The 137293-nt window shown below is 50.0% G+C and overlaps 9 protein-coding genes and 1 non-coding gene across 18 annotated transcripts in view; 4 read left to right on the plus strand and 6 right to left on the minus strand.

Annotated features, from left to right (window-relative positions):
* TSPAN31 (tetraspanin 31) overlaps positions 1 to 2150 on the plus strand; it is a 2772-nt gene extending 622 nt beyond the window's left edge. The window contains exons 2-6 of one of the 3 annotated variants that reach the window (XM_006077920.3): positions 137 to 265; positions 571 to 651; positions 964 to 1095; positions 1407 to 1520; positions 1622 to 2150. In XM_006077920.3, coding sequence (XP_006077982.1) covers positions 137 to 265; positions 571 to 651; positions 964 to 1095; positions 1407 to 1520; positions 1622 to 1696 — 531 coding nt within the window. In that variant the 3' untranslated portion in view covers positions 1697 to 2150. Of the gene's footprint in view, positions 1 to 136; positions 305 to 570; positions 652 to 963; positions 1096 to 1406; positions 1521 to 1621 lie in introns of all 3 variants that reach the window. The other 2 variants (XM_006077919.3, XM_006077921.3) reach the window with 2 other exon arrangements.
* A 180-nt stretch (positions 2151 to 2330) lies between these two features.
* CDK4 (cyclin dependent kinase 4) lies at positions 2331 to 5314 on the minus strand. Its single transcript, XM_006077918.3, has 8 exons — positions 5120 to 5314; positions 4479 to 4715; positions 4177 to 4312; positions 3892 to 4059; positions 3649 to 3758; positions 3413 to 3463; positions 3137 to 3272; positions 2331 to 2725 (listed from the first exon to the last, which is right to left on the minus strand). Exons 2-8 carry the CDS (start codon positions 4694 to 4696, stop codon positions 2633 to 2635), a joined length of 912 nt encoding a protein of 303 aa, XP_006077980.1. The 5' UTR covers positions 4697 to 4715; positions 5120 to 5314; the 3' UTR covers positions 2331 to 2632.
* A 3407-nt stretch (positions 5315 to 8721) lies between these two features.
* On the plus strand, positions 8722 to 13177 carry MARCHF9 (membrane associated ring-CH-type finger 9). Its single transcript, XM_006077938.4, has 4 exons — positions 8722 to 9078; positions 10102 to 10257; positions 10936 to 11128; positions 11386 to 13177. Exons 1-4 carry the CDS (start codon positions 8722 to 8724, stop codon positions 11718 to 11720), a joined length of 1041 nt encoding a protein of 346 aa, XP_006078000.4. The 3' UTR covers positions 11721 to 13177.
* A 1964-nt stretch (positions 13178 to 15141) lies between these two features.
* Positions 15142 to 20759, minus strand: LOC102414554 (25-hydroxyvitamin D-1 alpha hydroxylase, mitochondrial). Of its 2 annotated transcripts, XM_006077923.4 has the most exons (9): positions 19996 to 20755; positions 19208 to 19398; positions 18508 to 18710; positions 18226 to 18426; positions 17701 to 17876; positions 17322 to 17494; positions 17044 to 17122; positions 16574 to 16771; positions 15142 to 16021 (listed from the first exon to the last, which is right to left on the minus strand). In XM_006077923.4, the coding sequence occupies exons 1-9, from the start codon at positions 20185 to 20187 to the stop codon at positions 15908 to 15910; spliced, it is 1527 nt and encodes a 508-aa protein (XP_006077985.1). In that variant the 5' UTR covers positions 20188 to 20755; the 3' UTR covers positions 15142 to 15907. The 2 variants fall into 2 exon arrangements, 1 of the variants encoding a protein (XP_006077985.1); XR_006550507.2 differs by lacking the exon at positions 17044 to 17122 and having other exon boundaries at positions 15887 to 16021; positions 19996 to 20759.
* A 76-nt stretch (positions 20760 to 20835) lies between these two features.
* METTL1 (methyltransferase 1, tRNA methylguanosine) lies at positions 20836 to 25103 on the minus strand. Of its 2 annotated transcripts, none has more exons than XM_044941568.2 (6): positions 24904 to 25103; positions 23783 to 23946; positions 22678 to 22862; positions 22472 to 22543; positions 22212 to 22313; positions 20836 to 22043 (listed from the first exon to the last, which is right to left on the minus strand). In XM_044941568.2, the coding sequence occupies exons 1-6, from the start codon at positions 25014 to 25016 to the stop codon at positions 21888 to 21890; spliced, it is 792 nt and encodes a 263-aa protein (XP_044797503.1). In that variant the 5' UTR covers positions 25017 to 25103; the 3' UTR covers positions 20836 to 21887. The 2 variants fall into 2 exon arrangements, with proteins under 2 accessions (XP_044797503.1, XP_006077987.1); XM_006077925.4 differs by having other exon boundaries at positions 22472 to 22585; positions 24904 to 25095.
* Positions 25104 to 25135: 32 nt separating this feature from the next.
* EEF1AKMT3 (EEF1A lysine methyltransferase 3) lies at positions 25136 to 32281 on the plus strand. Its single transcript, XM_006077924.4, has 3 exons — positions 25136 to 25802; positions 25920 to 26031; positions 30413 to 32281. The coding sequence occupies exons 1-3, from the start codon at positions 25626 to 25628 to the stop codon at positions 30802 to 30804; spliced, it is 681 nt and encodes a 226-aa protein (XP_006077986.1). The 5' UTR covers positions 25136 to 25625; the 3' UTR covers positions 30805 to 32281.
* A 184-nt stretch (positions 32282 to 32465) lies between these two features.
* On the plus strand, positions 32466 to 40549 carry TSFM (Ts translation elongation factor, mitochondrial). Its single transcript, XM_006077929.4, has 6 exons — positions 32466 to 32627; positions 32852 to 33022; positions 33811 to 33939; positions 34734 to 34856; positions 38015 to 38102; positions 39955 to 40549. Exons 1-6 carry the CDS (start codon positions 32529 to 32531, stop codon positions 40359 to 40361), a joined length of 1017 nt encoding a protein of 338 aa, XP_006077991.3. The 5' UTR covers positions 32466 to 32528; the 3' UTR covers positions 40362 to 40549.
* Positions 40550 to 41533: 984 nt separating this feature from the next.
* Positions 41534 to 60881, minus strand: AVIL (advillin). 4 transcript variants are annotated; one of them, XM_006077928.4, is made up of 20 exons: positions 60077 to 60881; positions 57527 to 57611; positions 56139 to 56213; positions 55201 to 55397; positions 53709 to 53817; positions 53506 to 53616; positions 53066 to 53268; positions 52505 to 52583; positions 52278 to 52376; positions 51448 to 51601; positions 51245 to 51345; positions 50619 to 50756; positions 50355 to 50513; positions 49227 to 49406; positions 47451 to 47596; positions 47199 to 47343; positions 45586 to 45774; positions 44911 to 44979; positions 43897 to 44013; positions 41534 to 42132 (listed from the first exon to the last, which is right to left on the minus strand). In XM_006077928.4, exons 2-20 carry the CDS (start codon positions 57590 to 57592, stop codon positions 42019 to 42021), a joined length of 2451 nt encoding a protein of 816 aa, XP_006077990.4. In that variant the 5' UTR covers positions 57593 to 57611; positions 60077 to 60881; the 3' UTR covers positions 41534 to 42018. The 4 variants fall into 4 exon arrangements, with proteins under 4 accessions (XP_006077990.4, XP_044797500.2, XP_044797501.2 ...); XM_044941565.2 differs by having other exon boundaries at positions 58119 to 60881; XM_044941566.2 differs by lacking the exon at positions 56139 to 56213.
* Positions 60882 to 61029: 148 nt separating this feature from the next.
* On the minus strand, positions 61030 to 83607 carry CTDSP2 (CTD small phosphatase 2). Of its 2 annotated transcripts, XM_025283872.3 has the most exons (8): positions 83468 to 83607; positions 70267 to 70415; positions 68660 to 68698; positions 68120 to 68221; positions 67493 to 67549; positions 65270 to 65362; positions 64961 to 65146; positions 61030 to 64772 (listed from the first exon to the last, which is right to left on the minus strand). In XM_025283872.3, the coding sequence occupies exons 1-8, from the start codon at positions 83529 to 83531 to the stop codon at positions 64647 to 64649; spliced, it is 816 nt and encodes a 271-aa protein (XP_025139657.1). In that variant the 5' UTR covers positions 83532 to 83607; the 3' UTR covers positions 61030 to 64646. The 2 variants fall into 2 exon arrangements, with proteins under 2 accessions (XP_025139657.1, XP_025139658.1); XM_025283873.3 differs by lacking the exon at positions 68120 to 68221.
* A 45558-nt stretch (positions 83608 to 129165) lies between these two features.
* Positions 129166 to 129238, minus strand: TRNAG-CCC. Its single transcript has one exon. It is a non-coding gene; the product is annotated as a tRNA-Gly (tRNA).
* Positions 129239 to 137293: the final 8055 nt, after the last annotated feature.

Raw genomic sequence — 137293 nt, forward strand, 5'->3', positions numbered from 1 at the left:
CTGGTCCTGGTAGTAGTACCTCTCACTCACTCACACAAAACTCAGTCCTTTATTGTCCAGCCACCGCTCTCACCTTGACCTTTGGCGGTGATGCACACTGGAATTCTTTTAAGATATATCCTGCTGTTTTCCTTAGCTGGTAGGCTTGTTGCTCATTGGAGTGGCTGCATGGGCTAAGGGCCTGGGTCTGGTGTCCAGCATCCATATCATCGGAGGAGTCATTGCAGTGGGAGTCTTCCTTCTTCTCATCGCGGTTGCTGGACTGGTAGGTGCTGTCAACCACCACCAAGTACTGCTTTTCTTTGTATCCTGACCTGAAGTGACTGGGGCACCCGGGCTCTTGGGAGGACTGTTAGCTAGGAAGTTAGAAAGGAGGGTAGGAGACCTCCAGTGTTTGGGGGATATGTCTTCTTGCTCTCCCTTATACCATACTCTATGAAACAAAAGCCAATGATTTTGTTTTCAACTGACATAATTGTGTAAGTTCTTTGACTAGATCAGATTGTTACTATAGGTGGAACATAAAGGAAATCTAGGACTTTTCTTTTTTTCCATAACTCTTCCTCTCAGTACATGATCATCCTTGGTTTGGTCTTCATCTTCCAGTTTGGAATCTCTTGCTCATGTCTGGCTATTAACCTAAGCAAACAGGTAAGAAGGTGCCCTTTCAAGTACTCACTTTTTTCCCCACCCTCTAACCTCTTGACTCCTTACTCTCAGTCTGGCCCCAAAGATCATTCTTAGACCCACTACTTCCAGAGCTATTTGCTTCCTTTGGGATGTCTGGCTAACTGCGTGAGGACCATCCAGAAGGAAGTGGATGATAATTGTGTCTGCACCTTTGCTTTTCAAGGACGTTAACTCTTTGCTTAAAAAGGGAAATTGAAACTAGACCTGGGATCAAAATGTTAGGGGATTCTTAAGATTAGCATCAACTGATTTCCTTCTGCCTATATCCTCCAGACAGATGTCATCAATGCTTCTTGGTGGGTCATGAGCAACAAGACCCGGGATGAACTGGAAAGAAGTTTTGATTGCTGTGGCTTGTTCAACCTTACAACCCTGGATCAACAAGATTATGCTTTCTGCACTGCAGTGAGCTGGCATGGGAGGGGTGGGGGGTGGCGGTGGTTTGTGTGATAGAAAACTGGCTAAGGCCAATGCTCAAATTGGCAGATTTGAGCTTAATATGATTGCCTGTCTCTAGCAGCTCACTTGTATTGGGGCTGTGTGCTGGTAGGAGTTGGGGGATGGATACAGATTCTAGAGAATTAGCCAAGAGTCCGGTCTATAGGATACTAATCAGGAACTGGAAAATAATTCCTAGGGTCATTCACCATAGTTACGATAGAACACCATAGCAACTCTGCATCCTCCAAACATGCATGTGTGTGTTTTTCGCTCAGGTCTGCAAGAGCCGGAGCCCCACATGTCAGATGTGTGGAGAAAAGTTTCTTAAGCATTCAGATGAAGCCCTGAAAATCCTGGGGGGTGTTGGACTCTTCTTTAGCTTCACAGAGGTAACATTCTCTAGTTCCCTTATATCCCTTCTGTACACCTCCAAGTCTTAGCACCAGAAATTCATAGTTCGTGCTTATCTCTTTTCTCTTTGCTGCTACAGATCCTTGGTGTTTGGCTAGCGATGCGATTTCGGAATCAGAAGGATCCTCGAGCCAACCCCAGTGCCTTTCTATGAGACTTCGGATCCTTCTGACATCTTTCCTGCTGTTTGCTCTCCCTAAGCTTTTTCTTCCCCTTAGGGAAAACTTGGGGTCTGTAGCTGTTTTTGAGAAAAAGGAAAGGGCCTTTGCCATGTTCCCTAAAGATGACTGAACAGTTAGGCTTTATGCCTTGATATGTTTTGCTGGGAGAAAGATTATAAGGAATAAAGAAAAACCCTTCTTCCTTCCTCTTTCCCTAAGTGGATATGGGAAGTTTCCAGGATTACATGAGATGGGATGGGGGTTGGAGTCATTCTTGGCTGTTTCCCCTCTTCTCCCTTCCATATGCTGGACCACCTCAACACATCTTTGCTCCAAGGTAAATCAGGGACAGCTCCAGAGAGAAAACTACCAAGAACTCTTGTAATAAGGAGGACCTGGTTTGGGGAAGTTCAGTAAATATAAAAATAAAAACCATTTAAACTCTAATCAAAGAAGCCATGTAAGTGCCTTTTCTTCTCTTGTTAGTAGAGGGGCTCCACTGACCCTGTGACCTAAAGAGAATCTGCAAGGAAGTTCCATCTTCCAAATGGTTTTTTCCAAATCCCCAAACAGTAAAGCCAATCAGAGGAAGAAACATTAAAAAAAAAAAAAAAAAGACCATATTTCTTTGTTTTGTTTGTCCTGTATAAAAAAGGATCCCAATATAAAGGTATAAAGAAGGAGAGAACAAGGGACATATCCCTTGGTGTAAGGACACAGGATAAGGATAAGCCTCAAAAAGAAGGGTGGGAGGGGACTATCGTTAAGGCAGTAAAATATTGTCTGTAAAAAGTTGGAGGAGGAGTCTCCACAGCTTCAGAGGTGAAGGCAGAGGTTGCCTTCTCAGTGGTGGGGCTCTCCACTCAAGTGTTCAAAAGAAGGGAAATTTGGTGTCTCTCGCCTTGGTTCTGTTCCAGCCATTCTGTTGCTCACTCTGCGTCACCTTCTGCCTTGTGTAGATAAGAGTGCTGCAGGGCTCGGAAGGCAGAGATTCGCTTGTGTGGGTTAAAAGTCAGCATCTCCTGAGAAGGGACGCAAATGTCAGAAAACATGGAAGAAACAAAAAAGACTCCTGGTTACCCCCAACAATACCTAGAATAGGTAATTTTCTCTATCCCTCTTGTGGACAGCCATTCAAAACAGTAATAAAAACCAGCCCGTTCACTAACAAGTCTCAGTAACAACAATGCATTTGGGTTCCTTTTATCCTGCTCCATTTCCCCCTACTGGTAGCTCAAGTAGTAAAATAAACTGCCTGCAATGCAGGAGACCTGGGTTTAATCCTGGGTTGGGAAGACCCCCTGGACAAGGAAATGGCAACCCACTCCAGTGGGCTACAGTCCATGGGGTTGTAAAGAGTCTGACACGACTGAGTGACAAACACAGGATTTCCCCCTGCAGTCTCGCCCTCTGCCCATGCCTGAGTCTATTACCAGCAGCAGCTGTGCTCCAGATTCCTCCAGCTCAGGGACCACCGACTGCACTGGGCGGGGCCCTCTGGGGGAAAAGGCTCCTCGGGGTAGAGAGACATCTCGGGGCCAGTCATCCTCTGGGGGCAGTCCAATCAGGCTATGGGGAACAGGAGAATTCTGGTCAGGAGGGCCCTTTTCCAGCCCCCATCTCCAGGGGCAGAACCAGCTGCTGTCAAGGGCTCAGCAGAAAGAGAAGGACTCGGAATGCAAAGTTCTTCCCCCTTGCAGGTCACTTACTCAAAGATTTTGCCTAACTGGTCAGCTTCAGAGTTTCCACAGAAGAGAGGCCTAAGGTGAAAAGAGACATTCATTCCAGTAGCAGTCTTTCGAAGACAGGGTGGTAGATAACTACTTTCAGAGTTTCTGGCTATGGACAAGGTAGCCAGTAGTAAGTGGAAGAGCGGGCAGGGTATGAGTGTGGTTTATGAATAAAAGACTTGGGAAATCAAAATCAAAATACTTGGGCCCCATACTTTCGACGAAACATCTCTGCGAAGATACAGCCAACGCTCCACATGTCCACGGGTGTTGCATACGTAGACTGCAAAAGAACTTCTGGAGCACGATACCAGAGTGTAACAACCTGATGGGAATAAGTAGTGCAGATGAGAGCCCTGCAAGTTATTGCAAAGCACATGAAAAAACACTCTCCTTCTCAACTACTATGGGCAGATCCCCCAGCCAGATCCCATCTTGGCCACCATCATTCTACTGACCACAGGTGTAAGTGCCATCTGGTAGCTGTAGATTCTGGCCAGGCCAAAGTCAGCCAGCTTGACTGTCCCACCACTTGTCACCAGAATGTTCTCTGGCTTCAGGTCTCGGTGAACGATGCAGTTGGCATGAAGGAAATCCAGGCCTCTTAGAAATTGGCGCATCAGATCCTGGTTTGGAAGGGGGAAGTACAGAGAAACTGGGAACCAGGTGCCACACCTGAAATTACAACAGAAACTACCACAATGGTCTCAAGCTACCTCTCAGTGTCTGCCCACCCTACTTACCTTTATGGTCTCCACTGGCAAGCCTGGTGGGGGTGCCTTGTCCAGATAGGTCCTGAGGTCTTGGTCCACATGCTCAAACACCAGGGTCACTTTGGTCTCCCGGTCAGTTCGGGCTGTTGCACAGACATCCATGAGCCTGGCCAGAACAAATGGTCACTCACTGACCAATGGTCTTGGACCCAACATGGCCTCCCCTATTTCCTCAGGGTTCCCACTCCTCTTCTGACCACCACTCCACATCTATAGGTTAGGCTGTCTTTTTCCTTTCACGACCCACTCCCACGCTTCCATCTTCTTCTCACCTGACAACATTGGGATGCTCAAAAGCCTCCAGACGCCGCAGTAAGGCCACCTCCCGAACGGTGCTGATGGGCAGGCCCCCTCCAGCACCTCCTCCATTGGGGACTCTTACACTCTTGAGGGCCACAAAGTGGCCACTGTGGGGATCACGGGCCTTGTACACTGTCCCATAGGCACCGACACCAATCTCAGCCACTGGCTCATATCGGGAGGTAGCCATTCTCAGACCAGAAGAGACCCTACAATCACAGAGGCTCAATGAGCCTGCAGCAACAAAGTGACTCCCACAAAAGACATCACAAAGACAATACCAACAGCATTCCCAAACTTCCCTGAGGGCAGCCCCCTAGGTAACACAATAACTAACCCCAAACCCTCCAGCCACGTGAGGCCGTATAACTTTTTCAAAGATGCATTTTCCTTGGGGACCATCAAGCCCCACACAAGGAAATCCCATACGACACACCCCCTACATCAAAGACCCGACACCCAGTTCCTGAAATTACACCTCCCTTCGGCCACAAAGGAACATTATCACATCCTGCCCCACTTCCCGCCCTCGAGCAACCCTTCCATAACCAGCCCGCGTAGGAAGCAGTGGAGGGCGAGAATGGTCCCCATTCCTGAAAAGGGCTACACTCACCTCGCCCCGTGTCAGGAGCTGCGGGGTCGGCCCGTTATCCGGACCCCGAAGCCGGTTCCTGCAGCGCCATACACTCGAGGTCTGTCCTGGGCAGCTGGACGCTATGGGCCCGACCATAGACACAGGCCGCAGGCTAGAGCGGCCCCCTTTACCCCCACCCTCACCATGTGACCAGCTGCCAAAGAGGCGCGCGGAAATTGGAGGGGCGGGGCGAACGCCGGACGTTCTGACCACGTGAACGGACTACTCATGCGCAGAGGGGCAGCCGAGAAGCGGCTTTGAACGAGAAAGGGGCGAGGAGGGGAAAGAGGCGGAGGAGAGATGGCAACCACATGATCTGTTGCTATCACACGTGACCGTTTGACATTGCTTGGAGGAGCAGGGGTGTGGTTACGCTGAAGGGCACGTGACTGGCTGCCTTAACTCTGGCTGGGGCAGTGGGGCGGGAGAAGAAAGAGGGTGGAGTCCAATGCAGTGCCATGGCAACCTGGGCCACCCAAGATTCCCAACTCCGAGCTGCAGGCCGAGCCTGAGTCTCACTACCCGTCTCTCACTCTCTCTAAGCGGGGAGGTGGGTCGAGGGACGGGAGGTGGTGCTGTGGTCTTTCTGCTCCATCGCCAGCGGAAAACATGTTTTCATTTGTGTCTTTGTTTCATTCATTCATTCAGCAAATGTTTACTAAGTCCTTGCTTCCTGTGTGTATGTGGGGTTTCTTTTTTTTGTTAAATTTTTTTCGAGTCTCAGACACTTGACCTTTTTTTCAACTAGTGATAAGGTTATCTATAAAGATACAGTCACATATTTTATATGTGGTCATATAAAATAGGGAGTAGACGGTGCCCAGTTCAGTTCGGTTGCTCAGTCGTGTCTGACTCTTTGCGACCCCATGGACTACAGCACGCCAGGCTTCCCTGTCCATCACCAACTCCCGGAGCTTACTCAAACTCATGTCCATCGAGTCAGTGATGCCATCCAACCATCTCGTCCTCTGTCGTCCCCTTCTCCTCCCGCCTTCAATCTTTCCTAGCATCAGGGTCTTTTCTAGTGAGTCAGTTCTTTGCATCAGGTGGCCAAAGTATTGGAGTTTCAGCTTCAGTGTCAGTCCTTCCAATGAATATTCAGGACTGATTTCCTTTGGGATAGACTGGTTGGATCTCCTTGCAGTCGAAGGGACTGCCCATGTGAGGACAAAACTGGGATTAAAGGACTAATGGAAGGCAGGTTAGTACAATAATCCAACAGGACGTGTGGCAAGGTAATGTCGTCCCCTCTTCCCAACTTCCAAAGCAGAGACCAGATACCTTCTGACAGAGAAGTTATTGATGAGCCGGAAAGAGGAATACTTGACCTTTAAGGTTCTTTTCTGCAGTAAGATGGTATGACGTGTGTATGATATTATATACATCACATATAGATATACATAGGAGTGAGCATGAGCAAGGAAGTTACCACCACACTGCATGAAAGTGAGTGTTCCCTTCTGCAAACCTTGTGACTCCTTATATGGGGTTGTTGTGTTTCTCTTTTTTTCCCCTATGGCAAGCTTTCCTAGCCCTTGTCCTAAGAGACTTTTCCCAAACAACCTCTGCTCACAGACATCTAGGTAGACAACAGGCAAGTTTCTCTGACTTCCCTTGTCTTACTGACTCCAACTTCTTTGTCTCCCAACCCTTTGAGAGAATGGAAATAAGGAAAAGAAGGGATCAGTTTCTCATTTATGAGAAACTGTCTAAAATCTGAAACCATTTTATTACTCTATTTGCTCTCCTTGTGCCCTAACTTCTATTCTCCTTAATCATCTGGCTGAGGATATGAGTTCAAGCTTGAGATTCATATAAACCATGCTCCAGGGCGAAATGGAAGACATGTCAGTACAGATTTCCCCTCTTTGCATTCTGATAGTTGTAGTCCTGGGTCTTCACTGGCAAAGGCAACTGGAATTCTGGTAAGAAAAATCCCAAGGTGCTAACTGATTAAGGGGCTTGTGAGGTGAATGTTTCATTGACTATTTTGCTAGGATTGGTGGGTTTGTAAACCTCTGGAAGGCTAAGTTTCTCTGAGTGTGTTAAACTTTCATCCTACACCAGCAAGATCTCACTTTAGCCTCACCCTCCACATAAGCTCACTGTTTTTAAAATAGAAGTCATCCTCCATCTTGGCTTGGGTTCCAGACCCTTTTTCTGATTAATTCATTCATCCATCCAAAATATTTGAATGATTTGTAAGAGCATTACTCTCCTTAATCACTTTCTATTGAGGATCTTTAGTTTGGCAGTCTGTCCCTGATTACATACCCTCCCTTTTCCTGTTAATTACTTTTTTTTTTACTAATTAATTTTTTCCCCCAGTGTGTTTGATCCAATGAGCTTCCCTGGAATTCCTTTTCCCACAGCATTGATAAGGAGAGGAGGAGGATGTAACTGTAAGGTAGAAATAAGGAATGAGAGGGTACAACTGGTTCTCAGGGTCAAGAGCCCCCATACAACAAAGAGCTAAGCATGTGTGTGCGCGTGCGCAGGTGTGTGTGTGCGTGTTAGGTATGGTTCACTTCAGTGCAGTGGTGGTGGGTCAGGGGAATACCAGGAAAGACTCACCCCTTTAACACTCCCCTCCTTTGCTCACTCACCTCCCTCACACAATTACACACTTCTGTTTTTCATACAATCCAATTCCACCCCTTACACATTCATCTCTTCCACAGCCCCACACTGTGCACACTTTTCAGTCTTTTGTGTAAAAGTGTTTATTGCTTGAGCCCATGTCTTGCTCACTCACCTCGGACCCTTGTTTAGCTTGCTTTCTTTGCACACTCCCTTTTGCACAAGCCTCTCCCTCCCTGGTGCACCTGCGTCTGTGACCACTCACCTTCCATCCTCACCCGCTCCCCCCACCCCATTCACACACCTATTCTCTAACCCATGTGCACACCCCCCTTCCTTGGCCACTCCCCTCCCTCCACCCTCCCCCGGGTTCGCACACTCGCCCCCGCCTCTGGGGACACCTGCTCGTGCGGGGCAGGGCGGGGATGCGCAGCCGCGGCCACTTCTCCTCCTCTCCCCCTCCCCGCCCCGCCCCTCCCTCCATCCCTCACCGGCTCCCCGGCTCCCGCCCCTCCTGCCCCGCCCGCCCGCCGCTCCGGGGGGGTCTCCGCCGCCGCCGCCGCCGGAAGGAGCCGCCATTTGCCACCGCCGAGCGCACGGGCCGAGCCGGAGCCGGAGACGGAGCGGGACTGGGGCCAGGAGGACGGCGATGGGGGGCGGCCCCGGCGCAGGAGGACCGGGGCTCGTAACCCCGGGGGCCCGGCCCGCTCCGGACCCGGACCCGCGGGGCGCGGCACCCTGAGCCCACCCCCACCCCGCCCCCTGCCCCGGCCATGGCTGCCCGCCCCGCCGCCCCCGGGCCGCCAGCCCTCTCGGCCCCGCAAACCCCGGAGTCCCGGCGGTGGCAGCAGTGAACGGCTCTCACAGGCCCCGTAGACCCCAGCCGGGCTTGGCTCTCTAGCGCGCGCCCCCTTCCCGGCCTTGTCCTCTCCCTTCCCCCCGCCGCCCGAGAGCCCCCCTTGCACGCCGCCCCCCGCCCTCCGCCTCCCGGCGCCCGGACGATGCTCAAGTCTCGGCTCCGCATGTTCCTGAACGAGCTGAAGCTGCTGGTGCTGACGGGCGGGGGGCGGCCCCGGGCCGAGCCGCAGCCCCGGGGGGGCGGGGGAGGCGGCTGCGGCTGGGCGCCGTTCGCCGGCTGCTCGGCCCGGGACGGCGACGGAGACGAAGAGGAGTACTACGGGTCAGAGCCGAGAGCCCGGGGCCTGGCCGGCGACAAGGAGCCGCGGGCCGGACCCCCGCCGCCGCCCGCGCCGCCGCCGCCGCCCCCGGGCGCTCTGGACGCCCTGTCGCTCAGCAGCAGCCTGGACAGCGGGCTCCGAACCCCTCAGTGCCGAATCTGCTTCCAAGGCCCTGAGCAGGTCAGGCCTGGGCACCCGGCGGGGCGGGGAGGGGTGGGGGCGCGCACCTGGGGCGCCCGGGGAGACCGGGAGCAGGGGGCGGGGCCTGAGGAGGCTGGGCGGGACCCAGGGACCTGGGGTGGAAATGGAGTGAGGTTGAGGGGCTTGGCTGGAGACTTCAAGGCGCAGATTTGGGGTGGAGGCGGATCAGGGGTCTCCAGGAAGGGGTGGGGCTTTCTCCTGGGAGGGCCCCAAATCCTTCTCTCGGCTTAACCGAGACAGCCTTTCTCCCCCACTTCTCTCACCCCAGGGTCTGTGTAGGCTGAGGGCTGGGAGGTGGGCAGACAGGAGAATGCTTCTGTTCCCACCTTGAAAGGAGGCGCCCAGCCGGTGCCCTCGCCTCCCTCAGTAGTTCTCTCCGTGGGGCACTTTTCTTCACTTCCCATTCCACAACTTTCTTTTTCATTCCAAATATTCTTTGTTTAAATGTTATGGACAAAGTTGTCCCGGGATAGTACCAAGGGGGTGTCTCTTCCTGTCTTGAGAAATTACTTTGATTAAAGGGGAACAGCCTCCACTCCCAACCTTAGGATATCTTCCTTTCAGATTTTTGGAACCTGAGGACTGTAACCTATCCCAGTCTGCACCACATCTGTGAAACACTTTACAGTGATGGAATGGGTTAGGAAGGCATGGCTCAGAAGCTCGCACTTCTGTTTCTCCAGATCCTAAGGGGTGGCTTAAGGAGCACCCTCCTCAAACTCGAGGAACAGAGAAGACCCAGTATTTACCAGCCAACTCCCCCCTCCCCGTCCCTTCTCTTGTCTCTTCTATTGGGTCCAGGAAGTTTACCTTGAACTCTAAACTTTTTTTCTTTTGGGCTTGTAGCCTTAGCGTCTTGCTTTGTTTTGGTTGAAAGGCCTGATTGTTATTTATTTATTTTTTTTAAGGTAGGAGACACCTGGAGAAGAGGTTTCTCTCGAGTGGAGAGGACTGTGGTCGGGTGGCGATAGCTGACAGGGAATCTCCTTACTCTTCCTCCAGGGGGAGCTCCTGAGCCCCTGCCGCTGCGACGGCTCAGTGCGCTGCACTCACCAGCCCTGCCTCATCCGCTGGATCAGCGAGAGGGGCTCCTGGAGCTGTGAGCTCTGCTACTTCAAGTACCAGGTCCTGGCAATCAGCACCAAGAACCCCTTGCAGGTGAGGTATAAGGGGAGCACTCTGAGATTGGGGCAAGGGCCTTTGAGCAATTAGAATCAGGGACCCTCCAGGCAGCTTATTTCATCCATTTACTCTTGCTTCAAAGTCACCCTCTCCTCCATTATCATAATCTCCTGTCTATAAATATCTCCCTTCCTTCGTTTACTCACAAAGACATTTATTGGGCACCACCTGTGTGCGAGGCCCTGGGACAACAAAAGAGGAAAAGGCAGTGGCGCTGCTGTTACTGCTGGAATCATACATGTAGAGTGATCTATGTGTCAAGTTCTTGGTGTGTATTAACTCTTTTAATCCTAATAATTATGTACCATTAGTATCTACATTTTAAGTCAGTGAGGACATTGATGCACAAGTAAATTTTAAAACTTGCCCGAAGTTACTCAGCCAGAAAGTGAGTAAGGATTTGGAATTCAGATCCTAGATGATCTGATTTCAGAGCAGTGGTCTGTCATGCCTTTCTAAAATAATACAGGAAATGGTCTCAAATAATATAAGAAGTGCCACATTCTAGACTTGATCAAGGCACAGAGAAGACAGATTATTAGTCCTACCTGAAGCGTTTCAGGATGGCTCCTGGTGCATCCTCCTAATAAGGGCAACCCTAACCTGGCTTTCCATCTCTTTCTGTGACTTTTTGGAGCCTTTTCTTCCATACAGTGGCAGGCCATCTCCCTGACGGTCATCGAGAAGGTCCAGATTGCAGCCATAGTTCTGGGCTCACTCTTCCTCGTCGCCAGCATCTCCTGGCTCATTTGGTCCTCACTTAGCCCTTCAGCCAAGTGGCAACGGCAAGATCTGCTCTTTCAGATCTGCTATGGCATGTACGGCTTCATGGATGTCGTCTGCATAGGTGAGGGCACCTCTCTCTCACCTGCTCAGCATCTTCCTCCAACTGACACACTTCACTTTCCCTGCCCATTCCCTCAGTTTTATGGCAACGTTTTCTACCACTGAGAACCTTTAGGGCAATCCTGGTGTCCCTCCCTTCCCTGCTTCTCCAGGCCCTTTGCAACCCTATCTCCGCCCCCCCTGGAGAAATGTTGGCTTATGTACCTCTGGTCTAGGTCTGGGCAGCATTGACTCTGGACTTCTTATCCTCTTGCTCAGGCCTCATCGTCCATGAAGGCTCCTCCGTCTACCGTATCTTCAAGCGCTGGCAGGCAGTAAACCAGCAGTGGAAGGTCCTGAATTATGACAAGACCAAGGACATAGGAGGAGATGCAGGGGGAGGGACGGCAGGGAAGCCGGGCCCCAGGACCTCACGGACGGGCCCCCCTACTGGGGCCACCAGCCGTCCCCCGGCTGCCCAGCGCATGCGGACGCTCTTGCCTCAGCGCTGTGGCTACACAATCCTGCATCTCCTTGGACAGCTGCGGCCACCAGATGCCCGTTCCAGTTCCAATTCTGGCCGTGAGGTTGTCATGAGGGTCACCACGGTCTGAGCTGAACTCCAGGAGTGGGGATGTTGAGTCAATGCACTGGCCAGAGATAAGCTGTCATGGCTGCTGGAGGTACCACCTGGACAAGGTGTTTGGGGCACGCTGCCTCCACCAGTGAGGATCTCTGTGGACAGCTTCAAGCTGGAGACATTGTCTGGCCTCTACTGCCCACTGGGTAGAGACACCTGGATACATTCCAGCCCCCACTGACAGCCCCTCACACTCATCCTGGGGCAGCCAGTGGGTAGGTGGGGAGAGCATCATTTCTTCCCTAGAGAACCGTCCTTACCTCAGCTCCTAGGGCCTCCAGCCCCCCAGCTCCACTATGGTGACTTGGTGAAGGGGGACCAGTGCCAGAAGAAAGGGGCTGTAGACCCCCCCATTCCCTACCCCATGGCCACAGGGCAGCTGGCAATAAGACTAGTATACATTGACCTCCCGTTCCCTGCATGAGGGCGGGGGTACTTCCCTGTGCTCCACCCCCCCATTGCATGGGGGGAAGGGCATAAAGAATCATTTATATGCACATGGAGACTCCTTTCTCATCCGGGGGTTTTCTGGAGGTTTGGGAGGTGTGGGGAAGTTTCTCTGCAGAGGTTGCAAATCCCAAATGCAGCAGTGGTTTCTGAGTTGGAGGTGTAACTCCCACTTGGTGGTGAATAATTCACATTGGCTGCTAGGTGGCAGTGCTCAGAAGCATCTCAGGGGTGGACCTGACACCTGGGTGTTGCGTGATTTAGAAAAAAAATCTCCCCACCGTGGTTTTCCTGTCTACCTCATAGGGCTGGATTGAGGATAAATGAGGGACAGGTTGAATGCCATTGTAGGGAAAATCAATGATGGCATAAAAAGATTTCTAGACTAGTTGATGGTGCATTTATTTCAAATAATAGCTGATTTACAAACTCCAAAATGTTTTTCAACTGGAGTTACACAGAGTCTTGGAAATTTGTGTTGAGTATCATAATAGATATGGAAAATTTGAGGGGAAATAGACATTGCAAATGTGAAGGATGGTGGTTATTTGCAAGAATGAGAGCTCCTCCAATCCCCTAAACATTGGGGGCTGGAGCAGTCCTTGTTCAGGGAATCTTGCAGGTTCTATCAATCCCTACTAGGTAATGTGCTCACCAGGAGAAGTGGTGTGAAGTGAATTTGGACTCGTTTGGAGTGAGACAGACAGACTCTCCCAGGGTTATGAGTCTCCAGCCCCAGTTTAAGCTCCCTTGTTCAGGGCCACAAGTCTGATCCTGGTGTGCCCCAGCTAGTTGATATTAACTGGAAGATCTTGTGCTTGGAGGCAGGCATGTAGAGGGCTGAAAAAGGTTTGGGAAGGACTGATGAAGATGCCGGCATGATGCCTGGTCCCTTTCTCTTGCAGCCTTGGGGCTATGTGTTATATGAAGGATGGTGTCTTTTACGTGAACTATTCATCAGCAATTAAAATAATTACTTCATAACATTGCTTAAGTCAGATCCAGAGACCTCTCCTATTATTGGTCCTCCTCTCAGGGAAGGCTCTGCTTTGTCTTCTCCCTGGGGGTGTTTGGGAATGCTTCTCTATTAAAGGTCACATATGCTTGCCCAGGAAATGGTCCTCCCCAATCCCTCTCCAAAAGGGGTCTCAGCCGCTGTCCATGGTGCTGGCACCCAGATTCGCTTGGGAGTATAGGAATCAAAGCTGTACTTGGGTGTGAGTAACCTGGAAGTGTTGAAGTGTATCACCTCCAACCTCAGAGGGGATTCAAGTGAAGAGAAAACAGGCTGAGCCCTATCTGCCCCACCCCCCCCCCCCAACAACTTTTCCAGTGGGAAATAGTTTCCCCAGAGAAATAACCTTCCACATTCTCCACCTGGGGACACAGAAGGACCAGACTTCACTGATTTGCCCTTCTCAGACTAGCTGGTGAGAACCAGAAGGGAGACAGCAAAACTAAGTGACTCCTAGTTCTTATCCAAGTAGATAGGGTTTAGGTAGGTATGACACAGGTGGGGTTTCCTGTGCCAAGCCTGAGCTTTCCCCCTTGATGGCCCCACATAAAGGCTTAGATATAACCAAGAATATAGGCACTTAATGTACAAGCACACTGTCCATTTCCGTGCTGGGTCCTAAAACAGGGCTAAGTGAGAGCATTTTCCCCTCCCCTTCAGGACCATTGGAGATATAGGTATGGAGGTTGGGACTGGCAATCTATATTGTCCTCTCTCCTTTTTCCACCTTTAAAGGATTATTGTCCAGGAAAGGGTCATAAGGTCTGCTGCCCTTCTCAAGTGAGCAGGCCTCCTTTCCCATGAGGAGTGTGAATGTGAAAAATCTTGACCACTGATTCCAGGGGAAAGGGTCTGAGAGGAAGTGGGGAGTTACTCTCCCTCTAAGCTCAGAACTGCCCCAAATCAGGTCACTTAGGTTCAAGTTGAGCTACTGATAGTGAGTAGGGTTAGAGACTGAGAACGCAGCTGAGAAGGAGCTGAGAGGAGGAGCAGTAAAAGCACCAAACCTTGGTCTTTGAACAGGGTTGGGGGTATACCCTTACCCCTCTGTACATCTTAACATAAATAGATAACCCCCAGAAGGCTAGTGGCTAATGGAGTTTCTGTGGAAGGGAGCCATGTCTAGGGCAGGGGCTGAGGTGGTGAGAGGAGGAGGAAGTGTGAAGTGAAATCTCCGACTCCATCTGCTAATTGGAATGGAGGGGAGCAGGAAGAAGGGGGACAAGTCCTGACATGGGGTGGGTAAGCTAGGATACAAAAGGCGCTGCAGGGAAGGTGCTGAGAGATTTATTTGTATGGAAGATGAGTTAATCTATATACATTACGAGTAGAGAACTGAGTCCAGCCTCTGGGGGGGCCAGAGAGTGCTGACTCGGGGGAACAGGGACTCTTGCGGCCCACTCCTCTTCTGCTTTGGTGCCCTAGGGCTTCTAGCCACCCTCACACTTGGCGTTCATCCTCTCTGACATCACCTCTCTGTCTGTATCCTTATCTTTCTCTGAAGGAAATTACCTTGGAGCAACATCTCTAAAGAGGGCAGAGTGGCCATGCTAAGGTGTCCTTTTAGTCCTGGCAGTCCAGGTTCCAAAAGCACTCGTCTACCAGACAGTCAACCATCTCTGCAAGTGCCTCCCCACCCCTTTTAACAGCCTAGCCCTTGAAGCTACTTTTCAACACTACACTTCCTTAATCTCTTACAGGCAGCCAGACTTGGCTGTTCCCACAGATAGAAATGTGTCTGGGTTTGTGATGCAAACCTTTCTCCCAGGTATCTAGACCTCCCATTGTTATGGAGGCAGTGGGGGTGGGGTGGGCGGGGCACGGGTGGTCACTTCAGGGACCTGAGAAACCAAAATAGGGAATCTGGGTCAAGGTCTTACCTCCAGGTCTTTGTAGGAAGTGAGGGAAATAAGTCAGTCAAAAGTCAAGGATGGAACATTCAAAGCAATTTTTTAATTTGAAAACAGTATTTAAAAAACTTCAATATGTAAAAGGAGGACTTCGGTCCAAAGACATCTCTGCCTGGGATCTAAGTGGTGGGGCAAGCAAACTTAATAGTGACCAGAGAGCCAAGGAGAGCTTTTAAAAAATCATAACCCAGGTGAGGATAGACTCACCTTGCTAGGGGCAAGATGAGGAAGAAGCAGAGTAGACAGAGCCTGGTAAGCTGCTTGTCCCTTCTGCCACATCATCCAGATAGAATCTGAGAGTCTACATGGTGTCCCAGTCAGGGACAGGCCCTGGCAAGGTGTATGAAGACAGAATAAGGCTTCATCCTTCCTCTCAAAGAGCTCACAGGCAACAAGAGAGGATCAACCAGGGGCAGACGAGATACACACACAGCTCAGGCTATGGTAAATGCTTAGCCAGCAGCATCAGTAAACACTGTGAAGCTCCAAAAGGCCAGTGGTTGAATTCTCTGTCAGGCCACCCAGCATGATTAGTTAAAATTGAAGTTGGCCCTTGAAGGACGCATATGATATGACTAGAAGGGCTAAGCAGGTTAATGGGTCACAGTTTTCTCAAGGCTTGCTGGGTCAGGCCAGGTACATACTTCCTACCTTGATCAGGGCTGCTTCAAGCACTTTGCTATGGTCTCTCTAACCATACAGACTGCAGAGAAACATACATCTCTTGGTCTCATGCCTAATAAACCCCTATGATGAGAGAAACGGTAATGACAGTCTGCTTCCACCATATTATCTGTCCACAAACTGTAGGTTGATGCTTCTCTCAGGTACCAGGACAGTCCGGGTCATTGGTCTGACAGGGGCAGAACCTGGCTCAGGTTGTACCTCAAAGTGGATCAAGATCTGGAAAGGGAGGAAGAAGGCTATCACTATGGAGGGGTCTACAATGGTGGGCTTGATTGGTAATAGGCATTATTAGTGTTAGGATGGTCAGTGTTGGAATGGCGCCTGTGGCTACTAGGGGATGTCTTAGTCAATGAGGGTAAGAGATTATGGTAGGGAAAAAGATAGTCCAAAAACCCTCACCCTCTGGGCCTGTGATGGGACTGACATATTTCAGAGGATTAGGTCTCCCAAGTCTTATATATTTCCATATGCCTGTCAGGAGGGCTTCCCAGGTGGCTCAGTGGTAAAGAATCCACTTGCCAAGTAGGAGATGTGGGTTCAGTCCCTGGGTCAGCAAGATCCCCTGGAGAAGGAAATGGCAACCCACTCCAGGATTCTTGCCTGAGGAATCCCATGGACAGAGGAACCTGGTGGGCTACAGTCTATGGGGTTGCAAAGAGTCAGAGATGACTGAGTGACTGAACAACAATAAAAAATGACTATCAGAAGGAGAGATCATGGCTTTAGAGCTCTCTGCTCTGGGGAAGGTAGAAGATCTAGATCACTCACCTGGGCCAAGGCCATTTGTAGCTCAAGCTCTGCCAGGCGTCTCCCCATGCAGCTGCGCTTGCCAAAGCCGAAGGGGAGAGATGCAAATGGGTGGGGAGCTGGACCTTCCCCTAGCCAGCGAGCTGGACGAAAAGAATTTGGTTCTGGGAACTGGGCAGGGTCCCTTGAAGTGGCATAGTGACACAGAGTGACCAGCGTCTGGTGAGGGAGGAAAACAAACTTGTCAATTTCGGCCCAGGAATGCCAGGAGGGAGGTAGAGAACAGGACCTATGGACAGGGAGGAAGGCAGGTTCTGGTTGACTGTGATTTGGAAGTTTTCCGGAGCTACTTTTCTCTACTGCCCCATTATAACCCAGAGAGGCACCCAGGCCAAGGAAAGGGTTTGAAGGGCTTATGGAGAGTATCTGAGAACAGGAACAGTCCCAAGGTAGGGATGGCTTAGCAGGAGGGGCCCATAGGCTCTACTCACATTTTTGGGGATGATATATTCACCCACACAAATGTCTCTGTCTGGGACACGGGAATTTCCAGGTACCACAGGGTACAGTCTGGATGGCAGAGCACAAAAGGGAGACAACAAGATGAAGCAAGGGCTATAGCCCTCTCCTGCCACCCAAATTCCAAGCCCATTCTTGGCCAAGGGTAGAGTACCATTTTCCTGCACCCCCTCTCCCAGCTCCCACCCCCTGTATGCTTCCCCAGCCTTCCCCCAGCATTTTCTCTAGCTTTCGGCTCCTGCCCCTTCACCTTAGCACTTCCTTGACCACGGCCTTCAGCAGGGGCAGCTGGGACAGAGCAGTGGCCGAGGGTTGGGTACTGGAGCCGGGGCCCAAGGCAGCTGTGATCTCAGCATGGAGTGCTGTCTGGATTTCGGGGTGCCGGGAGAGTTCATATAGAGCCCAGGAGAGAGTGTTGGACACCTGCGGGGACAGGGGGAAGCGTTAGAGGTGTTGAGAGTGGGGACCCAGCATAGGGGGCAGGATATGAGGCAGTCTGGACCCCAGGAGGTGCTAAGCCAAGCTGGCCTAGAGGACCACAGTGGGTTTCCAGCGGCAGGGAAATAGCCCCAAGATGGAGGAGGTTAAGCTGTGGAAGTGGGGCTCCCAACACAGAGGGAGAACCTCACCGTGTCCACCCCAGCAAGAAGCAGCTCCGTCACATTCCCCAGGATGGACGCGGCAGGCAACTCTTTCTGGAGCAAGAAGTAGGTCAGGTGTGCCCCAGGTCCCATGTCCTCCTCAAACTTCTCAGACTGGTTCCTCATGGCTACCTCAGCCTCTCGCTGCTCTACATGCTGCTGGGCTGTGCGGACGGGGACAAGGTGTTCCTCACCACCTGGGAACAGCTTTATGTTCCCCCATCCCCACTTCATTTCTGTGCCTTGCTGTGCGTGTGCCTGCTAAGTCGCTTCAGTTATGTCCCTGACTCTTTGTGACAACATGGACTATATCCCGCCAGCTCCTCTGTCCATAGGGATTCTCCAGGCAAGAATACTGGAGTGGGCTGCCATGCCCTTTTCCAGGGGATCTTCCCGACCCAGGAATCGAACCTTCATCTCTTATGTCTCCTGCACTGGCAGACGGATTCTTGACCACTAGCGCCACCTGGAAAGCCCAGCCCACCTGGGAAGCCCAACCCGTCTGTGCATTACCGAATGCAAACATCTGGTCCCAGTCTCGGCAGAGGCGGTCCCAGGGTCCGGGCACGACGCGGTGCAGCCAGCTGGGCATCGCCATGGTCAAGAGCGTGGACACGAACACCGAGCCGACCGCGCGGATGAAGGTCTCTGTGTCTGGGGGCACCTCTGCCTCCAGGCAGCCGAGGCGGGAGCCCAGCAGCACCGCAGCAATGCCTGGCCGAGAGGGGGCACTGTCAGGGCACCTCGAGACCCGGCCCAGGTGCCTCTTACGCGTGTTCCAGTCCTGGGACTCACCTTCCAGTCCAAACTTGTAAAACTCTCCTGCCACATCTCGAACCAGGGAGGGCGGCCCAGCGCCCAGTCCTCGCTGGCGCCGCAGTCGCCTCACAAGGTCACGCACCACGCCGTGTAGGGTCCCGGAATAGCGGGCGGCCGCTTGAGGCCGGAGGAGCAGCGGGGCCAGGAGGCTGCGAAGCCTCTGCCATTCTTCCCCTTCCCTGTGCGTGGGTGCGGAGAGGGGGCGCATCAGGGCAGACGGTGGTGTGGAGAGGCGACCCGACGGGGCTAGTGGCGCTGGAGATGGAGTGTGTCGGGCTGGGGTGGCCAGGAGAGGGATAGCGTCGTCTCCCTCGGGAGTACAGAAACCTGATCCTGCCGGCACCCGCTTTCCATCCCCACTCCTCATTACTCATTTCCTGCCCCGGAGGGGCCTGGGTTCCTGGGTAAGCTGAGTCACAGAATCTTCCTTTGCATCTAGATCCTGGTGCCTCAGCCCCTTCCGCGAGTCCCCAAGATTCCGGCTTCAAAAGATAAAGAGGTGAGCAAGCACGAGAGCCGGGCTCCACCTGAGCTTGAGCGAAACGGACTGGGGTGGGAACCTCGATTTGCCAAAAGGTTGGGGAGAACGACCTCCACCTCCCCAGACTGTCTCCAGACCGGGCCGCAAGGGAGGAAAGCAGCTGGACGTCGGGGGCTTTGGGGCCAGAGGACTCACGCGGTGAGCAGTCCGCAAGCCCGCTGGCGGCGGCGACGGTGCTCCGTCCAGGGTGAGAAGCTGCAGCGTTCGGGCCGGGGTCCCTCCTGTCGTAGCAGCTGCTCGACGAGCGTAGGGGCCGCCAGGTACACTGTGCGCACCGTCCCGAAGCTGGCCAACCACACCGGCCCGAAGCGCGCGGCGCCCTGTACCTGGGAGAACGCGAGCGGCGGACCTGGAGATCCGGGCCGGGAGGTCCCGGCTTGGCCTGCGCCAACTCCAAGGGCGCTGTTTCGGGTATGAAAGGGGGAGCTTCTGCTCCCAAGTGGTGTATGGCTCTGATGCTGCAAACCCCTCTCCTTTCCCTCACTCCCCATCCCTAGGAAGTCTGGGTGTGATGGGCAAAACGGAGGAGCTGGGCGCAAAGCTAACTTTCAGCACCTCTCTTTGACCACCTGGGCGGATAAATCCCTAAAAGCTCCTCCCGTGGACTGTTCATCTTAGGACGAGCCCCCACTGAAGGTATAGGAGCGTACTAGCTTTAAGAGAGTCCCGCCTCCCGCGCACTTGTTTGGATCTGCGAGCCTCCAGACGCCTGCATCGCGAGAAGGGACGTTTTGAACGCACTCCTCCGCCGGGGTATCCAGAGGACTCCGCGTCCTGGGAGCCACCGGCCCCAGTCCCAACTTCGTCTTTTCCGTAACGCATGGGCATCCATTGCCACCGGCCCTCCTTGCTACCTTCTGCACTAGGGTTTGTGAAAGCCAACCTCCCCAGCTTTCAGTCGTGGGAACGGCGCCCCGTTCTACCTGCAGCTCGTGTAGCCGTGACAGCCCCCCTTTGCAGAAAAGCTCCGCAAGGAAGCCGGGCGTGGAGGGGCCTGGGATGTCCGCCAAAACCCGGGGCGCTGAGTCGGAGCCTCTGGAGCCCACTGAGGCGCCCAGCTCAGGACAGCGGACGCGATGGAACACTCTGGATGCGAATTTGAGGGTCTGGGTCATGGTCTGGCTCCGGAACCCACCAAAGCTCGCTCCTCCAGAGCATCTTGCCCGGCCCCTATTTAACTCTTGGGCGCGGTAGTGGCGACGCCCCCTCTCCGAGGTCCTCAGCCAATCCTCTCTCCTGAGTGGTCAATGCTGGGGATTAGCACCCAGGAACAGCAGGCGGGGCCGGAGCGGCCAAGGCAGCTCCCTTGGGTCTCCTGTTACCATGACCCTCTCGGGAGGCGAGGCTTGCCTCAGTTTCTCCTGGGCTGGTGCCCTAGTCCATCAGCCTAAAGATCTCTTCCTCAGAAAGTCTATTTGGTGAGGTTTAGTTGACCAAGATATAGACTCGGTCTCTGGTATTCCCACCACTTCCGCAGGGAGCTCGGCCCGCTCCACCACCACTACCACCATCCCCGCCCCCCGGGGCCCTCCTCAGGAATTCCCCGACCTCCAGCTCCTCAAAGAGTTAAGAGCCGGAAGAGGCACAGCTGGAGCTCTCCTCAGATTCTTGCCTCTTAGGGCTGCACATTTTCTGTACCTGAGCAGAATTTTTCTGCACTGCCACATGGCTCCCCCTGCCCCTATTCCTGCGACGGCCTCCCCCCCCCCCCCCCCCCCCAACCCCCCGCTCCCAACTGGACAGAGGGCAAATGGGTTCATGGGTTAAAATGGTTTCAGGAGCCTTCATTTTTATTCCTTGAGGAGAGGGGGTTGGTCTTTTGGGTCAACAAGCCCTGTCCTACCAGCCATGGGAATATGAGACTTGAGGAGCAGAAATGAAGAAACTTATTGCAAACTAGAAAAGTTGAGAGATTTTTCTGGGCTCCTGGACAGAGCAAGGGTTCTCAGGTACAGAAAAGGTGCAGCCCAATGAGGCAAGAATCTGAGAGCTCCAGCTGTGCCTCTTCTGCCTCTTACTCTTTGAGGAGCTAGAGTTCTGACTCTCCAGCTGACTCAGTCTTCTGTGCGTGTGTGTGTGTGTGTGGGGGGGGGGTTCTAGTCAGCAGCCCCTTTCCACTTTTAGCCTCAGAATCCTCCCCAGTTCAGCTCTCTGCTCCTTACTCCCGCCCTCCTCCCTCCCCAAGCAGGTTCAGCACTAGTCAGTCAGCTCTGAAATTAAAGCAAAGGTCAACAGGAGAAGGCAGGGGGTCTCCACCACCACACCCTCCCAGGATCTCCAGAGACAGCAAGAACAAAGGGAACACGAATTCCCCAGGTCAAGTCTTAGGCAGGGAGAGGATGGGAGTGATACACACTCTAGCCTTTCCTCAAAAACATAGCATGTTATGTGCACACACATACATGTTACCCTCAGAACCATAAAGCAAACATGAGTGGGCAGGTGATCTGAGTCTAGCAGGCAGTGTAGATGGACAGTGGAGAACTGCATTCCTCACTCCAGCTGAGAAGGAGAGCTCCTAGGAGAAGGGAGTGCTAAGGAAGAGCAAGTCCCCACTTCTTTCCAAGGATCCCTTCTGGTCCAAGGTCTTTTGACCTTCCCAGTCAGCTGCTTTGGGTTTCTGCTGCCACTGGAAGGGCAAGAAGGTAAGAGGAGTCTGGGGCAGTCCTAAACTCCAGGGTCCTGCCCTGGGCAGCTCTTCAACTTGAGAGACTGCTGCCTGCTCTCTCTGTAGCAGGCTCGGCTGGGAAGGTCCAAGGGCCTGATCTCCTTTCCAGTTCCCCAAATATGGGGTCCCACTAAGGCAAAGGCAAAGTCAGTGACCAGGAGGGGTAGGAGTGGGAGTCACTGCCGGGAGGGTGGGATCCTGTATTCTTCGGAAGATGGCTGGGAAGTTCTTTCCTCCATTGCGTAGAACTTTCTTTCCCTCCTCGGTTGAGGTGCCCAGATGTCCCACAATAGGGTCTTCACTCTGGGAGAAGGAAGGGTCCAGTAAGTCCTCAGCCATCTTTCAGATTGCCCTGGTCCCTAGACATTCATCCCATCCTCTGAGCATTAAGCTGGATTCAAAGAAGACAGAACCACTCTGACAAGGATCTTTCCGTAACTCTCCACAGTTTCTCTTAGGCTCCCCACTTACCAGCTCCTCCAGAGGCACACGCTCAAACAAGGGGTGCCCTTCAAAGTGGGTGCACATCCACTCATGCAGCTCCAGCACATCGGTTATGGTGTACACCAGCCCCTGCACAGGCAAAGTCACTCTGGAGGGGGCACTGAGAGCGGTCAAGCAGCAGGGTGATGGGGATGGTGGTGAGTCCCCAACAAACCCCCACTGAATTCTCGGTTGGAAGGCCCCTTATTAGACCCCTCACCCCGTCCTCCCTCCTGCTCTCGACTCACCCCAACTCTCAGCACGTAGGCATATTCTGCCAGCAGTGTGGGACTGATGATTCGCCACTTGTGCTTCGTCCGCTTGAAATGTGGGTCAGGGAAGAGGAAGAACATCTTTGTCAGCTGTGAGACAGACGAGCACCGACAGGGTGGTGAGAGCCTGGCCTCCACACCCCACCTGCTTATCAGCCTAAACCCCTGGGGCCCGGTCCCACCTGGCCCTTGTGGAAGAAGTTAGGAAGGTGCTTCATGGCATTGCTGCGGAGACAGGCGATGTTCTGGAAACCACCTCCAGGAGCGGCTCGCAGGGCCCGGATCCGGTCTTGTACATAGTCTGAGACTTTCACCCGGATCTCCAGACCCAGAATCAGCGTGTCTGGGAACAGCGGTGACAGTTCCACTGGACACAGAAACAAAATCAACCTCATCCTTACAGGATGTACAGTGGGGTCAACACGGGAAAGGAAGCCTCAATCAGCAATTACCCAAATCAGGAACAGAAAGTGTGGCCAGAGAGCTACCTCTATGGATAGCTCTGTGCTGGAAAGGCTGAGGGACACCCCAAAATTGTCACCAGAACCGGAAGTGGGAAGGCCTGGCAATATACGTGTCTTCGCACATGCTTTAAAGTCTTCACAGTGTTTCCACACATTGTCTCACTTAATTCTCATGACATTGTGTGGTAAACTGCAAAGATGATAAAACTGAATGTGGGAAATGGCTGAAGCCACAGAGCTAAGAAGAGGCAGAACTGGAACTTGGAACCGTGGTTTCCCGCCACCAAGTACTATGCTCTTCCTCTCTCTCATGTTGCTATTTCCATGGAAGAGCTCGACATAGAGAAGGAGGTCTAGCATGCATGGCTGGGACAACACAGATGATATAAGAGAAATCTGAAAATAGTATCTTGGAGAAGGAATGAGTTCTGGTGAGGAAGGGGGAAGGGAGAAGGGGGTGGAATCCCCGAGAAAGACAGTTCAGGATCATTGGCCACAGCGACTAATCTCTGACGCTTGTGCTGACCAGCTCACTGACCCGGCACCTGGCAGGTGAAACGGCTCATGTAGGGACCAGAGCCAGAAGCGGGGCCAGACCAAGACAACTCAAGTTCTAAGAGGCTTTGAGGCAGCCCCTCCCTTCTCCTGGGCGAAGGCCACAGACCCAGAGTAGAGGGAAGGTGGAGGTTCTTCACAACGATGTCACAGCAAGCAGTGTCTGGTCCGAAGGGGAAAGGCCAACTATGGCCCCCAGCAAACCTGCTGAGGTGGCAGAACCTAGGCCCTGCCTCTCCTTGCCCCAGAGAGAGGGCCAGAGTGTTACCTAACAGGCCGCCATAGCCACAGCCTATGTCTGCAAACTCCACTTGAGCCTGAGCTCTCTTTTCTTTCTTATCCTTTGGGTCGTCATGGCTCTGATTTTGAGGCAGTGGAGCGAAGAACTCTGGGTATAGCTCAGACCAGTCCATGTCCTCTGGTTTCACAGGGCTGTTGGAGAGAAGACGTGAGAAATGTGGTTACGCCACTGTGGAAGTGGTACTATGTGTGTGGGTGGATGGGTGAGGGTGGGAGATGCATGAGAAGAGGGTTTCTCAAAAATTCTGTAAGAGTGGGCCCTTTGGCCTCTAGGGAGCACAATGGAAACCACCCTTAACCCCCAGTATGAATCATCAGCCTATCATGGGGCCCATGACTGTGATCCGCCTATCTCCCTTTCCAGGGTTGATGTGACTGTGCATCTCTCCTTTCTGGGGTTCAAGTTCCCCTTGTCCCAGAGACTGGCTGCCTAAGGCACTGGGACTTGTCTTTGCTGAAGTTCTCTGCAGGAAGAGGATGGAGTAAGGTGTGGGTGGGGTTGTGTGGAAGTTCCTCTTTTTTTTTTTTAAACTGATTTTATTGAAGTATACTTAGTTTATGCTATAGAGCAAAGTGACTCAGTTACACATATACATATAACCACTCTTTTTAAGAATCTTTTCCCATATAGGTCATTACAGACGATTGAGTAGAGTTCCCTGTGCTATCAGGAGGTCCTTATTAGTTATCTACTTTAGTAGTGTGTACATGTGGATCCCAGGCTCCCAATTTATCCTTTCCTCCAAGTTTGCCTTTTGTTAAATTTCACAGATGAAACTGAAAGATGGAAACGACATTCTTCCTCCATCACTGTTGTCTCAGGAACAATTTCTTTCTCTTCCCCACCTAGCAATCCTACACAGATGTTGGCCAGAACGCCACGCCCCCTCCAACCCGCAAACTCCGCCCTCTGCCGAATCTTACCCACCCAGACCCCCGCGCCACCACACACAAAACTGACGTCACCCAGCGATCCTCCCAAGAGTACCCTAAACCCTCCCAACCATTCCAACACGATCGCTTTTCCGGGCTAATCCGAGAAGTCTGCCCTCCTCTCGCTTCCCTGCTCGCCCTGCCTCGCTCACTCACTAGCGCAGCGTATGATCCGCCATGGGGTTGGAGTGAGCCCGCTGCCGATAGTAGCGCTTCTGAGGCTGTGGGGCCTCGGCTCCTGCCGCGTCCCCAGTCTCGGTTCCCGCCATGATCTCCAGAGCGAGTTTCTCTACGGAACCCACGTGGAGATCTAGGCTCTGGACGCACGAGAATGACGCAGCGAGGCACGTATGCTCAGAGGCCTCCCCTTAAAGCCCCAGGAGTGAATTCGGCTGGGCTGGGCAGGGAGGACCGCAGCGGGGCCGCGCGGGAGGGTGGCTCCGCGCCGCTGGTCTTTAACTGGGCTGGCAAGGCCAGACTCGCACCCAGCCTCTATCGTTAGCCTTCTTCTGTTTGGTCTGGGTTACTATCCCTGTTGCAGGCCCCTGTGCACCCCGCAGGTGAGAGGGGTCCAGGGACCCCGCTTTCCTACGTTGAATTAATCCTCGTTCCTCTCCCCTCCTCTCGGTCCGAACAGTGCACTGGGTCTGACCCCCTGTAGCCCGGTGCAAATCCCGTCGGGTGTGCGCTGGGGACCGGAGCCAGGGAGGTAGCTCCTCATCCCACCTCCAGGAAGTCACTGGAGGAAGAAGGGCAAACTTGAGGAGGCGGGGCTCGGTACCACGGGGCAGCCGTGGGGCTCGCTGTCCCCCAACCCCCACCCCGCTTCAGATCAGGGATCCGAGCGCTGGCTGGCGTCAGGGCACTCTCTCGGCCAGATGGCAGATTCCCGCCCAGATCCTGAGTCAGAGCCCGATTCGGTGTTCCCACGTGAGGTCGGGCTCTTCGCCGACTGCTACTCGGAGAAGAGCAGGTTCTGCTTCTGTGGGCACGTGCTGAATATCACGGAGAACTTCGGGTCCCGCCTCGGGGTGGCAGCGCGCGTGTGGGATGCGGTGAGGAGTGGGCGGCCCTGGGCTAGGGTCCGCGGGGAGGTCAGACCCCGGACTCCCGGTCTCCCATATGGAGCCATCCCCGCTGCAATCTTATATTTTCTGTTTTTTCTCCTATAGGCTCTAAGCCTGTGCAACTATTTCGAGAGTCAAAATATGGATTTCCGAGGCAAGAAAGTGATCGAACTGGGCGCGGGGACTGGTATCGTGGGAATCTTGGCAGCGCTGCAGGGTGCGTGAGCTTTGCGGTGGGAGGGGGTGAGGGGAATGGGGATGTAGAGAACTTGTCACTTCCTGGATTCTTGAGAGAGGGAGGGGAGTGCTTTGGGACCAACACAGTGTTTTCTTTATAACGAACAATTTTTTTTTTTTTTTTTTTTTTTTGCCCCTGCCTGGTCCTGTGTGCCAGACAGTGCTGATTCGCTGTTCTGGCACCCATGGTGATTGACTGGGGGGTGGGGGTGGGCAGGAAATAAAATTTGGGCAGGCCTTAGTAGGAGTTTTTCCTACCTTTTTGCGATTTCCTGGACAATGCTGTCAGAAAAAATCTTTGCTTTGGATATGGTCTTCTGTTAAAATGTCTATATGGAATTACTCTCTAGAGGGAGCAATCTGCAGGTATTAAACCTCATGAGTGCTTTATAACTTCACTGTGAATATATTTTTGATTCTTTAGGTTTTGAATTGCTTGGGAGGAACAAGCTTATGAGTTTTTGAGGGTTAGGCTGTGTTTTGTGGGAAGTGGTGTAGGAATTAGGCACTGCCGACTTGGGAAATAAAAAGGTAAAAATTCTGCTTTATTTTTGTGAAGAATCAAAAACTACAAAGGAAAAAGTTCCTTGGTTTATAATCTGATGGGCAGGCAAAACCTCACACTGAAAACATTCCTTTAAAAACACTTATGATGACATCTCCCTAGGAATGCAAATTAACATGTCCTCGTTCATAGGGACATAACACAAAACACATTCAGGAAAGTCTTCCCAGTAGCAGGCTTTCATTCTTTTATTCTATTCATTCAACCAACATGTATTTGGAGTCCTATATGTGTCAAGAATCATGCTAAGTATTGGGATACAGCAATGATTAAGACAGATTTCCTCTCCCCAAGGAGTTTATGGTCTAGTGTTGAAGATGGGGGAAGATGTTACAGGATGTTATGGAGAGCTATGTGCAGAGCCAGTGGACATGCTCTGGCCATGTCTCCCTTGACTCTCTGGGAATCCAGCAAGAAGATGGTCTATCAGATGAGGAGTATGAACATAGCAGGCTCAGAAAGAACCGAAGGAATGTCACCAGCAGCTTTCCATGAAGGATGAGTGGATAAGTGGGCAGCTATGCTAAAATGGCAGAAAAGATGTATAATATCAAGGGAAACACCTTTCAGTTGCTTCCAGACTGACTTCTTCTTTTGTCTTCTGTTCTGCTGCCGACTCAGAAATCTGGGTGTCATTCTCATCCATTGCCCTCTCCCCTCGCATCCTGGCAGTCAGCAATTCCTGTGAGTCACATGTCCTTAATACGTCCCCAGGTGTCTGTCCTCTTCCCCTCAGCTCTAGTTCAGGCCACTGCCAACTTTCCCGTGGATTTTCACCAGTGTCTTTGAGCTTCCCTAGGGAGAAGTTTGGCATGCCCAAGGTAGATCTTGTGATCTTCTGCCACCAAACCTGTTTCTCCCTCAGGCTTCCCCGTCATAGTGAATCAAACTGCCATCCAACCAGTGGGGAATCTAGACCCACCTCTGACATGTCCCTTTTTCTCATCCCCATCTCCATTATCCAAGTCTTGCTGATTTAACTCCTAAAAATCTCTTGAAGCTCCTGTTTTTCCATCTGCACTGATGGCTCCCCAGTCCTTGGCACCATCGCTCTCTTGGATGGCTACAGTTAATCAAACTGGTCTTCCTGCTTCTACTCCTTGCCCCCACCTAGACCTCTGCTCGCTGCACCCAGCTGGCAGAGTGATCTTCTCAGCACACCTTCCCCATCTTTCAGTGGCTTCTTGCTGCTTTCAGGATGGAACCGGTCCCTTTGTGATGAAACTCAGAAGAGTTAATACTCACTGTCGTTCCTCTCTTCCTATTGTTTCTTCAATTCCGTTCCAGAACACACCCTCACAACCCCCCCAACCCCCAACTTGCCTTCTCCATTCCCGTTGCTCCAATCAAGATTGTGAGCTTCACTTTTGACTGCATGTTGTTAAGTACAGCACTCAGCAGACTTCCCTGATGGTCCAGTGGCTAAGACTCCGAGCTCCCAATACTGGGGGCCTCAGTTCCATCCTTGATCAGGGAACTGGATCCCACATGCCGAAACTAAGAGTTCTCATGTTGCAACTAAAGAACCTGAATGCTGCAACAAAGGTTGAAGATCCTGCAACTAAGGCCTGGTGCAGCCAAATAAATATTAAAGAAAAAAAAAAAAGTACAGCAGTCAGTATGAGCCCAACTTCCTGGACTTGGCAGTTGTCATTCCCTCCTTAAAACACTCCTTTGGATTCCAAGACACCACGCTTCTGGGTTCTACCCACCTTGCTGGCACTTTTTCCATTTTCCTTTGTTGGTTGCTGTTCCTCTTCACAACTGAAAGTCTGAGTGCAACGGGGCTCAGGAGCAGCCCTTTGACCTCTCCCCTATTCTGTCTGTATTCACGGCTCTAAATAACCTTTCCATGCTGATGACTCTGACTCTCTTACTTATATCTCCAGACTTGTTTGTATAACCTACGGCCTACTTGATTCCTTCCTGTGGTTGTCTGATGAACATGTCAAACTTAATGTGTCCAGAAAAGCATTCATGATTTTCCTGTCGAGCCTGCTCCTCCTGCAGCCCTCCTCACCTAAATAAATGACAATTTGATCTTCTGGTTGTCAGGCCAAATATCTTGGAACCAGCCTCTCTCTCTGATAGTGCATATCTAATTTGTCAGAAACCCTGTTATTGACTCTACCTTCAAAATGTATTCAGGATCTGCCAACTGCTGCCCTGGTTCAAGCCATGATCGCTTCTCACCTGGGTAACTGTAGCCGCCTCCTAACTGGTCTGTTCTGACTTTGCCCCTCCGTAGTATTTCCTCATCACAGTAGCCAGAGTGATCTCTTTAGAGCCATTCTTCAATTCTTAAAGCCATAAAGTTTATGACATTCTTCCATTACACATTTTCCAATAGCTTCCCATCTCACTCAGACTAAAAACCAAACTTCTTGGTTGCTTTTCAAGGCGCTATCTAGAATCTGACCCCTACGATGATTTCTCTCACTTATTTTACTCCAGCTACAGGCATTCCTACTGGTCCTCAGACTTGTTAGGTGAACTCTTGCCTCAAGGTCTTATTCTTGGTCCTTACGTTTATGGCTGTTTTTTTTGGGGGGGGGGGGTGGCGGGAGGGGTTTCTAAGCTCTGTCAGTCTTTCCTTCCTAATGTGTTTTACCTTGACCTCTTTTCTTTCTGTTAGTCCGTCATTTGGTACCTTTTAATCTGAGAGACCCGTAGAGTTTGCCCCATCACTTCGTACAGGTCATTGCTCAAACATAATCTGCTCCCTAACTACCAGTTTGAAGCTTTCCCTAACTACCCCGTTTAAAGTGACATTCCCTGCCCTGTCCCTCAAGCAGTTCTTATCCTCCTTCCCTGCTTCAGCGTACCATCTGACTTACAGTGTGTTTTGTTTCATTTTTGTTGTCATTGTCTTTAGCCACTAGACTGTAAATCCTAGGAGTGGAAGGATTCTTGTCTGATTGGTTCACTGCTGTATTCTCAGCACCTGGCATATAGGCACATAATGACTATTAATGGAAGAATGAATTCTGAATATTTCCTGTTTCTGTAATAATCACCATGATTATGACTAAATAGTATTTTGCATTACCTCACTTGTCTCCGCCTCTATAACAAATCTCAAGGAAAAAGCCAAGGTCTTGTCTGGCTCACCCCTGTACCCTCAGAATTTGGTAGATGCTCAATACATGTGCTTACTGCATGAAGGAAGATTTCTGAAGTCCTAATCTAATCATCGTCACCCTCTGCTTCTGCCCTTAAACCTGTTGCCCTCAGGATCAAGCCTGGATCTCCTTAGCAAGTCATAATGATTTTCCTCTGTACTCTCATGTCTTAACATGCTTCCCTTCCACCTTCTTTGAGGTCTAGCCTTCCTTGCATACGCTGTGCTCTCTCATCACCAGGCCTTTGTACTCTCTGTTCTCTGCTTGAGAAGCTTCACCTGACTAACTCCTCCTTGCCCTTTAAGGCTTCTTGCTGAGGTCATGTCTTCTGGGAAGCTTTCCAAATCCATGAAGACTGGTTTGTGTCAGTAGGGGGTGGGTGCATAGCCCACCTCCAGCTTAGTCCTGCCCAGGCTTCTGCTGACATATGATTGTTGTGTGTTGGGCAGAGAGGTTGAAGATTAGCTCAGCGAGAATGTTGATGTTGTAGAATGTAGAGTAATGAGATGGCAGTGGATGCAGCTGAGGTTAGGGCAGCTGAAATCCGAAGTGTGGACTTTGGGCAGTCAAAACATTATCCTCTAGGCCCCGAGGTCTCTGGACCTTCTGGGCAGGAGCTGAAACCCCTTGGTTGGTCCCTCTGACTTGCATTTCTCCTCCTTCCTCTCTCTCAGGGGGGGATGTTACCATCACTGACCTACCCCTGGTCCTAGAACAGATCCAGGGCAACGTCCAGGCCAATGTGCCCCCTGGAGGCCGGGCCCAGGTCCGCGCCTTGTCCTGGGGGATTGACCAGCATGTCTTCCCTGGAGACTATGACCTGGTGCTGGGGGCTGATATCGTGTACCTGGAGCCCACCTTCCCACTGCTGCTGGGGACCCTCCGACATCTGTGCGGGCCCCATGGCACCATCTATCTGGCCTCCAAGATGAGAGAGGAGCACGGGACAGAGAGCTTCTTTCAGCATCTCCTGCCCCAGCATTTCCAACTGGAGCTGGCCCAGCGGGATGAGGATGAAAATGTCAACATCTATAGGGCCAGGCACAGGGGACCAAGACCTGCTTGACGTCACCCTTCTGCTCCTCTGAACCCCTCGTTCTCATGAAGGAACTGCCATATCTCCAGAGCCATAAACATAAGGACCAAAAAAAGATGGATCTCCCTTGCCTGTCTTTCCTCCTTCCCTCATTGTTTCTTGAGAGCCTCCTGGGAAGCTGCAGGGAGGGGCCGCTTGTTAGGGATTCTAGAGCCCTTGCTGTGTGGGCTAGAGTGCAAAGGAAATTCCCAGTTCCTGTTCTCAGCAGAGGAAGATGAGAGGGCAGCCAGGATTTTAGGGGAAGGGGAGGTTAGGTGGGATGTAAACAGTGGCTGAAGAGAGATAGTCGTGATCCTGTCTGTCCAGCCACTGTTTTTTATACAGAATGGATTATTTTTTCCAGATTCTATTGGAAATTTTTTTAAAGGAAAATAAGCATTAAAGATCTCTCCTGCATCCAGAGAACATGGGCTTTTGCTGGGGGGCACTGGGAAGCAAGAAACTTCAGAGAACCCACTTCTTGCTTCTAGAGATAGTCTAGTGGAACAGTGGCTCTAACTGGGTCAAGTCTTCCTAGCCCTGAAGTTGGGGTTAGGTCGCAGAGCTGCCCTTTGGACTGTAGCTCCTTCAGTCTTTTTGGAGTTGGAGTCCTGATCGCTAAGTTCCAGGTTCTCTTTGATTTTTTGGGGGGTACCTTTCCAAGCCCTGTCAGTCCTTCCTTCCTAATGTGCTTTGCCCTCACCTCTTTTCTTCTCCCACTATGGGGCCTCTGATTGGTCCTCTCTTAACTTACTCCTTGGGTCACACATCACCTCCTGTGGCCTCCTAGCCTCCATTCACTCCCATTCAAACTGTTTTGTAAACTCTTGTAATCTTCCACAATCAGATCCGATTAGCTTCTGCTGCTTCCAACAGAAGCAAGAATAAGCTCTTCTGCTTGGTACTCAGTGTATCCCGTGTGATCCCAAATTACCCTTCTATTTCATTTCCTACTGGTTTCCTACATGTGTTCTAACCTCTGGCCAAATTACAAAAGGTCTACTCTTTGTTTCCTAAACCCACACCAAAATTCTCTGACTTCTTCCTTCATTCTGATGATTCCTTTCCTATATTTCTACCTCTGAAAATCTTCATTGCTCTTAGCCTGTCTCCTGAAAAAAGCTTTATCTGAGCCTCCTGTTTGAATATGATTTTTCTCCTTGGAGACCCTTTAACTCTTTGTCTCCTGGGGTTTTATTTACCTTGTCTTGTGTGATCATTTGTCTGCTCCCTATTTTCTCACCATCAGATCACCTTAGAGGGTAGGGCTATATGGTTCCAGGCACACATCAAATATTTCTGCTTGTTCAACAAATAATTTACTTGGTTTGTTGGAAGGACACCCGTCCTCCTCCCTAGGTGACCTTGGTCAAACTTCTGAACCCACTCTCCTACCTCACAAGTTTGTCAGTGAGCCATAAATAGATACAGAAATAAGCATTGGAAATAAACATAAAGTCTTACCACGTGTCTTGTGTTGTTATTTTGTGACAACTCGGTTTCGTGTTTTCCATTATTTTACCTCTGGGGAATAACTCTCTTGTGAAATGTAGTCTCAGGAAACCAAGTAGGGGAGGCGAATGCGCCCCCTAGACAGCAGGTGGCGCTGTCCCCGCTCGGCGCGTTCTGGTGCAGAGTTTTGGCCCCGCTGCCACGCCGTAGGCCCGTGGCCTCATAGGTGCGCCGACCGGCTGCACTGTACGGCCACCGGAAAGATGTCGCTGCTGCGGTCATTGCGTCTCTGCCTGGTCGCGCGGACCGGGAGCTGCCCGCTGAGCGCTCTTGGCCCTGGGCCCTTGCTGCCTTCCTTGCAGGTCTCCCGTGCGCCCGGCACGCTCCCTTCCCCTTCTCTGGCTGCGTTCGGCTCCATCTCACCCTTCTCCCCACCTCGGTGCCTCTTCGTGGTCCAGCGTCCCGGCGCTGCCTTTCCCCCCACCTCCTGGGCCCGTCTCTCCTGAAGTCGTTCCCCGGCCGACGTGCTCCCTCCCCCGGAGCTCCTCGCCGCTTCCTGCTTCTCATCCCTTCTTATTCCCTCCAGGCCGGGCTCCCTCTGCTTCAGTCGCCCCAGCAGTGGCATACTTTTCACTCTGGGTCCTGGCTGTCCTCGGCTTCCAGCAAGGAGCTTCTCATGAAGCTGCGGAGGAAAACGGGCTACTCCTTTGTAAACTGCAAGAAAGCCCTGGAGACTTGTGGCGGGGATCTCAAACAGGTGTGGGGAAGGAAGTGGAGGGGAGCGGGGGTGAGGTACTCGGGCCGGACCCCAGTGCTTTCCAGAGGTCGCGCCGGGGATCGTAGAAATCACACCTGCTGTCCAGTGACCCATACACAGTCCTACACAGGATTCTGACTTTAATGGCAGTCTCACCCTTTGACTCTTACCTGTTTTGAAGCAACTGACTCAGGGTCCCAGGGCTAACACACTGTTCCATGCAAGGCTGTTATAGTAGTCAGACCAACGACCAACGCTCAGATCCTGGTACCCTCCCCGCGACCTTGGATACCTTACTTAATCTTTAAGAGTTCTTTTTTTACATAAAGAAAATACTGCTATCTCCCCCATAGGGTTGTTGTGATGATTAAACTTATCCAAAATACCAGGCATGGGACTTCCCTGGTGGTCCAGTGGCTAGGACTTAAAGCTCTCAGTGCAGGGGACCCTGGTTCGATCCCTGCCGGGGAACTAGGTCCCACATGCTGCAACTAAAGGTTTGCATGCTGCAGCTAAGGATCCTATATGCCATAATGAAGATGAAGATCCTTCATGCTGCATCTAAGATCCACAAGCCAAATAAATACTTTTTAAAAATTTAGTAAACATCAGGCACAATGTCTACTGTTTGGCATTTGGTGGTATGCTGCCAGTAAATGATAGATTAGTTTCTCTTGTAGGTTTGAGGAGAAGGAGAAAGAATTGGGGGACCTGAAGATATTTTAGAGCCCCATTCTTTTCTAAATTCTGTGCTTATGTCATCTGCCCTTTATCTTTTTTATTTATAGGCAGAGAGCTGGCTCCATAAGCAGGCCCAGAAGGAGGGCTGGAGTAAAGCTGCTAGGCTGCATGGGAGGAAGACCAAAGAAGGTCTGATTGGGCTGCTGCAGGAAGGAGACACGACTGTGTTAGTAGAGGTGAGTATCAGAGTTCTAGATATCAGAAGCAACTGTCTCCTAGAGTGTGAGCTTTGTGGTAGATCTTTGCATTCTTAAAGAAGAGGTGTATGAGAATCATAAAAGCTAATTAGAATTAAGCCCGTGAGACCCCAGTTATTAGCTCTGAATTCATTTAAGTATAGACATGCACAGGTTGTTGGTGAGGGAAGGCCTATTAGGATAGCCCAGAGGGTCTCCAGCCTCCATGCTACAGACTGGTACCGGTCCGTGGCCTCTTAGGAACTGGGCCACAGAGCAGGAGGTGAGTGTCAGGTGAGGGAACGAAGCTTCCTCTGTATTTACAGCCTTTCCTGATCGCTTGTATCACCAGCTGAGCTCAGTCTTCTATCAAATCAATGGTGGCATTTGATTCTCATAGGAGCTTGAACCCTGCTCTGAACTGTGCATGTGAGGGGTCAAGGTTGCATGCTCCTTTTGAGAATCACAAAAGTGGCTTGGCATTGGAGGAGCCCAGAGAATGAGAGGATTATGGCTTGCGGGCACAGGCAGGTGTGAACTTGAAGTGAATCCTTTGGGGACATTATGGAACCAGTCTCTGAAGGTGCAGGTCAGTGCTGACTCATTGGCACAGCAGGGATCACTTCATTCAGTTTCTGGTCTCACGCTAGTGGAGCCACTGTAGCTTTAAAATCCCACAGACATTTGTTTCTGTTTTGTTGGGTCTGCTGCCTGTTCTGTCAATACCTTGCTTTAAGACACTTTGGAGACTATTAGTAAACAGCTTATACAACAGTATCAATTTATTCCCATAGGTGAACTGTGAGACAGATTTTGTTTCCAGGAATTTAAAATTTCAACAGTTGGTCCAGCAAGTAGCCCTGGGAACCCTGTTGCATTGTCAGAACTTAAAGGATCAACTCTCCACATACAGTAAAGTGAGTTTTGGGGTTGTCGCCAACATGCTGGGTTTGTTCCTCCCCTCTTAGGGTCTTTGCTGTTCCGTTTTTTCAGATGTTTTCATGTCTCACTTCCTTATTTCATGTTTCTGCTTATCTCTCAGGAGAGGAGTACCTTTCCTCCCATTGCTCTGTCCCCTTATTTTGCTTCATTTAAAATATTTTGTTATGGTGCTTATATATTAAATTTATATTTATTCATTTCTTGTTTGCCTTCCGCAATAGACTGTAAGTTTCAAGAGGCAGGAAATTTGTCTTTTCACTAGTGTGTCTCTGGTGCATGAGGGGTGGGCCCAGCACTTGGCTGGGGCTCATTACATCTCTGTTAATGAATGAATGAATGCCCGTGGGATAAAAATCCATCAAATCAGGTGAAACTTTGTATTTAGGAATCTAGAATGTCCTAAGGAAAGGATTTCTAAATACTGGTCCTAGAGAAAGGCACAATTGAGGAGACTGAACCTTTTCTTTTCTGTAGAAGGATCAAGGAAGAAATTATTGACATATCCGTATGCCTTTGATCCATCCTTATTGTCAAAGCAAAAACAAACCAACTACTCACAACAATTTTTTTGTTTGTACCACCCTTTTCCTTCTATTTATCTTTCTCTTGAGATCTTGTGATAAATGTTAATTACTCCTGGTATTGTGCTGTTTAGTCGCTAAATCGTGTCCAACTCCTTGTGACCCCATGGACTGTAGCCTGCCAGGTTCCTCTGTCCATGGGATTTCCCAGGCTAAAATAGTGGAGTGGGTTGCCATTTCCTTCTCCATTGTAGATTCTTCTTGTGTATTGAATGTGATAGGCTACAATTCATCATATAATCCATTAGTCGTTTTAATGCTCAAATTATCCCTGGATTTGGCCAGTATAACCTAAGCCTGTGCAAGCTGTCTCCATTGTCTCTTTGGTATAGCTTATTATTTTCCAAATATTTCCTTACTTTTTGGCATAACAAAATATTCTGGGCTTATGTCATACTTTCCTTGCCCCCATCCATGGAATTGGCCACTTCTACAAGGGGTCTTGATCCTTTTTGGTGGGGGAATGGTTTTTAGAAACAAAGATCTGGGCATTGTGTGCGTGTGTACATGCTAACTCTCTTCAGTCGTGTCCGACCCTTTGCGACCCTATGGACCATAACCCACCAGGCTCCTCTGTCCATGGTATTCTCCAGGCAAGAATACTGGAGTATGGAGAAAGTAACATGAAAACTTACATTACCATATGTAAAATAGATAGCCAGCAGGAATTTGCTGTGTGGCTCAGGAAACTCAAACAGGGGCTCTGTATCAACCTAGAGGGGTGGGATGGGGAGGGAGATAGGAGGGAGGTTCAAAAGGGAGGGGACATATGTATACCTATGGCTGATTCATGGTGAGGTTTGACAGAAAACAACAAAATTCTGTAAAGTAATTATCCTTCAATTAAAAAATAAATAAATTATAAAAAAGAATACTGGAGCAGGTTGCCATACTTCCTCTGGGGAAGATCTGGGCATTGGGTATGCTTAATTCTACTGAGATGTCATTGCTGCTCTGCTCTTTCAGCAGAGCTGGAAGTGTGTGTGTGTGTGTGTGTGTTTCAGTTCTAATCCTGCACCACAGGCTCCTTCCTTTTCTTCTCCCATTCTGTAATTTATCCCTTTCTTCTCTCATAGTGAATGCACTGGCTCCCAGCAACTTCAGTATGTTTGCTTATTTACTTGCTGTACAATGCATACTCACTTTGTTTCAGAGTTACTATCCCTGATCACTGCAAGTAATAAACCTACTAAGTAGTTGAAGATTTCTTTGAGGTTCTTTTTGTCCTTAGTTGAAGCTATGTGGTCAAAGGACTGTATCAAAAATAACTTGGATTAGTTGTATTCCCCCTTTTGAAGTTATGTTATTCCTTTGAATCTTTGTTTCTGTTTGGTCAGTGTTAGAATCTTTGTTAGAATCTTTGTTTCTGTTTGGTCTGTTTGTTTCTGTTTGGTTTCTCTTTGGTCAGTGTTCATTTTCACTCCAAGTCCTCCTTAATTTTATCTTTGAATATGTAAAACTAATGAAGTTCTGAAAGTTAAAACTGTAATACCTCCCCCCAACACACACAAGTGTTACTCCCTCCTTTCCCTTCTACCCCATTCCTCTCCACTCTTGTAGATAACCAACTTCATTGGTTCCTGGTTATCCTTTTTGCAAAAATAAGCATATTCATCCTGGTGGCTCGGATGGTAAAGAATTTGCCTACAATGCAGGAGACCCAGGTTGGATCCCTATGTTGGAAAGATCTCCTGGAGAAGGGAATGGCTATCCACTCTAGTATTCTTGCTTGAAGAATCCCATGGACAGGGGAGCCTGGCAGGCTGCAGTCCATGGAGTCACAGAGTTGGACATGACTGAGAGGCTAACACTTTCATACAAATATTTATTACACAAATGGTGATATAATATGTATATATTCTTTTAGTTTGCTTTTTTCACTTCATATACCCTGGAAATACTCCTTAGCAGCTCATGGAGGCAGCTTTTCTTTTTTTTCAGCTACATAGTATTCTACCTGTGACTGTACTGTGGTTTATTCAGCCAGTCTCCACCTATGTTTGGACTTTTAAACTTTACAGTATTTTACAATTAGAAATATTTGCTCAATGAATAAGTGTGCGTATGTACTTTTGTATCATTGGAAGAGTATTAGAGTAAATTTCTAGAAATAGGATTGTCAGATCAAAGGATAGAAGTATATGTAATAGTTTTGTTAGCTATTATCCAATTCCCTACCATTGGATTTGCACCATTTTTCCTCCCTACCAACAATCTACTAACCTTTTAGCTTTAGTATTTTATGATTGTATGAAAATATTATTCCTGATTTCTAGGAAGCTACATTCTAAGAAGTTAGGCCAGAGATTGGGATGGATTTGGGGGTGGAGTGTTGATAGAATAAAATATTTATAAAAGTGGAGCTGTTATCAATTGTTAATGTCCTTGGCTTAATGAAGACATTCTTTGTACTTAACTGTCTTAAATAACTTTGTGAGGAATAACCTATAACCTATATTTTTGCTTAGTCTCTTGGTAATTTGAACTGTACAGACTGACTCATGTTCATTTGTACTGAAGATGACTCTTGTTCATTTTCTTTGCACACTTAGGGCTTCTTGAATTCCTCTGAGCTCTCTGAACTTCCAGCAGGACCTGAGAGAGAGGGTTCTCTCAAGGATCAGCTGGCTTTAGCAATTGGTGAGTATTTGTAAGGATATGGAAACTGGAAATTAAGAACTGAATCTCCTGGTATCTTTGATATTCCTCCAAATCTAGATCAGAAATTACAAGGTCAAGTTCCTGCAAAGGTCAGACAATATGAATGCGAGAGGTGGGTTGCGTGTTAGAGATTGGTGAGCAGTGGACACCCTGAAAAGCTCACATTCCACTGAAGGAAACCATTACCAAGCCACCTGATAACTTTGAGGGAAATAGGATTCCATTGTCATCAGAATTTTTTAATTCCTTTAAACAGATTTAAATTTGTATGAAAAAAAAAAATGTTAGTTTTTAGCTGTTTGCAACTAATTAAAATTAGCAGGTATCACTACTGACCAAACAAGGCATGTCTTTAGACAGAGATGGCCTTTTGACTTCTGGTTGACTGCCTCTCTATCCACTGTGAAGGAAATAGTCCATCAGAGGTGGTTTCACCTTTACGAAGGGATCCAGGAATATTTCAGGGCATGGTGTTTAGGAAATTGTCCTCTCTTAAAAAAAAAAAATCTGATCCTGAGTTTGTGAAGGTACGTTTTTTCAGAATCACTGGCTGCAGGAACCGCATCTGGATCATTGTGGTGGGAGCAGCAGGGGTTTTGCCTTCCTCCTGTACGACTTTGATGGGAGGAGGGAAGCAGGGCTGGGGTGGAGCTTGCGGGAAGTCACTGCTCATCTGATGTTTCCAGTCAAGGCATCAGTTCTGTTTTTATCATGTCGTCTTGAGGTATGTATGATGTTTCAGTGAGTCATGGTTGAGAAACCAGCCAGCCAGCCAGCTGTGTATGAAACTTCTTAAGAAATTCTGGAAGAATTGGGTGTTTCAGCCTTGTCAATTTCTCGGAATTGACTGTTGGGTAGGTGCTTAGAGCTGTTTAAGATACCTTTTGGTTTATGACTTATATGACTTTTAGATGTAACAGTGGCTAATTCGGGGGTATTTACCTAGACCCCGTTATTTTCCTACCCCTTCCTACCCTTTGACGTATTTGGGCTTCCGATAGGAGGGGATAGCATCCTGAGAACAGTGTTGGGGGAGGGGTGGGACTAGAATCTGATTTTGGTCCTTACAAGTAACTCCAAAGATGTTATCTTTTTATTTTTGATGAAGGGAAGTTGAAACCACCAGATGACATGGGGTTTCAGATTTTCCAGGGCTTTTAGTTTGGGATTTTCCCCCCCAATATAATGGATGATCAGGAGTCTGTGTCAGTTACAGTGGTTTGGGGGAGGGGTGGTGATTTGGTGGGGAAAAACCCTGAATTGAGTCAGATCTGAGTTTGAATTCCAGCTGTGCCATACATTAGCTCTGTAGCTTTGGAGAGGTTCCTTAAGCTCTCTAAGCCTAAGTTTAATGTAGTGATGTTAGCCAGATGGGAGTACTCATGTTAGAGGGCCAGATACAGTAATAAGTTCTTTTACACCTCTTATTTATTTCTCCCAGTAACCCTGCCTTCAGGTTAAGTGACATGATCTCCATTTTGCAGATGAGAACACAAAAGACTTGATGAATTAGTAAATGGGGTTATATCATTAAGTTACTTGCCTAAGGTCGTGTGGCCAAGGTCTGTGTGACACCAGAGTCTGTGTTTCTAAATACCAGCATGGCACCTGATTGTTGCTCCATAAAGTAAGCTCCATTTCTCCCACCTTCTCCCCCAAACCCCTCTTCCTTTGTCCTGAAAATGGTATCTTTCCATCTTACGGCACATCCACAGTATAAATGCAGACGACTGTCTCCCAGGTTTGGCCACTGCTGTGCATATTTTGGTACTACCATAAGCATTGTATTCTGGAAGCATGTTTTTTTTTGTTTGTTTTTGCTCTGTCACAGGGAAACTGGGAGAAAACATGATTCTGAAACGGGCTGCATGGGTGAAGGTGCCAGCTGGTTTCTATGTTGGCTCTTATGTCCATGGGGCAATGCACAGCCCCTCACTCCACAACCTGGTGCTGGGGAAGTATGGGGCTCTGGTCATCTGCGAGACGTCAGAGCTGAAGGCAAACCTCGAAGACCTTGGCCGCCGCCTTGGGCAGCACGTGGTGGGCATGGCTCCCCTCTCTGTTGGCTCCCTGGACGACGAGCCCGGGGGAGAGGCGGAAACCAAGATGCTGTCCCAGCCATACTTGCTGGACCCTTCCATCACACTGGGACAGTACGTGCAGCCGCATGGGGTGTCCATCGTAGACTTTGTGCGGTTTGAGTGTGGAGAAGGTGAAGACGCAGCAGATGCCGAATAGATCCCAGAGATTTTGGGCCCAGGAGGACATATTTATTCTTAACCCTGGACATTTACAAAAAAAAAGTTTACTTCCTAAGTCTCTTCAAACCCAGAATTTGTTTTTCATTTGAGTTTATAATGAAATTATATACTTTGTGGGTAAAGCTATTAATAAAATTGTTAGGTAATAAAGAAAGTAGAATCTTTTCCTTGTTTGCGTCATGCTGGGTCTAGCTTTTTTGTGCCTGACTTGTAACACGTTTTAGAAAACAACAGGCGAGCCTCATGGAAGTGGCTGACAGTGTCTGGGAGAACTGTGCTGCTTCTCCCTTCTGCACATTTATTGTGGCGTCCCCAAGATGTCTGAGTCTTCCCCTCCTCCTCCTGTGACATAGGCCTCTCGTTCAGTTTTACTTTGTGATGTTTTGGACTACGCTTGTATCCTGGAACTTCCCCAGTTACATTACTTTTGCCACATGGAATCTTCTGCAGTTGTTGACTCAAACTTAGAGTTGTCTGGAAAATGTGGTTCATTTGTTGATGTCTGTAGCATGCTTTGAAGGCTCTCTGTGGTGATATACGCACTGGTTCTGGCCTCATTCCTGAAATTAATAACACATGGCCTTGTTTCTCTTCTGGATAGTAGGGTGTAGCTGGGTGCGGCCTGAGGTTTCCTGGACAGCTGTGTGGCAGATTCTGGGATTCTTGTGCCAGAAACAGGGATCCCAGCTATCCAGAGAGCTCCCTCAGCGGTGCCTCTTTTTTAAAAAAAATTTAATAGTTTTATTTGTTTATGGCTGTGCTGGGTCTTTGTTGCTTTGTGGCTTTTACTCTAGTTGTGGTGCTCGGCTTCCCGTTGCAGTGGCTCCTCTTGTTGCAGAGCACAGCCTCTATAGAGTTTGAGGGCTTCAGTAGTTGGGGCTCGTGGGCTCAGTAGTTGGGGCTTCTGTGCTCTAGAGCGCAGACTGAATAGTTGTGTCTCAAGGGCTTAGTTGCTCCATGGCACGTGGAATCTTCCCAGAGCAGGGATCGAACTCCTGTCTCCTGCATCAGCAGGTGGATTCTTTACCACTGAGCCACTCTAGGGCAGCCCAGCAGTGCCTCTTGACTTCCCCAGTCCTGAGACATTTCTCTCATAGAACACAATAGTTACCCTAATGGGCAGACCCAAAATACTGAAAAGAACTCCCATTTGTTCTTATAGGTATCTTTATTTGAAAACTTAAAAACTTCTGGCACATACAGATTTGAGCATTTAGATTTTTTGACTTCAGGGTATATATGTGACTAACTTTGATGATTTGTGGGTTAAATAGAAAATACAAACCTTAAAATTTAAAACAAACTTAGGCCCTTGCCCCAGAATTAAGCACTTTAAACAATTTTTCTGTTCTCTTACTTTTGACTTCTCCAGATTTTCTTGCAGTTTTAGTGTTTTCTGCTAAGGCTGCAGCCAGAAGACCATAAAAATTTCAAAGTGAGCAGCTAACATTTTAGGTATATGACAACTAAGAAATGCAGGGATGAGAAAAATGGAGTACATGCTGTGATTGGCAGGCTCTACTATCTCTCTATTAAGTAGCTGGACATTAGGCAGAAATTAGAGAAACTCTTTCCTTACATTGGCACTGACTGCTCTCTTCTGGGATCTTGCAATAGGCAGATGCCTTCTTGCCTCAGAAAAGCCCCTTTTCTTTCTTCATCTGGAGCTGTTTCCAGCCAGGCAGAGCAGCAAACTGCCCTCTTGTGATGCCAAACACAGAAACAAAGTCCTTTTCAGAGAGGTAATTCTAAGAGAGAAAACAGTTTCTAGTTAGAAGACCTGGCACCTGTCAGTGTTGATGGGGTGGGGGCAGAGCGGCCAAGAGATAGTCCCAAGTAGTTTCTTGAAAGGGGAAGTAGAATGAATTTTCCAGAAAGTCTGTGTTTGACTTAAATTATTCATTGGCGAGCTTGTCAGCTGGTGGAGTCCCACCGTGGCCTGTGGAAGCGCTGACTGGGTTCACGGCGCTTGCAGTCCCACCTGGCACCAGTGTCTTGCCAGAAGGACAAGAAATGGGTTGTATATTATGTATAAGTGCTAAACATTAGGCTTTGGCTGAATGGAGAGCTAAACTGAGTGACAGTTTTCCTTGCCTTATGCCCTCATCTGCCATTTTGTATTAATATTTTTCTCTTTTTAATCTGCCATTTTTTATCCAGATGTTTTCCAATGCAGGATCAAGTGGATCTTGTTGAGAGCATAACATTCTAACATTTATTTATTAATGATTAATGAATATTTTCAGTCCAAGTAAAATTGGACTTGGACTAAGGTATGGTTTCTGTTTTCAAGGAAGTTGTAGCCCAGATACTCAAGAATTGGTTACATAAGACACTGTGGAAAATTTAGAGACCCTTCAAGTGAAAGTTGCTCAGCTGAATCTGACTTTTTGCGACCCCATGGACTATATAGTCCGTGGAATTCTCCAGGCAGAATACTGGAGTGCTTAGCCTTTCCCTTCTCCAGGTGATCTTCCCAACCCAGGGATTGAACCCAGGTCTCCTGCATCTCAGGTGGATTGAGCCAGTTGAGCCACCAGGGAAGCCCATGAATACTGGAGTGGATAGCCTATCCCTTCTCCAGTGGGTCTTCCCTACCCAGGAATTGAACTGGGGTCAGGCAGATTCTTTACCAACTGAGCTATCAGGGAAGCCCAGAGACCCTTCAAGGGAAAAATAAATTCATTCATTCAACATGACTGTTAATTAAATCAGCTGAAACTTAAGTTGTGCCTATGATCTGCCAGTCACCGTTTAGGTGCTAAAAAGCTGAGAATGTGATGGTGAACAATACAGAGAAGCTCCCTGCTTTTGAAGGTGTCGGGGAATGGGGCAGATAGACAGTGAGTGACCAAGTACAAAAGGACTGTAGGGGCTGAGGGAGGCAGGGTGGGGTGGTCAGGGAAGGCCTTCCTGGGGAGGTGACCCTGCAGCTGTGACCTAAACAATGCGGCAGACCTGTCTCTCTGATGATCTGGGAGAGAGATGTTTTTTCAGGCAGGAGCAGTAGCCAGCAGAAAGCCTCATGTTCGAGGAACAGAAAAACAGCAACTGGCTAAAGGGCTGTAAGTGAAGACAGTACTGGCCTGTAAGACGAAATCAGGTGGGCAGGGGCCAGGTTGTATAGGGCCTTGGAGGCCATCGCGAGGACTCTGGATTCTAAGTGCAGTGAGAAGCCATTCAAGGTGTGTTAAATAGAAAAGTATCATCTGCTATAAAAGCCCATTGGTTGTTATATGGGGATCAGATTGTAGGGACAGAGGTGAAAATTCACTGGGGGCCTATGGCAGTGGTCCATGATGGCTGGACCATACTGGCAGCAGAGAGATGGAGAGCAGTGGGTGGCAGCTAGCTGATGGGTTGATGTGGGAGGTGAGGAAAAAGAATCAAGAAGGAGCCCTGGGTTTCTGGCTTGAGCTCCTGGGTAGGTCAGTTGTCTACTGAGTGTTTACAGTGTTGGCCATACTCCGAGATGGTGCTTCTGCAGAGCTCCACTCATGTCAGTCACTCACCTCCTTTTTGGCAGGGTTCACATCCTCTGGCAACTCCTGACTCTGATTTTTCAACAGAACTTCTAGGGGGTAATATTTTGGCTCAGAATTCAGGGCAAGGGTTGTGTCTCTCATATCCTAGGGAAGATAAGAATGTAGACACAATAAAAGACCACTCAGGTCTGTGCAATTAAAGTTCTATGTTTATAACATTTAAAAAAATTTTTTTTTTTTTTTTTTTTTTACCACTTCATGCTTTATAATCATCTTTTAGAACAGTGGTCCCCTACGCTGGCTGCATGTCAGAGTCATCTGGAAATCTAAAATAGTTTGGGGGTTCTTGGGAAGCTGATTCAGTGAGTCTAAGGTAAATCCTGTATAGTCAGTTGGCGTAAATGTTGTGCATAAATCTCACTTAAATACTGTGATCACATCCCTTCTCTTGGTACTTTTACTTGGGCTCTACATTTCTGGCCTTCAGATGGTTTCAAATTGAAGTCACACTTCTCTTAAATATATTTTAAAGATGCTACGTTGCCATGAGTTTTGAAATCTTGAGTTTGTAGAGCACAAACAACAAAACGCCAGATGGTTTGGACAGTGGTGCTGTGCGCCGTCCTGATGCTAAAGAGCTGCTGGGTTCTCGGCCGGGAGCTCCACTTCTGGGGGCCGTGAAAACAGGGGTAATGGCCTGAGTTTCTGTGGATGCCGCTGTCAGAAACTAATAGTGTCACCTGGGTTACAAGCTTATTATTTCTGAAAAATACTACTAGTTAATTTAATCTCTCCTGAGTGACAGAGTTGAATAATTCGATTTGGTAACAGCAAGTGTTCTAAATTCTGGAAGGCAGTAAAATAAGGAACTCGGCTCTGAAGCCTGCTTTTTCTACCAATTAAAACAATCTTCCCATCAAATGAGACCATCGGAGTGATACTGAGAAGGACATGATAGGGTTTCGGCCATGCTGTGTCTGCAGCATCTGCTGTTTCTTTCTGGCTCTGGTTGCCTGTGAATAGCTCCTCCAAGAAACTTACAGCAGTGATTCTTGTGATAGCAACAGCATCTCCCAGCTCTTCTTTTAACTGTTCATACGATTTCCCTGCCTAGGAAGAAGATATAGAAAACAGGATGAGATGCTGCTTATAGTGGAGGGACGTCTCAGGTCTGGTCTATAACCCTTGAGAGAAGCAAAACAGCCATGGGACAGAAGACATTTCAGAGATAAGCAGAAAGGAAAATCCCCCCTTCCAGGTCTATGCAGGGTTGGAAGGTACTTAAACATGATCTGCACTCTTTGCTGGTGGCTCCTCAATATTCCATACTAAGAGCAGTTGACTAGGAGTCAGAAAACCTGGCTTCTTCCTACTGGTTGTGACTGTAGACAAGTAACTTCTCTGAGCTTCCTCATTTGTAACACAGGCAACAATGTTCCCCTGGCTATCAGGATGTAATGTGTGTGGACAGACTTCACAAACTTTACTACTTCTCACGTTGCCTGTTCCTGAGGCACGCTGTGAATTTGCTGACTAGACTTAACTGCTGTGCAGGGTGCGAAAGAGAAGGAAGGTAAAAACGGGAGAGGGGAGAAGGGAGTGGGGGGGGGGTACGGTCCTGGGTTGACTCGGCCCTCGAGTACCCTGCCATCCTTCTGAGGTGTCAGTGCTGAGCACCCTGGCAGTAAGAACATCCCCCTGCTTCTCTGTTCTTACGCTCCAAATGTGAGGGTCCCAGGCCAGGAACCAGCCTGTGAAGATGGGAGGCTCGAATCCCTGTTTAACGATCAGGATCGGTGTGCCGGTGTCTCGGCCGCTGGGGTGAGTGTGCAGGTACTCCTGGGCGGTAGACAGAGCACTCTTCTTCTCTGCAGCATTGGCCTCAGCCCCGATCCACAGGAACACCTGTTGTTGTAGAGACCTGTTACTGCGCTCATGCCAAAGGCTAGTGCTAGATAGTACGCGCTGCCCCGTCTTTCCCCGTCAGCAGTTCACAGCCTCAGCAAAGTTTTTCTCAGATTTGTTTTGATTTGTGTATCTCCCACATCTACATCTCCAGTCCTGAACTCTCTGAACGTCAGCTTCCTGAATCCAGCTTCTTGCAAAACATTTCCTCTTGGCTGTCTCCAAGCACCTCAAGTATAACACCCCCAACATGTAGCTCTTTTCTAAACTTGTATCTGTGTCTCCATTCTTGGGGAATGGTGTCCATTCAGTCACCCAAGGCAGTAACCTGGGAATCATCCTGAATGCAGTCTGTATCCCCAGGACTTAGCTAGTTTACCTCTCATGCTTTTGTCAAATCTGTCGCCATCCATCCAGCTCTACTCCACTGCTTCTGTGGGCCAGCAGCAGCTCTTTCTGGACTAGGACCATGTGTGCTGATGGGCCTCCCAACGTACAGTCTTCTTTTTTCTCACACCCCCTCCCTCCTCTCCTACACTCGCTAGAGTGAGTGATCTAAAGCACAGTCTGACCATGTCACTCACCTGCTTAAATTTCAGTAGCTTTCCAGGGTAAGTTCCAAACTTCTTGACTTGGTTGGTAAGGTCCATACCTACTTCTTTAGCTTCACCTCTAGGGCACTCTTTAACTCTGTCTTATACTCTGATAATGCTCTTTGTAGTAGACTATTTCCTGCCTTGCTTTTCTTTTGCCTGGAATGGCCTCTTTACCTGATTAATACCTGTTTCTCCTTGGAGTCTGGGAGCCATCTCCTCCAGAGAGTCTTCTCTGAGCCCCCGAACTGTGTTAAATACCCTAATTTGTGCTCCCAAGGCACTTCATATGTACCTCCATCACAGTAAAATGATGATCCTCCATCCGGTCTCCTCCACCCTCTGTCAGCCTGTAGACTCTGAGAGTGGGGTGGGGCCCTTCGCCTTAGCGACACCACGCCCAGCACAGTGATTAGAAAGGAAGAGGTGTTTGCTGAGCCAAATTGAAGAAAACCGGATGTGGCAGAGGGGTGGCCTTGAAGATGTCCCCTTTTATCCCTTTATTCCCCCAAAGGCCCATATCTCCAGGTGTGCAGCCTACTGCTCTTGGTCCTGAGAGAATGGAGTGTGTGATAGGATGGCATGATTTTCCCAGAGCATAGTGGGAAAATTCCCAGGATGGTGAGTTTTAAACAACATTCTAGTCTCTCCAACCCTGGCAAAAAAGCAGGCTCTTCCTTCGGTCACCACTGACAATTGTTTGATTGACTTGGGGATGGTCCAGGGCTACCCTGGCTTAACTGGGGTTTGGGGGAGAGATACTATACAAAAAAATAGCCTAAACCTTGAGGATGTTTGTCATTTGTTCCAAGCTCTCTGGCTGTGTCTTACCTGGTCCCAGGTATCCAGGAGCATCACGTCACCTGGGTTCAGGTCGTCCTGGGTAAAGTCTATGATCTCAGTGACAGTGAACCGGCCAGTCTTATTGGAACATTCAAAGAGACGAGACTGGACATCTAGGATCTCCTGCTGTAGTCTGCAATACAGTCCATGTAGAGGAGCTGAGCTGCTTGGAAATCACCTGCAGTTCACCAGTCTGGGAGGCAGGGGGAGCCAAATGGAGGGGATGCTGTGGTCCTGTACCTTTTGTCACTGGCATAGGGAGTTTTCCCTCCCAGCAGGTCCCAGAACTCAGCTGGCTCCTGGCCCTCAGCCACTGTGTTCTCAGTACCGTCACAGAGAAGTCCAGCCAGCTCCTTAGCCATCGCCCGCTCATCTCCACTAGACCCCTGAGAACGGGGTGGGGAGAACACAGATGTGAGTCACACACAGGCACGTTGATGTGGGAATAAAGTGCTTAGACTAATAACTCAGTGTAGAAGGAAATGGCAAACCCACTCCAGTGTTCTAGCCTGGAGAATCCCAGGGACGGGAAAGCCTGGTGGGCTGCCGTCTATGGGGTCACACAGAATTGGACACGACTGAAGTGACTTAGCAGCAGCAGCCAGGATTAGTTACCAAGCCAAAAGACCTCAGGACAAGGGAGCTTAGATGGGTTTGTTCTGGTGCTGGGAAGGGTGGAGGCAGGGTGGGGGGCTGGGTGGGAGGCGGGTGGGGGTGGGGGTGGGTGGGAAGGAGGAAAACAGTGTGGTAGCAAAGGACCAGACTAGACTCTGAAATGCTCGGTGGGTATTGAGAGGTCACTTTTGTTTTACCTTCAGTTGGAATTTTAGCACTTACTTTTGATTATTTTTTTTAAGAAAAATATTTTTTAAATTATATACAGGAAAATTCACCCTTTCTGCCATAGAGTTCTATGACTCTTGACAAATGCATAGAATCATGCTACCACCACCACAACAAAAAACAGAGAAGTTGCCTCACCACTGCAGAAGTTTCCCTCCGACCACCCACGCCTTTGTAGTCAAACCCTCCCTGCATCCTTAGCCTCTGGCAACCACGAATCTGTTCCCATCCTGACAGTTTTGCCTCTTCCAGAACCTGGTAAATGGAATCCTGCACAGTGTGGCCTCTGAGTCTAGCTTCTTTCACTTAGCATAATGCATTTGCGATTCTTCCTTGCAGTTGTGGGTGTTCTGTAGCTGAGTAGTATTCCATTCCAATTGTGTGGAAGCACCACTGCTTGCTCATCCATCCTCCAGTTGATTTGCTTCCAGTTTTTGGCAATTACAAATAAAGGTGCTATTAAACATTTGTGTATAGGTTTTTGTGTGAAGGTAGTTTTTTCACATGGGTACATACCCAGGAATGGGCTCATACAATAAGTATATGTTTTACAAGAAACCATCAAATTGTTTTCTAAGGCCGTATCTGCATTTTCACCTGCAGTGTGTGAGAATTCCTATTGCTTTTTTCACCAGCACTAGATATTATCGGTTTTTTAGTCATTAGTCATACGTGTGTAGTGGTATCTCATTGGGGTTTCTATTTGCATTTCCCTAATGACTATTAATATTGAGCATCTTTTCCTATTCAATTCTCTTTTGTAAAACAGTTCTAGTGCTTTTCATTGCAGATGAAATCTGAATTGACAAAAATCATATTTTTAGTGTTCTTTTGTTCAGTGTTAATGCCTGTCCTATTACAGTGCACCAAACTGGTGTGGAAAGATTGACTTTTCCATCCTGCATCCAGCCTCCATGTGTTTAGCTGTTTATGGAGGGTCTCCTGGGTGTGAGCAGTGCCATTATTGAGTGTGTAACTGGAGGCATTGAGTGTGTAACTGGAGGCCTAATTGTGAGGAACATTGCTGGTCCCTTTGAAGAATCTTTAGGAAAAGGCTCCTCTTTTTGAGGACTGCTCCAGCCTATTCTAAGTTCCTTTGCCCTTGCTGACCAGAGGGTGGGTGCAGGGCTGGGAGCCAAGGGATGGGTGTGACTGCTGGGCCAGCTGTCTTACCTTGCCAAACCACAGGTAGTGCTCTGCCTGCGTTCTCAGCAGAAAGACATCATTGGAATTTAGGGAGGAGGTGAAGGCTGGGACCTCCACTGCTTTGGTGTTAGATTTGTTATGTCCTTGAATCTGGAAGAGTCTTACTGGAGGATCCGGCTCAGCATTTCCCTTCCTAGAAGTCCCACCCTAGAGAGAAAGAGAAAAGCAGAGTCCAGATCTAAGGTATACCGTGTGCTCTGAGCACTGGGCCAGCGCTGTGGAGAACAGCGCTGTATCTGACACCATCTTTGCCCTCAAGGAGCTTCTCAGCCAACTGGGAGAGGTCGAGGTGAGCCGGAGTTATGGTACCAACAGTGTTAGCTTTCAGGGGACTTCCCTGATGGTCCAGCAGCTAAGACTCTGTGCTCCCAGTGCAGGGGGCCCAGCTTCAATCCCTGGCCAGAGAACTAGATCCCAAATGCCATAGCTAAGACCCTCTGCAGCCAAATAAATAAATATTTTTAAGAAATGGTGTTAGCTTTCATTCTGAGACCTGGGTTATATGCCAGGCTCTTTTCTGGTGCCTTAGCTATATCATTTTATTGATCCTCATAATAACTCTGTGAAGTAGGTATTATTATCCCACAGTGCAGGTGGGGAAACTGAGGCTCAGAAAACTGGCTAATCAATGACAAGACTAGGACTTGACCACAGACTTGTGTATATCAAGCGTGTGACATCATACAGTTCTGGTGGTGCTTCAGCCAAGGCTTTCTGGAAGACATGGGACTGGAGTCTGAAGGGGCACACGGCTGGGGGAGGCAGACAGGGAATGATAGAGCACATGTGAGGTCTAAAGAGAGACCCACCTGACTGGAGTGGAGTGTGGAGGTTAGGGAGCTGAGGGTGATGCACCTGCACAGGTTATATGGGTCAGATTATACAAGACCTTGAACATGAACTAGGCAGGGGTGTGGACTTGAAGCCCTAAGCAGTCGGGATGCACTTCAGTGTCTTAGAGAGATTCACCTCCTTCTCGTCTGTGTCCTCCCCAAGCCCCACTCTCCACCCCTCCTCTCCTCTACTGTAGCTCCCTGCTGACCTGCTGGTTCTGAGCATTCTGCTTCTGGTGTAGTTTTACCTTAGGTTTCTCACCTCAAAGATGACCAGCTTTCCTTTGAAGATGGCCATGAAGTGGCGCGGCTCCTTCCCCATGGTAACCCGAACCTGCACAGGGGCCCCTTCAAACTGCTGGTCCACCTCTACCGCCTGATATGCCGAGGCTGCCAGCTCATCCTGTGAGGCGTGGCGGCCCTGCACGGGTGAGAAGGGTGCAATAGGTCCCTGCCACCCCCGGCCCCAGCTCAGTGGCCAGAGGAAGCACCAGGATCCAAAGCTAAGAGCCTGCCCCAGGCCTACCTGCCAGATATACAGGATGTAATGAGGCTTCCCATGCATCTCATACGTATAGAGAACCAGATAGCAGTCTCCCCCATAAAAGAAGCCATACCACTGGTGCTCCACGGGGACCAGCTCCAGGTTTTCTATCCTCCAGACCTGGGCATAGAAGAGACACAGTTCCCCAGAGATGGGGGGAGTCCTCTTTGAACAAACAGCCACCTGAAGGGAACTGGGCCATGCTGGGCAGAGAATCCAGGTGGATGAGGCACAAAGGTCCATTCACAGTACCCCTTATCCTCTGGTGCTTCTTCCCAGTATTGAGGGCTTATCCCATTTGCATGATTTGAATCCGGAGAAGTAGGTCATCCCTGGTCAGACGCACCCCCATCACAGCTCAGAGGTCATTTGAATGCGTCTGCCAGGTGAGCTGTTGACAGCACACTGGGGTGCCTACCTTTCCCTTCCCTGAAGAATTGTGGGAGAACCCTGAAGACGCAGACACCTCTTAGGGAAGAGTCCCGAGGCCCCAGAGGTGACAAGGGAAGCAGAGGAGCGCACAGGATCCTGTGCGCTCCTCTGCAGCAAAGCAGCCAGGAGAGCCGGTGCCCTGCCTGCCCTGGCACATGGGTCACTGGGCTTATTACCTCAACTTTGCCGTTGCCGTCATCCACCATTCTTTCCTGGGCTGCCACCTCTGGTTTGGTGTGCAGCAGAGTTACATCAAATTTATCCTGGAAAACCTTCGCTGCAGAGAAGGGGTTGGGAGAAGCCAGGTGAATGAAAAGCATCCGTGCCCGTCTTTCTAGAGACTCCCCACAATGCGAACACCATCTGGGGGCAGTCTTACCAACTTTACCCACGCTGAACGTTTTCCCCAGACCCACGGTCTGTTCCTTCACCGTCCACTTCTGGAACAGCTGCTTGAACATGGCCGACTCGGCACCGTCATTGACGGTCTCCACGTTGGTGCTGCTGGGGTAGCCCTTCATCCTGATGAAATTCTGTGGGTACCCCCCACCCCCAAAGGGCAGGTCAGTCAGGGAATGCTCTGGGTTCTTGGCTCTACTGGTAATTTACCCCTTTGAAGCCATTGGGTAGGATTGTTCCCTTCTGGGAGTCAGAGTCAAATTCTAACTCACTTCTGTCTAGGGACCACGCTAGCTGCCTCAAGGAAAGGACTAAATGGAACATTTTGGCATTCCTTCATTGGTCATGATTATTACTGATTTTTTTTTAAATCCTGTCTAGTATATTCCTTCAGCACTTCTGTACTCTACTGACTTTGCATCACTTTCATTTGCCTTTTTTTTTTTTTTTTTTTGCTTGGTAGATGCATCCTGCTTGGTTCAGCTGCAGGAGGCTGCACAATAATGTCATAAGTTCCTTGAGGACAGGGCTGTTGATATGTGATATTGCCTTCAATAATAACAGCCACCTTTTATTGGGCAGGTGTGTGTGCCAGTGTGTTTAAGTGCTTTACAAATGTTATTCAACCATCACAACAACCCCAGGAAGTAACACTAGACCTGGATTTGAATCCCAGTTTGTCTGTCTGACTTTGAAGTCATGGATATAACTGCGATGTTTTGTGCTCCAGTGCCTGATATAGCTCTCCGAGCACCTCTGATGTTTCGTGAACAGACTTTTTGAATAATACTGCATGTCCATAGCTCCTACCAGGGCTTTAGACATGGCCATCTGTTTCTCAACCTTTGTGGCTCCTCTTCCTTTCCACACATAGATCTTGGTTCCACTTTGGTCCAGGATGTAGCAGTCCTGAAGCAGATGGCCAGGGACAAAAGTGGTTACTGCTGCCCGAGACCATAAGGAAGGCCTGTCCGTGGGGCCTGCATCTGAAGCCAGGTCCGGCTACCCCAAGCCAAGCCCACCCAAGTGCTACTCACATCAGGATTCAGTAAGTCCTGGACCAGAGGCCTCGTCGCTACCTCTGTGACCACCAGCTGCCCAGATGAATCTGAGACACTGGAGAAGGGGAGAAGTTAGCCTGTACCTTCCCTTCTACAGAGCATCATGTGGTCAGTTTGCTATTTCCCGGCTTGGTCTTAGGATGGAGTTTCTGGGTAGAGTTTGACTTCTTGCAACAGGCATGGCATGAGTGCGGACTGGGAGGTGACGGACACTGTTGTCTGGGGGAGACTTCTGTGCATCTCTTTCCTGAATATTATCTCTACCCTTCCCCTGACATTATCCTGTCCACACTCCTGGGATGCATAGACTTGAGTCAAGGAACATTCTCTCCCAGAGATCAGGAATCATTGCTAACAAGAGCAGACAGTAGCTGCTCAGGGAATAACGAACTCCTTGTAGAAGATGCATTCGAAGAAAGACTGAAAGAAACCCAGGTGCCTGCACCCCAAATGGAGCCAAGCAGAAGTGCTTGTTTCTCTGGGGGCCACCTTCCCCTGACCCCAGCTTCCAACCAGCAGCCAGCCTTAGCTACTCACTGATACAACGTGATGTTTGATTTCTGCTGCTGATCTATGACCTCATCTGGGACTGCCGGTTGGATAATGGAGCGCCGGCCGAGGGTGTCCTGAAGGACCTTCATCAGCTCCGGGCTGGCTGCCTCCTTGTCTCCCTCGATCACTCCTATCTCAGCACGGCCCCCTCGCTCCCTGTCCCGAATATCCTTTGCCAGAAGCATTGCCTGTAAAGAAGGCCGGGGATGCCCTTAGCTCCAAGAGAAACAGCCTGGATCCCAGACACAGGGGTTACCCTGATACTGAGGAACCCCAGGCTGAGTTGCAGCCTCAGTCATGTGGCCTATCTCTGAAACAGATGCTGCTCAAAGGCAGGCATCTGGCTGGAAGGGCAGGAAAGAGCCAGCCAGGAAAGAAGGAAAGAGTAGCTGGGGGAAAGGAGGGGCCGACCGCATGGGCCACACCTTCAGGCGCTCCCCACTGCTGCTCTCTGGGCCGTTCCACTGGATGATGACCTTCCCAAGATCCAGCAGGAAGACATCCCCGCGGTTAAAACTGTCCCAGCTCATTTCCACCTGCAGGGAAGAGACAGACATAGGGCAGAAGGAATTCCTGGGTGCCAGGCGGAGAGGCCTCAGGCCCAGGACAGATAGGGGGCAGGACTGACCTCGGTGGCCCGGATGTTTCTCTTCCCCTTCACGTGCAGCAGCCGCTTCACGTTGTAGGTGTTGGTCTCCACGTGCTTCATCCCGGAGGCCACACCCCCTTTCTTGTAGCTGAGGAAAAACAGCCCTTGCGTTATTTACTGAGAACCTGCTATTTGCCAGGTCCTGGGGAGAGAGTGGTGGGCCACACAGAGGCAGCCTTTGCCCACACGGGTGATGACAGTAAATGAGCAAGTCAAACACTGATGCTGGTCACCCCTGCCACAGAGTTGCCCCCAGTGGAGGGCTTTTTGACCAAACATTTGGGGCTGTCTTCTCTGGAGGACTGACATTTGAGTAGAGCTATTAAGAGTAGGAACCAACCACCGGAGGACTAGACCTCCAGACAGAGAAGTGATAATCCCCACGGCAGGAAGAGCTTGTTTTGTTTTGTTCTTGAAGCTGAACATCATGTGTGTTGGGGCAGGGCCCTCTTCAGGCCATCTCCCGTGGCCTGAAGACCAACTCACTCCCGGAAACCCCTCTCCTGCCTCTAGTTCTCACCCCAACCCAGCCTCCTCTAGGCATTCCACACGTGAAGGGCGCCCAGAAAGCCCCCGGGAGCAGAGGGCCTCCGTTGCTGGGTTCCCTGGTGGCTCAGCAGGCTGCTCTGTGCCCAGTGGGGCCTCAGTGAGGACTGCTCACCTGCAGGAAGCTGGCCTTCAAGCAGCCTCAGAACTCTTGAGCTCCTTGGAATCCTTTTGTTGTCAATCTCCAGTGTAAAGTTTGGAGGTGATCAAGCTCCTCAGTTCATGGAAGGCTGTCATCACTGGCCTTTACAAGACCCCACTCTTGTAGTGTATGTGTTCCCTTTTATCTGCATACCCTCCCCTCCCTGCCTTTTCCTCCCCACCATAGGCATCCATTCTAACCGTTTAACATCTATCTTTCTATTTTCATTCTGATAAAACATAGCCTGTTGTTTTGTGCTTATGTCAGTTTTTACAAACAGGAATTAGCATTCTGTTCTGTATTTCAAGCCTGTTTCTTCCTGTGTTCCTTAAGCCCAGTGTTTTTAAGGTGTGTCCACAGGTCAGATGTGTCTCTAATGTGATGGCATGGTACTCCCTGCTGTCTCGGAGTGTTTCTCCTGTTCAGTCTCCCTGGGGGAGGCACAGGCCCCACTGCCTGCAGCTTCTCACCACCACTAATACCACTATGAACATTCTGGCTCCCGTGCCCTTGTGGACCTGGGACCTGCCCCAGTGGCATAGCAGATTGCCCTCTGGAACACTGGGCCAGTCCTCGCTCCCACCAGCAGGGCCCCCAGGTGCCCATCTCCCCACAACCTTGCCAACACTCAGCACCACCCAGCTCTCTAACTTACACTGGTGGAGAGGACAGCTTTGTTTTGATTCGCATTTCTCTGATTACTTTCTTCGCATACTTTTTAGCCTTTGGGTTTCCTCTTTGGTGGACCACGTCTACATCCTTGCTGTGTGCCCAGCTACTCACATGATGCCCTGCTTGAAGTAGCCGCGGAAGGTGTCGGACTCATAGTACTGGACCTCCCGGTGCTGAACGGGGCTGCCCCCCAGGTAGTCGTCCAGCTGCGTAGTGTAGATGGCTGCGCAGCTCTGTTCATCCTGGGAGGAGTCCTTCCCAATCCAGAAGTGGATGTCTTGGGAGAGGAGGCAGCCCACTCTCCGGGTCTGGGGTGTAGTCAAAGAGATTGGCTCAGGGGCTGGTTCGCCCCTCTGGCCTGGAAAGGTAGCTGCCTAGGGTGGCTTGTGTCCCATTCTCGGCAGGCTCAGGCTTCTGTGTCCTGCTCTGCAGTCTCTTGCCCCCTGCAGTGGCCCCTGGGCAGACCTGTTCCGTGACTCAAGCCCTAGCAGCCTGAGTCCCTCCCTACATTTGGGGAATGCTGACAGCTTACTGTCCTCCACATAAGCAGGGGTAGGGGGGAATCTTGCCGGGTTGAAATGCAGGCAAGAGTTCTCTTGTTGCTCATTTGCACCCCTGCACTCTCACAGCTGTATAGAGCTGCTGTCTGCCAGCGTGGCTCTGTCGGCACCGTCCATGTGGGAGACTGTTCCCTCGGCTAGGTGAGCACTTTGAGGCCAGAGACGGCCCTGTGTCCACCTGGCCTTCCTCCACAGCACTGTAATCTGGGGTCTGGGCTCAGGAGGCTGAAGCCTGGCTATGGGCCACATGCTGATGTTCAGACTGACGGCCACACCTCTCCCCCACTCTGATGCAAAATTTAAAACCCTGGCCTAAGCACAGCCTTTGATAGTCAAACTGGAAGCCTGTTCCATGCAACAGCGAGGAAGAATCAAGACGGATACCAGAGGCCTGATTAATTTTGTGGGCAAATCTCCCAGGGAAGCCCCGGAGCTGGCTCTCTGGGGAGGAGCTTGTGAGAATCAGGGGAGAGGGCCGATGGTGCTCACCGAGAGGATGACGTAGCAGTCTCCCTCATAGAAGTTGCCGTGGGCGCTCAGGGGCACCAGCGCCAGCTCCATTTTCTGGAAGGACAAGGGGTGTGGATAGGCTACATTCCTTCCCCCTTGTCCCCCAAGCCTCCTCCCTCCATGCTATTATTTGGCACAGGTGACAGGGCTGGGGAGTGGGTGGAAAGGTAGGGAGATGTCCCCAACGGGTCATGGCGGCCAGCCCCAGGATGAGCGCACATCCCTCCGGCTTCTGCTGAGCTCTGCCTGCACAGCCCTGGGTCTGCCCTCCTCCTACCACCTGCCTGGTCTCATCTCGCTACACTGAGCAACCTGGTGAGCCCCCTCAGTCCTATGCAGTTGGGTGTAAGCCCTCAAGGAAGAGCCTCAAGTCTCTGAGCAAAGCATCAGGGTCTCCAGCACTGACTCCATCCACCCAGCGCTGGCCCAGGTCTGAGAACGGAGTGGAGTACCCGGATTCTGTGAGGCTCTGGGGGCTGAGGGCTGGCTGTGTGCGGGTTCCGTGCTGAGGGCTCCTGTCTGGAGTCTGGATTGGAGCTCTGATGCATCTGCCATAGCATGTCTGGCTCGTCCCAGGAGAGCCATTCATGTGGCCTCAGATGGGGACTTTCATCACTGTCTCCAAAGAGGCAAACCTGCGGTCCTATGTGAGTATATTCAATGTAAAATATGTGTGTCAAATGTGAGAATGTTAACTATCCCACAATTTATGTAACTTTTTGTTCCTATTAGTTGTTAAATGCACGGCGAGCCTTAAAAGCAGTGGGAGTGACCTGGCTCTGAGCAGCTTGCTAGGCAGCGGTGACCCCTCCTGAGGATGATAGTGAGGTGGGCATCTCCTCTGGGTTTTATGCAGCAGTCCCTCACTGGGCTCAGAGCAGGGAGGAGGAGGTAAGGCTTTCTGGGCCAGGGCGGTTCCCAGCTACTGACCCGTGGCGCTCCGGGTCAGCCAGAGGGGCTCAAGCCAGAGTAGAAGGGATGAGCAGGGACCCCATCTATGCTGTACCCAAACCTCCTCCTACTTTGCAGGAGCCAGAGTGCCCTGTGGAAGACAGGTTCTATTTTCCTGACTAGAGCAGCCGGTAGTCTTGGCTCTCTGGGTGGCCTGGGCCCCACCCATCTCTCCAGGGCATTTAGTGGAAATGCAGATGGCTGGATAAAGGGCCAGCTTGTTTTTGCTTGGAGCCCTGCTCCCCAAAGTGAAGAGCATTTCTTCCACCTCACCTCCCCCCTGCTACCCGGCTCTGTGCAAGGATAGGAGACCGTGCTCTTCAGCGCTGCCTCTCACTGCTGCCGAGCCACTAGCAGGAGACTCAGTGTGGGGGGCTTTTGGGGGCCCAGGAGGTGCCCCATCCAGCCCAGCTCACCTCTATTCTCCAGGTGATGATCCCAGGGTCGTTGCCCACAGCCCAGAAGGCGCTGCTCAGAGACATGGCGCTTGTCTTCCCGGGACTGAAACATCACAGAGCAAGTGGGGAGGTGACGCCTCTCAGAGCAGGCATCCCGCCTGCTTTCCTCCTAAGTCACTTCCCAATCTCTTGTCAGCCATCCGGCCGCATCCTCATGGCGCATCCCTGCACTGTTGTCTCACAGTGATGTGGGCAATGACCTGTCCAAGTTCATGTCGTAAGCCTGGCTGACCCGGCGGCGAGGTGGTGGTGGTGGGGGCACCCACCGGAAGTTCTGCTTGCCTTTGCCACTTCCCTTGTTAAGAGCTCTGGTAACAGGCATGATTATTTACCGAAGGGGTGACAAATGTGTTAAACCCTCCGTTGACTGACTTTACTTCTCTCATTTAATTCTCATAAGCTGAATATATTTCCTTTGTCTTATATTGTGGGAAAATTGAGGTTCAGAGAGGTTAAATAATTTGCTCAGTATCACCAGAAAGAAATCCCTCCCTGATCTTAAAATCTCTGTTCTAATTACTCTGAGGTACTGCAACTCTTCCTAACTTACCTAAATTCAGTGGCACATGGGCTGAAAAGCTTACATCAGAGTATTTCCAAACTGAGTTTCCTTCTCTCATTCTTATTCCAGTTCTCCCAGACTCTCTGCTTGGCAGGTCCTCTTCACAGTCCACTCTTTGGGCTTTCACTTACCAGACTTTTTAAAGTAAACCATCCTTAAACTATCCCATCCTGCTTTTGTCATATGACTAATATATTCCCTGTGCCTCACAGAAGAAAAGGGAAAGTAAAATGGCAGAGCTGGGACATAGAATTCAGGGTGTGGACTTCCCTGGCAGTCCACCACTTAAGACTCGGATTTCCAATGCGGGGCGGGGGGTGGGTTGGATCTCTGGTTGGAGTACTAAGAGTTCAGGGTGCCAGCAGGGACAGGCGGGCGTGGCCTGTGGACAGACCCTCCCCCGCCCCCACAGACCCAGCCAGTGGTGCAGTGCCCTCCCGCAGGCAGGGTGTGGAGAGACAGGGAGGGGTCAAGAGAAGTGTGCATTATGCACCATCTCTGTTCGAGGCGTGTCTAGGGTTATCAAGCTCTTACACATGTCCACGGTCACATAGCTTTTATATAATGAAAATTCCTGTCCGGTTCTTGCTCTCAAGGGGCTTGCAATCTCGTGATGCACAGTAACTGATGAATGCTCTCACATGGCAAAGGTAAAGGATGGGCTTGACTGATTCATTAATACACAGGAAAAAGAAAAACAAAAACCAAATGCCCTGAAAGGTCTAGCTGGGATTTTGTGAAAGTGTTAGTCACTCAGCCGTGTCTGATTCTTTGTGACTCCATGGACTGTAGCCCACCAGGCTCCTCATCCATGGAATTCTCCAGGCAAGAATACTGGAGTGGGTAGCCATTCCTTTCTCCAGGGCATCTCCCCAACCCAGGGATCGATCCCGGGTCTTCTGCATTGCAGGCAGTTTCTTTATCATCTGAGCCACCAGGAAAGCCTGGGGTATGGCTATTTGGAAGCATATTGTCCTCGTCAGGAGGAGCATGTCTGGCCATTCTTTTCTTGAGCCTTGGTAGATGAACCTAGGTTTGAGTATGTGCCATTATCTAGTGTGGACATTGGCAAAACAAAAAAAGACAAACAAAAACCTCCCTTTGTCTACTGCTGTAGCAGCCCTAAAGCAGAGCAGTGATGCGGAGCAGTAATGTTTGAGGATTTAATTTGATAACTGGCACTGCCCCACCCTGTGCTGCTTGGAACTGCTGGGGAATATTTGTTCAGGTTTTCTGCAGATCCTAGATTTCAGTCACTAAAGGCAAATGCCATGACCCAACTAGGGGAAGGGGATAAAGACCAATTCGTTCCTGGGAGAGAGCTAAGTGTAAACCTGCTAAAAGTCAAACCAGCTGTCACTAATTAGGACTGTGAGTCCAGAGGCCAAAAGCGGTCCCAATTCCCAACAGGGAGTTAGCAATCAAGACACTCACTGGGCCAGGAGCCCTGAAATACAGGACAGGACATGCTCACAGAAGGAACTTTGCCATACTGGAACACCTAGAAACTGACACCGAAGTCTCCCAAAGCGTCTCTCCGTCCCTCCTCAACTCCTAATTTATTAACTTAGTACCCTTTGACACTACCGCTGGGTGGGGTGCAGTTTTGAAATCCCAGGTTAAAAGGTAGTGGCCCTTAATTCCTATCAACACTCCTATGAATGGACCCCAAGTAGAGGAAGCTGGTTTTCATTTATGCCTTGCTCTACACCATCTTTTTGAGCTGGGGTATTCTCTTTCTTAGTTTTTGAAAATATGCCTTAATGTTTAGGGATCTCTTAAAAATTACCTCACCTTGTCAGCAGGAAGTTTGCAAAACTGACAAGCTCCTGGTTCAATCCTCTAAAAGTCTCATCCAAGAAGACAAGGCCAAGGAAATTTCAATCTCTTGTTTCTTTCTAATCCATGCTCTACTGACATGCACCCATAAACCAAAGAGAACTTACCTTGCCTTCTACCCGTCTTCCCAGTTTTCTGGCAGCAAGTAAGCAGTGTTGAGGAACCACCCAATGCAGGAGGCTCCAGGCCCTGCTGCCTTCTCTTAGTAATGGCTGTGCAGACACTGGGTTTTATTTGCTTGGGTTTGCATCTTAACTGCATTTTCCTAGTCCTGGCCAATCACAGCCAACCTAGCCCTGGGCTTGACTTATTCAAACCAGAGGGAAAGCTTTATCTGTTCCTATTCAAAAGAGCAAAAACAAGAGCAGACTTTTAAAGGCTTCTTTTTAACTCCAGTTCCACGCCCTGATATAATTGATTTTTTTAAAAGTGCAGTCATCAATAATGCAGGAAAGAGGGTGGGAGGATATGAAATTTGCCATCCTGTAGATATGAATGCATTACACTGATGACAGGAGGCAGGGCTGGGCCGCCCGCTGAGCCCCTGGGATGTCCAGGCTGGCAAGCGCCTCCCCCAGAAGTTTCTGGGCATTTCTCGGAGGTGAAGTCTGGGTGAAGGGCCTCCAGTGTGTTATCAGGTCATTCTGTTTTGTCCCTTGGGGGGTCATATGGCAGTCCAATCAAAATCTGAGTGCTTAATAGGTGCCAGGAGCCACTGTTGAGCTCCAGGGCTCCTACTCTGGGAAAACCAGTAAGGGGTACAGAAGGAAGACTCTACATCCCTAAGTCCCTCCAGGGCTTCTGGTTCCTCACCAGAAGTCAACAGAACACCAAGCGTGTGCTTATTAAGCACCTGGAGGGAATGGGGTTGATTCCACCTGGGGGCCAGGGAAGAGCTAATGGAGCCCGAGTTCTGTGACCTTGGGCAGAATCCCTGTGCTGAGTCCACAGTTGGTCTCCCAGCCTGGGCACTCCAGCCTCGTAATGACAGAGGGGTTCTGAGGGAACAAAGGGTGGGGGGTAAGTTCTGAATGAACAACAGCAGGGACAGGAGACAGCATCCATTCATGGATGGGTTTTTTAAACCCACTTTTATTCATTAATTGTAAGTAATACAAATATTTCAAAAATATAAACAGACACTTAATGGCATCCTACATTTCAAGTTTTTGAATACAACAAATTTATCAAATTATGGACTTGTAAGCAAGGTGGTCAGAACCCCAGAGCCCAGTCACAGTGGGAGGCAGACCTCCCTGACCCTCCAGATGGCATCTTGAAGGGGGTTGAGCGGCACAACAGAGACAGGTCAAATCTGAGATAACTACAAGCAAAGAAGCTCAGGGCCCCAAAGAGGAGAGTCTGCTCCAGGGGCATGCCCCACAGCATTAAGAGAATGCGGCAGGGGGCCAGACCTCTGCCTCCCCTCCCCGGCTTGAATGCAAGTATTTACCGGTGTTTTGTTTTTTTTTTTTTTTAAAAGACAAAACTAAAACCTCATTTTACAAAAAAGGCAACTGAGGGACAACAGTAACAAATAACCAAATGAAGACCTAAAGGGGAAAACAGGTTTACCTTCTGTAGACACTTGACCTGGCTGGGACATGCAAGACAACCTTGGCGGGGGATGGGGAGTTGCCTTACTGAATGAGGCCTCCTCAGGAACAGGGTAGGGTTGCAAAACAGAACGGGACCCACTTCCCAGGGAATGACTGTCTTTAGACTTCCCATGCTGTTAGCACAGGGAAGCTTCGGGGCCACTGAGAACAGAGGTGAATTTATACATTTATAAAATGGTCCAAATCTTTGGGAGGCGGGAGGAATTAAATAGAAGGTCCCAGGTTAACTGAGGGCAAGTTACCTCAACCTCTTTAGTGAGGGACCATGGGCCCGCAAAGGGTCCCCTCTACAATGTGCAGAGTGGAGACCCTTACCTGACCCTTCCACACTGGTCCTGTGTCCAAAGCTCCCCCTATGAGAGGGACACGAACATCAGGCTTTTGATTTAGAAGCCCAATCAGAGAGACACTCTGTGTCCCTGAAGAGGCACCTTAAAAGAACTGAACTTGGCAGGTGGGCAGACTCCTGGCATGGCTTGAACTGGGGTTGGCCAGGCCTGGTGGCCTATTGCTTCCCAAAGGCCACCCTCAAACAGGAAGGGCTGGTAGGAAACCCTGAAACAGATCCTGGGGTGAACTGGCTCCTCCTTGCAATCTTGCCCTCCTCCCAAGTTGAGTCTGGCCTGATTCCTCTAAGGAGCAAGTTTTGCAATCATCTCTTGCCCCTAACACACTGAAACTGGAGACCAGAAAGCACGTAACGACTTCAGGCTGGCTCTGGTCCACACGGATGGACCCTGCTTAGACTTATATTTGGCTGAGCTACCTCTCCAGGGAAGGGTGGGGGGAGGGGTGCGGCATTTCTGGTAAGGAACCGCAGGGGGCGGGGCAGGGGTCTGGTGAGACAGGCCTGCGGAGCTGGGCTTCATGCAGCAGCAGCGGGACACTCCCACCAGGTCATCCTGGGCCCTGGTCATGATCCCTCGGAACTTAGACAGCCTGACAGGAAAGTGGGTGGCACTGGCTCTTCCTGGAGACCAGGTGACCCAAAGGAGGGCAGAAAGGGTCCTTGGAACCGGGTCAGCCTAGAGCCTCTTATTGCTTGTTTAGTCAGAAAAGCTTGGCTGGACGCCATGGCAGATCTGGCCAGAGGTCTAACCCTTTGAGTGGGGCTTAGGAGAGAGGCCCCCCTGTGATACCAGGAGAGAGGCCTAGGCCAGGGCCTTGGAATCCGAAGCTCCTACTTCTCTTCAGATGTCGTTCCTGGCCAGCCCCGGAGCCCTCTTTCCCTACCTGCATGAAGCAGGATCCCACAGGCACCAGGAAATGATGCTGGGGAAATGAGCACACACGCCTTGGAGGCCCTACTCCACTCATGCGACAACAAAGTGAAAGACAAGGCCTCACGATGCCAGAGGAAGACACTGGGCAGCCAGAAGCCCAAGCTGCTGCTCCGCTGCCTGGTCCTGGTGAGCTCCTCAGACTGGCCTAGTGTGTGGGAACCGGAAGGGACAATGGGGGCGAGTCCTGAGTGGGCAGTCTTCTCGCACCGGAAGCAACTTACAAATGCTTGGTGACGCCTGCCTCCAGGGAAAATGGGGGTGGGTGACAGGAACTCCCACCTGAAGGAGGGAGGGGAGGCCACGGTTAAGGCAGTGATGCTGAGGTGGGGCTCCCCCTGGGGGGCCCCTTGTGCTCCCGATTACAGAAGCTCTTCCTCTTTTGTTTTCCATCCTGGGGAAACTTCCTTTTTGTGGCTTTTTTTTTGAAAGCATTGCACTATTAAGAAACTTTGAAAGCAAAGAGACTCGCAAAGCACAGGTGAGTGAAGAGCTCACTCACACCTGTTACTGCTGGCAGGCCGCACTTGTGTTACATTGGCAAACTAAACGCTGAGAACACCCAGCCCCTCCGCCCAGGAAATGCAAGCGTGCCTGAGGCTCTGGAGAGAAAAAGTGCCAGCCAGCCAGCCAGGAGGGATGAAGCCACTCGGCACAGGCCAGGCCCTGGGGGAAGACACGAGAGGAGAGAGCCCTGCCCAGGAACAGGAGGGTGGGACACTGAGCGCCCTTCCCGGACTTGGGAACAAAGTCCTTGTGGCAGCACCAGCAGAGATTCCCTGAAGAGCAGACCGAGAGACACAGCCCCAAACTCAGCTGCCCTACAAGCCAAGGAGACACACACATTCATGCTTTGGGGATTCTGCTCGTCCCCGCACCGCCGGGGCCTCCCACATTCACCTCAGGCCCAGGACTGCAGCTCTGTCAGAAACAAAACAGCTCAACACTCTGTATTTAGAAAGAGAATTTTAAAACAGAGTCAAAAGAACGGAAATCAGTTATCTGTCCTCTTCCAGGGCAGGGAGAAGACCTCCTTCCCCACAGGTTCAAGACTATGGCTAGGTGGCGAGGAAGGCAGGCCCGGTGCCCAGGCCCTGGGGAGATGCAGACAGGACCCAAGTCAGGCACTCAGCTGGAGGCAAGGGCAGCTGTTGGGCCACAGGACTTGATGGCCACTGGGGCTACCAGTTCTGGAAACAAGCTTTCATCTTCCCAGAAATGTCGTTTCTCTGTCTGCAGCAGCTGGCAAGAGAAAGGCTTCAGAAAGATGCATGCCTGGGGCACCCGAAGGCAGCCCCTGACCCCTCTCTCTCCTTGGCATAAACCTTACAACACTGAGGAAAGGCCATAGGTTTGGCAATGGAGCCTTCAACAGTCTTCATGCCTGGAGCTCGGTGGCTCTCAGGGTGAAGGGAGAGGAGACAGACTAACTCGAGGAGACTCTTGATCCTTCAGTTTCTCCCCCAACCTGAAATGCTTATATCCTGGGGCCACAGTTCAAGGCAAGACACACACACACACACACACACACACACATGCGCACACAGACTCTCACTCACATCTCAGGAACCCAACTCAGGGAGCAGGGAGCTCTGGGTATCACTGGTCTGATATTTGCCCACTTGGCATCTAACCTGTCCTAACGCTCTTTCCAATCACGTCTATTTCCAGGCCTCATTTGGTGAGATGTTCCAGCTTCCACTCTGTCAAGCTGATCATAAAGGCACAGTGTAGGAAAGCCCCCTACTGGGATGCCCATGGCTTGGCAGCAGGGAAGACTAAGGGGCCCGCAGCTGCCCCAGGCTGGTGTAGACATCCTCGGCTCCGCTCAGCTCCTCAAAGATCGGGATCAGGTTAAGCAACTCAGTGTCCGCCATGTCGTCAAACCAAGACTGCACAGGCACCTGGGGAGGGAGAGGGGGCCTAAGTCTCCCTGCCCCGGAGCCCCCTGAAGCTTGGCCATTCACCTGGGCTGGTGTGCTCCTCCAGTAAAGCCCACAGCTCACCACCCTCCCTCTCCTCCCCCCTCCCCCAGCTCTCAGGACAGGGACTCTGCCAAGCCCTGCTGTGTGGGTGTGTCTGGAACACTCACTGCATTCTCCGGGTGGAAGATGTAGGAAGCAGGCGAGTTGTCCAGAATGAGGGTTTTCCTTAGGTCCCTTCCCAGGCGGCTGAGGTCCTTGACGTAGCAGCCCTGGTGGAACACACAGGACTCACGAAACAGGCGGGCCCGGAACACCCCACACCGGTCCAGCAGATCCGTCACGGGGTCGGCATACTGGGAGGAGAGAGGAGGCTTTCTTTGTGGATGCGGTCCTGGTTTCCCCGTGGCCTCCTGCAAGACCCGCAAGGAGCTGCCACCCCTGCTCCCGGTTCTTTGCTCCCCTCCTGCCCCCAATACCTTGGCCAGGCTGGCAGTGAAGAGAACACATTCAAAGAGCTCCCCCATCCGTCTCAGGAACTCATCCACATATGGCCTCTTGAGCACGTACACCTGAGGAGAAGCAGAGCAGATTGCTGGAGGTGACCCTGTGCGGGGGAAGCTGCACCGCGTCAGGCCCATCACTACTTGAGCAAGTAGGAGAACTGGCTCAGTCCACACTCCCACAGCCCCGCCTCTGGGCCACCCGGCCAGCAGCCTTCTGCCCCACAGACCGGGGCACTAGCATCACCTCCTCACCAAGCTCCTGCTGGCTCGGTGGTCCCAACTTTGACCCAGTTCAAAAACAAACAAAAACACCTCAGGTCCCAGGAGCCATCTCTTTCCGGCGGTGAACCATCAGCTGCCTCCAGAAACAAGTAATCAAGAATAGGCCTCACGGATGGAAACAGCCTATCCTGGATTACTTGAATCCAGCCACAGCCTCGGCAGGAGTTTCCTATCCTTGGTTCTGGCAGGATAGTCAGTCCAGGTCCCCATCAGGCAAGGTCGCAGATCTTTCCTAAAACCTCAAGCCCTCCCTTGCAGAGCTTCTCTGAAAGGCACCAGGGGAAAAGTGGCCTGTTTCCCTCCCGTGACCACAGATCAACACCCCGCAGCATCTTGCCCTAGTGACTCCCACCCATTTTGTGCTTGCTCCTGCCAGCCACCCACCCCTCGTGTCACCTTTCATCATCTTGCACGTCATGGCCAGAAAGCTTCCCTGGGTGCGTGTCCCTCATGGGTCTGCTGTGTCCCTGCCCCCATCCAGGTGTTCTCCTCTCATCCAGCCTACGTAGGTGCTCCTAGAACCATCCCTTCAAAGTTCTTTTTACCACCGTCTCTCCCTGCTCAAGAGCATGTGGCTCTATGACTCTTCCTCCTGGAGGTGTCCTGGACTGGCCATCACTCACCAGACCCCTCCCAGCTCTGCAGCAAGAACCCTCTGCTCCAGGTAGTCACAACTGGGCCTCCTCTCCTTTGCTGTTTCTGTAACCTTTAACAGGTCCTCTCTCCTTCCTGGTTACTCATCAAGCTTGGCATCCTCTCACCACTCTTTGCTGAAAACCCAACTTCTGCACGTAGACACCCCACTACCACCCCCACCCCCAAATCATTTAAATCGCATCCCTTTTCCATTATTCACATCTCTCCTTGTTAGCCAGGAGTTCACTGTGTTTGTCTCTCTGAAGATATGCCTTTGTCTTCTCTGTGAGTTTTGTACATCTCTATATACTCAAGTGTATTGCTCAGTTGTGTCCGACTCTTTGCAACCCCATGGACTTGCAGCCCACCAGGCTCCTCTATCCATGGGGATTCTCCAGGCAAAAATACTGGAGTGGGTTGCTGTTCCCTTCTCCAGAGGATCTTCCCAACCCATGGGTTGAACCTGGGCCTCCTGCATTGTGGGCTGATTCTTTACCATCTGAGCCACCAGGGAAGCCCTCAAGCAGACTGTAAAGGGCTGCCATGCAGAATCTGGCACTAGGCCTGGCGGAGCACCTCAGCTGGGAGGAGGGTCTTGGGATGAAGAGAACTTTTAATGGACATAGGAGAGTGATGACCACCCATGGGAGCCTCAAGCCCCATTTCCCTACAAGTAACTCTTCTGTTTGACTATCAACACCACTGATCCTTAACCCTGGACTGAGCCGGTTATACAGGGCCAGAGTCTGCTCTTACTTAAATCAAGTGTTTTTTGATAGATGTGTATTGAGCATTTACTGTGGCAGAATCCAGTGTAGGGACCCAAGGGGATGGAGCTGCATAGAGAGATACAGAGGAGGAGATGCCTGAGCTGGGAAGGAAGAAAATTCACCAGCTAGATGGAATGGGTGGACAGGGGAGGAAAGGAAACAGCCAGTATTGGCTTCCTGGCCTGTAACAGGCAGACACCAACTCTTCAGATCAGAGAAAATGTAATAAGGCATTAACAGTGCTGGTCACATTCAGTAGGGGCAGGGCAGGTAAGTAAATGATAGCTATTACTATTATTAAATAATACTTGTTTTTTAAAAAGTTTGGCTGCAAAGAGAATGGCAACTTGAGGCGACTGGGGGGCTGAATTTTTTAAGATGAGAAAGCCTTGAGTGTGCAAGGTACCAATAAAAATGGACAGACTGAAGTTACAGGAAAGGATCAACTGATGGAACACAAGCCCTGAGGCACGGAGGACCCCGGGCCCCTGGGCCTGGCAGTACTTACCTGGTGAGTGGTCCCTTCGATCTCTACAGGCACTATGAAGTCAGCGTTGTTGATTGGCTGAAAGGCAGAAGAGTTAATGAGTCAGCTCATGAGAAGAGACAAGAAGCCCAGCCACACCCCAGTCCTGGCCAAGGCCTGTCCCCTGGGAGGAGGAGGGAGGGTCAGATCTGAGAGGCTCTAGAAAGCTCCTGCCGCCCCACTAAGTGGCTCTCACCCCAGTACAGGCTGCAATATCCCTTCTGGTTTTCTCTACCTACCACCACCTGCAAATTCTACCTGAGCTGAGAGTCTCTGGGCCTGATAAGACAGACAGGGACAGGGCCCAATTCTGACTCGTGGCCCGTAGCCCTCTTTTGGGCCTGCCCTGTACAGAGCCCTGGTGGCTCCTGTGCCACAAGGGGCAGATGCAGCCTGTTGGCAGTGACCAGAGAGAGCACGAGCTCCCGCTCAACATTCTCTGGAGTGGCCTCCAGGTATCTGCGATGCCAGTGTGGCCAAATCCCAGAGGCCGGCCCTCCTGCCTCTAATCACTCTTCCAGCATCAACTTTAGGCCAATTCATGGCACCTGAGTCAGGTTCCCAGGACAGTCCGAGATGGGTGAGGAAGGGCTCCAGAGGCCACGTTACCTTAAAGGAGCTATGCACAAGGGTTTCATCCAAGTCAATGACCACGCAGATTCTTCCTTGATCTTCCTCTGTCACCTCTGGGAGCAAGCAGGTCCCTGGAATCTAAAACCAGAGCCAAGGTGCTGAATCTGCCACCAAGAAAGATTAATTTCCCTCAACAGAACTCTGGGAAGAGCTAGGCCCGTTGAGGAGACGAAAGATGCCCCCCACTTCAACCCAAGAGAGGTGACACTAGAAGACCAAGAGGAGAAAAAGTAGAGACTAATTCCCTGCTTCAGTCTTCCCCGGGGACTGTGACGTGATCCAGATACTGGAGATGGAGCCAGGGCTGGTGATCAGCTCCACAGGGTGGAGGCCAGCTGTCCCCTCCACGATTTAACGCCTTGCACATAGCGGGCCTGCAGCAAATGTCTGGGACAAACAGCTTCCCAGGTGGGGCGTTAGCCCGCAAGATACAAGGACTCAGGATGTCACCACATGAGGTTAGCAGGGCTCACTGGGTTTCGGGGCTTCTGAGCACCTGCCCTGTCAGTCACATACCTGGTAAAACTGGTACTGGAGACACTGGAGCAGATCCGACTACGGGAGAAAAGGAGGTGGTCAGTGCCAGCCACTAATGCCTTTCCTGGCCGTCTAAAGCCCACTCAGCCCTGCAGGGCAATCTTCTCCCTAAGATCCCAGCCCCTTGGAAAACCCTGACATAACAGAAGTGACTTTCCTTCAGAGCTGGGCAGGAAAGGGGCCGAAGTCTCCCTTCCGCACTAGGCCTGATGAAGGATGGAGAAGGCAGTGTCCCTGAGCTCGGCTACCACTGCCTCTCAGAGGAACAGGGAACCGACGCAGCTGAGGCAGGCGCACAGAGCCAGAATCCAAACCAGAACCCCTTACTACAGAGGCTTAGCCTCTTGCTTAGTCCAGAAACCAGGCTTTTCTTTGAGAACCTGTCTTTTTCCTATGTTCTCCGTGGGGGGCATAGATGGGGTGTGTGTGTGTGAACACGCTGAGCCCCTACAGAACACAAGTAAGCCGATGTGAACCCACACTGTGGTCCTAAAATGTGAAGGGAGATAGAGTGCAGAGATCAGAAACGTTTTCCTGCCTTTGGCTAATAATAACAATGTTACAGTTGTAGCAAGTAAGTGATCTTAATGGAAACCCTGAAGAAACATGAAAATCCCAGCACTTAGAGAAACAACGCTGGCATTTTGCTGCATTCCCTCAAGCCTGTTTTAGCAGTCTCCCCTCATGATACACAATTTTCCTTTCTGCTTTTTGACTTAATGTTGCAACTCAACGCTTCCACATCGTTGTGAACTCTTGGTAAAAGTTAACAGTTCAGTTAATGCTGTCACCTTGCACTTCACTGAACCATTCCCCGTTTCAGACAGTGAAGTTCATGTCTATAGCCTGGCTTTGAAAGAGAGGAAGGACAGCTAAAACTTGGTGGTTCAGAAAGAAATACCAATGGCTTAGGGGGAAAGAATAATTTCTGTCCCCACCTCTGAGATGCCAGATGTATTTTCTGGTAATTATGAGAATCAAAGACACCCTACATATTTCCAAATGTCTCTAACAGGTACAGGTCAGAGTGCTGCAAGGGGTTATCAAGAAATGTGACAGACTTTCAATTCCTTGGTTCCCTGAGAGTTCCCTGAAAGATAACTTGGAGGTTATCTTTGCTTAGTTAAAAATAAAAACAACAGTCACAGGACTTATAGCCAGAGAGATCTGAGTTCAAACCTTGATACTATTTACCAACCAATAACTCTTCAGGGGCTACATATACCCTCTGGGTTTCAGTTTTCATGTCTGTGTGCTGAAATCCTTGAGTCTATTTGCAAGGCTGCTATGGGTGATATGAGACAACATATGCAAAGTGCCTTGGACAGTTCCAGGAACTTGGAAGGATCTGGATTACAGGGGCCCTCAGAAACCACAAGGACATCCAGGTGGCCCACACCACAAATGGGAATCAACAGGAAGAAGATGGCCCACGATGGAAAAGGACAGAGGAAGGGCCTCCTCTGGGCCAGAGATCTTCTGACGCAGGCAAGGCTGGCTTGCCCTCCTGCTATGGTTACAGTGACCCTTTCTCGCCCATGGCAGTCACATCCTTGCTGGCACCACACCACCTTGGATCCAGCTACCTTAGCAATGGTGTTGGCTTCCTCCTTGTAGGGGGAGAGCTCAGTGGAGGAGGTTGACTGGCCAACATGCTGGGCACGAAAACAGCAGAAAAGGGCCTTGAAGATGTTACGGCCACGCGGCTTCTTAGGAGAGGACTTGGACACCAGGCCTAGAAAGGAGGGAGTGATAGAGACATTAGCTACAGGACATCCACGGATGCCCACTTCCCATGCTGTATTCCCTCTAGTCTGTAAGCTCCACTGGGGCACATGGCATGGGCCAGGTGAACAACCAAATACAGTCAACAGTGAAATGTACATGTTTATTCCATCATCTCTGTAAAGTAGAAACACAGGAATCCCCAGTCCCTGGTTTGGGAAATGAGCTGCATAAAACTTGCTCTTAATTGCACAGTGGGGGAAGGGGCACTGAAAGATGGGGCCAGGTACAGAATCCACTTTGGTAACAGCACACTAAAGGATCCCTCAAGATGAATTCACAAAACCCCAAATCCTCCCTATCACCAGTTCCCAGAAAACTACCAGTTCTAGAGAAGGGAGTGAGCTAGACCCCTTCAAGTTAGCAGAACTCTTGTCCTGTCCTGGATCAGCTTCCTTCAATGCCCGATCAGTTGGCAGCAGTAAGCCCAGACTAGAAAGCAGAACAGTTTCAGTCTCAAGAAGAACCTACATGCTTTGTTCACACCCCTGTGTCCTTCCCACATTCCAGCCACTTTCCTTACCACTCCCTCTCCTCCAAGACCACAAGAAGGTCACCCTCTTGGGACACATACATCCAGCGCTGGGTTCTGGGTTGATGTCCCTGCCTCTAGGCTGTAACTGCCAAGTCCTGCCTTGACAATTTGGGCTTTGGAAATAAAAAGCCATCTTAATCGGAGGCTTGGTAAAGCAGCCCCAGAAAGGTCAAGCTGATACAAAAAGCTATAGGTATTATAGGATCAACCAGAACCAGACTTTGGAAAATCTTTTTCAGTTCCTTTTATTTTTAGATGAACTGCTCCAGCACCTGGAGCCAGAGTAGGAAGTCAGGATGTGCGCCGTGGCCAGGAGGTGGCACCGCACCACCGCTGCCAGCACGGTCCTCGGCCACAGGCCTGCTCTCCTGGGTCCCCACTCCACTTTAAGGCTTAAGGCAAACTCCAATGCAGGAAAATAAGCACAGGAAACACCTCCATCTCTGGCGAGGGTAGGGGACAAACAGAATGTAGCACTGAGGACAACCTTCCATGCGCTGTTGGGTTTAAGAAGGGAAAGGGGAGGCAAGGTGGTACCCAAACCGCCATCCCAGCAAGGCCAAGCTCCCTCGGCTCCGTCCTCAGAGGGCATGCTGCACCTGCTCAGAGGCCACTCCTATATAAGTGATGGAAGAGACATTTAACACCCAGTTCCTGGGCTGCCTGAGCCCCTGGAGAGGAGGGAAAACCAAACTCTGTTCCTGGGACCAAGGATGAGGAAATGGCTGCTGACCATCAGTCAACTGGCAGTCAGCACCGCCCCGGAACAACTGACTCAGCTCTGGCTCAACAGAGAGGCTGAGATCAGGCACCAGTCAGTCCAGTCTAGCCGTCTCCCCTCCCTGGATCAGGCAGATCCCCTGACACTGGTATGACCACTTATAACCTTTCAGAACATGTTCAGGCCTCCCCAGCAATTAGCCTAAAAACCTGGACATCACTTTTGAGCTCCTGGCCCTGGTGGAAAAAGCAAGATTTCCAGGGACTGGGGATCCTGGTCCGAAGGAAGAAGCTGCATTGGAGACCTTGCCCAAGGCCCCTGTGTCCAGGAGACAAACCTGTGAGCAGAGACCAGTACTTAAAGACCGCAAGGTAAGAGGTTCCTCGGACTTTTTCATACTCTGAATAATCTATGCAGAAATCAGAGGGAAAGGACAGTTTCTCCACCTGTCTGTATGGCCCACGTTCAATACCAAGCCCAGGGACTCAAGCAGACGCTGACACAAAGCTCTAAGACCAAAGCTGAACCATTGCTTTTTCTTTGGCTTATGGTTTCTTCACACAGAACCACAATCAGAGGCTTAACCTGGGCATCGAGCCTTTCTTAAAAGGCCACACAGCCCAAGCCCTTCCTGAAGAGAAGCCATCAAGAATGCACTCAGCATCTTAGTGACAGACGCTGTGAAGGCTGAGTAATCCTGGGAGGCAGGGGGGGTGAAAGGGGCAGCTGGCTGGGGCCATGGAGAGGCCTCGCTGCTTCTCATTGCGGGAGGCCCAGCAGGCAGGAGCACCTCAGCCTCAGAGGGAGCTTGTGGGGAAGGGCTGGGGCCACCTCAGCTTGGTTTGGACTCTGCAGGGGATGAGGGTCTTTTCAAAAACACAATGTGACCAGGCAGCCCCTGGGCCTCAGAGACCACGAATGCCTTGACCCTGAGGGCATGCACTCGGAGCAGAGCACAGAGCTGAGCAGCCTTGGGAGGGGACCCCAGACCCACGAGAGCAAGGTCAGTGCCCCAGACGCCCCTCACCACCCCTCGCCCTCTGGGGCCCCACTTCCCTCAATCCTTCTCCAGGCTGTCAGTCCTCCTTACTTTTACAAACAAGCCACTGAGAATCCAGCAGGGCCTCTTCAGCCTCCCCCTAACATGGCTGCCTCCTGACGGGGCCTGCAATGGCCTCCAGCTTCTAAGTAGCTGGTGCTCAGGAACTCTGGCTGAGTGAGTGACTCTGGGGCCTCCAGGGCCTTGGTCAGCTCGACAGAGCCAGGACCTGTGGAAGCCTTCTGTGCAACTGGCCCAGAAGAGTTAGAAACAAACTCCCTTATGAGAGGTGGGTAGACTGAGGAGCTGAGCACCTGAGACAAGCCACTCAGTCCTTCTGGGCCTCAGTCAAGTTTACTGAGCACCAATGATGTGTCAGGCCCACGATAAGACACCTGACATTATTATTTCATTTAATCCTCACTACAAACCCATCCCTAGGCATTAATCCCCCATTTTATAGAAGGCTAACTGAAGCACAGAGGTTAAGCAACCTGCTTGAGGTTACACAGGGAGTAGGATAGCAAAGATTTGAACCCAGATCTGCCGGAATCCAGAGTCAGGGCTCTTAACTACTCTGTCGGGCCCCCAACAGCTCAGGCTTCGTGAGCATTTATTCCTGCAACAAGTGGGAAGCGGTGGGGCACTCTCAAGATCTCTTTTAAAGTGTTTGCTCTGTTCCTCTTTAGGCTGGGCTGGTGAAGGATCAATTTGGGGTTTGGCCCCCTTCTTTGCTGCCCTTCTGAGCAGTCCCTGAAAGGGGTTCAGGGGTAAAACAGTACAAGACTCTGGGATTCCATTCCAAGGCTCCCTTCACCCTCACCCCGGCCTGGCACCTACTCTGACTGGCAGACACCTCTGGGAGATCAAGAGGACAATGGGGGGCGGGGAGAAGCTGGAGCCAGGACCTCTGGTCAGAGATCCACTGTGTTGAGTCGGTTTAAGGGTGAGGAGAAACAACCAGGGTGGGATCTGAGCCTTGTGTCAAACAGCCTGTCACAGGACTCCAATCAGCCAGCACTCAGCACTGCGCCCCCTCCCCAGGAAAGGAGCCCTGGCACAAGTGGGTGTACAGGCCGGGGGGGACTGCACAGCACACGGTGTCCCCGGTGAGGGAGGGCAGGACTCCAGTGGGTACCGCAGAGCTCCATTACTGATGTGCGCCTGCGCCCCCTTTTCCGAACCTCTGGTCTGAGGCTGAACGTCAGAAAGGACCAGCACTGATCTAATGGGGGGACCTCTGGCTTAAGAATAAAGTGTGCAGGTTGCTGAGAAAAGGGAGGCCAGGACACCCCTTCAACTCACTGCTGCAAGGCTTCCTACTGAGGCAGGATGTGAAGAGAAAGGGCAACGGGGAAGGCACTGCCCCGCCTCCCCTCTCCGCCCCCCAGGATCACCAGGGCTGGGGTCCAGGCCCTGCCAGTTACCGACTCAGCCACACACCTTCTTTGAGCCTTAGTTTCCTTATCCGTTAACCGCGATAACAAGACCACTCCTGACTGCAAGGACAGATAAAACTTACCAAGCACAGTAGAGCACCATGTGGAATAAACCTAAATCCATCCTGGTTTTAACGCGTTATCTAAGGGGAAAACGCCTGCACCTTGGCAACCCCATGGGCCCTCCCACCCCAGCATGCGGTTGAAGCTCTAGAACAGAAAGCAAGAAAGGTGCCAGAGGAACTCCAATCCTGAGCAGGCTTCAAAAAGTCAGAACCACCCCATACCTTCTCCCCAGTTCACTACAAAAGTTGTTTTCCAGTTGCAAACTCCCTGGTTGGCATCAGCAAGTAACAGGAAAGCAAGTTAAGCCATTCCACTTGAGACAAAGAATGGCCTCTCGCCTTGTGTCCACCATGTCTGCCCCAGAGAAGCACCAGGTGGGGATGCTATTTGCCTCTGCTTCTTAAGAAGCTAGTGCACAAACATGTGTGCATGTACACACACACACAGATGGAGAAGGGCTTTGCCAGGACAACACTATTTTTAACCTCCTTCTGAAGGTCAGGCTCCGATATCACCGTTGCCAACAACACAGCTTCGTGTCCCAGGAAAGGAACTCCTCACATACCCGCCTGGGATTCGGCAGAAGGCAAGCTCTTGGGCTGTCGCGTTTTAACAAGCCCATTCATGCAGAAGGATGCTTTCTTGGTTCAGCCCTCAAAAGTACTTCTCTCGCCATCTCTTATCCCCCCACAGCAAAGGATGCCGCCTGGCTATCACTATAAAATGGCCTCTCAGAGGGGCCTCCCTCCCCTCAGCGTTTGGAGGAAGGAGCATGTGTGGAGCGTTTCCGGCCTTTCCTGGCCAGCTGCCTGGGACCTGAGGCCAAGACGCATCTGATTGGGGCTCCCCGTGGAGCGGAGTCCTCCCGGGTCCCCAGCACGGGGCATCCGTGCCTTGGCTGAGGAGAGGCATTGAAGCGCCAGGTGGACGGAAGGGCTCTTGGACCATCAGGCAAGTCAGCAGGGGAGCCAGGTGAGAGGTGCCTCGACATCCCCCACACAGGAAAGACTGGAAACGCGGGGAGGGCGCAGCCAGCTCCTCGGTGCCGACACTGCTCTCTCCAGGTGGCAAGGCAGGCGGGGCCTCGCCCAGCTCAGCCAGGTCCCCTTGTTCCAAAGAGCAGCCGTGAAGCTGACAGTATGTACTTTTTAAAAGTTTTAGCCATGCTGTTTGGCTTATGCCAGCGTGTTCTGTACAAGCGCCATCCCTGTGGCCAGCAGCGGGGCTGTCCTGCATACACAGACGCCTTCATTAGCTCTTGCCAGGGCAGAAGGGCTCCCTGCCTCTCCCTCTCTTCTAAGAAAGGAGGACTTCTTTCAGTCCTGGGTCCTTCAGGCCACTGTGGGGTGGGAGCGGGGTACCCGGTCACCGGCAACCCCGTCTGCTTTTCCCCGGCCCCCTTTGGCAGTCTTGTCACTGATCACAACATGGGGCCACAACTTCAGGGACCTTCCGTCAAGGACGACTCAGTCCTGGAAGCAAGGGATTCCTGGCAACTTCTAAAACAGGACCAAGATAACTGGGTCAATTTCAGAGTCAGCCTTTATAAGAGTTATTGGCAAAACACCCTTCTGGGCAGCTCTAACATATTTTAGAAACAGGCTGGGGTTCCCAGGAGAAAGAACAGGCCCTGGACCAGAGCATCTCCTCATAGGTGCATCAGGAGCAGGCTCAGACACAGCCCATACCAGGGTGCTCTGGGTGGATGTCAGGAAGTGACCGGATGGCCCACCACAGCAGCAAGGACAGACACGAGATGCCACCCAGGAGAACCCACAAGCTGGCCCCTGCCCTTGTTTCATTGTGTGCAGCATCTGCTAGGCCAGAGATGTCATCGTGGGGACTGGAAGCCATCCCCCAACCTTGAGCCTTCCTCTTCCCCTAAGGAGGTACTGAGCAACCCCTGTGGGAGGTTAGGGGCTAAAAGAAACCTGCCAGCGGACACAAACATCCTCTTAGTGGCTGTTTCAGCCCCTGTCTCGGCGCTCTGCCTGATTCCTGGTTTGGTGAAGACCTGAAGAACTTAGTGCCTTCTCTCTCCCCAGCTATGGAGCCTGTTCTAGGTGACACATGCATGAGAGTGAGATGGAAAAAGAAGGAAGGCCCAAGATACAGCAAGGGACCCTCAACCATCTCTCCTCTGACCAGTGAACAACAGGGTGGTGACACAGGTGTCAGAGACTTAGGCTTCAATTTTGGCTCTACTGCATTCAAGGTGTGTGGCCTTGGGGCTCAGCTTCTTCCTCTGTAAAATGGGAAGACTAACATTACCTATTTCACAGAGCTGTGCGTATTACAAGGTGGTCTGGGTGTGTCCTTACGAGTAATACACTGGTAAATTCAGCTGCTTGCCTTCAGCACAAAGCACTTTCATACCCTTATCTCAGTCTCAATCTCAAAACGGCCACACTGAAAGAGACCACAGGTTTCTTCTCATTCCAGAGGTCACACAGAGGTCATGGCAGGGCCAATCTTGGGAAATGGCATTTTCCAAGACTCCACAAAAACCAATCATACACACACTCTCTCTCTCTCATTGAGGGTGGCCAACCATTTCCTTCCTTCCTTCCTCTCGTGGCTGGCCCCTGCAAATGAACTGGAAGGAGCCTGCCAGGGAGTCTGTCCCACCTACAGGGTCACTCACCCGCTCCCCCCACAGCCTAGCTGCACGTGGGACCAACCCACCAGTCTTGGTATGTCCACTGACAGCGCTAAGCTGGACATCAGGAAACCTGGCGCCTGCCCCACCTCAGCCACTCAAACAGCCTTGTGGGCCTGCCTAAGGCACAACCACCCTGGGTTGTCTGCTTGAAGGCCAATCAGGAAAGGCCAGGCTGCACAGTTACAAGGTGGCTTCAGGTCACCTGAAGCTTGAACCGGTACCGAGAGGCGGCCTGCACAATGCAGAGAAGAGGCTGTGTGGGTCAGGGTTAAGCTTGACTCAGTCAGTCCTAGCTGCCCCGAATTGGCTATGTTCCCATGGGCAAGGTGCTTGGTTTATCGGCAGAGGATTTCCTTACCTGTCCAGAGGGGATCATTCCTACCTCACAAGGCCACTGTGGGGCTTAAGTGAGATACTAGATATAAAAGGCTGGGGCACTCCTGCCCCACAGTAAGTGCTAACTATCATCTGTGATTATTATCGGTGAGCGAGGACCATGACTCTGTCCATTTACACTCAGAAAACTTTCAGACCCCCCTTTAGGAGCCACAGGATGGTTAACAGCAAAACTGGATCCCTCCAGGGACTCTTCATGCTCAAGGCTAAACAGGCAGTTGGGCCACTGCTGCGCTCACCTGGCTTTTCTCCAGGGACACCTGTCAGACTCACAGGGAGCACTTGGAACACACGTATGCCTGGCCCACCTGCTCATGCTCTGATTCAGTAGGACCCAGGTGGAGGCTGTATTTTTAGTAAGTGTCACAGGAGAGTCTGATGTCTGTCCCTGGCTAAGAGCCAATGTCTAAAGGCTGCCAGTGGTCCCTGACTAACCCTTCCAGGACCGGAGGGTGATTCAGTTAGAGAACCCAAGGCCCCTTTCCCCACCACATCCCATTGCCTCAGTGTCTCTGCAGGCTTCAGGGGACTTGCACCCCAGAGCCTCATTTTCCTTTCTAGGGGTACTTGCTCTATTCTATCACAGAGTCAAAAAACCCAAGCCTGCCGTCTCTTACTATAGGCCCTTGTTCCTGAGAAGGAGGCCCAAGCCCCCTCGGCGGACCCAGGAGACACTTTTGAACATCTGTGGTACACGCTCTGAGCGTTCTCTTGAATCTGCTTGGCTCTCATTGGGTTTGGGGCCCCATTTGTTCCCTGAGATCTATGTGGGTGGGAAAGAGAAATTCTACAGGATGCAAAAGAGATGAAAAGAGGTATTGAATAAAAAGGGAGTAAGAGCAAAGTCTGATTCGGGATAGGGGGTAGGGAAGGAAAGGGGGACAAGGATCACCTGGGAAAGAAAAGGAGCTGTCAGCAGGTCTGCTGAGAGATCAGGTTTAAGGCTAACCCCTAGAATAGCTGACGAATAAAACAGAACATGCCTGTAACTCCTGCCCAGGAGGCCATGTGCTTGCTGGAGTACTCATTCTGCCGTAACAGACCTGGTTCAGGCACATCAAGACCTGAAGGGCTGGGCACTTGGCCAGACAAAGATAGTCTGTTCTGCTTGGCCTCTGGTACAGAGAGGCTTCCAGTGCTAAATCATTTTCTCTACTTTGATTTCTACTAGTTCATTCCTAAGATGTGCATGGTAATAAAGTCATCTGCATCTCAGCTGGGAACTGTTCCTCCTCTACAGAAGAGGGAGGGAGTCCTGACAGGGCCACACCCATTCCCATGTCCCCAGGACAAGTGAGTTAACGCAGCGCTTCCTGAGCTGGCCAGCCTGAGACAGGGTGAAAAGCACTTTAACGCTGTTTGTGCTTTCTCAAGGTTTACCCCCAAAACACAGAAAAAGACATAGCATTGGAACATCTATTTCTCTTCAAAATCCCAGTTTATTTTTCTCTCCTTGTTACCAGAATTTCCTAAAAAAAAAAAAAAAAAAAATATATATATATATATATATGTATGTGTTTATGAATCTCACTGGGTTCTTTAACTCTTAAAGCGAATGCAGACAGTAAGAACGTAGCATACAGTTGTCTCAAAGTCTTCACTGTACCCACTTCTGAGGGACTGAGCAACAGTTTAGAAGATTTAGACTTCAGGGACCCTCCACAGGAGGTGTGTGGCTCCCTGGCCTCCTCCCACCCCAGATGCCTGGGCTCCAGAAAAAGAGCAAAAGGCCCAAGGCATACTCTACTTGCATAAAATCCCATCCAGTGTCAAAGGGGCACAGAGGGGGTCTGTGCAGCAAGGCTATGATCCTCCCAGAAGGCTTAAGCTCCCACATTAGTGTTCCCTCTGACCCTCAGCCACCTGTCTTTAACAATAAAACCCACATGATTATTTTGCTGCTTGTACTGTGTCCTTCAGGGAATGGAGGAACACTGGAGTGGTGGTCTAGCTGTCTAAAACAGAAGAATGTTAACATTTTTCAATCATCTACTAAGTACCAGGGATTACATATGCGTAGAGACCAATACTTCCATTTTACAGAAAAGTCACTAAGTCGCTAAGGACGGAGAAGTGATTTGTCAAGTCTCACTGTAAACAGGGAAAGCAGGGATCTGCACCCAGGCCAGAAGCAACCAATTCTGCTCCCCAGCAATTCTCCCAAACACTTTAACTGCTGCCCCTGCCGTCCACCCTCCCCTCCCCAACCCCCTCTCCATCCCAAGAGACAAGATGAGACTGTAAGACAATAGCTCAACCTACCCAAAAGCTAGAAGGAAGAAAAGTTGAGAAGGGGAAGGGACATATACTTACATATAAATACATAATGTCTTTCTCTTGCTTAGTAATGAACACATGTATTAACTCTTCACAGAAAAGTTGGGCGCATCAACTTACTTCTATTTACCATTTTAACAAAGTTTGTGATCATAAGGGATTTGGAAGGTCCCACTGAGAGGATGAAAAGGGACCTCTCTTCTATTCAGCTGAAGACCCCTATAGTTGAGAGGGAGGAGACAGGAGTCAGGGACACGACCACCTCTGCCATCTCTGGAGGGGTTTTCACAGCAATCCCTGAGTCCAGCTCCACCGCAAATTGTCCAAGTCAGACTCAGCAGCAGAACTGCAAACTCCCAGCCCAGGATGGCGGGCATTTACAAACGTTGCTGCTGAGTTAGCAGGGCTCCCTTAGGCTGCTTTGGCAGGGAACAAACACAAGTGTCAGTCACCACCCAGGCCCCCACCCCACTCCAAGGTGGGGCAACAACTCCAAAGGAGACACAGGAGCGAGGCTTGGTGGCCACAAAGAGGCCAAGGCTGAAGCTGGGCCAGGATGGGAGAGGAACCCATGGGGCGGGAGGAGCCAGCTATAAACACACACCCTGGACGCTCACCCAGCAAGCTGAGGACGAAAGCCAAACTTTTCAAGTTAAGGGCCTAGCTACAACTACAGTGAAAGGTGTCTGAACTTTTACGTGAGCGAATAAGGCAGAATTTCTCCTTTGTAGGGAGGAAGGAAGAGTTAGAAAAACCTGCCACGATCCTATTCTTAGGGATGGTCAGTTACCAGAACCTGTTGCTAAGACATGTGAGAAGACAATCCAAAGCATCACCATCAACTGTCTGAAAAGAAGGGGCGTCAGGTCCCACAAAACAAAACAGAAGCAATCCCAACTCCCATAAAAGGGCTGTGGGTCACTCAAGCTCTGGAAGAGGTTGCCCCACCCTCACATTTCACCCAGGGAGGTTATAAGCTAACATATTTCCTTGGCTTCTCCCCATCTAACCTTGAAGCCCAAGGCACAGTCTCCCAGCAATGGGGATACATCCTCAGTGGCTGCCATAAATGGTGCTTTTCTAACCAAAGTGATACTAACTTTCCTTTTCCACTTTGGTACTCTACACAGCCCTAGCCTTGCTGGACCAGGGATACTAACTTTCCTTTTTCACTTTTGATATACCACACAGCCCTAGCCTTGCTGGACCAGCGAGCCATTTCACCCATCTGTCTGGGGAGATGGTCCAATTTGGGTCCTTTCATCATCAACGCTTTCAGCAACTTTGTTCTACTTCCCCTACTGTAATTACTTTTGAATCATCAACACACCCAGCCAGCCTTAAAGCTCTGAGAGCAGAATGCTAAAAAAGAAGAAGAAAAAAAAACCACCCAGCAAACAACTTCACTAAAAGACCACCCAAGCGAGGAGCCATTTGTATTTTTCTAGAAATGTACTGATTAATAAATTGTCTCAGTACTCCTTCCCCATTTTTCCAAAGGGAGGCAGAAGCGTAGAGATAGGACACTGGAGAAAGGGCCAAACTCTTAAACAGAGAGAAAACATCTGTTCCCCACCCCCACTTTTTTTTTATTTACGATGCAGGATTTGTTTGTAAAGGATGAAGGAATCAGAAAGTTGGCTTGCTGGTTGCCGTTTGCCCAAGCAGTTCAGGAAGAAAGCATGTCTTCTCTGGAATGCAGTCAAATTACAGGGGAGGAGAGAGACCCCCAAACTGCCGGCTTGAGGATTCAGATTCCTCCAGGGGTAAGTTTGAACGATAAACCACACACAAAAAAATGAAAATCGTAACTCTAAAAATTCAACCAACATCAGCAGCTAAAGACTGTCAAGAAGCCCCAGCTGCTTGCTTTCTGCTGTTATCTATTCTCTTCCCCACCACTTGCCCTGGTGATTGAAACTGCCAGCTTTTATTGGTAAGCTGTCTCTTCAGCAGTCCAGCTTTCCCCAACTCCTGGTGTGGTCCTCTCCCTGGGAGGGCACCCTCCTGAGCCCCTACAGGAGGGGAGGACCAGAGTGGGTCCAGGGCAATTCTTCCCCTTCTCATCAACACTGCCCCCTCTGGAATCCTCCATCCACACGTTTCTTCATTTTTGGCTAGCACTTGGAGTCTTTTTCTCAGATGAGGTTGGGAAGAGAGCGGGAACAGTCAGGAGTGAAGTTATAAAAACAGAAAGCCTCCCCTCTTCAGCCCTCATCATAGCTGAGCAGCCAGGGGAGGGGTGAAGCTGCAGCCTAGTTAGTGATGTGGCCGGGAGAGCAGGGAGTCAGGGGCTTTGGGATCTGAGTAGGCAAGGTTTATTTAAGTAGGGCCAGCAGATGCAGGAAGCACGCACTACCTCCCGCCCCTCAGCATTCCACCAAGGGAATTAGGGAATGGTGAAACCACCAGCCCAGCTTTTTAGCCTCTAGGCAAGTTGGGGGTGCTCCTTGGGACCAGGAACCCCGAAATAAGTGATCTGCTGACTAATGTTGCCTAACAGGGAGCTGTGGGGCTACACCGAGGCCCCAGGGCTGGCCCCTCACAAGGCACTGGGCCTTTTTTGCCCTGTTCTGGGGGATCGAGGGATGAGCAGGGACGCTCCGAATTTGGTCCCAAGAGCGTGAGCTCCCTAGCCTCCCCAGGCCAGGTGGCCCCAGTCTGGGAAGTTCTCCAGGAAAAAAAAAAAAAAAAAAAGGCTCTAGTCTTTATTCCCCGCGGAAATTCTGTCCACTCTTCCAGACACATTCCTCAAGGCCCGAAGAGGAACGTGGGGGAGGGGGAAAGAGTTTCGGGGCCTTCTCCAGGACCAAACTCAAAGATCCCACCCTCGGACCCCCACCTTCCCCGTCCCTAGGAAGGGCCTCGGCCTAATCAAGCTCCAGTCCCCAAACCCACACCCAGAGAGGGCCCGAGACTCCCACCTCGTATCTCCCCGCAACCCGCAGGAAGGCGGGGGCCGCCAGCCGCTGCCCACCGAGAACTCGCACTTTTTCGCAGCGCGATTCAGATACACGCCGGGTCTGATGCCATCCGGCGAATTATGTAACCAGGGACACCGTTCTCGGGCTAAACAAACGCGGCTCTGTGTGTGTGGCTGCGGCCCGGGGGAAGCGCATCGGAGCAGGGAGGGGCTCCGGTCGGGCCTTGGGGTCGCGCTTGTTTGCTCAGCGAAAGCGGCAGGAGGCCGCCGGGGGAGAGCCCCACGCGCCGAGGTCCTTGGCCCAGCAAAGGGCCGCGGGCGGACCAGGTCCGGTCAGCCAGGGCTCAGCCCCTCCCCCACCGCGGCCGCCCCCGCCTCCGGGCGGTGAACTTGGTCCCAAGTCCCGCCGGACGCCGTCACCGCCCGCTGCCTGAGCAACCCCGAGCTTTGGCGGGGGTGAGGGGTTGGGGGGTGGGGCTGGGAAGTGCTGGACTCCAGTCCCGGCTCCATTCTAGCCCGAGGTCGCCCGGGACCCCCCCTTTCCCCTCCTCTCTCCAGTCCTTGTAGTCCTGGGGCAGCCGCGCGCTCCGGTGCGGGAAAAGTGACGACCCCACCCCCTAACTCTGGAGAGGATGGACGCGAGTACACTCGCGCTTCGAGCGCTCACCCCTTAGTCTCTCTGCCCGGAGAGGGGGTGCAGGAAGGGGTGACAGCTACGCGGATGACGCCCCTCCCCCTAGGGCGCAGGGAGCCCGGGCCCCGGCGCAGCCCTCTGCCGGGTCTGAGTGCGCACCAGGACGCAGAGGCGGATGGAGTAGGGGATCCGGTCGGAATCGCCCACTCTGAGCCCCGGGAGGTCAGGGGCCGAGACTCGGGTTCGGAGCTGTGCTAGCCCCCTCCCCGCCCGGGGGCGACGCAAAGTTTTGGGAAGTTGCTGCCCCTACCTTGCTTGGTGAGCACCAGGGCGTCTTCCCTCCGCGCCTGGGTGATGATGGAGCCGTGTTCCATCTAACAATCCCGCGGGCCCGGGCTGGCTGGGCGGGAGGACGCGCGGGCGCACAGGCTGGGCTGGGCTGGGCTGGGGGGCCTGGGCGGGGGCCCGCTCCGGCTCCGGCTCCGGCTCCCGAGACTCCGACTCCCACTGCTGTTCACATCCCGGCTCTTGTTCCCTCCCTGAGCCGGGAAGGGAGGCGGCCTGTATGGAGAGCGGGCGACCCGGGTAGCGGCTCTCCCGGGTGCCCCCAGCCCCGATCCCCCGGCGGCAGCTCCGGGCTCCTCAGTTTGGGTCCAACATGGAGAATCCGGAGCGAAAACAAGAGGAGGAAATGGGACACGGGGCGGTTTCCAGGCTCCCCCCTCCCCTCCGTACTCCAGATAAACAACCCGCGGCTGCAGCGCCCACCCCCGCGCGCCTCCAGGCTTTGGACTCGGCCTCTCTACAGCCTGCAGGCGCTTCCCGCTTCGGAGCACAGTCCTAGGCCCCGGGCCCCTCCACCAGTGAGCCGCCGGGGCTGCGGAACATCCGGAGCTTTGCAGTTTTGTTACGGAAAAAGCGAATCCCCGAGGGGGGTGGGGTGGCGGGCGGGCTGGCTGGCGGGGGAGACTTGAAACCGCTCCGGCATTCCGATTGGCCCTCTCCGAGAAAAGGGGCGGGGCCCCTCCTTACTATGCGGTGCGAGGACCCAACAACATTCCAGACGTTAAGGCCACGCCCCGGGCCACTCCCCCCTCGTCGGGCTGCGGCCTCCCAGTCTCCTCGGCCACACCCCCTTCCCAACTACTTAAAAGGACACTCCAAAGCTCACGTTTCCCTGCTCTATATCGGGGTGTTCTTGTCTGGGTATCTCTACCCGCTTACGGTGGAATGGTTGCGCCCTTCGGGTAGCCAAGCAAGCCTCCAAGCATAAGTCAGGTCAGACCAGGATGAGAGAGAGGCTTCGGGCAGTTGTTTTACTTCCTGCTTGGCGCTCGAATTATGGCCCCCTCGTTTCACGTAAGAGTACAACCACCGAAAGCAGAAAGGGATACGTGTGTGTGTGTGTGTGGTGTGAGTAGGCCAAGGACTTGAAGAATATCAGAGCTGGAACTGACCTCGGGATGGTCTGACTCCCACACTACAAATGAGACCTAAGGAGCCATGCTTTGCTCAAAGCCTTACTCCCATTTAAGGTTTCTTCCCTTCTTCCCCTCCTCTCAATCCACCCTTGGGCGCTTCCCTCCCCCTCCCCCACAGTACCAGTCTCAATTTAGATGGATAGAAGTCTGTAAGCTTAAAGCTTCAGCTCTGTGGACCCTTACTGCCCTCCCTCCGTGGTTTTAGGCCCCAGGCACTTTTCTGCTGGCTGTGACTCCTGGACTCAAGATGGTGAGGGATATATACATTTGTTCCCAAGAAGTGGAAACTCCAGAAAGGCAAATTTCAGTTCAATATCAGGTCTCTTCCAGTGAGCTACAGCTATCCACAGGTGACATGGGTGCCTTGGGAGGAATGGAGCTGTTCAAGTCAAGGCTGGGAAGAGTGATGTCCAGCGAGATTGCACTGGGTGACTTCTGAGCTATTTCCAACCTCCATAGTTTATGATGAATGAAACTTAGGCTGCCAAGGAAGAAACTCTCTGGAAGATCAAGATTTCTCTGGCCCCTGGGAGGTTGGGGCAGCTGACGGCCTTCCTGCTGTAGTTCCCATTGCCCAGTATACACCAGGTCTCACTGGGGGTTGCCTGCCAAGCAGGTCACATCTTAAACTTGCTCCCCATGAGGACACGTGAGCTTGTGATGCATAAGCTCCTGTGTGCCTTAACAGTGCTCATGTGCACCTGTTCCTTCTGTTCCTACACATACATACATAAAACCTTTTTATATAACACTTTTAATGGAAATGCAGTTTTTCCAAAGTGAAAGCTGGTACAGAAGATCTGAATGATGCTTATGTAACTTTAAACACTGAGTTTGGGTAGATCCTAATTCATTAAAAGAAGGGGAAAGGGAGGAGTTCTCATGTATTTACCTCCCACCATTGTGAAACAGTTCATAAAACCTTAAAAGATTCTTAAGGCAAATGTTTTAATAGGTTGCTAGGGGGCCTTTTGGGGCCCTGCCCCCATCCTCTTGTGGGGAATTCAGCTGCAGTGAGAGGAGGGGGAGTGCAGGCAGAAGCTGAGGACAGAAGATTGAGGGGTACCTGCCCTGCCCACCCTTACCCCCCAACACTCCCTTCCTCCTGCTCTCTAGTGTTAGACAGGACACTTCACCTCTCTACACGGTCATTTCCTCATCCATGGAGACAATCCCTCCCCCTTTTATAGTTTACAAAGTACTTTAACATACATTTTCTGTCATGTTTGATCTCTTACTGTTTTGAGATTGACAGAGCAGATATGCCCATTTTGTAGACAAGGAAACAGAGTCTGGAAAGATTAACTGACTCACCTAAGGTCTCACAGTTTGTTAAGAAGGGGAGGCAGGACTAGAAGTTGTCTTTTTTTTTTTTTTTTTTTTTTTGGCCAGGCTACTTGCAGGATCTTAGTTTCCCAACCAGGGATCGAACCTGGGTCCAGAGCAGTGAAAGTGTCAAGTCCTAACCACTGGACTGCCAGGTGACTCCCTAGAAGTTGTCTTTAGACTTTAAGACTTGAATCTTAACACTTTACCATCGTTTTTTTCCTATCAATAGGATGGAAGAGATACCAGAATCTAGTCACCGTTTTTTCCATTTCTTCTTTTTCCTTCTTCCTTCTTTCCTTTTTTTTTTTTTTTCTTGTCACGTCTTTTCCTATTAAGAACTCTGACTGCATCACCTCCTCTGGGAAACCCTCCCAGATACCCACTTTCACACCAGGGCTTTATAGCCTCTTACCTACTCTCTCAGAGCACTTAGCATCATTTCTTGCAGATAGTTTGCTTATCGCCTTCCCCACCAGCAGATGGATTAAAACTGTATTGTTCATTTTGGATCTAGCATAGTGCCCGACACAGAAAGGCTGCCCGCAGCCTTTCTTTCTGTATTTGCTGTTTGAGTCTATGTCTTAACTAGTGCTCTGAACCAGGAGTTCAGTGACCCACAGCAAGAAACATATTCTGAACCGTGAGATAACTGAAACAAAAGCTTCTTGGGATAATACTTATCCTTGCTGTGTGTGTGCACTATGATACTTTATTTATTCTACTTTTTTTTTTTTAAGATGCTGGTCATGATTTCATGACCCATTACCAGGTTGTGGCCAACAGTTGGAGGCACACTGCTTTCATCTCTGTGTGCTGAGGATGCCTTCTGAGTGCAGGGCTCTAGCTGTCCCTGAAGGATATAGAGTAGATGGCCCTCAAATACCTCTTGCTCTGAGGTCAAAGATAGTTTCATTTGTAAGAAGACATACAGAGCTAAGACCAGAGGCACAACGGTGCAAACAGAACCCAGGGTGGAGAGGTTAGATGAGGAAAGGTCCCCAAGAGGCCTGGTAAGGACCTTTGTGCCTCCAGAAACTACAAAGGCAGTGGCAGCTTTACTGGAGCCTGGAATACAGGCAGGGGCCTGGACTCTTGATGCCATGGGGTTCTCACTGCTCTGTCCTCAGATTTCAGGTCCCTGACCCAGACAGCTCTCTGAGGTCATGATGAGCATCTTTCCTACAGTTAAGGGTGTAGGGGAGGTGAGAGGCCTCACTTTTGCCTCAAACCATCTCATAACCTACCTCTAAGCCTTGGGCCAGTTGCTGGCTGTGTGACTTTGGGTGGGCCCTGTTTAATTAGGCTCAAGGATGCTAGCTGAGGCCAGGGCTCTCTAGGCCTAACAATTCTCCTAAGAGAGAGCTTGCAAACTGTCTCAGGTCACCTACCCGTTTCTTCCATTTATCTCAATTTACTTCCACTGGAAGGCTAGGGAGAGGCAATCTGGAAGCAACAGGATCTTAATGCCCCTCCCCACTCCCCAAGTGCAAGGAGTCGGGTAATGAGGCTGGGGCTCCAAGGAGTGCTGCCCCTGTCTGTCTCCCATGGCTCCTTGGGTTGGCCTGGGTGTTCCTGAGCCAGGGTTGGGAAAGGGAAACAGCTGGAGAAGTTTCCTCTGTGGGAGGGGCACACTTGCTCCAGAACTCTGCCCCTTTCCCCACAGAAAATGAGCACAGGGTTGGGCCAAGGATGACCTTTCTTGACCCTCTGATGTCACTGAAATGTTCCATTAAAATGAAAAAAAATTTTTTTTACTACAAATGGACCATATTCATTTTATTACTTTCTCTGATTGTTTGTTGCAGTGTCTCAGGTCTGTTTTGTACTGTAACTGAGAAGGTGGGATCTCGGCACCAGGGTTGCAGAGCCCTGTGGCCTCCTGACCCAAGGTTTGGCCCTGCCCTGGCTATTCCGGGCAAGGTCCTGGGGGTGAAGTGGGGTGGGTTAAAGATCTGGTGACAGTGACTGAACAGTTGTGGGTGATGCCACATGTAGGATCTGGGGAGGGGAGGAGGAGCCAGTGGTAGTGGGTATGCTTTCTATGTAAAGGAGCCTGGGGAACTTCACTGGAGCTTCAGATGGGGATGATGCATTCTGCAAGGTACAGGTATGTTCATCATCCCAACCCTATTACTTCGTTATTGAACCTCTTGATTTAGTTTCCTCATCTTAAAACAGGAATAACCAATAGTATTACTTCACAGGTTACTGTGAGGATTAAATGAGATAATACGGGAAGCACTGAATGCCTGATACACTGGAGGTGCTCAATAAATATGACTTTCCTCATCAACCTTGCCTTCTGCATCCATCATCTGCCCAGTTCCCCAGGCCAGGAACCTGAGGTCATCCAAGACACCTTCTCCCCACTCCTCCCCACTCCCCAATCCATCCTGAAGCCAAGTGGCTCTTCCCCTCACAAGTATTTGTCAAGCCTTTTCATTCTTCCGGTTCCCACTGCTGCTATCTGGGAGGAGGCTGGCAACAGGCTCCTAATCAAGCTCTCTCCTGCTCTAGGGCCCGCATCCAAATCCATCCCCAGTTCTCCTGGAAGATGCAAATCTGATCCTGGCTATATGAAATGATTCAGCAGTTCCCCAGGACTTTCAGAACAAGCTCAGATGCCTGGCTCTGGCTCCTGGTGGCTCACCCGCCCCATTTCTCACACACCTTCCTACACTCCCTGGTGCTTCTGTCCCGAGGAAGGGGTCACCTGTGGTTCTTTGGCACTGTGTGCTTCCATGCTTTTGCACCCAGGGTTCTTTCTGTCTGGAGGCCCTACCCCCTCCCCGGTGCAATGACTCCTCATCCTTTTAAAATACAATTCAAGTGCCACCTCTTCCTCAAACCCTCCCAGGTCCCAGCTGGACTTAGATGTGCTCTACGTATTTCTCTGTGCTCCAGTATTTTCATTCTGCTTTACTTGACTGTTGTCCCTGCTCCAGTGTAAGCTCCTTGAGGGCAGACGCTGTCTTTTTTCCTCCACACCCCTCATGCCCTCACAGTGGGCTCTGGTGGAAGCCACTCCCGGTGGGCACTCTCCTCCCTGGGCACTGCGGGTCTCCCAGGCCACTAAGCCAGGGAAGCCAGGAGGCAGGACACCAGGCTCCTGGACACTTTCTCTGCCACCCAAGACGGCGAGTCCTAGACCCAGAGCAGAGCTTCGGAGCCTGACGGCCACCACAGGCACAGGAGTCTGGGACCAGGGAGTCTGGTCACATCTAATCCGGGCTTTGCAAAGGAGGCCCGGAGCCGATTGAGGCTTGGTGGGACCGACAGACACACTTCGCCAGGGCATTCAGAAGGGCTCGTGGCGTGCAGGAACCCGCAGCAGGGTGGACCCTTGACTTTCCCACCCCACTGGCAGGGTGCGAGCGTGTAAGATGAGGACAAATGGAACTATTTGGGGCTCGAGCCGCCAGGCCTAGGATGGCGGCCTCCCTGAATCCCGGTTCCTAGGGAGCACTGCCTCCCCCTCCCACCACCTAGTCCTGGGAAGCCACGTGACCTGCGCCCCCAGGAGCCACTAATCGTCCGTCTCCGTCCCTTCTAAATAGGGAAGCGACAGGAGCAAATCGAGTTTCTCGGCCCGTATTTACAGGTTTCCTGGACGAAGCCAAACCTTCTACCTCTTTGCCTCACTCCCCCAGCGCGCAAAAAGGGCCCCCTCCTGCGCCCCACCCCCACCCCTCCAGTCCTCCCAGCCGCGGGTGCGGCCCCTTCCTTTTCCCTCCCTCCCTCCGCCGCAGCTCCGCCGGCCCCTCCGGGGGCGACGCTGAGGTCGCCGCATTCCAAGCCCCGGGCGGCCCTTTGAGGTCACGTGGTGTGATGGGGGTGGGGCGGCAGGACGCCCCTGACCCAAGCCTGCGACCTGCAGGCCTCCCAGTGAGGCGAATTCTCCAGCCTGCTCCCCAGACCTCGCGGGAGTGAGGCAAGGCGGATTTGTACTCCCCAGCACCTACTGTGTGCCTGGCCCAGGCTGAGCGCTCACGCTTCTTACCTCCAAGGCCTTCCTGAACCCGGGCTGGGGGCTCACATCTTTCCCAGTGGATATACTGACCCTGATGCCGGGAAGGATTGAGGGCAAGAGGAGAAGGGGACGGCAGAGGATGAAATGGTTGGATGGCATTACCGACTCGAGGGACAGGAGTTTGTCTAACACCGGGAGATGGTGAAGGACGGGAAGCCTGGTGTGCTGCAGTTCATGGGGTCGCAGAGAGTCAGACACGACTGAGAGGCTGAACAATACTGGCTGGGAGTCAACAAGGCAGAATGGAACGGGGGTGGGGGGTTGGTGGGGTGAGAGGCTGGGTAGAGCCAATCGCTTAGTTTATGCAAAGACAGACCTTTGTCAGGCCGAAGTTAAGAGAAGACCGTGTCCCCTCTGTTTAACTGGGTACCCAGACGTCTCTCTCCGTGGGGAAGATCCCCTGGAGGAAGGCATGGCAACCCACTCCAGGATTCTTGCCTGGAGAATCCCATAGACAGAGGAGCCCGGCAGGCTACAGTCACAGAGTCAGACACGACTGAAGCGACTTACCACGGCAGGCCGACCTCTGAGACCTGTGTTTTAGGCTCTGCGACAAGAAAACTAAGAGGCAGACGGTCTCTAAGCTGCTCCCTCTATTTTAGTATGAACTGGGTTAGAAATTGCCTTTACTGGAGCTGGACCTGGTCATCGTGAAGGGGCCTTGACTGCTTTATGGGATCAAGGCAGGAGTGAGGTTGAGGCACTGGCCACAGCCAGCTTGCCTGGGAAGTTTGATCTTATAGGACAGGGAGAGTACAGAGGATAGAATGGATATGACAAAAGAGTGGCATGTTTTGGATGGGGGCAGGAGGTCTGGATTTGAATATTTATAACTCAGATCTGAACCCTTACTAAATGTGTCATGTATATTAATATTTAGCTATTTGCATGATCATTCACTATTTTACCAGGAACAGGCCCTGACCTGAAACTGGAGGGATTAACACTGAGTTCCTGTCTTCTTTGAGCTTACAGTCTAGTGGGAGAGCTAAACAAGTGAGGGGGCATTTGCAGTGCAGGGAACTAAAGAGTGACAGTGAGGACCAGACACACAGCTGCAGGATAACACAGAGGGGGAGCATTTAACCCCAGATTAGGTTGGAAAGGAGGATGGCTATGGAATAAGTGTTATCTCAACTGATGCTTGAAATTTAAACTGTCCTTAATCTGGGACTTCCCTGGTGGTCCAGTGGCTAAGACTCCATACTCCCAGTGCAGGGGGTGGAGTTTGATTCCTGGTCAGGGAGCTGGATCCCACATGCTACAACTAAAGATCTCATATGTCACAATTAAAAAAAAAGATGCCACGTGCCACAACCAAGAGCTGGCACAGCCAAATAATAACTATCAAAAAAAACCATTTTATCTATTGCAGTGAGAGTGGGTGAGAGTGGAATAGGAAAGAATAGCCTTCCAGATCGAGGACACACTGCACACAAAGGCCCAGAAGCAGGCTCAGTAGGGCTGGAGTATAGCCACCCTGTGGATGGTGCGCAGAACAGGAAGAGATGGAGGGAGAGCTTCTGGGAGAAGAGGGCTGAGCTGATGAGTAATGCCCATTGCGGGGCGGGGGAGGGGGGATGAGGACGGGAGACCCCTGGTCCTCTGAGGCTACAGCAGGGTCCCTCAGGCACTCTGTCTTGGAGGATGTGACACTTCCTTTTACAGTTGCTTTATAAAAGTAATATTTATTTTTATCGAGCTAATACATACACATTGCTTACAAACCAAATCCTTCTAAAGGGCTTGTAATAAAAACAGAAGTCCTACTGGCCTTTCTCCCAAGCTTTATCCTACTCCCCAGGGGCAACCACTTTCAACTCGGTTTGGCCGTTTCTTCTGGAATTTCCTTCCTTATTTTTAAATAACATGTGCACTGCCGTTCTGGGTTCATTTATCTAATTTGTTCACTCCTTGTCTTGGTAGATGAGGGCTCTGATTCTCTTCCTCTTTTCCCACCCCCATTATGTTTATATCACAATTTATGGTTAAATCCATGTTCAGTGATCTCATTATTGACTTTGAAAATGTTGTTTACTTTTGAGGCAAATATGCTGGTTTCATTTCCTTTTCTAATATAACTTTTTGTTGTGTGCTTTGTTTACATTTCCTTTCTTATACAACTTTCTTGTTTTTCCTGGAGTTAATTGCCTCATTTTTTTTGTTTGCTTGGTTTTCTTTGAATCTCTGGCTCTGTCTTCCCACTCCCTTCAATGGTTCTGTAAAACGCCTTCTCGGTACAATTTTGCATATGGCCAAACCTGTCATATAATCTTATTGGTTCTGTTTTGGAGACATTTGTCCTGTGGCACCCCATCCTTCTGCTTTTCTATGGATGCTTTGCTCTTAAGTCTTGCAGCACACCTGTCACCCTGGGACTGCTCATGACTGGTACTTAAGAATTCACTTTGCCCTTTTCCTCTTTCAGGGACTCAGTGTCTTCCTCTTCCTCGATTTATTTCCTTTTGAATGAAGCACATCCTCCAGTAGCTTCCTGAGAAAGAATGCCTGGGAAGTAATAATTTAGAGATTTAATGCTTACCTAAAATGGCTTTATCCCACCCTCATTCTTCTTCTTCTTCTTTTTTTTAGTGCATCTGTGCTGCCTGAGCTTTTTTTTTTTTTTTAATATTTATTTATTTATATTTATTTGGCTATGCTGGGTCTTAGTTGTGACACATAGGATCTTAGGATCTTCGATCTTCATTTTGGGGTTTAGTTCTCCATCCAGGGATGGAACCTGGACCCTCTGTATTAGGAGCACAGAGTCTTCACCACTGAACCACCAGGGAAGTCTCCCACCTTTACTCCTGATGACTACTTTTCGCTGGGTATAGAATTTTAGGTTGAAAATCATTTTCCTTCAGAATTTTGAAAATGCTCCTTCCTTATCTTACAGACTTTGATTTTAGAGCTGAGAAATCTCACCCTATTTTGATTCTCAGGTCTTTCAATTCACCTCCCCCATGCCTACTTTTAGGACTTTCTCTGTTATTCCTGATATAGTAAAAGATTACAATTTATCAGCATGGCTTATTTTTCATGGCACTTGACAGGTCTTTTTAATCTAAAAGTGGCTTTCAAAATGTGGGCTCCAGACCAGCACTACTAGAATCACCCATGAGAAATATTAGATATGTTAGAAAGGCAAATTCTGAGCCCCACCTCACATCTACTGAGTCAGAAACTCTGGTGATAGGTCCCAGCAAACTGCCCTTTGTTGTTGTTTAGGAATAATTGACATACGATGTCATATTAGTTCCAGGTATATGACGTAATGATTTTATATTTATATACATTATGAAAGGATCACCACAGTAAGTCTGGTTAACATCAGTGACCACTGTTGTTGTTGTTTGCAGTTGCTAAGTCGTGTCCAACTCTGAGACCCCGTGGACTGCAGCATGCCAGGCTTCCCTGTCCTTCACTATCTCCTGGAGTTTGCTCAAATTCATGTCTGTTGAGTTGGTGGTGCTATTTAACCATCTCATTCTCTGCCACCCTTTTCTCCTTTTGCCTTCAATTCTCCCAGCATCAGGGTCTTTTCGAATGAGTTGGCTCTTTGCATCAGGTGGCCAAAATATTGGAGCTTCAGCTTCAGCATTAGTCCTTCCAATGAATATTCAGGGTTGATTTTCTTTAGGATTGACTAGTTTGATCTCCTTGCTGTCCAAGGGACTCTCAATAATCTCCAGCACCACAATTCACAAGCATCAACTCTTTGGTGCTCAGTCTTCTGTATGATCCAACTCTCACATCCATACATGACTACTGGAAAGACCATAGCTTTGACTATATGGACGTTTGTCTGCAAAGTGATGTCTCTGCTTTTTAACACACTATTTAAGTCTGTCATAGGTTTCCTTCTAAGGAATAAGCTGCAGTCACCGTCCGCAGTGATTTTGGAGCCCAATAATATAAAATCTGTCACTGCTTCCACTTTCCTCCCTTCTGTTTGCCATGAAGTCATGGGACCAGATGACATGATCTTAGTTTTTTGAATGTTTTAAGCCAACTTTTTCACTCTCCTCTTTCACTTTCATCAAGAGGTTTTTTAGTTCCTCTTCACTTTCTGCCATTAGAGTGGTATCATCTGTATATCCAAGTATGTTAATATTTCTCCGGCAGTCTTGATTCCAGCTTGTGGTTCATCCAACCTGGCATTTCCTATGATGTACTCTGAATATAAGTTAAATAAGCAGGGTGACAATATACAGTCTTGTTGTACTCCATCCTCAATTTTGAAGCAGTCAGTTGTTCCATGTCCAGTTCTAACTGTTGCTTCTTGACCTGCATATGGGATTCTCAGGAGACAGGTAAGGTGCTCTAGTATTCCCATCTCTTTAAGAATTTTCCACAGTTTATTGTGATCCACACAGTCAAAGGCTTTAGTATAGTCAATAAAGCAGAAGTAGATGTTTTTCTGGAATTCCCTTGGTTTCTCTTTGATCTGATGGATGTTGGCAATTTGATCTCTGATTCCTCTGCCTTTTCTAAACCCAGGTTGTACATCTGAAAGTTCTCAGTTCATGTACTGCTGAGACCTAGCTTGAAGGATTTTGAGCATTACCTTACTAGCATGTAAAATGAACACAATTGTTCAGTAGTTTGAACAATCTTTGGAATTGCCTTTCTTTGGGATTGAAATAAAAACTGACCTTTTCCAGTCCTGTGGCCACTGCTGAGTTTTCCAAATTTGCTAGCATATTGAGTGCAGCACTTTCACAGCATCATCTTTTAGAATTTTAAATAGCTCAGCTGAAATTCCATCACCTCCACTAAGTAATGCTTCCTAAGGCCCACTTGACTTCACACTCTGGGATGTCTGGCTCTAGGTGAGTGACCACACCATCATGGTTATCCTGGTCATTAAGATGTTTTTTATATAGTTCTTCTGTGTATTCTTGCCATCTCTTCTTAATCTCTTCTACTTCTGTTAGGTTCTTACCTTTTCTGTCTTTTATTGTGCCCATCCTTGCATGGAATATTCCCTTGATCTCTCCAATTTTCTTGAAGAGATTTCTAGTATTTCCCATTCTATTGTTTTTCTCTGCTTCTTTACATTGTTCATTATAGAAGACCTTCTTAGCTCTCCTTGCTATTCTCTGAAACTCTGCATTCAGTTGGGTATATCTTTCCTTTTCTCCTTTGTCTTTCACTTCTCTTCTTTACTTAGCTAATTTGTAAACCCTCCTCAGATAACCACTTTGCTTTCTTGCATTTCTTTTTCTTAGGGATGGTTTTGGTCACTGCCTCCTGTACAGTGTTACAAACCTCCATCCATAGTTCTTCAGGCATTCTGTCTACCAGATCTAATCCCTTGAATCTATTCATTACCTCCACTGTATAATTATAAGGGGTTTAATTTAGGTCATACCTGAATGGCCTAGTGGTTTTCCCTACTTTCTTCAATTTAAACCTGAATTTTGCAATAAGGAGTTCATGATCTGAGCCAGTCAGTTCCAGGTCTTGTTTTTGCTGACTGTATAGAACTTCTCCATCTTTGGCTGCAAATAATATAATCAATCGGATTTTGGTATTGACTGTTTAGGGATGTCCATGTGTAAAGATGTCTCTTGTGTTGTTGAAAATGTGTGTTTGTTATGACCAGTGCATTCCCTTGGCAAAACTATTAGCCTTTGCTCTGCTTCATTTTGTACTTCAAGGCCAAACTTTCCTGTTACTCTGGATGTCTCTTGACTTCCTACTTTTGCATTCCAATACCCTATGATGAAAAGGACATTGTCTTTTTTTTAATGATAGTTCTAGAAGGTGTTACAGGTCTTCACAGAATCAATCCACCAGCTTATTCGATATCAGTGGTTGGGGCATAGACTTGGATTATTGTGATGTTTAATGGCTTGCCTTGGAAATGAACTGAGATCATTCTGTCTTTTTTGAGATTGCACCCAAGTACTGTATTTCGGACTCTTTTGTTGACTATGAGGGCTACTCCATTTCTTCTAAGGGATTCTTGCTCACAGTAGTAGATGTTCACTCTTGCCATCTCCTGCTTGACCACATCCAATTTACCTTTATTCATGGACCTTAACACTCCAGGTTCCTACACGATATTGTTCTTTAAAGTGTCAGACTCTCACCACCAGACACATACACAACTGAGCATCGTTTTCACTTTGTCCCAGTTGCTTCCTTCTTTCTGCAACTATTGGTAATTGCCCTCTGCTCTTCCCCAGTAGCATACTGGACACCTTCAGACCTGGGAGGCTCATCTTCTGGTGTCATATCTTTTTGCCTTTTCTAACTGTCCCTGGGATTCTCTAGGCCAGAACACTGGAGTGGTTTGCCATTCCCTCCTCCAGTGGACCATGTTTTGTCAGAACTCCTCACTATGACCCATCTGTTGGGCGGTCCTGCACAGCATGGCTCATAGCTTCATCGAGTTCTGCAAGCCCCTATGCCATGACAGGGATGTGATCCATGAAGGAGTCAGTCACCATACATGGTTACAAAATTACTTTTCTTGTGAAGAGAACTTTTTTCCTATTTATTTATAGAAGTACAGTTGATTTACAATGTTTGTCAATCTCTGCTGCACAGCAAAGTGACTCAGTTTTATACACACACATATATATATATATATATATATATATATTTAATACTTTTCCATTATGGTTTATTGTGATGAGAACTTCAAGCAACTTTCAAATATACAATAGTATTATTAACTCTAGTCACCATGGTGTATGTTACATCCCCATCACTATTTTATAACTGGAAGTTTGCACCTTTTGAACCCATTCACCCATTTCTCCTACCCGCCCCCCCATCCTACCCCCCTAGCTTCTGGCAACCACCAATGGATTCTCTGTATGAAATTCTTGTTTGTTTTTGTTTTTTAGATACACATATAAATGTGACCATACAGTATTTGTCTTTCCCTGTCTGCCTTATTTCATGTTGTAGTGAGTGGCAAAATCCTTTATTTATTTATTTAAGGTGGGCCGTTAAAAATTATTCATTTACTTCTAGTTACACTGGGTCTTAGAAGGCGATGGCACCCCACTCCAGTACTCTTGCCTGGAAAATCCCATGGACAGAGGAGCCTGGTAGGCTGCAGTCCATGGGGTCGTGAAGAGTTGGACACGACTGAGTGACCTCACTTTCACTTTTCACTTTCCTGCATTGGAGAAGGAAATGGCAACCCACTCCAGTGTTCTTGCCTGGAGAATCCCAGGGACAGGGAGCCTGGTGGGCTGCTGTCTATGGGGTTGCACAGAGTCGGACATGACTGAAGCGCCTTAGCAGCAGCAGCAGCACACTGGGTCTTTGTGTGTGCAGGCTTTCTCTAGTTGCAACAAGCAGGGGGGCTACTGTTCGTTGTGGTGCATGGGCTTCTCACTGAGGTGGCTTCCCGTGCTATGGAGCATCTAGGCGCATGGGCTTCAGTAGGTGCAGCACAAGTGCTCAGTAGTTGTGACTCACAGGCTTTAGAGCTCAGGCTCAGTAGCTGTAGCACTCATGCTTAATTGCTCTGTGGCACATGGGATATTCCCGATCCAGGGATGGAACCCGTACCCCTTGCACTGGCAGGTGGATTCTTATCCACTGTACCACCAGGGAAGTCCCTGATGTGGACCACTTTTAAAGTCTATTGAATTTATTACAATCTTGCTTTTATTCCATGTTTTGTTTTTTTGGCTGCGAGGGATGTAGGATCTTGGCTCCCCAACCAGGGATCGAACCTGTGACCCCCTGCATTAAAAGGTGACATCTTAACCACTGAACCACCAAGGAAGTCCCAAGATCCTTCTTTTCTTAAGGCTGAATAATATTCCTTGTGTGTGTGTGTTTTAACAATTTGTGTTTTGACAGTCTCTCCATGTATTCTGATGCAAGCTAATGATGAAGAATCTCTGTTCTAACAATTTATGTCCTTTGGATCTTGGAATTTCTTTTTTATTTGCTTCAGATTTTTAAAATTCTTATTATTTGGTTACTCGGCAAGAGGCTATGATCAAAGAGGACTGATCCTCTAGTTTTTTTTTTATTATTTCTCTCTTACTGACTGTTTCTTTCTCTGTATTCTGGGAGATGTTCTATCCCCAGTGTTCTCTTCCAATCCATTTACAAAGTATGTTGTTATGACTCTTTTTTCTCTTTCTTTTTTTAATTTTCAAGAGTGCTTTTGTGTTCCCTGTTTTTTCTTTTCCTTTCTTTTCAGAATGGTTTCATGTTCTTGCTCTTTGGATGCAGTCAGCATCACCTCTTGGAGGCTATTCGTTTGAAGTAGTCTCCCTATATCATCTCTGTTTCCTCTGATTTCATGTTTTCTGTTGTTTGTATCATATTAGAGACTTTCCTCATACACCCTGTCTTCCTTGGCTGTCCATTCATGTTTGAGAAGGAGGCAGTGTGAGCCAGTTGGGAGCACTCACTGAAGGTTCCTGGTAGAGCACTTGAGGGGCTGGCTGAACTCTTTCTTTAGGGAGCTCCAGTTGTCAGCATCAATGGCACAGTTTGGTTTTCCCAGAAGACGATCCTGTAGTCTAGCCTCCTGCTTGGAGGTTATAAGCCCACCTGCTGGGGTTCCTCATGCTGGTGGAGTGTGGGGGGTAGAGAGAGGTGTGTGGCAAGTAGGCCTAGTAACACAATCCAAATGCTGATTTTCCCTAAGCTTTTGATCCCACTCCTTCTCCACCCAACCCCTGCAAAGTCCATGATCTCTCTATTACAGTATTGTATCTCCAGAATTGATATCCCTGTCTCCTGCATGAGTGGAGAAGGAGGTCACAGTAAGTCCTTGATAGTGCTGAGTACCGCTGAGTTTCCTATCAGATTGTTCTTTAAGTAGCTCTTCAAACAAGCCTCTTAGATTTTAGGCCCCTGCCTTCTAATTTACTCACTCCTTTCAATTCCTAGCTTCTCTGAGGGAAGGGTCAGCTTGCTTCTTGTGGGCACTTGCCTCTGGTTGCTTTGCCTTTATTAGTCATTTGCCACTCTCCCATCCACTTTCTGTTTTCATATGATGTACTTCAGGATTCTTTTTTAAAAAGTGTTATGTATTTGGCTGTGCCAGGTCTTAGTTTTGCACGTGGGATCTTTAGCTGTGGCACTGGAACTCTTAGTGGCAGCATGTGGGATCTAGTTTTTTGACCAGTGATCCAACCCAGGGCCCCTGCATTGGGAGCTCAGAATCTTAGCCGCTGGACCACCAGGGAAGTCCCTAGTTCAGGACTCTTAATGTCTCCTAGTTTAGTTGAAGATGGAGTTTAGGTTTCTGTTTCTGATTCTCCTTGTTGTTTGCAGAGTGGTTTTTTGAGAGAGAAGTGGAGACAGTAAGGACTGTACTCCACTCTCTTGTGACCAGAAGCCTGAGATATCTCCCTGAGGTGAACAGTAGAGGCTGACACCCCTGCTGACAAAGGGGGAGGTGGTTATCTGTAGGAGGAGTGGGCAGGGCAGGAGAGGAGCTTCAGAGCTTAGAAGAGCTGCTGGGGGCCCTTGATTGGGAGCTCTCCAGAGATAACAAGGATTACTGGGACCTAGTGAGGTCTCCTTGAGGTGAGATGGAGAATCAGTGGAGAGGGCAGCAGGGAACAGTAATGGAGGTAGTGAGAGGCAGGGAGTAACCCCCTCCCTAACCCGCACCGCGCCCCGCCCCCCGCAAGATGGAGAGAGTGAGAAGGCTGCAGGGCATTCTAGAATAGGGGAGGGCATAGTTACGTGACTGGCCTCGGGGTAGGCCATTCACCAGGAGGCAGAAGAGGATGAGACAATCTTGATAACCATTAATCATATGTCATTATATGCCAGGGACTGAACCAAGTTCTTCAGGGCAGCGAGTGGGCAGCCTAGAGGAGGAGAGGAAGGACAGGAGTTTAAGGTCAGAGACAGCAGGTCTGAGGCTCAGGTGTGAGGGTGGGGCAGGTCTAAGAGATGGTGGAGTCTTGGGTCCAGAGGTGAGACAGCGGCTCCAGTGCTGAACCACGAAGAGGCATCTCCTTGAGGAGGGCGAGACGTGAGGTGGAGGAAGTGGCGAAGACTGCTCACGTCTTCTTCAGGAAAAGCAGTGGTGGAAAAGGCCAGTCATCTACATGGATGGCCTCTTGGACACCAGGGAAGCACAGAGTTTTTTTAAAGGGAGGGCGGTCGCTTCAGTCAACTTCAATATTTACTGAACCTTCATGTGACCTACCTTTCCCAGGTTACATAGCCTGGGGCTACAGTCACAGTAAAGTCACTCGAAAATATACGGCCTCCGGCTCTAAGAAATAATCACCCAGCTCCCCAAGCCCCGCAGACTGTTTCCGGGGTCTCAGGACTATTTCCTGCCCGCTCCTTGTGTGGTCGTTCCATTCCACCTCAGGGCCATGTGCTGACATCACTCCTCCTGGCCATGAATGCCGCTCTGTCACTCCTCACTGTGCAGCCCCTGGGCTGCATCAGCCAAAATTCTGTGGTTACAGGCCACAGAAACCAACTCTGGCTAACTGAAGCAGAAAAACAATTTATTGGATGGTTACTGGGCAGCTCATAGATTCAACAGCCACTCCCTATCTTTTTTCTGGGCTGGTCAGCCTTGATTTTGTTCTAGAATTTACCTGCCCTGTACTCAAGGAAGGACCCCCCCCCACCCAGTCACAGGCGATGCTGCTGATAAGTCTAAGCAGCCAATCAGGGTGCTTCTGTCTCCTTGCCAGTGATTGGGTTAGGCCTCGGGCATGTGATGCAGTCCTGGCCAATGAGACAGAAGGGGAAGCCCACTATGTCCAGGGGTCTCCATAGAATCCCGGAGAAGCTGACTGAAGCCTTGATTTTATTGAAAGTGGAGTTAAGCCTCTCTACCTCTGAAAAAGGATATACTTGTTCATTGCTTAAGTCACTTGTAGTTGGTCTTCTGTTGCTTTCCACCAGAAGGTCCTGTCTGACATATAGCACATGCTTAGTCGCTCAGTCGTGTCTGACTCTTAGTGATCTCATGGACTATACCCTGCCCAGCTCTGTTCAAGAAATTCTCCAGGCAAGAATACTGGAGTAGGTTGCCATTCTCTTCTCCAGGGGATATTCCTGACCCAGGGATAGAACCTAGGTCTCCTGCATCTGCATGCAGGCATATTCTTTACTCGCTGAGCCACCAGAGAAGCCCCAACTGACGCATAAGACACTGCCAAGTATCTTTCCCTGGTAGCCTGGGGTGAAGGAGGGAAAAATTAAGCTGATGGCAACAGAGTAGGATTGATAAATTTTCAAAATGAAGGAGGCTGATGTATCTTTTGAAGATACAAGAATTACCTCGTAAATGGGAAGTCACTTCGGTCATCTCTGACTCTTTGTGACTCCATAGCTTCTCTGCCAGGCTTCTCTGCCTATGGGGTTTTCCAGGCAAAGATACTGGAGGGAGTTGCCATTTCCTCCTCCAGGGGATCTTCCTGACCTAGGGATCAAACCCACGGCTCATGTCTTCTGCATTGAGAGATGGATTCTTTACCACTAGAGCCACCTGGGAAGCCCACCCCATAAATAAGCACTGACTAAAAATGATAGGGAGAAGAGGAATAACTCTGGGAGGAGACTGCTAGTTGTTAAGTAGACACTTACTGTATACCAGGCATTGTGAAAGGGGCTAGGATGTGCTGGTGACCAGAAGACAGATCCTGCTTTTATGGAACTTTCGGTCTGAGTGGAGCAGAGAAACAAAAAGCATGCAAGTAACAAAATAAACAGGATAGGGTAATGGAAATTAATCTTCGGGCAGTGGCTAATTTTGATAGATGGTGGTCAAGGAAGTCCACTCTGAAGAGGAAACCCAAAGGGTGAGAATGAGCCAGACACAGGAAGAACCATATGGAGACTCCAGAAAACGTCTCAGGGAGCAGCAGTTGGCTCTGTCCTGGCTGGGAGTCCAATGCCCATTCCAGAAGGGGAACGACATGGCAGCAAAGCTTGCCTTGGAGACTCACCCAGGCCAGGAGTAACAGAATAACTGAAGACAAGTAGTTTCCCAGGTCTGCCAAGGACATTCACGCCCCTGTGACAGGATAGGCTGGGAACCCAGGTGTCATTGACTTTCTAGAGGCTGGAAAGGTTTGAACGAATAATTTTGAGAGAGAGCACCTGTGAGTTGAAGGAAAGACACTTGGAGCCAACAGATGCCCCTCGTGCTACCACCTGTCTCCCCCTGTCCCTCCATTCTGGAGTCTCATTGTATCAGACTGCTATAATGTGATACCATAGACTAGAAGGCTTATAAATGAGAGAAATTTATCACATTCCCATTTCCAGATCAAGGTGTGGGAAGAGTCAGTGTCTGGTGAGAGCCTTCTTCCTGGTTCATAGGCTAGCAAAAGGGACAAGAGTGCTCCGTGCGATCTCTTTTAAGAGGACATAAATTCCAGTCATGAGGGTGCATGATCTAATCACCTTGCAAAGGCCGGACCTCCTAATACCATCGCACTGGGAGTTAGGATCTCAATATATACATTTGGGGAAGGGGACACAAACCTTTATAGTCCATGACAAACAGCTCAACCAAATTACTATGCACTTTGAGAGTGTTAACTTTTTGTGTAGGTTCTTCTGGGAGTGTGTGTAAAGTGGCTACCACAACAGAAAGATAAAAAACCTGACCTCAAGGAGCTTGCTGGTAAAGGATTCAAGAACTCTGCATCTGAAACAATTAGGAAACAATTTACCAGCCGAGAATCAAGGCCATCTCATAGAGTCATATGCCACAGCAACCATCGCAAGCCCCTCACTGTCTACCGGTCACAACCTCCCAATGTAGTACCAAGGGTCCCCTCTGCTCACCCACTGTCCCCTTCTTCCCTCAGAGTTAAGGGTGGCCTATTTCTTACTGAGCCCCCCACTCCACCCCATCCCTTTAGGGTGATTCATCAACTTGGAGCCTGATGCATGATTTCTCCGTATCCCAAGCTGCTTCCTCCAACGTCCTGGGAATGAGAAGGAGGAGGAGGAGGGACCACTTTGCTGGACTGAGATCCCTTTGTCCGGAGGCGACAGTGCCACAGTGGGGCTCTTCTTACCCAGCAAGAGGCCCTGGTTTGGGGGATCCTGAAGCTGAACAAATAAGAAAAATATTAAAAAATATATTTATTTGACTGTGTCAGGTCTTAGATGTGGCACGTGGGATCTGCACTGCATTACCTGGTATCTTTCATTGTGGTGCGCTGGCTCTCTAGTTGTGGTGTTTGGGCTCAGCTCTTGTGGCACGTGGGATCTTAGTTTCCCCACCAGGCATCGAACCTGCGTCTCCTGCATCGCACAGCAGATTCTTAACCACTGGACCTCCAGGGAAGTCCATGGACAAATAAGAAAAATACTGAACGTGTTCCTTGTTGGTCTGTTGAAGAGGCAGACTACTCACATTTTTCTTGTACTCTCTCATTAAATCCACACAACAATCCGATGGGGGTGGTGGGGGTAGGGAGGGGACTTTATTCCATTTCACAGTGGAAGAAACTAAGGCACAGAGAGGCAAAGCCACTGTCCTAGTCAAACAACTAGTAGGTTGCGTAGCCAAGATTTGAACCCAAGCAGTCTGACTGCAAGCCTCCCCGTTTGACACCACAGTACACGCTGCCAAATTGGCTCATTCTAGGAATTTCCCTTCTCCTTGCCACAACATTAAGAACTGAGCTAGAGACCAATCTGAGTGAGGATCAGGTCCACTCCTCCCTGTGTGAGGAGAGGGAGCCGGAATCCAAGAGAGGAATTCCAGAAAAGACAATGCCATTTTGGCTATTTTTCCTTAATGTTCCCCAGGCAGGAAGAGCTGGATTTTGATTTGCCAGGTGTCTCTCTGTTCTAATTAACACCAGAATCTACCTTTAGCCAGAGCTCTGCATGCAGCTGGAATCCGTGTCCCTGTAGCTCAGGGGCCGTCCTGGTGAGAGCCAGAGAGGACAGAGCCAGTCCTAACTCTGGGTGGAGTTTCCTGTGATGATGTTCCCTGCGCCTCATCTATAAAAAGCTCCAATCTGATCTCCCCCATTTATGGTGGAGGCCAGGGTGGCAGGGTGTGCGGGAGGAGGAAGAATCAGGCTGAGACAGCTCCTCTTTGCCTCCCTGGATTCTCTTCCAAAATGCTGTCAGCACTGCCAGTTGGAAAATATTTTTCTCCCTCCCTTTGTCTTCTTTCTTATTTAAAAAAAAAAAAAAAAAAAAGCCATCTGGTGTCAAATTCACTCCTGGCACATCATAAAGGGTAGCACTAAAAATGTCCCTGAAAAACTAAAAGCAAAACCACAGCAGTACACATGGGATTTAGCCTCAGCATCCTAGGATTTCAGAGTTGCTAGGGGCCTCGGAGATCAAATCGTTTGCTGCACCAGAGGAGGAAACTGAGGATGGGGATGGGGGCGGGATTAGCTCACGCTTTCAAAACTGTTTATTAAGCGCCTACTGTGGTCAAGGCACTTTGCAGGCGTGGGAGACTAATCGAGATCATGACAAAAACCTCTGCCTTCCCGAAGTTCTCGGTGGGAAGTTCTTGTCTCTGTCCGCTGCCTCTGCCACCGCTCTTCCCAAACGGCCCGGCCATCCTAGCCCCACGCTGCGCCACCGGTCCGCGTGGTTGTCACCCCCTCCACCGGCCGTGGGCCCGCTGGAGCCCCGGGGTGTACCCGCGGTTTACGTCGGGGCCAAGTGTGCCGCGCGCCGCCCCAGCGCGGTCCCCGGCCGGCCGTCGCTGTGATCTCCCTCCGCTTCCTCCCGCCGCCGCCGCCGCGGCTCCGCATTCCTCAGGGTTGAGCAACAACTTTCCCTCTGAAGGCGGCTGGGCCGGGGCCAGGCGGGGAGGCTTGCGCTGGGCCCCTCGCGGGGCGCGGCCCAGCTCGCCGGCGTGGGCCTCCTAAGGGGTGCGGTCTGATCTCTGGTACCTGCCGCGGGGGCTCGGCCGGAGCGCGGCGCCACCGCCCCAGCCCCTGGGAGCTGAGGCCGGCGCTGGCGGGGGCGCAGGCCAGGGACCGCTCCGCGCTTCCTGCCCGCAGCACCCGGACTGCCTGAGCACCGAGAGGCTGCGTGGGCCTGACCCTGGCCTTGATCCTCCCCCTGGTCCAGGCTGACCGCCCAGTCTGGAGCCTTGCGCGCGCTCAGCATGCAATGTTTGCCTCGACTTTTTACTCCACTTCCGAAAGTTCTTCGACGAAGGAAGGAGGAGGGTTTGTAATAATTACAGAAGAGAGGCCCTAACCCACGTCTTAGTCTTAATTTAAATAGTTACAGCGATCGTATTAGTGCAAGTGCCTTCTTCGCGCCCACTGAACTTCAGCGTATCTCCGGCAGAAAGTTGGTTTCTTACTGCTGTGTTCATGTAACAGATGAGAAAAGGCAGGCGCGTAGTTCCATCTCTAGTCAGAAGCCAAAAGTTAGGCCAACTCAGCGTCCGCTTTGGAGCCACCTCAGGCCTCCTGACTCTTGCTGGTCAAACAAAGCCCTTCCTACGACCCTGATGTGATTCCAGGAGGAATTGGGCCCACTTTTCAGTCCTAGGAGCCGAGTGTTGGAGCCTGTAGGGTAGAGTGGGGTTAGGCAGAGTAAGCTCCAGATGCACTACAAATGTAAGCTCCAGGATGGCAGGGATTGGCTCAGTTTTGTTCATTGCTGTACCCCCAACTCTGAAAACAATGCTTGGCACAGAGTAGATGCTCAATAAGAGTTTGTTGAGTGGATAAATGTATACAGTCAAGGTCTTCAGATTTCTAACTAAGAATTAAACCTAAGTCCCACTTTTTGCACCTTTTGTTGTTGTTTAGCTGATAAGGGGTCGCTAAGAGTCCCGGCACGACTGAGCGACTTCACTTTCACTTTCATGCATTGGAGAAGGAAATGGCAACCCACTCCGCATTCTTGCCTGGAGAATCCCAGGGACGGGGGAGCCTAGTGGGCTGCCGTCTGTGGGGTCGCACAGAGTCGGACAAGACTGAAGCGACTTAGCAGCAGCAGCAGCAGTTGATAAGTTGTGGCCAACTCCTTGTGACCCCATGGACTATGGCCGGTCAGTCTCCTCTGTTAGTGGGGTTTCCCAGGCAAGAATACTGGAGTAGGTTGCCATTTTCTTTTCCAGGGGATCTTCCTGACCCAGGGATAGAACCCCGGGCCTCCTGGTTGGCAGATGGATTCTTTACCGCTGAGACACCTGGGAGGTCCTTTGGCACCTTTTGTTGTTGTTCAGTTGTGTCCGACTCTTTGTGAACCCGTGGACTGCAGCACACCAGGCTTCCCTGTCCTTCACTATCTCCTGGGGCTTGCTCAACTCATGGAAATTGAGTCGGTGATACCATCCAACCATCTCATCCTCTGTCGTCCCCTTCTGCTGCCTTCGATCTTTCCCAGCATGAGGGTCTTTTCCAAGGAGTCAGTTCTTCACATCAAGTGGCCAGAATATTGGAGCTTCAGCTTCAGCATCATTCCTTCCAAAGAAATCCCAGGGCTGATCTCCTTCAGAATGGACTGGTTGGATCTCCTTGCAGTCCAAGGGACTCTCAAGAGTCTTCTCCAACACCACAGTTCAAAAGCATCAATTCTTCAGCATTCAGCCTTCTTTATGGTCCAACTCTCACACCCATACATGACTGCTGGAAAAACCATAGCTTTTTGTGTATGGACCTTTACACCTTTACCTTCCCTTTAAACTTTTGCTTTCTCTTTCTGCCTCTTAAATTTTGAACTTATGTTTTAAGGATTTTTTTTTGGTTTTATTTTAATATATTTGGAATAAGTTTAGACTTACAGAAAAGTTGCAAAGTATTATAGAGAGTTCCCAAATACTCTTTATTTTACCTAACTACCCCTAAAGTTAGCAACTTCCCTAACTGTAGTTCGTTTGTCAAAATGAAGAAGTGAACTCTGGCCCGATACTATTAACCAAAGTATCAACTTCTTTTGGATTTCACGTTTTCCACTCGTGTCCTTTTTTCTTGTTCAGAAATCCAGTCAGGGATATCACACTGCATTTAGGGTGTGAAGCTTTTTAATACATAAGCCAGATTTCATTGTGTAGGGTCTCTTTCCCTGGCAGTGAGGCAGGAGACCGTTGTTCCTGACACTGGAGTGAGCTCCCTGTCTTGGGGGCCAAAGAAATACTTTGAGCCCTGGATTTCCTGAGAGCACTATTTAAGGGATCCCTTCTGGGTCTGCCTGCTGCCTCCAGTAGTGTCTGCTTCAAATATAGACCCCACTGGGTCTCCTCTTCCTGTCTCCTTCCCTCCACCATGCACATACCTGCCAAAGAATGACCATGCTGCTTCAGGTCTGCATTTCCTTTGAGACCTGACTCTTCTCTATGCCCTTCATGACTTGGCTGCTACTCCTTGGTCTTCATGAGGGACAATCCCCCATCCACCTCTCCCCAGCCTCACTGTTCCTCTTTCTCCATCCTAGAGTTGTCTTCCAGCCTGAAACTCTCAGGGAGACCTCTCTCTCTTGAACTGTGTTGCTTGGTTACAGCTCATCATTGAGCAAGCCTTGGATTTGAGATGAGTAAAATGAGGGTTGTTGTTGTTTTGTTGCTAAGTTGTGTCCGACTCTTTTGCGATCCCATGGACTATAGCCCATCAGGCTCCTCTGTTCATGGGATTTCCCAGGAAAGTATACTGTAGCGGGTTACCATTTCCTTCTCTAGGGGATCTTCTTGACCCAGGGATTGAACCTACATCTCCTGCATTGGCAGGCGAGTTCTTTACCACCAGAGAAGCTCTGGAGTAAGGGACAATCCATTTCTTTGGTCAGCCAGGATTTCTTGAGCATGACTGGGTCACAAAGACAACAATTCTTGTCCATTCTCTCCAGGATCTTACTATCTGGTGGAAGGGACATTGTGCACAAATAACTGCATATATGGGGACATGTATGCATGGAGATAGTGTGTGTACACTGTTGTGTGGTGGCACAAGGGGAAGAGCCCACCTGCTGGGTTTATGGAGGAGCATAGGGCCAGCTTCTCAAATGAGGCCATGTTGGAGCTGGGTCTTGAAAGATGGATAGGAAGTGGTAGGTGCCCAGGAAGCGGGCAGCGAGAGGAGAGAAGAAGGGCATTCCCAGGAAGATTGAGAGGTGTGACTCTGCTGGGGTGTTTGAGAATAGGGTGTTTTTGGGAGCTGCAGGGTAGCCCAGTGTGGCTTGCCCTCAGGTGGTTTAGGAGAGGGTGGTTAGAAAGGCCGCTGGGATGGGTGGGACAGTCAGGTCTCAGGTACCATGCTAAGGCATGTGAAACTTGTCCAGTGGGAGTGCGGCTATGAATCAGTTTACTTCTTAGAATGGTCACTTGGGTGCTCTGTGGATCCTGGATGGGAGGTTAAGGGTACCTGGTGGGTGGCTGCGATGAGAAACCAGACAAGAAGCAATTGGGTTTAGGCCAGAGAGAACAGATACCAGAGATACTTAAGAGGCAGGGCTTAGTGATTGGATGGTAGGGCAGCACAAGAGGCGAGAAGGGTTAAGGGTGACTTCAGACCCCTGCTTGCAGGAGGAAGGGCAGGGAAGCTGAGGGGGCTGTTCACCAGACAGATGTAGGGGCTGGGGATGGGGTGTTGCACAGATGGGCTGGCTGGACCCCCAGCTTCACTGCCCAGAGGAGAACTGTCTTAGGGCAGGAAGACAGCAGCAGAACAGGCCGACTGAGTGTTGTAGCTCCCTCAGGTAGGTCGGGGGCCCTGACCTGGGAGACATTGGTGGGAGGGTGGGGTAGCGGGGAGGAGGGGCACTGGAGGAAATGGGGTGAAGGATGGAGAAGGAGGGAAGTTTGGTTCAGGGAACTGAGGGAAGGTCATCAAGTCATTCAGGATGTAAAGGCCAGAGCAGCACTCAGCATCCTCCTGGCATCTGAGAACAGACCACGCGGGGACAAGGAGGTCCATGGGGTCCTCAGAGAACTCTCAGTGGGGAGCAAGTGTTTTAGCGACCCTGACTTTGAACATTTCGGAACCTGCTTGAATTCTGGAAGTGGCTGGAATTTCACCCGAAGGGTACTCCCTCTGTTTGATTGTGGGAGGGGCAGAGGTACCTGGAAACATGTGTGTGGACAGTTTTTGCAGCTGGAGGTGGTATCTAGTAATCACTCCCACAGAATCCCTGATTCTTAGCTGAACACTGTCAAGAAGATCTGTGAAGATCTGAGATTTTATTCTATTTACAAGCTGGAGAATTAGTCTCTGTGATAGCTGCTGGGCAGCTGAGACTCCTGGGTCAGAGATAAAGGACAGTTTATTACAGCCGTAGTCACAGAGGAGTATCGGCCTTAGTTCCCATAGGGGCTTCACAAAGATAGCCAGGTGATGATGCCTGGACACACAGTGGCTTGCATTTCAGGAGAGGAATCCGAACTTGGGGAACCCAAAACTTTTATAATAGGCACTGTGCCTGCCTTTCCCTCTGGAGAAATGCATCTTATACCTTCCATGGATGTTCACTGTATCCTGGAAATGATAATCTGAAACGGACAGTGTTTCACTTGGAAGATATGCAGAAATGGAATAGAACCGTGAATTATCTGCCAGGAAACACATAGCCAAATAAAACAAAGAACACAGTTCTCAGCCTCTCTTGCAAGGTATAAACATTTAACTAAGTTTTGGTGTATTAAGTGTAAGCTTTTGTGGCAACTTCTGGGAAATGCACAAAAGGAAAAAAAGACTGGCATATGCCCTGGGCCCCTTCTCATCTTTTCTCCTGATGGCTGGAATGTGGACGTGATGTTGGAGTATGAGCAGCCATGTTGGGCCAGGACTGGTATGTTAGGACTAAGGATGGCAGAGCAGCAGGTGCAAGGGGCCTAGATCTCTGATTATCTTTGGACTTCTTTACATGAGAAACTTTCATCCTAACTTTTTTGTGTGTGTATGCAACTGAACTTGTTTCAGCAGCTGTTATAGGGCTAGCACAGAGGAGGACTGACAGAGGGTTAAACTTGTCAGCAGACAGAAGGGTTGGGGTACTTCTCCCCCTTCCTCCTGTCTCAGCCTCATCAGGGCCAGGGGGAGGGGACGGGGAGTCACCTCTGGCTTGTTCACCACCCACCGGTGATGCCCCATTCATAAGGGGGCCCGGGTTGGCCACGCGACCCAGCAGCGTCCATTTGAAGGCAGCAAGCAACAAGCTGGCTCCATTCACAAACCCTGTTCTCCTTTGAAAACCAATCACCGTGCAAAGCGTGACTGGGTGGTGGCCAGCGCTGGCCCATCTGTCATGCCCTTTCAGAAAGCCAGGCGTCGGCAGCCGGCCTGGGCCTATCCATCCCCTCTCCCTTTGTACCCCAGGGACACGCACTGTAACGAGATCACGGCGCCTACTGAATTATTCAGAGCCACCCTGAGTGTCAGTATTATTATAAACATGCAGATTTCTCCCAGCTCCAAACTTCCACATCTCCAGCAGCCATCTCCCTCCGGGATTTGCCATTGGCTGCTTTGTGCCTGAGATTTCAGATTCCCCAGGCCTTGATGGCCTAATCTGCCTGTGACTAGTCCCTACCTGCCACCAGGCACGCAGGCCTCGGGTGGTGCCCTTTACCCTCCACTCTGGGCCCCACTATTGGCTCAACAGTCGTCTTCACTGCAGCCCCAACGGCCTGCCTCTTACCTGTCTCCTCCCGGCTTCACCGCCCAGGTCGGTGACATCACACTCTCCCAAGTGCCTGCCTGATGGGGCCACGTTAATAACAGCAACCTCCACTTCTGTGGCTCTTCATCTGATCTATGTTCTCGTGAGGCTTTACGCCTCTGGATCTCCCCTCCCATCCCCATGTCGTAGCTCCAATTCAATCTTCCCCTTCCCCACAAGTCCCAGATTCCCAGTTCTCTCCGGAGTTGGTCTGGAGAATACCCCCCAGCTGGTAATGAGGCAGAGATGGTAATGCACATTTAAGAGTAATGAAATGCAGTGATATTTCAGGCCTGACAGACCTATTTCTGGCAGCCTTAGAATTAAAGTGTGAGGCTTTGTACTGCAGCTGCTACTAGGAGCCTTCAGAGTTTTTCTAAAGATGTGAATAAAGCTTGCAGGGTTTCAGCTCAGATCACTGCGGCTATTTATCCTGCTGCTGCTTTCATTGTACCTTTTTATTTGAAATTTTAGAGCTTTTAGATGAAGGAAACGCAGCAGCAAGTGCAAAGCATACAAAATACCCTGGTGGGGAGAATGTCCCGGTTTTTCTCTCAATTGTCCGCAACAGCTCTGGGGAGGAAGAGGGCTCTCAGGGCTTCTCGGCGTGGCCTCCAGCTCTCCTTTGAATGGGCTCCTCCTGGATCCTTGCTCCACCACAGCAGGGAGTGGGGCCTTGTGAGAAAGCTCTAGGAGGGAGACCATGCCACCAAGATTGATGGGGCTGGCGCGGCCAGCCCTCGCTCACTGCCTCACTGCTGTGAGCTGAGCCTACGCCATCCCTGGTGGGGGCATGTGATAGAAAGGAGTAGCTCCACTCTAGCCCAACAGTGAGAGCTCACTCTCCAGGCTCTGGACAGGAAAGGCGGCCTGCTGGTCCCTGCCTCGGCATGCAGCTCCATCCTGCCATGGCCACCAGGAAGGCTGGAGGCATTCCCACAGAGGGCAGCGGTGGGAAGGATGGGCTCTGCTGTCAGACCAGCCTAGGAGTGGATTCTGACTTTGCTCACCAACTTCAGTGTCTGGGGCAAGCCATCTATGCTTTCTGGACCTCAGTTTCCCCACTGGTAAAATGAGAATAATGATGCATTCTGCTCATCAACTTCAGTGCCCAGGGCAAGTCACCTACCCTTTCTGGACCTCAGTTTCCCCACCTGTAAAATGGGGATAATGATGACTCTATCGTTTATGATGTATGTAAGGCACCTGCATGTCTCAAGTCACAATGTCTATTACGAACATGGAAATTCTCTTGGGAGTTAGGATACCTAGGTTTCCTTCCTGACTGCCACTTGTGGGCCAAGCCCCTTCCCCACCCTGGGGCAGTGGAAAGAGAAGGGGCTTTGGAGTCAAACAGAACCAGGTTCCAACCTATCTCCTTCATTTTCTGGCTCTGTGAAATGAATAGGTTGCATAACATCTCTGAGTTCCAGTTTCTTCACCTGTCAAGGCAGTGATCATACGTACTCATCTCAAAGGGTTGAGGTGGGGATGAAATGAGATCATCTTCATAATAGAATAGATCATCTTTATGGAACCCACTCAGTGCCTGGCATATAGTAGGTGTTGTGTAAATAATGACCGACTTCTCCTTCCCTTCTCCTCCCTCTGCTTCTGTTCGAAGGGGAGAAGTTTTAGATCCGGCCACCAATTCACAGGCAATGCAGCAGGAAAACAAGGATGTTGAATGACAGCAGGGCAAAATCCAGAGCTTCACAAACTCTGTAGGACACAAATGGCCCAGAATCCTCCACTGGTAAATGACAGGAGAGAGAAATACAGAGAACAAAATGGAATGTCTGGACCTTATTCGGATCCAGGTTCAGATAAACCAATTGGAAGAAAAAAAGACACTATCAAGGAAATTCTGCTACTGGCTGGATATTTTATAATAATGTTAAGTAATTATCGCTAATGTTTTAGGTGTGATAATGGTATTGTAGTTACTCTTTAAAAGAGTGTTTATCTTTTAGGGCACATAGTGAAGAAATTATAGATGAAATAATATGGTAATTGGGATTTGCTTTAAAATAATTGAGTGGACTGAAGCAGGGAGGTTGGGGCATAGATGAAGCAAAATTGGCCGTGTGTGGACAACAGTTGAAGCTGGGTGATGGTATATGGGGGATTGTTAAACTATTTTCTCTTCCCTTGTATAAAAAAGGCAGTGATCCTTTCTAGACGGGCAGTGTCTTTTCCCGCGCATCTTCTCAGCACTTCCCTTGCTTCAACTCCACCTCAACCCTCTAGACTATTACCGCAGCCTCCTATAGTCTCCCAGGCTTTGGTTTCTCTCCCTTCCAAGCTCCTTCCCATTTTTCTACCAAAGTTATCCTCCTGCTGCTACTGCTGCTGCTAAGTCACTTCAGTCGTGTCCGACTCTGTGCGACCCCATAGACGGCAGCCCACCAGGCTCCCCAATCCCTGGGATTCTCCAGGCAAGAACACTGGAGTGGGTTGCCATTTCCTTCTCCAGTGCATGAAAGTGAAAAGTGAAAGTGAAGTCACTCAGTCGTGTCCGACCCTCAGGGACCCCATGGACTGCAGCCTACCAGGCTCCTCCATCCATGGGATTTTCTAGGCAAGAGTACTGGAGTGGGGTGCCATTGCCTTCTCTGAAAGTTATCCTCCTAGAACACAAATAAGATCATGTTAGTTACCTGATTAAAAATTTTTGGGTAGCTCCTCATTGCCAATAATCTACAGGAGTGTAAAACCCATATTCTGGTACTCAAAGACCTTCAGAGTCTAAACCCAGCCTTCCTGTTAGTCCCAGCCCCAGCTGCATTCTCACTCTTCATGAAGCCTGACTTTGCTCACATTTGCTAGGCACTTTGAGACCTCCATACCTTCTCCTGTACAGCTCTCTGTTTGGCAGGTCCTCCCCACTCCCCACGAACTTCATCTATTTAAGACTAAATTATTTTTCAAAGCTCGGTTCAAGTGCCATTCTGCCTTCATGCTTTCTGGAAGTCTTTGCACTGTTCACCAAATACCTCTGCCTCTCTGCCTTCTGGCATATGGTAGGCTCTCACTTCCTTGGCTCTCTGAGGCTGGATGGGGCCATGTGATCAGTTTTAGCCAATAGGTTGCGAGTGGAAGTCAAACATTTCACTTCTGGGCCAAGAATTCAATTGCTAATTCAAAACCCTCTCAAGCTCTCTTTCCCTCTGGTTCAGCAATATCCATATATTGGCTGCTTCGTCAGGCTGGGTTTTGGCGTGAGCATGACACCATGGAGCAGAACCTTCTGTCCACTGTGAGGGCTGGCTATTGTAGGATAAATAAATCAGAGGGGGTGTTTGTTTCTTCAGCATAACCTAATCTATTCTGACTGATAACTCTTCCCTCTGTGATTTAGACTCAACTGTGCTGATGTCTCTGTCTGCTTCATCATCCTGTGTGTATAATGTGTCTAGATGATAGAGTCCTTCAGGTCAGGAATTCTATTTCATGGTGCTTGTATTCAGGAAACTAGCAGTTAGCATGGTGCACTGCAGGGCACAGGTGTGAACTGAATGCCCAGCAGTGCATAGCTATGGATAGCTATGGTTGGTGCAGGTTGGGGAGGGGTGGAATGTGTGGGGGTTAAGATGTGCCATCCTTGTGAGGGGCCTCCCACTCATTAGTCATGGGAATCATGATGGTTTGGAGATGGAGCTGGGTTGTAGCTTGATGCTTTCCATGGATGTTGTGCCCAGCCCCTGGGAATGGGTCATGACTGGTCTAAACCAATCAGTCATCCCCATTCCTTGGGCTCATGATGAGTTTATTCTTGGGCACATACATGGTCCAGTTCTGAACTGTGAGATGTAAGGGAAAGTCGTGTTCTCTTCCTGAAAAACTGAAAGAGAAATGAGAAATGGATCTGAATTTCACTGAAAGCAGAGCCTGAGAAAGGATTCAAATGCTAAGGGCTTACACGGGAGGGGTTCCCAGGGAGCAGACGAGAGGGTAGTGGAAAGATTTGAAGACAAACAAATAAAAGGCATACTTATTTTTGAGTTTGTTACCCTGGGGCTCAGTGCTGCTTGGGACCTTCTGAGGGACACTGGAATTGTCCCTCCTGCTGAGAAACCTATATGCAGGTCAGGAAGCAACAGTTAGAACTGGACATGGAACAACAGACTGGTTCCAAATAGGAAAAGGAGTACGTCAAGTCTGTATATTGTCACCCTGCTTATTTAACTTATATGCAGAGTACATCATGAGAAACGCTGGGCTGGAAAAACCACAAGCTGGAATCAAGATTGCCGGGAGAAATATCAATAACCTCAGACATGCATATGATACCACCCTTATGGCAGAAAGTGAAGAGGGACTAAAAAGCCTCTTGATGAAAGTGAAAGAGGAGAGTGAAAAAGCTGGCCTAAAGCTCAACATTCAGAAGATGAAGATCATGGCATCTGGTCCCATCACTTCATGGGAAATAGATGGGGAAACAGTGGAAACAGTGGCTGACTTTATTTTTTGGGGCTCCAAAATCACTGCAGATGGTGATTGCAGCCATGAAATTAAAAGATGCTTACTCCTTGGAAGGAAAGTTATGACCAACCTAGATAGCATATTCAAAAGCAGAGACATTACTTTGCCAACAAAGGTCCATCTAGTCAAGGCTATGGTTTTTCCAGTAGTCATGTATGGATGTGAGAGTTGGACTGTGAAGAAAGCTGAGTGCCGAAGAATTGATGCTTTTGAACTGTGGTGTTGGAGAAGACTCTTGAGAGTCCCTCGGAGTGCAAGGCGATCCAACCAGTCCATTCTAAAGGAGATCAGTCCTGGGTGTTCTTTGGAAGGAATGACGCTAAAGCTGAAACTCCAGTACTTTGGCCACCTCATGCAAAGAGTTGACTCATTGGAAAGGACTCTGATGCTGGGAGGGATTGGGGGCAGGAGGAGAAGGGGACGACAGAGGATGATGGCTGGATGGCATCACTGACTCGATGGACGTGAGTCTGAGTGAACTCCGGGAATTGATGATGGACAGGGAGGCCTGGCGTGCTGCAATTCATGGGGTTTCAAGGAGTCGGACACGACTGAGCGACTGAACTGAACTGAACTGATGGCATGAGGTGGGGCATTTATCCAAGGACGTTCATGGGTTGCCAGTCGCCCCTCCTTTTCTGGGAACTGGATGTTCACCAGTAACTTCCTGGTGACCAGAATCCAGTGGGCACCTTGCTACTCAGTTGCTTCTTTGCTGTGTATGTCCCCCACTTCCTGCTCCAGAACTCTTTTCTGCCTGGGTTTCTAGGCTGTCTTCCTCCAGTGCTTCTTTGCAGCCTCTGTGGCCACTTCTTGTTTTCCCTCCCAGGCATCTTTCCCTTTTTCCACTTGGTAGACATCTCCTAGGTTCTATTCTGGTCATCCTCACCTCTACCTACCCTCACTGGGCACACCGATTCACGGAATGGTTCCAGCTGTTACTGCTGTGATGCCAGCTCCAAAATCCACACCCCCAGCCCTCTCTCCTGAGTTCCGCAGGCATAAATCTATTCATTCAACCAACAGCTATTTATCAAAAAGGTTTTTCTTTTCCCCTTTGGCCACACGGAGTGGTTTGTGGGATCTTTGTCCCCTGACTAGGGATTGAACCTGGGCCTTGACAGTGAAAGCACCGAATCCTAACCACTGGACCACAGGGAATTCCCTTTATCAAGTGGTTTGAATCTGCCAGGAGTTGGGATAAAGCAGTAAATAGGAACTCAACTTCTAGGAGGGAACAAGTGGGCAAAATCCAAGAAAAGCAGATAATTTTGGCTAGTAAATACTAAATGCTATGCAGACAATAAAACAGGTCCGTGTGCTTGAACATGTGTGTGTGTGCACACTATTTGAGAGTGACTGCTTTGACGATGTAGTATTTGAGCAGGGATCCTGCTGTTTGTGACTGTGCAAGTGCAAAGGTCATAGAGAACTTCCCAGTGTATTTGAGGACAGATAGGAAGGCAATGGCACCCCACTCCAGTACTCTTGCCTGGAAAATCCCATGGACGGAGGAGCCTGGTAGGCTGCAGTCCATGGGGTCGCTAAGAGTCGGACACGACTGAGCGACTTCACTTTCACTTTTCACTTTCATGCATTGGAGAAGGAAATGGCAACCCACTCCTGTGTTCTTGCTTGGAGAATCCCAGGGACGGGGGAGCCTGGTGGGCTGCCGTCTATGGGGTCGCACAGAGTCGGACACAACTGAAGCGACTTAGCAGCAGCAGCAGCAGCAGCAGGAAGGCCGGAGTGGCTGGAATGATGTCAGCATAAGGCCACAGCGTGGGTAGACATAAGGTCAGAGATAAGGTTAAGAAGATAGCAGGGCTGGGGCAAGCAGGGCCAGGAAAGCAAGGGTCTAGCAAGACTCCCAGGCAATACTTATATGCGCTTTTGCACTCATTCGAGAACAACTAGGGCAAATGGAGAAGGGAAGAGATGAGAAGAGAAACTTCATTTAAAAATTATTTGGGGGGTGGGATGAATTGGGAAATTGGGATTGACAGTCAGTCAGTCAGTTCTGTCGCTCAATCACGTCTGACTCTTTGTGACTCCATGAACCACAGCACGCCAGGCCTCCCTGTACATCACCAACTCCTGGAGTTTACACTCATGTCCATTGAGTCGGTGATGCCATCCAACTGTCTCATCCTCTGTTGTCCCCTTCTCCTCCAGCCTTCAATCTTTCCCAGCATCAGGGTCTTTTCAAATGAGTCAGCTCTTCACATCAGGTGGCCAAAGTATTGGAGTTTGAGCTTCAACATCAGTCCTTCCAATGAATACCCAGGACTAATCTTTAGAATGGACTGGTTGGATCTCCTAGCCTGGTTGGATCTCCTTCAGGTTGACATATGCACACAATTTTTTTAAAAAGTATTTATTGAATTTGTTACAGTATCGCTTCTGGCTTATGTTTTGATTTTTTTAGCTGAGGCATGTGGGATCTTAGCTCTGCAATTGGGGATCCAACCCACACCCCTTGCATTGGAAGGCGAAGTCTTAACCACTGGACCACCAGGGAAGTCACTGACATGTATACGCTATTGATACAATGTATACAATGGATACCTAGGGTAACCAGTGAGTTTGTACCTACTGTGTAGAACAGGGAACTCAATGAATGCTCTGTGGTGACCTAAATGGGAAGGAAGTCCAAAAAAGAGGAGATTCATGGGTACATAAAACTGATTCACTTTGCTGTACAGCAGAAGCCCAACACAACACTGTAAAATGACTCTGCTGCTGCTGCTGCGTCGCTTCAGTCGTGTCCGACTCTGTGCGACCCCATAGACGGCAGCCCACCAGGCTTCCCGTCCCTGGGATTCTCCAGGCAAGAACACTGGAGTGGGTTGCCATTTCCTTCTCCAATGCATGAAAGTGAGAAGTGAAAGTGAAGTCGCTCAGTCGTGTCTGACTCTAGCGACCCCATGGACTGCAGCCTACCAGGCTCCTCCATCCATGGGATTTTCCAGGCAAGAGTACTGCCAAGAAAAATTAATTTTCGTTAATTATATACATTTATGTATATATACATAAATGTATATCTATTATAATCAATAAAATTTTTCTATTCACTTCATAGGATAAAAGTAAAAGTTATTCTTCCAGGAAATTCCTTGGCTGTCTATTGGTTAGGACTGGGTGCTTTCACTGCCGGGCCTGGGTTCCATCCCTGGTCAGGGAGCTGAGATTTCAGTCAGTCCCAAGATTAGGCCAAAAAAAAGTCCTTCGAAAGTTTTTTGGGGACGTGTAGAACACAGAGAAGTATAAAATACTACCACACCCTCCTATGAGCTCATTGCCAGTTTCAACACCATTAACTTAATTTAACAAAGGAAACAAATTGGCAGCCAGGAAATAGGAGGAAAACCAAGAAAGTATTGTGTCCATGAAACCTGTCAAAGAGAGAGGCCAACAGTGACAAATAAAGGCAACGAGGTCTTGTAGGTTTATTTTAATTTTAATCTTTTTACCGAAGAATAGTTGATTTTCAATACTGTGTTAGTTTCAGGTGTTCACCATAGTGATTCAGTATTTTTGAAGATTATACTCCATTATAGGTTATTACAAGATAATGAGGGTAATTACCTGTGCTGTACAGGATAGCCTCATTGTTTATCTATTTTATATATAATAGTTCATATCTATCTAATAGCTAATCCCATACTCCTAATTTATATGCCCCCCCCGCCGCCTTCTCCCCTTTTAACTGTAAGTTTGTTTTCTATGCCTATGAGTCTATTTCTGGCTTGCATAAACATTTATTTGTATTGTTTTTTAGATTTCACTTACAAGTGATATCCTACGATTTTGTCTTTTTTTGTCTGACATTTCACTAAGCATAATATTCTCTAGGTCCATTCATGTTGCTACAAATGGTAATATTTTGTTCTTTTTTATGGCTGAGTAATACTCCATTGTATAATTTATACCACATCTTCCTAAGCCAGTTGCCTGTTGATGGAGACTTGGGTTACTTCCATGTCTAAGCTATTGTAGATAGTGCTTCTATGAACATTGGGATGCATGTATCCTTTTGAATTAGTGTTTTTATTTTTGTCTGGAAGGAAATGGCAACCCACTCCAGTGTTTTTGCCTGGAGAATCCCAGGGACGAGGGAGCCTGGTGGGCTGCCGTCTCTGGGGTCGCACAGAGTCAGACACGACTGAAGTGACTTAGCAGCAGCAGCAGCAGCATGCCCAGGAATGGAGTTGCTGGATCATATGATAGTTCTATTTTTAGTTTTTTAGAGAACCTCCTTACTGTTTTCCATAATGGCTGCACCCTTTTTTCCCCATCCTTGCCAACATTTGAGAAGTCTGTCTAAATTTCTTCAGGCAGACGTAGGTGTACCTTCTTTTATTCCCCCTGGTTAATGTTACAGTCCTAACCTCATTTTGGTAATACCATTCAGAGATCTGCTCCCCTCTGCATTTGGCTATAAACTCCTTCACAGTACCTGGCTCCCTTTTAGAGGATTTCATCCATTCTCAGCCCTGGGATTTGGGTGGGGTGCGCTCTTATCCCCAGTTATCCCTTAGCTACTCAGCACACTGGCCACAGTGGCTGGTTCAGGCACGGGTTGTTGTTCAGTCGCTAAGTCATGTCCGACTCTTTGTGACCCCATGGACTGCATGCCAGGCTCCTCTGTCCTCTACCATCTCCCAGAGTTTGTTTAAATTCATGTCCACTGAGTCGGTGATGTTATCTAACCATGTCATCCTCTGCTGCCCTCCTCTCCTTTTGCCTTCAATCTTTCCCAGCATCAAGGTTTTTTCCAATGAGTCAGCTCTTTGCACCAGGTGGCCAGCGTTTTGGAGCTTTAGCTTCAGCATCAGCCCTTCCAATGAATATTCAGAGCTGATTTCCTTTAGGATTGACTGGTTTGATCTTGCAGTCCAAGGGACTCTCAAGGATCTTCTCCAGCACCACAATTTGAAAGCATCAATTCTTCAGTGCTCAGCCTTGTTTATGATCCAAATCCCAGTTCTGTACATGACTACTGGAAAAACCAATACAGTCCATAGGGTCACAAACAGTCCGACACTACTGAGCAACTGAGCATATAGGAGGCACTCAGGGATGGGTATTTGATCCATTTCAAGTGAATGAGAGAGTATGAGTCTCAGGACTTATAAAGCAGTCACTAGTATGAGGATGTGAGTCTGGAATTGCTATGACCATTGTATAACTCCGAACCTGAAGCTGATGGAAGGTCACTGTTGAAACATTATGATGAAGCCACCATGAAAGGCTGAGTGACAGAGTGGGAAAGTGAAGTCCTTGGTGACACTGTATGAACTCTTGCATTAAGCCTTGCTCAGAGCCAGCTTTTCCTCTGGACTTTAATGTGAGCCAGTAAATTGTCTTTATTGTTTAAGCCAGTTGAGTTGGATTTTTGTTTATTCCAACTTAAAGAGTCCTAACTAGTACAGCAATTAGTGCCATGAGTAATGTGTGTTAGTTGCTTAGCCGTGACTCTGTGACCCCATGGACTGCAGCCTGCCAGGCTCCTCTGTCCATGGAATTCTCCAGGCAAGAATACTGGAGTGGACTGCCATTTCCTTCCCCAGGGATCTTCCTGACCCAGGGATCCAAGGGTCTCCTGATTATAGGCAGATCCTTTATCATCTGAACTACCAGAGAAGCCATGAGTAAGAGGCCACACAAATGGTTCAGCCCCAAAGTGATTCAACGAAAGAGGAAAGATGAAGGGCAGTAATAACCCCTCTATCTTGGGTTGAGAAATTAGCAATCTGATCCAGCTAGTTATATGGTTTCCTGTTGTACCTTGGAATGCAGCTCACGTGCCTGCTATGGTTTTAGCAGCACATTACTTAGTAGAGAAATTCAGAGTGTTGGATTGGGTTGGTTCCTTCTTGTTGCTATTAGTAAAGTACTATAAAAAGGTAAACTTATGTTCAAACTAGCCTACCCAAAAAGAGAAAAGGAAGAAAATAGAGCTTTGCTAAGAGAAGCTCTTTCTGCCTGTGGTAGAAAATGGCTAAGATTCTGGAAACTGGCAGAATCGTAAAATCCCCAAAGCTTTGCCCCAGAGTCTATGAGTATAAGCAGAAGCAGGAATGGGGTATACATCACAGGAGATAAGACTGGGACATGTCCTTTCCTAAGTATTTCCTGGTTTTCACGCCCTTGATATGTACATGGGATATAACCTACAGGCAAGGACCAGACTCGGGGTGCCTCTCCTGTTGTCCTAAGCTATAGCTATCCTAAGGTAAGGCCGAGAGTCTGGAAGAGCACTGAGGTTTGTTGCTTAAAGAAAGAAATACCTGCACTAGATGCCAGACCCAGAGACCAGTCTCAGCAAGACTTTTGGTTTTATGTACTAGCTCACAGAATCCATCAGAAGCAAATAGATTGGAAGCCCATAGAGAGATTTGCAGTGCCAAAGAAACTCTGAGCCCAGACGCCAATGGCCAGAGACTTCAACTCTAATGGAATTTCTTAGGTGTCCAAATACAGTGAGTGAAACTTCATAGGGATAAAACATTACAGCAGTATTTCTTACACTATTAGGTATATAAGAAATTTATTAAAAGTGTCAGTTCTTGGGAATTCCCTGGTGGTCCAGTAGTTAGGACTCTGTGCTTCTACTGTGGGGGACTCCAGTTCCATCCCTGGGATCTCTGATTTGAAACTGAGATCCCACAAGTCTCATGGTGTGGCCCCCTCCCCTCCCCCCACAAATATTAATTCTTGGGCTTTGTTCCTAAAGAATATGATTCCTTCTGTCTGAGATTGAACTCAGGCATCTTCACTATTAACAAATGTCCCTGATGGTTTACATGCAGGTGACTGGGAAACCTCTGTTTGGGAGAAATTGCATTTAGGGAAATGATTGAATTCCTTAGTGACAGCAGAACTCCTTCTGTCCTTATAGTATCTAGCACTGTGTAGGGCACAGAAGGGGAGCTTGGCAGAGACTTGCCCACTAGACTGGAAAAGCACAGGTGTCCAGAGCCAACGTGGATTTGGGAAGTATGCAGACTCTGATCCCAGAGACTGATGTGCCCTGTGTCCCCGCTTCCCTGCCCCTTGATTCTGCTTGCTCCTGCTTTGCACCTATTGGGGTGGCCTTATCCAGACACTGAGCTGGCAGTGAATGTACCCGGGGTCCTCTGCCAGTGCCCCTTGTTCAGGCAGAGAGTTCTGGACACATCTGTGGGAAGGAGGATGTGTCAAATGTCGGGGAGTGTTTACTAGGCTTCTCCGTGTTTATTGTCTTCCTTCCACCACACCTCAGGACAAGGAGCATTCTGAGAGCCTCAGTGGAGCAGTCACACTTCTGTGGCACCTTGAGTGACTCATGTGTCTCAACTTTACACACCCTCCATCAAAGGCCTTGGAATTGTCAAGGTCAGGATATTTAAAGCCACATTCTTGGGAGTGCTCTGGACACTGCCAGCTCAGCTCAGGAAGAGGGACATGCCCAGAGGACAGCTGTTACAGTTGGTGCCCATGGTTTATGACAAGTCTGAAGCACATACCAGTCATGAGTATGGCCATATGGTCCTGGCCAAGTGATCATAGATTTCTCTTTATTCATTTTCCTAAAATTTTAATTCAGCGCCTACTGTATGCCAGACACCAGGAATGATGCAAAGGTATATAGAAACAACCCCAAATTAGCTCACAGACTTCTTTTAAAGACAATGAAAGCCAGAAATCTGTGGAGCAACATCATTAAACTACTGAAAGAAGAAACTATCACCCTTGAATTCTATACCCAACAAAACTATTTTTCAAAAATTATGATGAAATGAGAACATTTTCAGGCAAAATATGAAAAAATTCATCACCAGCAGACCTGTACTATGAGAAATATTGACATAAGTCCCTCAAGCAGAAGGAAAATTATACTATGTAGGAGTGTGGATCTCTACAAGACAATTAAGAGTGGTAGAAGTGAGATGTTCCAACTACTAAATGAAGAAGGAATGTTATAACTAGATCACAATTTTGAAAGCCTTACTGAAATAATGGATCTAGGCAATGAAGAACAACGGCTGACAATATGACCAAAAGAGAGACATGCTGCATGCTAGGTAGTTCACTTGTGTCTGACTCTTTGTGACCCTAATGGACTATAACCCTCCAGGCCTAATCTGTCCATGGGTTCTCCAGGCAAGAATATTGGAGGGAGTTGCCTTTTCCTTCTCCAGAGGATCTTCCTGGCACAGGGATTGAACCCGCATCTCTTACATCTCCTGCATTGCAGGTGGATTCTTTACCACTAGTGCCACCTGGGAAGTCCCACAAAGAGAGACAACAGATATTATACATGTTGACAGAGGCACACTTCACTGCCTATGGGAAATAATATTGCCAAAAAGCAGAAACAAAAAGAGGTAATAATAATCAAATCTGAATCTAGCCTGGTGGTCCAGTGGCTGAGACACCCATGCTCCCAGTGCAGAGGACCTAGGTTCAACCCCTGGTCAGGGAACCAGAGCCCACAAGCCACAGCTAAGGCCTGGTGCAGCCAGATAAATAAATAATAAAACAATAAAAAATCTAACTATCAATTTATAGGAAATTGGGGAAGAGAAAGGGAAAGAGAAACAAGTTAAATGACACCACTGTGTTTGTCTGGCTTTTTTTAAATAAAATATTTATTTGGCTACACGAGGTGTTAGTTGCATAATGCGGGATCTTCAGTCTTCACTGTGGCAATTGGAATCTTGAGTTGTGGCATGTGAACGCTTAGTTGCGGCATGTGGGATCTAGTTCCCTGACAAGGGATTGAACCCAGGCCATATGCGCTGGGAGTGTGGTGTCTTAGCCACTGGACCACCAGGGAAGTCCTCTGTATGGATCTTTAGATCCCTAATTCAAACTAACTAGAAAGGGCAAAAAAAAAAAAAAAAAAAAATACACTTAGGGAAATGTGAAATCTGACAGATATATTAAGGAATAACTGGGTGGGGGAGGGGAACAGTTATCCAGGCAAGAGCGAGAAGGTGGGCACAGCACTGGCAAAGACATGTCCTCTTAGGAAGAGGGCGAGAGTTGGCAGGTACAGGAGAAAAGACTCCCGCTGCATACATGTCCTCTGACCTTTACCCCAGGCTAGGACTGGTAGGGGTGCTCTGGTTTCTGAGAAAGAAAAATGCAGAATATTGACATGGAGACTATTTCTCTTGATCTCTTCTGGCCACCCTGGGTGTGAGGGGCCACCTCAGGGGAAGAAGTCTTGTTGAGAGCTTTCAAGGTTACCCTCAGCAACAGGGTTCGAGCGCCAGAAGCGTGGGGGAGACAGAAGCTTTGAGCACTTCAGCCCTCTTCCACTCTCTCAGCTCTGCCTGGGGGTAGAAGAGTAGGAAGGCCGAGAGAACTGGCGGGAAGAAGAGGTAAGAAAAGAGGGAAGGAGAGACAGAGGGGAAAAGAGGAGAAGAGGGAAGAGAACAGGAAAGAGAGCGCAGCACACACTCAGATGCTCCCCTCCCAAGTACCAGTTGACTTCAGCCTCTAGACGTTAGGATAGAGTCCTCCCTTCCTCTCCTCACACTCCCTGCAGTTCAGTCCAGAGGCAAAGCTGCTCATGAGGAGGGATGAGGGGGTGCTCCGGCCACAGAGATTAATGAGTTTGCTCAGGTCAAAGGGGAAGTTGAGATGATGAAATGGCTGAAGGACGTGCCCTGGGCTCTGACCCTGGTTTGTCCACCATCACTCAGGGTTGATCCTGTATGCTGTGGTACCTCTGTCCTATGGCCCCTTGTGGCACAAAGTGCCCAGTGAGAAGCAATAACCAGAATCTTAGCTGGCATTATTGAGGTCTCAGCCTGCCAGGTTTTCTTCTACGTGCTTTACACAGTAATTTATTTCATCAACAACCCTTTGAGGAAGGTACTGTTATTAAACCCATGTAACAGATGAAGTAGGGATACCCTCATAGCTCAGTCAGTAAAGAATCTGCCTGCAATGCAGGAGACCTGGGTTCTGTTCCTGGGTTGGGAAGATCTTCCCTGGAGAAGGAAATGGCAACCCAATCCATTATTCTTGCCTGGGAAATCCCATGGACAGGGGAACCTGGTGGGCTACAGTCCATGGGGTCACAAGAGTTGGACACGACTTAGTGACTAAATCAATAGATGAAGTAACTAAGCTCAGAGAGGTTAAGTCACTTACTTCAAGTCACACAGAGAATAAGTGGTTCCCCTGTAACCAAACCTAGGAGGAGTCTGGTTCCAACCACTCCGAAGGCACTTGTGACCTCACTACGCTCCCCCAGACAGAGGCTTGTTCAGACTCCCACTTCCCCCGCCCCCGTGAGCAGCTGGGGCCCAGGGCTGGAATTAAGGCGTCCCAGAGCTCTGGAGGAGACCTGGGGGCCACACCGGAAAAACCACCCTGTGTTCACAAGGCTGAGGGCCCCCAAGGCTGGGGAACATTTTGCCAAAAACAACAGCGTGGCTGCCCTAAACTGTTCTCAGCTGAACAGCCTGGATGCAAGGCTGATCCGCGTATGATTCTTATCAGCTCTCCAAGAGAGAACTCTGCATCATGACATTCTGATCCCAGGATATGAAAAGGGAACTGGGGAAGGGGGTGTCCAAGGCCATGCGGCGTCAGGAGAAGGGCTGGGGACTGGAGGGCAGCCCAGCTCTCAGGGGGCAGCTGGGTCCCCTCCCCAGGTTCTGGCAGAACACCCTTGAATGATTTAGCCTGAAATAGCATAAGAACTTCTTTTCCATTTTTTCCAGGCTTTTGGATGAAATTATATTTTACAAATGACTCATTATTATATTTATAGCTTCTCTCCAAATGATTCAAATTGTGGTTTGTCGCCTCCCTGTCTCTCAACTTCCCCCCTAGCTTGACAGGAAGAAGTGCTGTTTACTGTACGGCCAGGTGTGGCCGCTGAGAGTGGCTGTGCCCCCTATAATTACGTTCCCTGAGCCCTGACAGGCACTCCGGCACTCGGAGTCATGTGCAGCCTTTGTTCCAGCACGTCTTTGGGAACTCGGCTTGGAATCCACTGCTGTAGGAAGTGCCTGTGTGCGTGGTGGGAGGGAGTGGGGAGGAGTGGGCAGCGGGAGGAGGCGGGGGCCTGTTCCCCGGGAGGCTGTGACAGAGGGGGCCTTTGTGAGGGCACAGGCTGGAGAAGCCAGAGCTGCGGGTCCTCAAAGCACCCTGTGAGAAGGCTGGGGAAGGGGGTGGATCTGGGTCCAGACCAGTGAGGACCCTCCACCCCCACCCCGGTGTGGGGGGCGGGCAACACTCCGCCCCCTCCCCCAGCCTCCATTGAGAAGTTGAGAGGGTGGCTGGTGGAGGCGGTGGCGGCTCAGACATTTCAGGCTGTGCTAGGGTCTGGTTATTGACACCACGGTTTCTTGTGAGGAACCACTCTGGCTCTATCAGGAATGGGAGCGGGTGGTTCTTGAGTTCCCTCTCTCTTCCAGGCTCAGCTTCCCCACCTCTACCCTCCCACTCCAGCACCCCCCACTCCCCAGCTCCCAGGTGTGGTCAGATTAGCCTGAGAGAGTGGCTTGCTCTTAAACAGGCCGTCTTTGAGGGGAAAGGTGGCCAGAAGGCCCCATTTGCAATGATAGTTTATTCTACCAGATGCCCATAGGATCAAAGTCCCCTTGGTCTGCCCTCCTGGGTACTAAGAAAAGCTTAAAGTCCACAGAATGGGACAGAAGGACATTCTGGAAGTCACAGTCTCACAACAACGCCCCTGTTCCTCGGGGTCCTTGGACCTCAGACATGGTGACCCCCAGATGCCTGTGGCTGGCTGCGGGGTGAGGGTCCTGGGACCACAGCAAGGACAGGCCACCTGCGGTGCCCAGAAGACCCAGAGGGAGCTGGCCTCTCAGGCGGGACCTGTCTGCAGACCTCTCCCTGGGCCTCAGGGGAAGAATTGGCTCCTTGATGTTACAATTCTGCGCTGAAAGGGAGGCTGGGCCCCTTGAGGATCAGAGCCTGGAGTTGTATGCTGGCCAAGCCTTGGGCTCTGGTTGTGTCCCCAGCTTGCCTGCCCGCCCGGGGTTCCTTCGGGTCTGCTTCCATTTTTCATTCTTGGCACTGCCTGAGTGAGTGTGAAGGGGGCTCGGGTGGGGGTGGAGGTGCTTGTGGAAATGGGTGTGGACCAGCATAATGTAATTATTGGTGAAATCAGGGTGAAGCCTGAATACAGATGACTTCCATCTGGGCTGAGCTGGGTCCCTGTGAGGTGTGGGAGGTGGTCCTGAGGAGTGCCTAGGGACCCAACTGGGGACCCTAGATGAGAGGCCTGGGACCCCCTCTCTCTGGGGGATTCCATGGAAGGAAGCAGAGAGGCCTTGACAAGTCCCTCCTCAGAGAGAACGGGAGGCTGTGAAAAGAACCAGAAGGGGTCCTGGTGAGGTCGGGGTGGCAAAAGGGAGGAAGGGGCAGGGCCAGGTGTGCGTTCACCTGGGCTGTGGGTGACCCGAATGTACTCCTTGGGCTTGAGGGACAGAGAGACTCTTTGTTGGAGAGAAATGCTGCCTCCTGCATCTGGGGTAGAGCTGGGGCTGGCGGCCTTCTGACAGCAGCCAAGCCGGCTGGTGGTCAGACTGAGGGGCAGCCAACTCCACCAACTGAAGCCACCTTTGGACCACCTTCTTCATGGGGTTTGTGGTCCTGGAGCCACCCTCCTTGTGCTGGCACCTTTTCACCAGGCTGTTGACCATCATGTCAACGTGTGAGTGCCATGAACGTGGTTGTTTAATCGCTAAGTTGTGTCTGTGTCCAACTCTTTGCCATCTCTTGGGCTACAGCCCTCTAGGCTCCTCTGTCTGTGGGATTTCCCAGGCAAGAATACTGGAGTGGGTTGCCATTTCCTTCTCCAGAGGATCTTCCCAACTCAGGGATCGAACCCATGTCTTCTGCTTTGGCAGATGGATTATTTACCACTGAGTCACCAGGGAGGCTTGAACATGGTTAGAAGGTGTCATTTTTGAATATGTGTTCAAGGGATTACGCTTTCCCTGGCCTCTCCCATACCCCTCTCCCAAATCTGCTCCTGCTTGGAACCCCATTGCATGCCTCATGCAGGCAATGCTATGGGCAGCCTGTGGGCAAAACTGGATCCTGCCTCTGAATTAAAAGCAAATCATGGAGAAAAATGTGTCTTGACAAAATGGGTTTTCACGGCAGAGAGAGATCAGGCTGGGAAGAACTTGGCATCATTCCACCTTCAATGAGGATGATGATTTAGGGATGATGATGGAGGATCAAAGTATTATCTTTAGGTTGTATTTATGGAGCGATTTACTCCTTATTATCTACCTCCTTATTATCAGGTAGAAACTTACTTCTAATGTTTGAGATGTTTTTAATTTGACAAAGTGAAATTAGAGATGATGAAATCAGCTTGCACACACTTCTCAAACTGTGTTCATATCCATTATCTCTCGAGGGGCAGCCTGTTCCCTTCTCTGTTTTCTTTATAAGGATATTGAGATACAGAGATTAGATAACTTGCCCGAGGATGCACAACTAGTTACTGACCAGGTTTAGAATCAAGGTCCTTTTCCTTGGGCTTCCCAGGTGGCACTAGTGGTAAGGAATCTGTTTGCGAATGCAAGAGACCTGAGAGAAGCTGGTTTGATCCCTGGATCGGGAAGATCCCCTGGAGAAGGGCTCGGTAACCCACTCCAGTATTCTTGTCTGGAGAATCCCATGGACAGAGGAGCCTGGCAGGCTACAGTCCATGGCGTCACAGAGTCGGACACGACTGAATGACTTAGCACACATGCACGCCTACATGGATGGTGCCTCCTCTGTGGTTCTGCTTTCTGTCAGTTTGGAAACAGAACTGAAGCCTACAGCCGTGTAGGTGGGGTCAGCAGAGAGATGACTGAAAGCAGGTGAAGGTACCCTCCTTAGCTCGGGGCTCCCTGAAGGTGTTCGCAGAGCTGCTGAAATGTAGGGTGGCAGAAGGAAAAGCCTCCCTTTTTTCAATTAACTGCAAGTCTCTCTTGGGTTCAGAGTGGATGGGTTTTGTTGTTGTTAAATCTATTTAATGTATTTGGCTGTGCTGGGTCTTAATTGCGGCATGCAGGATCTTTAACTGCGGTGTGCAAACTCTTAGTTGTGGCATGTGGGATCTAGTTCCCTGACCAGGGATCGAACCTGGGTCCCCTGCATGGGGAGCACAGAGTCTTAGCCACTGGACCACCAGGGAAGTCCTGAAGTCAGAGTGAAAGTTGCTGACAGTACTTATTTATTGTGGTAAAGTATGCATTATATAAAAGTCACCATTTTTACCACTTTTAAGTGTACAGTTCAGTGGCATTAAGTATATTTACATCATTGGGCAACCATTCCCACCATCCATCTTCAAAACCTTTTTCATCTTCCCAGACTGAAACCTCATACCCACTGAAAAATCAATCCCCGTTCTCCCCTCTCTCCAGCCCCTGGCAGCCACTGTTCTGCTTTGTGTCTCTAGGAGTTTAACTACTCTAGGGACTTCATGTAAGTGGAATCATATAGTATTTGTCCTTTTGTGTCTGTTTTGTATTGACTTGTTTTTTATTGGATCATCATTTTTAACTATAACAGGGATAGTAATTAGCAGTGCTCCATGCCCATAAAGGCGTGAAAAAAAGAGAACAAGAGTGATTTGGGGTGGATTTCTCAACTGAGAGGGGTACCAGATGTAAGGGGGTGGTGGTGGAGGGTGGATAGGAAGAAAGTGTTACGTAGAGAAAAAATGCTGTACTTTATCATTCTAGGGGAGGGGTGCACCATTCCCCCCCACCCCAGCCCCCGGAGGTAGATGCCTCTTTTTTTGAGGATTATGAACCCTGATGGAGTAGCCCCTCTGTCTGGTGAGAACAGAGTGACTCTCTGGGCAGGCTGGAGGCAAGACAAATTGTTGTGTGAGAGAAATCAGCAGGAACTTGGAGTTCGGATAGAAGGGTCTGGAGGAGAAGTGAGAGGCTGGTAGAAGATAGTGTAAGTTGGGACTTAGGAAACATGAGAAATTTTTTGAGGTGGATGGATGGCTGACAAATTTTTAGGAGAGTGATGTCTGTTAGATTCAAATATGTTTACTTTGATTCTCTATTTCCTTGAGGTTTAAGTAAAAGTCTGGGCTTCCCTTGTGGCTCAGCTGGTAAAGAATCCGCCTGCAATGCAAGAGACCTGGGTTCGACCCCTGGGTTGGGAAGATTCCCCTGGAGAAGGGAAAGGCTACTACTGTGTCCGTTAGCTTGGTGTGAGCCGGCGGGGTGGCTGGGGGGACATGGAAAGTGGGCAGTGCATGGGTGATAAGAGGTAGTCAAGCAGGAAACCGAGCCAGAGGTCTTCAGAGGAAGCATAAACCCTCTGAGAGGCCTGGGAGCACGGTCGGTTGTGGGACAAGAGACAAGAGGGACTGGGAGGTTGGGGGTGGGAAACAGTGATGAGGTCCCCACAGTCGGGAGGGAGTCTCCAGTCTTCTCTTGAATATTTGGGGCCAGTGTGTCAGTTAGAGAGCCTGAAGGAATAAGTGGATGTGGGTTTCCCTTCTTGGAGTCCTTCTGGTAAAATTAGACCGGACACAGCCTGGGTCATCAGGAAGCAGAGGCTCCCAGCAGTCCTGTCAGCTCAGCTCACTGCCTCCAGGGTGTCCAGATTCACGGGGGATAGAACTGGTGATGGAGCTAGAACCAAAGCCAAGCCCGGAACATGTCTTGAGCTTTCAAAACACCCTTCTCTTTAAAACCGTCTGAAAGCAGAGACCTGGAGCTGAGACTGTCTCTGATGGAGACAGATGCTTTTTGGAATTCCCAGACCTAGCAGGAGCCCAGTGAGAGGGTCTGGCTACTCCCACCCAGAGACCCCAGAGGAATCTGGCATGGAAGGCGAGCTTTGTGTTACTGGGAATGTTGGAGATTCCCTGACCAGGTCCTTGGCTGAGTGTGGGTTGGGGATGGAGCCCTGCCTGGAATTACTGATGCATCCTAAGATCTCAGAACCAGCCCGCGTGGTGGCGGTGGGGCCGACCGAGGACATTTCCCTCTGGTCCTCTCCAGCCTTGGCCCAGAGAACCAAGGCTCAGGGCTTGTCTGGCTGGACCCCATTTTGGTCCCAGCCCAGCATCCCTTCATCAGCTGGGTCCTGGGGAAAAGGGCCCAGCCTGGCCCACACTTGAGGAGGTTTGCCAAATGTGTTAGCTGCCACTAAAAGCTTGTAAACTGGGGTGCTGGATCCTGAGGGGCCTGGGCTGGCCCAAGGATGTGCTCTTTGGAAGTTCCAGAAGTTGCCTGCAGGTTGGGAGGGAGGAATGTCCCTGCAGAATCGCAGGCAAGCCTGTCCTGGGGCCGGGCCAGCTTTCCCTTCGATGGGCCCCTCTGCTCTGGGGGAGCTGTGTGTTCCCTTCTACTCTGGCAGCTTGGGAAAGACCAGAGGCCCTTTCAGGGAAAGGAGAAAGAGGGAAAACAGGCCTGAAAACACTTTAGTGAAAGGCCTAATTCTGAGCTCCAGCTGCGGACCCAGGCCCAGAGCACAGATGCATCCGCTATTCTGTGATGGGGACGTGGAGGGTTCTGAAATAGGTTGTTTAGGGGAGCTGCAGAGCCTCGGTGCTAGAAGGACTTGGAAGAGCAGCTAGTACAGCCCCCTCATTTTGCTGGGAGGCTAATCTGAAACAGAGTGGAATTTGGCAGGGGTTAGGATGGCTTTTTTCTTTGGAGGCCCCTGTTTCCTGAAAGAGACAGTGTCCGAGATGAGCTGATTTCACTCATTGCCCTCCTGGGTGCATTTAAAAAAAAAAAGAAAAGAAAGAAAGCCCTCAGAGGTCCTGATCTGGCTTTTTTAAAAGTCACTGAGTTTGTGGCTTCCAGGGTGTTTTCAGTTTGGAGCCATCATTTCTGTTTGTTCATTAAAATGTTTGTTCACCACAGGCTTCTCGCCAGATCTCCCTTTGCACGTTATCAGGCCATGCTGATGAATGGCTGAGGGAAGCCAGAAACCGAACTCAGGAAAAGAGTGGAATAAGGCAGGGGCGGGTATGGTCTGGGAGTGGGGTGGGGTTAGAAGGTGGAGGTTGACAGGGCCTGCGGTTAAGTGTGAAGGTCTGAGTACCCTCAACAAGAAGCCTTAAGGCAACAGAAGAGACCTTGGCTTGGCATCTGTGCAGGGCTGGGTGCTCAGGCTCCTGCGGGAGCAGAGAGGCTACCTTGAGAATATGGTACTCGGAGCATTAGGGAGGCTCTGAGGATGGGCAGACCCCTGGCATATGAAGCTTAGGAAAGAGGAGCCCTGGATGGGGGGCAGCCGGGTCCCTCAGAAAAAACAGCAAAGAAAGAAAGGGGCACGGAGTGAAGTGGGGCCTGAATTATAAGTTTTGGGAGGGGCCCAGGAGGCTGCCAACTTTGATCTCACTTTCTGGATAGGCCTTTGGGTTATTTCTTATACCCACCACCCAATCACCAGAGAGAGGTGTCGCCTTCTGACAGAAGCAGCTCTTGGCAGACAAGTGAGACACATGCAGCTGGACTTGGGGGCAACACAAGCTGGGTGTGGGCTGGGGAGGGGACATTTGTGTGCTGGTGGGGGAGAGGAAAGTCTTTCCTGTCTGGGGTGACAGAGTGGGGGAGCAGAAAGTAAGGTTAGGGCAGGGGCCTGTGTGTCCTGTTTCCACGGTCCCCCTGGTGCTCAGCTCAGGGCCAGGCACACAGGAGGTGCTCCCTGATAATGGCATGAAGTTGGTATCTTCTCCGAATGCATGGAGTGCTATTCCCTTGAACCCCTATGTTAACTTCTATTTTTCTTCTTCCGGATTTAAAGAATAATCGAGACTATTTGCTTAACTTGAGCTCTCTCCTTCAGGAAGGAACTTACTGTCCGTGTGACAGAGCATTAGGCACTGTCCTGGAAACTATCTCAGCATAAAGGCCCTCCATCTGTGGGGGGAGGGGAGACAGGAGGTGGGCCAGAATGACCTCTCAGGGTCCAGTTGGCTCTTGGGGATGTAGAGGGTGGACTGAAATTGGCCAGGCTGTGCTGGCGATGGCGGAGGTCACCACAAGACGATGCATTAGCAACTTCATTAACTGCATCATGTTTTTCTCCATGTGACAGTACTGGGCTTATGCCTCATCCCTAGCAGATAACCAAGAGAGGAGAATAAAATGGAACACCTTCTCTCTGGCAAGGTTTAACTCCTGGAATTGGTAACTCGGAGAAGGGTCTCCTTCCTTGGACAGTATCAGGGCCCATCACTGAGGTTTATAGAAAAGAGGGATATTATGGTTTATGGCATTAAGAGAGATTTCCTCTCCTCCTAGCCCTTTGCCCTGAGGGAGCTCCCCCAACTTCTCTTGGGTTGGGTTTCGGAAGTGATGGTTAATCCTCTCCCAGTTGGAAGCACTTCCTGGAAGGCCTTAGTCTAGTATTCCTCCAGAGACAGGGGGATGGCTGAGATGACCTCTTCAAGTCTTGCCCACTCTACAGTTTCTGCAGCTCAGGAGGATCTAAGCATTTCCTTTCCTTCAAAAGTTGTCAGAGTTAACTCCGTGAGGGTGTGGGCTCCTTGTAGCTACACTACCCTTCCTCTAATATTTAAAAGATCTGTGCGGGTTCTTAGGGCCTTGGAATCATGTATTTATTTTCCTTGGCTCTGGCTGAAAAGGCCACATCGGTTTTTTTTTTTTTTTCCCCCTGAAAGCTAGGTCCTTTGGGCTAAAAACACAAACCGCCTTTCAGCTCTAGAAATGGCTGATTTTCATCATGCCCTTTCCCGATCAAATGATTTCTTAAATTGCTCTCCCTCCGCCCCGCGCTGGGTGTTCGGGGTGCGGGGGGCACAGAAGTCAGGCCGTTGGGTCCCCTGGCTTTTCTTTCTCCTGGAGGACTTGGGCGGGGGAGGAGCCTCAGTTTCTCCGTCGCACACCTTGGTCGGAATCGGGCAAGGGGCCCCCGGGCGGGGATGCTCCGGGAGCGGGCAGCTGCGGCCCAAACCGCTGCGCCCCTTCGTCGGCGTCTGGGGCCACCGGGCAGCGCCGGAGTGAGGCGCTGTGGACCCAGGCCCCTCTCGGTCACGGGCGCGCCCCGACGCGCGGGACTCCCGCGCTCAGAAAAGGGAGGCTGGGGGCGCCCCCAGGCCCGCCTGCCTGGCTCCCTCCCCTCCAGCCCTGCCCGGCGGTCGGGGCCGGGGCTCCTCTGGGAAGAGCTGGAAGCGACACGACACGGGAAGGGGGCCGGTGGAGGAGGGAGCGTTCCTGCAAATCACATGATTTTCCCGCTTATATAAATCACAGCTTGTTTTTCTCAACTGGCTGCAGACTTAAAGGTGCAGTGTCTTCTTTCTCTCCCAAGGGCAGGGGTGCCCAGGGGTGCTTCTGAAGGGCCAGCGAGCAGGCTGAAGGTTGCGTCCCCAATGAGAGGGTTGGGGTTTGGGGTTTAGGGAGCCTCCCGGCCCAACTCCATTCTCTGGGCTGTTTCCTTCTAGCTGGAGACCAGCGAAGGACATGAAAATGCGATCACTAAAGTAGCAGACAGAGCCAACCCTGGTTGGTGGTGTGGATCAGAGACCTCTCTGGCAGACCAGTCTCCTCTGAGAGCAGTTGATGCCCTCCATGCCCCAGGGGTGGGGGAACCCTGATCTGAGAGGTCAAGATGAAGTTGTCCTGCTGGAGATCTGTAGTGGCCAAAGGCAGGCTTCCAAGGCTGATACTTATTATTCTGGCCAGCCCTGGTTGTTTGAGGCCAACACAACTTCATAGAAAAAGGAAATCAACACATGTGTTAAGCACCCGCTATCTAAGTACTAGGCACTGCAGGGAGAAGCTTAGATCCATTAGACGGTCTTCTTCAAGTGGTTTATACTGCTTGGGATGATAAGATAGAGACCTGGGAGAGATTACACGCACTAACATATTTCAAAGCCTGTTCCAGGCTAAATAGAAGAGTTACAAGGCAGTACGTAATTACTGCCTGATGAACAGTACAGATAATGAGTCTTGCAGGCTTGGAGGGGAGGGCTGGCAGGCCTCAACTAAGAGGTGGCAGGAGGGAAAAATGGACAGCCTCCTGGGGGCACTGGGGCCACAAGTGGGGAAGAGAGGGGAGGAAAGTGAGGGGTGTGTGCAGCCAGCAATCCTTTGCTAAACTGAGAAACTGAGGAGTGGATGGGGTTGGAGGCTGGGAAGCCACAGGGCCAGATGCAGGCAGCCTTGGGGAGCAGGGCTGAGCACGTACTTGATTTGACGAAGGCAGCCTGCCATCCAGTGAAGGTGCAGAGCAGGTATGCGGTGTGATGTTTACGGCATGGTGTACAGGTGAACTGAAAACCTCGAGGAAACCTGCTGGTGGCTTCTGTAGGGGCCAGGCAGATAGAAGGTTCACAGTGCGAGGCTGCAAAGAGAAAAAAGGAGAAATGAAGAATGAAGGGTAAGAGATTTTGAAGAATGAATTGAGATCATTGAGTGATTGTGTATATGGGGAAGGGGGAGAAAGGACCAGAAGTGATGGTGACTTTGAGCTTGGGAGGCTGGGAGGATGGGGTGTGTGAGTGGGGAGGTGAAGAACTCCTTTTAGAGCCTGTTGTGTTTGTGAGGGCAGTGGGATCTTAATTGAGAACTGTCCAGGGGGCTGGAAATCAGAACAGAGGATGTGCATGGAGGAATTGACCCAAGGGGAGAAATGACCCAAGATTTTAAAGGGAGATAACAGAAAGCGTGAAAGGGGAGGGGTGGGAACACCCACATTTAGGGGGAGGAGCCAGTGGTGAGGCTGTGGAGGGAACTACAGCCTGGGAGGGTAGTGTCGCTGTCTGACCTTGGCTAGGTTGATTCATTCCCTCTGATCTGTAAAATGGAATAAGCACACTTGCAGCATATTCTGTGTGGCTTCCTTGGTAATGCAGCGGTAAAGAATCTGTCTGCCAATGCAGGAGATGCAGGTTCAATCCCCGAGTTGGGAAGCTCCCCTGGAGAAGGAAAAGGGGCAATCCACTCCAGTATTCTTGCCTGGAGAATCCCATGGACAGAGGAGCTTAGTTGGCTACAGCCTGTGGGATCGCAAAGAGTCAGACATGACTGAGTGACTAAGCAACGACAGTCATATTCTGTGCAGATTAAAGGAAACACATGTGGCCTCTTGCACACTGCGTGGTGTTTGATACATAGCACCGATTCCCCGGTAGCTCTGTGGTAAAGAATCTGCCTGCAATACGGGAGACCTGGGTTCGATCCCTGGGTTGGGAAGATCCCCTGGAGAAGGGAATGGTAACCCACTCCAGTATGCTTGCTTGGAGAATCCCATGGACAGAGAAGCCTGGTGGGCTACAGTCCATGGGGTCGAAAAGAGTAGGACACAACTCTCTCTCTCACACACACACACACACACACACACATACATGCTTAACCCAGATGTCCTCCTTCTCCACACTACCCTTCCCACCTCACTCACCCCCAACCCCAAGTTCATTTATGTGACAGGCACTCAATGAGTCTCTCCCTTCTTAAATTGTAACTGAGCTGTTGCTGTGTTTTTTTTTTTTCTTTTTCTTTTTCTTACCAACCCCGCTTCATCTTCTCCTTCTAGAAGAAACAGTCTTGTTTGTGTGATGAATTATTTGAACTGGATATATCCTCCATTATAAAGGAAGGAAATAATAAATTTTTTTCCTAAGGGCCTCTTAGCTGAAGATGGCTATTACCTCGTTTGATCCTTCCAGGCACCCTGCAAGGTTCGGGAGGGAGGTATTGTCATGCCCCCTTTTTTCCCCCTACAGTTGAAAAAACAGAAGAAAGCTTGTAAAAAGTTTGATTATTATGTTTGAGAACCACATGTCTGGCGGTACCTGCTAGTTTAAAGATTTCCAAACTTTTATTTTCAGCCTTTTATTTTTGGCAGTAAATTTTACCGGGAGTCAAAACAGATACAGGTTACAGAGTTCTGGTTTCAGTGGAATCAGGAGGCTCTGAGTCTCCATTGTTGGGCTCCACTCCTAATGCCAGTCCCTAGGCCAGGCTGGGAAATGGGGGTTCTGCACCTACAGCCTCGGTCTCTACACACAGCTTCTTTCCCCCACCTTTTCAGCCACAAACTTCCTGACTTTGGAGGTCTGGCCGGAGCCCACGAAGGCTTTGCAGACCCCTGAGTGTGCCTGTGGTGCAGGCTGAGTGTTGTCTCTGGTGATGCTGCTGCCCTGGGTGTGAACCAGCTAAGAGGAACCAGCGGGGCTTGGAGGCAGAAGGCCCAGGGCCACGTGTCTGGTCTGACATGGTAGACAGCAATGCCTGGT

This window comes from Bubalus bubalis, chromosome 4, assembly GCF_019923935.1.
Source record: "Bubalus bubalis isolate 160015118507 breed Murrah chromosome 4, NDDB_SH_1, whole genome shotgun sequence".
NCBI lineage: Eukaryota > Metazoa > Chordata > Mammalia > Artiodactyla > Bovidae > Bubalus > Bubalus bubalis.

Bases quoted from the DNA above. Each gene is read 5' to 3' on its own strand.
- CDK4 (XM_006077918.3), bottom strand. From the start codon at position 4,696: ATGGCTACCTCCCGATATGAGCCAGTGGCTGAGATTGGTGTCGGTGCC. The intron at 4,060-4,176 runs GTAAGTAGGGTG...CTTCCAAACCAG, and splicing joins TGCCAGTGGAGACCATAAAG to GATCTGATGCGCCAATTTCT. The intron at 3,273-3,412 runs GTAAGTGACCTG...TGTTCCCCATAG, and splicing joins CAGTTAGGCAAAATCTTTGA to CCTGATTGGACTGCCCCCAG.
- MARCHF9 (XM_006077938.4), top strand. From the start codon at position 8,722: ATGCTCAAGTCTCGGCTCCGCATGTTCCTGAACGAGCTGAAGCTGCTG. The intron at 9,079-10,101 runs GTCAGGCCTGGG...CTCTTCCTCCAG, and splicing joins GCTTCCAAGGCCCTGAGCAG to GGGGAGCTCCTGAGCCCCTG. The intron at 11,129-11,385 runs GTGAGGGCACCT...CCTCTTGCTCAG, and splicing joins CATGGATGTCGTCTGCATAG to GCCTCATCGTCCATGAAGGC.
- LOC102414554 (XM_006077923.4), bottom strand. From the start codon at position 20,187: ATGACCCAGACCCTCAAATTCGCATCCAGAGTGTTCCATCGCGTCCGC. The intron at 17,495-17,700 runs GTGAGGTTCTCC...CTGTCCCCGCAG, and splicing joins TTCTTGCTGGGGTGGACACG to GTGTCCAACACTCTCTCCTG. The intron at 17,123-17,321 runs GTGAAGGGGCAG...TCTGCCATCCAG, and splicing joins GTGGTCAAGGAAGTGCTAAG to ACTGTACCCTGTGGTACCTG.
- METTL1 (XM_006077925.4), bottom strand. From the start codon at position 25,016: ATGGCGGGAACCGAGACTGGGGACGCGGCAGGAGCCGAGGCCCCACAG. The intron at 22,863-23,782 runs GTAACACTCTGG...TTCTGTGTCCAG, and splicing joins TGGCTATGGCGGCCTGTTAG to TGGAACTGTCACCGCTGTTC. The intron at 22,314-22,471 runs GTGAGTCGAGAG...TTGCCTGTGCAG, and splicing joins CCTACGTGCTGAGAGTTGGG to GGGCTGGTGTACACCATAAC.
- EEF1AKMT3 (XM_006077924.4), top strand. From the start codon at position 25,626: ATGGCAGATTCCCGCCCAGATCCTGAGTCAGAGCCCGATTCGGTGTTC. The intron at 25,803-25,919 runs GTGAGGAGTGGG...TTTCTCCTATAG, and splicing joins CAGCGCGCGTGTGGGATGCG to GCTCTAAGCCTGTGCAACTA. The intron at 26,032-30,412 runs GTGCGTGAGCTT...CCTCTCTCTCAG, and splicing joins AATCTTGGCAGCGCTGCAGG to GGGGGGATGTTACCATCACT.
- TSFM (XM_006077929.4), top strand. From the start codon at position 32,529: ATGTCGCTGCTGCGGTCATTGCGTCTCTGCCTGGTCGCGCGGACCGGG. The intron at 33,023-33,810 runs GTGTGGGGAAGG...TTTTATTTATAG, and splicing joins GTGGCGGGGATCTCAAACAG to GCAGAGAGCTGGCTCCATAA. The intron at 33,940-34,733 runs GTGAGTATCAGA...TTATTCCCATAG, and splicing joins ACACGACTGTGTTAGTAGAG to GTGAACTGTGAGACAGATTT.
- AVIL (XM_006077928.4), bottom strand. From the start codon at position 57,592: ATGTCTCTGAGCAGCGCCTTCTGGGCTGTGGGCAACGACCCTGGGATC. The intron at 53,269-53,505 runs GTGTGGCCCATG...CCTTCTTTACAG, and splicing joins GCAGTGGGGAGCGCCTGAAG to GCAATGCTTCTGGCAAAGGA. The intron at 45,775-47,198 runs GTAAGACACAGC...CTACAACAACAG, and splicing joins TCCTGGATACCTGGGACCAG to GTGTTCCTGTGGATCGGGGC.
- CTDSP2 (XM_025283872.3), bottom strand. From the start codon at position 83,531: ATGGAACACGGCTCCATCATCACCCAGGCGCGGAGGGAAGACGCCCTG. The intron at 68,699-70,266 runs GTAGCTGGATCC...TTTCTCCCGTAG, and splicing joins AAGCCAACACCATTGCTAAG to TCGGATCTGCTCCAGTGTCT. The intron at 65,363-67,492 runs GTAAGTACTGCC...GCTTCTCCTCAG, and splicing joins TCGAAGGGACCACTCACCAG to GTGTACGTGCTCAAGAGGCC.